This window comes from Eupeodes corollae, chromosome 2, assembly GCF_945859685.1.
Source record: "Eupeodes corollae chromosome 2, idEupCoro1.1, whole genome shotgun sequence".
Lineage (NCBI taxonomy): Eukaryota > Metazoa > Arthropoda > Insecta > Diptera > Syrphidae > Eupeodes > Eupeodes corollae.
In genome coordinates this window covers 84,223,842-84,368,020 of record NC_079148.1, presented here as the reverse complement: position 1 = coordinate 84,368,020, position 144,179 = coordinate 84,223,842, and the positions used below count along the sequence as shown (strand labels likewise).

General features: G+C 31.3%; 2 protein-coding genes across 8 annotated transcripts in view; one reads left to right on the top strand and one right to left on the bottom strand.

Moving 5' to 3' along the window:
• The window catches only part of LOC129947292 (uncharacterized), a 35,264-nt gene extending 19,312 nt beyond the window's left edge, over positions 1 to 15,952 (top strand). For all 3 annotated transcript variants that reach the window (XM_056057803.1, XM_056057804.1, XM_056057802.1), the window contains 10 exons: positions 3,112 to 3,281; positions 4,361 to 4,563; positions 4,620 to 5,002; positions 5,105 to 5,184; positions 5,251 to 5,349; positions 6,443 to 6,708; positions 8,079 to 8,270; positions 8,358 to 8,527; positions 15,104 to 15,280; positions 15,420 to 15,952. In XM_056057803.1, coding sequence (XP_055913778.1) covers positions 3,112 to 3,281; positions 4,361 to 4,563; positions 4,620 to 5,002; positions 5,105 to 5,184; positions 5,251 to 5,349; positions 6,443 to 6,708; positions 8,079 to 8,270; positions 8,358 to 8,527; positions 15,104 to 15,280; positions 15,420 to 15,727 — 2,048 coding nt within the window. In that variant the 3' untranslated portion in view covers positions 15,728 to 15,952. The remainder of the gene's footprint in view (positions 1 to 3,111; positions 3,282 to 4,360; positions 4,564 to 4,619; positions 5,003 to 5,104; positions 5,185 to 5,250; positions 5,350 to 6,442; positions 6,709 to 8,078; positions 8,271 to 8,357; positions 8,528 to 15,103; positions 15,281 to 15,419) is intronic.
• A 41,154-nt stretch (positions 15,953 to 57,106) lies between these two features.
• LOC129946364 (protein kinase shaggy) lies at positions 57,107 to 143,400 on the bottom strand. Of its 5 annotated transcripts, none has more exons than XM_056056514.1 (11): positions 143,185 to 143,400; positions 135,164 to 135,866; positions 98,984 to 99,034; positions 69,510 to 69,700; positions 69,190 to 69,273; positions 65,322 to 65,432; positions 65,034 to 65,271; positions 63,543 to 63,736; positions 60,765 to 60,951; positions 60,545 to 60,700; positions 57,107 to 58,580 (listed from the first exon to the last, which is right to left on the bottom strand). In XM_056056514.1, the coding sequence occupies exons 2-11, from the start codon at positions 135,246 to 135,248 to the stop codon at positions 58,330 to 58,332; spliced, it is 1,548 nt and encodes a 515-aa protein (XP_055912489.1). In that variant the 5' UTR covers positions 135,249 to 135,866; positions 143,185 to 143,400; the 3' UTR covers positions 57,107 to 58,329. The 5 variants fall into 5 exon arrangements, with proteins under 5 accessions (XP_055912489.1, XP_055912492.1, XP_055912491.1 ...); XM_056056517.1 differs by having other exon boundaries at positions 99,020 to 99,034; XM_056056516.1 differs by lacking the exon at positions 143,185 to 143,400 and adding an exon at positions 139,440 to 139,689.
• Between the last annotated feature and the right edge of the window lie 779 nt (positions 143,401 to 144,179).

The following is a 144,179-nucleotide window of genomic DNA, read 5'->3' as shown; positions in this document are numbered from 1 at the left end:
GAAGTATGATTTTCATAAGGTTTTGTAGCTTTGCTTAAATATACAACTTATCTCAACGCTCCATCTTCAATACGATGGAACCATTGAATAATTACAAATAGAATTGGACCATGTGCCTTATGAGTAAAGGCATTTGAAGGTTGTAAAACTTTTCAAATAAACTTTAACAAAAATGTAATACATGTAATTTGTTTAAAGTACTTACATACATGAACATAAATAATGCATTACTTTTTCTTGAAACTTTTTTTACATTTTACAATGCCTAACTTAAATCAAATAAATTATTTTGTCTTAATTTGGTTAAGGAGACGTTAAAAATAATTGAAATGAAATAAATGAAAATGACGATGAACTATTCTTAACATATTTTGTAGGATATATTGCAAAATCTGTGCTAAAGAAAATCACTGATGTATGCAAATTGTTTATGGACAAAATCAAATGTCAAAACAAAGACACTCCTTAAACAAGAAACATTTAGTACACTTTCGTCAATTCGAAAATAAGATTATTAGAGGCTTGACAATTCCCACAAGAGAATTTGTAAATTATGTAAAAACTACTATGCAATGTTTTGTAGAAGAGTGGTTCAAAAGTACACTTTTCTCAGAATTCAACCACAACAGCACTTAATTATGAAACTTATGTTAAAACTTAATGATGAACAAAAAAATCTTATATCAAGCAACATTTTTCGCTAGCAGCAGTTTTTCATAACGTAGCTTGGTCTTGATCATTTAGTTTCAACCTTAGATTCATTCAAAATTCATCCCGATCGAGGATACATTTTAATGGAAGTGTTTTTGTATTGTAATGTACATACGTAGAAGTATACCTATCTCATCTTATTATTGATATATTCATCGACAATATCTTTTTTACGCTGTTTTTGTTTTATTTAAGAGTTTTGGCAACGTGTTGCATGTTGCAACTATAATTTGATGTGGTTTGTAAAAAAAATCAATTTACAGTTTGTTTTCAAGTAAAACAAAAATTACATAAAGTATTTAAAGTTAATCAAAACATTGATAAACAACGTAAATCGGCGAAGGTTCAACAAGATCCCTAGGTATATGTTAGTACCTTACTTACCTTACTCAAGAAAAAACTGAAAACTTTATGTACCTATCTGCCTAATTTAATTTTTCTCAGTTGAATATAAAACATAATATTATTTACATAATGTAAATTGCATACATAGGTATTAACTATAGGACCTAGATTTACATATGTTTTTAGTTTGTACATAAGTAGGTGAATAATGTTTCTGTGTTTCAATGACCGAACGAAATGTTGCACTTGACAAATTGAATTCTAATTACCTACTGATAGCCTTCATCTATTCAATTGGTATTTAAAGTAAACATATGTGATATGAATCTACAAAGAAGGTTTACCCCCCCTTAATATTTCTGTTCAAAATTTTTTCAAACGTAGATATACCTAGGTAAGGTACAAATACAACTCAGGTACTGCCTTGAAAATTAGGTAGGTATATATTTTTCCGAAGGTAGGTTAACTTTCATAGATAACTTTGTTATTTCATTTAATTAAAACAAATAATAAACATCATTATAAAAGAGGCTGGGATGCGACCCACACTGATAACTTCCCATCCCCTCTCCCAATTCGTCTTGCTAAAAATGTTAGTAGGACTACGTGTTTTTGTAAAAAAGTTGTCAGTTGAATTATTCCTAAAAATTTTACAAATTTCCAACAATATTTTGCATATAATGAAAAAGTTTGATTTCAAAATCGAAAATTAATTTTGCCGAACTTTTCGTTATTTTCAGGTTTTTATTTTTTATAAAAAACTGTCAATTCGATTTTTTTATTACTTAAACCAGATGTCAAAAACGTTATTTTTCGTTGCACAAAATTGTTTTGGAGATAAAACCATTTTTTATTCGTAAAATTTTCGAGGTGACAACATTTTTTCTTTAGTTCTTTTATTTAAAAAAAAGTTAATTGGATTTTTTCCAAGAATATACTTGTTTGTTATCACGTTACAATATATAATATAGAATTTAATTAAAGTCTCTAGCTTTATTGGTTCACTGTCATATCACGCGATTTTTTTTTATTAAAAACTGAAATAAAAAAAAAACCGTAAAACTATTCCCGAGAGGTAGATTTGCTGTAAATGAATATGACAATAATGTTTGCCCAAGAGTATATACTTTAAACAAAAATAAATGTTTACGTACAATAAAGACAAAACGAATTACATATGTAGGTCAAACATTAAAGCCTCTTACTTCCGTTGTTATTTGAATTTGACATGACTTTAAAAAGAGAGATTGCAATTGCTCGGGATTTTGAATAAGCGGAATTTTTATAATCTTATCTTTTTACGGTGTACTGTTGTACACCGTTATCTCACTAATTTTTTATATTTACTCACAAAAAAGAAACAAACTTGCTTTAAAAAAAGGTCCTTTTCTTATTTTATCACCTTTCTCCAAACGAAAATTGTATTGTTTTTGTTCTATTTGTAAACAATTCTAAGTTTTTGAAGATAAATGCTATATATCTCGTAAAGAAATATTTGCAAAGTATGTCTACCTATTAGTCATGTAAATCTTAAAGCCCAAATTTATCTTCCAGGCATTGAACTTAAAAAAAAGGCATAAGACTATAACACTAAGAGTTTTTAATACGTCAACTTCGATTTCATCAATTTCATGGTTTCAGCTGACTCCTTGAAAATAAAGCCGTTTAATGTCAGCTAACATATTCAATTACATTTTAAATTTCAACTAGTCTCACTACGTATGGGTTAAGTTTATTCCTATAAGCGAAGTGAAACATTAATGACCCTCATAAAACAACAACTTGTGATGCGCATCAACTTAAAATATGCCACGTTCTAATTTGGTTGACTAATAATTAGTTGAGAAAATTATTAAATTAATCAAAATGTATTCTTAAACTAAAAATAATACTAAAATATGTAAAACTGTTATCATGACGATAAATTATCACATTTCACTTGCATTTATTTCCTTTATAAGTATGATTAACGCTTTTTGCCTCTTGTTTAGTATTAAAAATAAATGAAATCGATTTAAGCTCCCAATATTTCAATTTTGTTGTCATTTTCTCCAGCTTACGATTCGTCTGGTCATTACCGGGGACAACTTTTTTTTGGGAGCAATAAATGGCTAGGACAAAGGCAATGTTGCATGGAAATCAACCACCAAGATGACCGAAAACATATGGAGTTTGAATTTAATGTAGCAACTATACATATTGCTGCTTGGGCACCATATAATTTGGTGAGTAATACAATTTTAACCATAATATTTGGAAAAGTGATTCTAGTGGTAATTACTAAAACGTTATTAATTTGTGCAAAAGTACATTATTATTGTGTTAAGATATGCTTTGAAAGATTACACTGATCTATGTAATCAAACAATCATGTCTATCACATACAGTCAGATTAACGAAGTGTAAACTCGAACTTTGTTCATAGAAATGTGAGTTAAATTGTATTCAAAAACTAAGTTTGAAACATATTGTTTTATTTACATACATTATGTTTTTACATTTTTTTAAAATAACTGCATGAATTTAACATAAATAACTGAAACTTAAAACCTTTAGCGTGAGTATGATTGAAAATGAATTGACCACAAAGAAGATACCATATGACATGGGTAAAAAAAATAAAAAAAAAATTAACTCTCAAATGTTTACACTTAAAATACGTCTATAATATTATTAGTAAATCAAAGCACCCTGCTTGGCCTGTTTCGCTGGTCGTTAAAGGAAAACATCGAGATTCTTTTTAAGAATTTCTTTCAAACTTGTAATCCTAGCTCTTTTTTATAGCTATATATTATGTTTATTTGCTTACATATTGATATTGATATTCTACGAGTAATTAGCTCATTTAATGGAAAATTATATGAAATATTTAGAAATTCGTTTGTTTACTGTATACGATACATCCAAAAAATAATTATCTCAAACGTTAGTATATATGTATATGTACAAATACACATGATAGAGTTGATTGAGGATTAATTGACAGTATTTGCGTTTTCCAAGATCAATCGCTCAATAATTTTAAATTACAACAAATTTCTGATTATCTTGAAGACATTTCAGTTTCAGTATCCTCCAACTGCAACTTGTCTAAATGCTTGGAAAAATCTTTTCTAAGTTTTAAATTTCTCTTAATACTTATATCTAGTAGTCCATTTTCGAGAAAATTTCCCCGTGACAATAGAGATACAAATTAGAACAAACGCCAACTCTTTATGAAAAAGTAAACCGTTTAAATAATTTGTACTCTATTACTCCTTTATATCTACTTATTTATGAACTAACAGTTTTCAATCTCAACTAGACAGCTGAATTGCAGCTTGGTGAATGTCTACCGAAATCCTGTATTCCTCGAGATGTCGAAGCTATTCTTAAACTAGATCCACACGTACAGATGCTTTCATCAGGACTGATTCCTAACAACAACTCCCATGTGAACATCAAGTCGGTCCGCATCGTTCCAGGACGATATTGTCTTTGGAAGGATACCAAATTTGTTTTCTTTTTGTAAGTATATCGTTGGTCATTTTATATGTTTTTTGAAATCATCAAATATATTCCAGCACCTTTTGCATAGGATTAGTGGGGGTTGTTTTAGTTGCAACTTGCTACGAGTCAAATATCAATGAAATAAAAAGAATACGGAAAATGACTAATAACGTAAAGGTCGATCCCAAAATCGGAGTTAATCCAGATTTAAAAGGCAAAGCATTCGAAATATATCAAATGACAAAGTTAAGCACCAACATCGATAGCAATAATGTTGACATAGAAGCTGATCTGCAAAAGAATAACAAACAGGATAAAAAGCAGGAAACCTTTCAACCGGAAGCCAAGCAGGAAGTAACACAAGGAAATGAAGGTGTAATAGCGAAACAGGCATGCAGTGATGTAAATGCCAATCATGTTGACTTCCCATTGGATGAGATGAAAAAAACTGATTTGGGTTCGTATTATATATTGGAAAATGTGCTAGGAATACAAAAAATATAAATCATTTATGCATACATATATAATCAATAATCATATTAATCTTCCTTTGTTTAAGGAATTCACCAAGAGATACTTTTGTGTTTTGCATTTCAAAGGAACGCCAGCACAATACTATCTATAGATCAGAAAGTGGAGGTAAGAAATCGAAACTATATTTAGATGGTTTTAATTTGCATATATTAATGAAGACAATTTGAACAGAATCAAACAAGTTGTGTTCATGGATTAAGAGTCTTATCGGTGCTTTGGACAATTCTAGTTCATACGTATTTGGAAATGTTTGTAATTGGAGAGAATAGGGTAAGATTTTGACAGGAATGTATACTTTAAATTTGTACCGTAAAGTAATTTGAAATGCATTATATTTTATTAATATTTATTGTATCAAACATATGCAAAGTTAAGGGTATGAAAGATTTGTAAATCTTGAAATATTGCCAGACTTAACAAGTCCTGACAATTATCTACCATTAATATCCTACAATTATTTATTGTCAGAAATTAACTGATAATTTATTGTCGTTTTCGTTTCCAAAAGAAAATAATAGATTGCTAGACTTTATTTAATCCGTATATATACACAACATACATTTTGTGCAATGTAATAAGTGTCTTATATTAAAGAAAAGCCAATCTGACAATTCCTTTATAATATTTACAAATGTCAAAGAACGATTAAGGTTTACCGTCTTATAGTTAATTGTTAGATACATTTTATCGCAAATAAATAAAAGGTTAAATAGTAATTTTCATAATATTCCTGAATTGAATCAAAGATATGCATTATGCAATCAAATTTTATTTCTCTAAAGAACATGCGCTCATAGCGAAATAAGACTTTGCAATGATATTTTCTCAGTCATTTGAGAGGATTCATAGATAAGACAGATATGAGACTTTATATTTTGAAGCGAAATTTAACAAAACTCTCGCCAGTAAATCAAGTCTCTTCGTGTTTTATTGTTTCAAAAAAACACAGCAAAAATATTTGTATTTTAAAATTATCGATAAACATACATATCAAGTAATTTTTTTAAAACATTAAAAAAAAGCAAATATCACTTTATTTCAATAGGAAATTTTGTCAATGGGAACAATCTTCAATAATAGATATAAACGACCTTTTTTAAAAATTCCAATGATTGGATTCAATGCTAAAAACCAATGATAGCTCTTACTAGCCCTTAAAAGTTTTAAGAACACCAAAGTATATAAACTGATCAATCAATATGAGAAATTAAGTATCTTTCTTCATTCTATCCTACAATTAGCAGTAAACATTTGTAGTGCCTTTTTAATTTTACTCTTATTTTACGGTACCTTATTTTCAAGCGTTATATAGTGAAAATTTACTATTTATACTAACTTATTTTTGTTTATTTTTTTATTTTAGTTTTTACGTGTAATTACAGAACGTAACTTTTTATATCAATTTATTGGTAATGCAACATTTTCGGTGGACACATTCTTTTTTATAAGTGGATTTCTAGTAACTTTGCTTTTTCTCCGACAAGATAAAAACAAGCAAACAGAACATTCGAAACGTGATGGCTTTCTGAGGAAAAGCATGAATAAAAGCTTTCTGATTGTCATGTATCGATATATTAGATTAACACCTGCATATTTATTTGTCGTTGAATTTTATGAACTTTCACTGAAGTGAGTATTTTAAATAAGAGCTTACTAACTAATTTAATTAAGTCCTCAAAAGCAAAAGTACTTTTGTTTACTTAAAATACTTCTATTCAAATATTTTTTTATGAAAAGATCCTCAATTCCTTTTATTTTTTTTATTTTGCATAAACCCTATTAACATTTTTGTGCTGCGTTTATAGACACTAATTTATGAACTTTTTCGATACTTATAATATTATTGGTTGGATTTTTGAATGAATGCATTTTCTGCCTAGAGCCTTGAACTTCGAATACAAATTATACCGACACTTACTTAGAGCAAATACAAATTTATTGTTAAACTCCAGAACCACTTATTTTAACTTAAGAAGTATAGACAAGTTGTGTGAGTATAAGTTAATTTAACCTCATTTACAAAGAAGAATTATTAAGATAGCGTTCCATATAAAAATTAAGCCTAAATCCCTAAATAGAAGGATTTTTTTTTATTTTAAGACTTATTAATTTGAAATTTGAAAGGGCATATATGTAATTATAGCTTTACAAATTTCACGAAAAAAAAAATCAATAAAAGAAGAATGGAAAATAGTATGTGGCATCTGGTCTAAAAAGTGCATAGAAACGATAAGGTACTATGGAGTGAATGAGTCAATAAGACAAACACTGCGTAATAATATACATACATAAAATAAAGATAATCTGACATGAATTAGATTGTTCACAATGAAAACTGGAGATATGAACTAAAAAAACACTAACAAAACGTCTTTACTACATTTATACTTTGTCCTTGGCAATATGTTCATTTTTTGACAAATCCTGCAAGATTAAAATTCGTTATGTAACCCTTTAGCATGGAAATTTATATGTTTTAATTTGTATCGAATAAAAAAACCTTAAATCAAATCTTTTCAATCGTATACAAATGCAGGCAGTTTAATATTTTCTGGTAGAAGAAAATCCATTTCTATGTTAAAAGTTAAATAGACACATTCATATTTGTTTTCTGACCCTTTTAAATATGTCTGTTGATTAAATTTTAAAAATATACTGTCGAAAAAGTGGGTCATAGAGATATCTTGTTTGATGGTTTGATCTTGAACCCTGTTATAGTTTATTTTCATACCCATGAAAGTATGTATGTATTTTAGGCATGTGTATAATATGTATAAGTAAAATATTAAGTCAGCATCCCTTTCTCTTACTAAAAATATAGCAGTATTATGTTTATATATACCCTTGGCATACCAAACCTCCACTCCAACCCACATTAGCATACTCATACTCAAGACAAAAAAACAAAAAACAAAACAAAATTTTCAACAGACATATGTGATCAGAATATTTGCCCTTTTTTATATCTATTGTTTTCTTGTTCTTCCTAATTTCTGCAGGTACACATTCGACAGATCTGTATTCCAGCCCCAGTTTGCAGTGCAGACTTGCTCCGACTATTGGTGGCGTAATATCATTTACATCAATAATTTCTTTCCACTTAACCAGATGTGTATGGTTTGGTCCTGGTATATGGCAAACGACATGCAATTCTATATCATGGCTACATTGCTGTTAGTTTATTCTACAAGGTAAGAAAAGGATACTCGTATGAATAGGAACACTTTTAAAGGTCAGCTGATACATACAATTTTGTTTTTTTCATTATATTGTTTCAGATATTTTAAAACAACAATTTTGATCCTTTTGACGTGTTTGGTGAGCTCGTGGGGTGTATCAGGCATGATATCGATACATTACAATTACACACACAAGGTGGCGAATCCGTTTGAATCATTTAATTTTCTTTACGATAAACCCTGGCAGAGAGTCGGGCCATATATTGTGGGTGAGTGAGTAATTTGTTTTGTTACTTCCCATAAGAAGTTAATGTAATCGACAAGATATTTTAGATTTCTTAAGAACAGTTTAGATTAAGAACAAGCATTTCTTATTATGGGAGGGGTGCAAGGTGGGATGCATGCACAATTTATTTTATTATTACTATCAAAATAAGACTACCTAAATACTATACCAAAGAAAAAATAATTTAATTAAAATATTTCTAATAATTTTCAAGACATAGTAAAAAAATTATTGTTTTAAAGTGTTCTATTTACAAAATTGTCATTAAATTTGTCGCCTGAGTTATCGTACTCTCCCGTCCGATTTGTCGAATTGAAAATGTCGACATTTTTTGAAGTTTCAAGGTCCCTAGAGCCTTAATAAAAGATTTTAAGACAAATACATTTTTGAATGCTCGTATTAAAAATTAACAGTCCATTTGAGAGCTAGGGCCTAGTGACTGACAACTCTCAACCATTCCTGTGTGTGATTACTGTTGTCAGTTTTAAGCCGAATCCGAACGGCTAATTTGAGAAAGCACTTTTCATGACAAGAATTACTTTTGGAGAACTTGTCAATTCCTCGCAAGAGGCAGTACCTTTGAAAAAAAATGTAGGTGGCATAGGCAGGGTCGAACCCAAGACATCTCGCATGCAGTCCATCTATATCTTATATATATATATTTTTTTCAAAAATGTCTTATAAAATTTTTCTATATTTGTAAGAAATTAAAAATATTCATCTTACATTGAAATTTCATAAATATTGTTAGACTTTGTTTCAACATCGAATTCAAAAGTAAAAAGAGGGTGGGATGCGACACACAGTGATAACTTCCCATCCCGTCTGTCGATTTGTCTTGCTTAAAAGTTTGTCTATATGTACTCGTATCAATCGTATCAATTTTTACCAAATTTGCGTACTATTTTTTGTAGATTTTATTTTTTATGAAAAAACGGACTGTTGGATTTTTATATAAAAATTACTGAATATCGAAAACAATATTTTCTGTGAAATAAAATAAGTTTGAAGCCAATATTTTTAATTTTTGAAAAGCTATTTGAGTCAAAAGTAAATTTTTACCAACTTAATTAATTAATTTTTTTTTAGGTTTTTAATTTTTTGTTCAACAACAGTTAATTAGATTTTTTCAAAATTTTACTGAATGTTAACAACAATATTTTTTGAAAGATAAAAATACTTTAAAGCCAATATCTTTGTTTTGAAAAGATATTTGAGTCGAAAATCAATTTTTTACTACTTTTATTAATTTTTGTTTAGGTTTTTATTTTTTGTAAGAGAATTGTCAATTCGATTTTTCTCAACATTTTTTCAGAATGTTGTAAACAATATGTCTTATAAGTTAAAATAAGTTGGAAGCCTAAATTTCAAGTTTTTGAAAAGATATTTGAATCGATATTCAATTTTTACCAACTTTGAGTAATGTTTTTTTAGATTTTTATTTTTTATAAAAAAACTGTCAATTCGATTTTTCTCAAAATTTTATCAGATGTTAAAACATTATTCTTCATTGTACAAAATTGTTTTGGAGATGAAATCATATTTTAGTCGTACAATTTTGGGGGTGACAAATTTTTTTTTCCAGTTTTTTTGATATATAAAATTAAATGGATTTTTTCAAAAAATATATTTCTTTGATATCACGTTTCAATATATTATATAAAATTTAATTCAAGTTTCTAGCGCTTTTGATTGAAAAAAACCACCGACGCAATTTTGTTGAGAGCCCTTTCTGCACCTTTCTGCCTTATTATCTGTATAACAAAATTTATTTGAAATCGATATCTCTTCTGGTTCATGAGCTATGGACGACGAAAAAACCGTCGCGAACGTACGGACGTACGAACATCTTTCTACAAATCTTTTATTTCGACTCTAGGGACCTTGAAACGTCGAGAAATGTCAAAATTTTCAATTTGACAAATCAGACCCATTACAATGACTTCCTATGGGAAGTTAAAAATTAATATTATTATTCAAATCCAAACATTTTTGATCATCAAATACTACTAAGACAATATAAGAGCTCGTTCAAAAAATAAAATAATTAAATCCGTTTATTACTTCCTGAGAAAGCTAAAACAAAATAACAGTCATATGGGGGCTACCTTCTGGAGCAGTACTAAGATGAATGTTTTGTATTCAAAAAATCAAAATTGAGAAAAAAACATTCAAGAGAAAATTGCATACAAATCTATTGGGTCGAATAAAGCCGAAGAATAACTTAAAACGTTGATACACAAAATTACAAATAATACTTTTTAAAAAATTGTGTTTACAATACCTACTGATAAAAATATTTACTCAACGTACTTGAGATTCTTCAAAATGACAAAAGGTCTCTGTTTAATGAAAACGAAAATCTTACAAAAAAAAATGTTCATCATGTCAAACCGAATGGAATCTTAAAAAATAATAATAATAACAAAACAGTAGAAACAAAACAATTTATGGTGTTACTGTCAGTTTTCGTTTAAAGTAATGTTGCAGTTTTGTCTGGTACGAATGACGAGCTGCGGTGTGAAGAGCTTATGTCCTGATGGAAATTATATTTTATTTGAAAAGTTTCCAGTTTTCCTTAGTCGTAGTGATGAGAGATGCGGGGAGAGACTCGAACCAACATTGTTTATTCTGTACATTGCAGGTTGGCAGAGAATATCGCTTTTTGTTTGCTTGTTTGCGTTAACAAAAAAAGGTTACATGCATGAAATTGCGAGTTAAAATGTAACTATCTTTGAAATGAAGATAGAGTACTAAATTTGTGTAGGAGCGAGTGAATATGTTCTTAAATAACTTTGTGAAGGATGGGGAAGAGTGTGACTTTATGTGGGTGAAATATTTGAGACATGTTGTTTACCTTAATAAACAACAAACTTTTGCCCTTGGTGCACTTTGTTCTTTGACAGCTTTACAATTTTTCATGTATGGAAATATCCTTTGGGAGCCATTATAAAATACAAAAATACACAAAACTGTTTGTAAATTAAACTCAATTACAATTAACTTACTTATACGCAATTTCAGATTACTTCCTCTTCCCAAAAGAACATTTATTGCGTTTTATTGCTCTTATTGACCTAAACTCTCTGCATAGAACTTTTCCAGAGTGTCTAAGTTTGTAAATATTTCATCATAAAAAAAACAATGGTATGTTTTTGTTACTAAATGTAGTCGTATTGTGCAAACTAGATACTTCCGAAAAGTGAAAAACAGAATAATTTGATGCATGCCAATTAGATAATCCATTGTTTTATCCACTAATTAAATTGGATGTATTTTGGGATTAATGTTATAATAACAGCCTGTAAAATGTGCTTTTAATGAAATAAAGCTAAGATTCTTTGAGTTGAGAATGCCAAAATAACTCGATATTAGCTTAGAAAATTTGGTGTTGCTTTCCTCCATATCAAAATGGTGTTCTCAATTTGGTAATTTGGGTCTTGCAGATTAGATTGCCAAAACCGAAAATACCCTGGGTGCTCTGCATTCTTTTAATTTTACAAAAACTACATTTTAATAGCAATTAATGATTAGTAAGTGCATTAAAACAGAAAGCATTTTGGACATACAATTTTACGTTATTTAATAGTTTTAAATCAAATTGCATCTGTAAGTCATATTAATTTTTATGTTATTTTTAAATGAATTTTGAATTAAACATTAACCTACAATCTCAAAATATCTTACGAACCAATAACGCAAGCGGCTTCATTTAAATTGTATATCGTGTAATATAAAGTGATATAAAATTAGTATAGGTTCAAAAAAAAAATCCAAGCAAAATCGAAGTAACTGTTTTTAACCACAAATAAAAAGATACTACTTAAAAGTTTTGTTTTTAATTTTCGACACAACAATTTTGACAACAATTAAAGATAGAGATCAAACTAGTTTAATGGTATACTAATTGACCTCAAAATTATTTAATTTTATTGAAAATGTTGTTATTCACGTAAGATAACGTCCTTGAAATCAAACTTATTTTATCATACGTAAAATATTGTTGCTAACTTTAAGTTACATAGATAAGATAAGATTTGGGTTTGGTTTTAGAAAAAAAAGGAAGGTATTGAATTAAATTGTTTGTATCGCACTCAAAATGTTGTTAAAGTTTTAGAAAAATCCACAGACGGGATATGGACTTATCAGTGTAAGTCGCATTTTATCCTCTTTTTTAATGTTGATTTTGACACCAATTTTGAATTTTTATATTGATTTGATATTCGCAGCCACACACTATTAAAAGTTTTCATTAGCAAGTACGAAACATGGATTTGAAGAATGTTTTGTTTTTGCAATTAATTTGCTTTGTTCCTTTGTTTTTCTTCTATAGAATTGCGCAATTGCAATTAATGACAATTGTCATTATCGGTCAATTAAAAATACGATGAATACTATATTATGTACGTACATTAGGTTGCACTAGCCTTTTTACAAAAGTACGTGCCATTTAATAGAACAACTACTTATTCCTGCTATATTGGATGTCTATATAGACTTTAGCAGAACTTTGCCATCATTTCTTGAAAGATAACTAGTTCTTTATATGTTTATTAAATATGCTACATGGCAACACACTTACTCTAACATTGTTTATAACATGTTTATAATTCTGAAGAAGTACCATTATAACCATATCTGTTAATGTTGTATTTTATCCCACCAATTTGCTTATTTTCTCATAGTCCACCATGTTGCTCCCAAAAACAAAATCGATATTTCAACATAATTGTCCAGCAGAAAACACAGAACTACATCAAAAAATAAAATGGAATTATAAACAGTAAAATAAAAAACTACTTATGAAAATCTAATAAAACAGCAGTCGAAAAATTCCAAAATTGAAAAAAGTTTATTACTTTGATTCCAGTATTAACGCCCGCCATAACCATAATACTCGTACTTCTGTGAAGAAATCAATTGATACTTGTTGCTTACGAACGAGTCCTAATCCTAACAAATACTCGGTTTCAAATGTTTAGCTTCAAGTAAGTACTTCACAAATCTAATATTGGTGTTCTTTCGAACATACGACAGACACCAAGACCCCTACTTAATAAGAATTTATGCGCAAATTAAGAATAGGCAAGTGTTGAAATACAGGAAAGATTCGAATTACCAAATAATTGAACTTTTAATGATTTTGTATGGTTAATGATTTTTATTACACTTAGGCTCATATGCACTTTCTTCAACTTTCTATTGATATGTATTTTATCCTATTTGTTGAATCTAAATCGTTTTTAGAACGGAGTGTGTTGTGTGTGTTTTCTGCCGCAAGTGTGTCAAGTGTTTTTGCGTTTTTGTGTGCGGAAGTCTTTGGCACTGAGCAGATTGTTGTTAAAAATTTATTTCTTCTTTTATCCAACTCGTAATCTCGTAAAAACAGTTTTTACTTTAGGATATTGGCTGTGAGCATCAAAAGCAGATCTTATGTTCTTTAAGTCATCTGATAATCCACCAAGAAGCACTACAACTAGTACATCACTTTCATACCTTTGGTTTTGAATTCACGGACGTATTCAGACATTGATTGTCCTGCAGCCATTTGTAGGTTTGTCAATTTGCAATACTCTTCAGTCTTTTGGAGCTGTCCTTTCTTGTCATAGTTTTCCGACAAGAAATCCCAGGTTCGCAGCCAAAGCAACAATGTTTAGTTCCATTGCTAAAAGAAGCTCTGCACGGGCGTACAAATCCTTCTGGTCCCATTGATCTGCCCCTCAGGCCTTACAAGGCGTTAGGTCTCGCCCTTTATATGTTTTAAGAATCTTCCTCTATGTAGAACGGCTTCCATCAATGCCTTCCATGTTATGTAGTTTTCTCGATTACGGAGCGATATACGGCCATGCACATTTGAGGTACTCATCATGGTTCAATGAACTAGATTGGTTCCAAAATAAATTAACTACTGGGCCCGTAACCGTTTGAGTTGCGCGATAAATTCAATTTATATATTTTGTTTTATACACACAATTCATTGAACAATATGAGAAAACAAAATAAGAAAATAAATTTATATGTACATGTACATGGAAAGAAAGTGAATTTTAGAATTATGAAAAACTGCTACAAAAACTATTTATTAAACAACGAAACTATTTAGTTAAAATAAAATAATTATAAAAGTGGAAATAGAATAAAGTAAGGTATCTTTCCATTTAAGATAGAGCTTTATCAAAAAAGTGTTTTAACAAATTTGAGAAATTGTATCTCGGAGTTGGAACAAGGGATAATAAATCCCTAAAAACAGATTTGTTGGTAATACAAATACAAGATTTTTTTTCAGTTAGTTAGTTTTGAACTAAATTTAGTTTGGCTTAGAGGTATATCTAAGCTACCTTATATTGTCAAAATAGTGTTCTCTATTGCATTTTGAACTACTTCAAACTATTCTCCTCCAGTGGAACTAATTACATTAGAAATTTTAAGTTAAAAAAAGCAACGTAAAGGCTATAAAAACTTATTTTAATACAGAAATTAAAATAGATCTTTCTCAAGACCATTGTGATTCTATAGTTTCTCTTTTTACGTCTAACCATATTAATGTTCATTATTGCAGGTATGATTATTGGCTTCGTAGTGCACGTTAATAAAACCCCACCAAAAATATCGCACCGAACGAACCTGCTCCTCTGGTCCGGCAGTCTTGGGCTATTATTTTTCGTTATCTGTGGCGTTTATTCTGGTCAGCTAAGTGTTATAGCCACAGCATTTTATGTCAGCATCGGACACACTGGTAAGCTAAAAAATATCCAAATATTTTGGCCTCTTCTTAATATTACTGCGAAGCACAATGCACTTACAGAATAATAATAATTTATGAAATTACTCTTTTCTCATAAAGCTTTGTCTGTCGGTTTCATCTTTCTTTACAGCATTCGGAGTCGCTCTAGCTTGGATTGTACTTTCGTGCTGCTGGGGACTGGCTAATCCCGTTAACAAGGTGCTTTCGTATCCTGGCCTTTTGCCACTGAGTCGTTTGACATATTGCACGTATCTTGTCCATCCAGTGATAATGCTATTGACATCGTCTCAAATGGATGGAACTGTCCATTTGAATAACATCATGATCTGGGTTATATTTTTAGGAAATGCTGTCGTGTCGTTCGGGGTCGCGTTTTTTATATCCGTGATATTCGAAGCCCCAGTCGTCAGGCTGTTGAAAATATACTTTAAAAAATGAGAAAGGATATACTGCACAGCACCGCCCGCCACCCCGTATGAGTTATGCGGCCTGTATCAGATTTTGTAGACATTTTATAGAATTTTGTTCATACCTGCAATGTGATCATCAATTACATTTCGTTGATATTTTGTTATTGAATGAAGCAGAATGTAATAATAGATAGTAATAATGTATATATGTATGTAGATATATAATAAAGTGTTATTCATTATTATAAAAATTAAAAAACATCATTGTTGAACTTTGTTGCGCTAGGTTTTATTTTGATGTGTAAGTAAAGTGTTCACCAAGCGCTCATAGCCTTATGACGGCTCTAAAACTGGCAAACCACAAATACAAACAAAATTATGAGCGCCAATTTTAACTAATTTTAGAATTGAATTGATAAATAACTTAAATGGCAACACATTGAGCAAAATCAGGGAAAATAGAGAATAAACAAAAATTGTTTTGGTATATTTTCTTCTTGATTTACAAAAATACACATTAGATTATGTTTGTTAATTCATAATATGACTACTCGGTCTTATACATTTTTATTTTAATACGATTAATGCTTTAATTATCTCTTACAATAAATACCTTGAAAAGGATAAAATTGGGGTGGGAATTGGATTTGATATTCGGATTTTCAAGAGTGTGTAACCCACCTCCTTTCGCACTTTATTAACTGCCCTAATCTGTTGAATTTGATCTTCTTTGAAATTAATTATCTTTATTCGAAAACTACTCATCCCTTTTCAATTTTAATGTAAGTACTTCTTGGTAATCAAACCATTCCATTCCGTTTTTCAGTAATATTCATATTATAACTGCGTTAGTATTAGCATATTTTACAAGTTGTTGACATAGTATAAACATAAACATTTTATGCTGGTTGAATTCTGTCTTTTCTTTTTGCTTCTTTTAAAACCAAACCAACAAAATAACAATTCACACTATCTCATTTAACAGATAATTCAAATTAAAGGGGCAGCTATTTATATTAGTTCAAAGTAATCGAAAAAATTAACTTTGTTTACCCATACACACATCTCAAGGCGTGGAATAAAAATCCAACAATATAGATAGAAGCTTAAGTTTACGTTTGTTTTTGGCAAAGACAAATTTTGTGGCTTTGCGCTGATAAAATAAGAGTATAAAAGTTTTTCCCCGATATAAGAACTAGTTGAACAAATTGCAAGCATGAGGATTTATAGAAAGAAAAGATTAACACTAGCAGCTAATTGAATTGATTGCTCCGCGCGGTTTCAACTCATGTAGATTCGTTTCAAAAAGTTGCTTGGATAAACTTTGGTTACAAATATTTAAGAAATATATATAAGAGTATAACATCGGGGGAAAAATAATAGGGACAAATGGTGCTCATAGATGGAATAAACTATATTTGTATGTAAAGGGTGGTTAAATTTAAAGGGTCTTTATTGAATGTGAGCGTCAATTTTTTCCTGCATTTCATTTTAAATTTCTCAATTTTAAACTAACTCAATTTAAACCATGGAAAGATACACAATCGAGGAACGCGTTAAAGTTATTCGGGCTTATTATGGGCATTCAAGTCAAAATGCATATGGTGCATTTTCTGATTTTTCGGTAAATTTAATCGTCCAAATGTGCGTACAATTGAAATCATCGTCCGAAAATTTGTTCAAACCGGGTCTGTAGGAAGTGTAAATGCAGTGCATGCTAGTACAGCTTACTGCAGAAAATATTGCTGCTGTTAGCAATAATATGGCTGAACAGCAGGCTAACTATTTTGACTGCAACATTGCCTATCTGGATCTATTTTTTTTCTAATTTTTATTATTATGGAGGAATAATAATTGATAGTGTTCAACTTAAGGTATGGGTATGGACAGCTAACTATGTTTTGGAATTTATACCTACTTATTTATGTTTTTTTTGTTTTCAAATTCCTACAAGAACCTATGAAACGAAATTTCTAAAATTGCTACGAACGTTGCCTTTACAATCACACGAACAATAACTTGGCAGACAGCAAACCATATACACAAACATTCTTTTAGTATTAAGAGATAAAATCTGAGGTCCTCTTTGGCAAAAACGAATGTTATAAAATATGTATGTACATACTCATACAGTTTTTCCAATAGGCAATTAATCCTTTTAGCATTTTTAAATTACAAGTATATTACAGAAGAAGGATGTTAATCACTAACAAATAAGCCAACACATAAACCTCTCAAGACAAACATCAACCGCACTATATTACCATAGTCAAAATACAATACCAAACAGTTTCCATTAGAAAGCTATCAAATAGAGCTATATTTCCCCATTTTGTGTTTATCTTCTCTAAGGTGGTCGATGTTTGGTGGTGGCGGCAGTGGTGATGTGATTGAGGTATATAAATCACTCTATCTGGATGAGGTTGTTCATCATACAAAATTAATTTCACTTTCTGTCAAGATATGATATTTCTTAAAAGCTTTTTGAAGAATGTGCTGCTTGGGTCCATAAATTTCAACCCATTTCTTGCACAAATTCACTTTACATTACAAACATCGTTATTTTTTAGGCTCAGGTTGTGAGCGAGTGACGGTAATTAAAAGGAGGTTTCTGCTATAGAATAATTTGGATGCCATATCACAGTTGGCTTTGTTTTAAAAATCTATGTTTAGTGTTTAAGATTGTAACTACGATGATTTGAGAAACATTTTTATGGAGATTTCAGCATGTTGCTTTCAGGTTGTGAGCGAGTGACGGTAATTAAAAGGAGGTTTCTGCTATAGAATAATTTGGATGCCATATCACAGTTGGCTTTGTTTTAAAAATCTATGTTTAGTGTTTAAGATTGTAACTACGATGATTTGAGAAACATTTTTATGGAGATTTCAGCATGTTGCTTTCAACATTACTTTCGCCTGGAAGTCTTGTTTTGTTTTACTGAATGTGACTTGACTTGTGTGGTGTTTAGTTAAAAATAGAATTAAAAAATAAATAAATTGGGTTGCGCAACAATCCGTTGGGAACTAGGGCCTAGTGACTTACAACTCTCAACCATCCCTGTGTGCGAGACCTCTGGCATGACAGTCGAACACCGAAAAAAAAGTTGGTGATATCAATCAATATTCTTGGTTAATTTGGCGTCAACCAAGAATCATTCTTGATTTCATTATGATTGCGTGATTAATTCTTTTATCAAAACTTTACAATGAACGGTGTTGATTTCGTAATCGAAGCATCACCCCTAATAGTTTTTTGATAATATTTGTGCTACACTGAGTATTTTCGTACTCAAACGATCATGGATGTTGTATTTCTGAAAAATTATTTTTGAGTATGTCCATGATGAATAAACAACTCTTGTGATAGTTTAACCATGTACGTTGTTGAATGAATATGTTTATTTAGAAACACGTTCATAGTCAAATGACAATGTTCAGGCTTGAACTATAATGTTTCCGTTATTCGTTAACTATGTTTATTGTACACCTACTACGACGGTGATTGCTTAACAATGCTTATTTCATTGTTAAACGACAATGTTCAGGCTTAAACTATAATGGTTCCATTATTCTTTAACTACGTTCCACTACAACTGTCATTGCTTGACAACGATTTATTTTCAGTAGTTTTTTGGTTTTATACTTACTTTAAAATCTGTGAACTCTAAAAAGCTAAAATAAAAAGTTGATTTTCATTTAATTTAATTGTTTTTTATTATTTTTTTTTATTTTCTTGAATTGTAAACAATGTTTTTAAGGAATAAAATAAAAAATAAACACATTATTCAAAAAAACTTTAAAATTATACAATTTTTCATACTAGAGTTTGAAAGCAAAGACACAGGAGGCCCATGAAATTCATTGATAATTTAAATATAATAATTTTGAGAATCTTAAGAGTTCTAAAACGTTACAATGATCAATGTAACTGGATATTATTATTTTTTTCACATATTATAGATGGAAATTTTTTTAACAAAATAGTACAATTAATTTTATGAACATCATTAAAAATACTAATAAAATCATTACTTTCAATAAGAGAATTGTAACTTATCACGTCTTTTAAATACATTTTGTAAGAAGAAGCGTTTTTGAAACTCAAAATTAATGATTAAAATATCTGACTTACTCTTTTTCCACTTTTTTTTTCATTATAATTGTTATGTCCAAACACCAACTGACGACGACTTTTTTCCAGTTCTAATTTGGAACTCTGAATATTATTAAAGATGCAAAGCAGAATAATTACTATTTTGAAATCTTTTATAAGGTTTCTGAAAATAAATATAATAAATTGTAATGAAACTACAAATTAATGGTAAAAGTTTTCGACTTATCCCGTTTCCACTTTTTTTTCAATATAGTTGTAATGCGTGCACTTCAATGTATAAACACTAACTACAACTGACGACGACAAAAATGCTGAAATTTTAACACTGGAAAAATAATTCCGTTATCTATGAAGCGCGTCCTAATGATCACGTACGTTGTTGACCATACTGGAATCATTCTCAATTGTAACAATGTTCGTGATGGAGATCGTGCTTGCCGCAGTATAAAGCTACTCTTACATTTCAACAAAAGATTTTATGAAAACAAATTAGAGAATTCCAAAGTTTATTAAAATATTATAAATATTTTTACGAGGTGCACGAAATTTTAATTTTTAGGGTGAGTTCTTTTGACTTCTTTTTAGTTTGAGAGACGCTTTTAAACAATGCAAATTTTAAAGAATAAATATCCATATTATTTAATTAACTAATGTGTACAACAATATACAAAAATTCTTGAATTTTGCTTTGATTTTCAGCTCCCTTTTAGAGGCTTTTCCATAATCTTTCTTTATTAAAATATTATACTTCCGATAATATTTTTTTTTAATTGAAATATGTATCGTAAAAATGCTATAGAAAAAATGTATTGTAACTCTGGCTGCCGTTTCCGAGAAAATTAAGTTTTCAAAAACCATTTTTTAATTATTATGTGGTCCTTAACTTTTATTTTCAGGAATATTTTTTTAATTGAACCATGAACACTGTGGCGCTCAAATTATCTTCATGTCAATGGGGTGTAACGTAAATTTGCCTTCTGAATTAAAAACTAAAACTTAAAAACTAGTAAAAAAAAAACTGTGATCTTGGCAAGTTAAGTTATTTATATGTTTGAACTTTGTCTGAGAAGACAATTACCTTACAGAAGTTTTTAATGAATATAATATGTAACTTTCTTTATTTTAAACACCATATTTTATTTTAAAGTAATTTATTTAAAATGTTAATTTTCATTTATCTAACCAAGACCTAGGAATAAGCTCATTTAATGTGTACAGTGTGACTATTGTGTGGAATTTATTCTATAACAGATTTCAGCATAACTAGAAAAAATACGGGATCGTTTGTATGACTTTCTAGCTTAGAGACTACTACAAGATATGATTTTTAAGGATTGGTTGAAGAACGGTTCCAAACACATTTGTCTTTTGCTGCGAACTTCATAATCATTTATACAAGACTCCCTCATGATGCATGAGTTAAACTTAAATTAATAAAATTAAAAAAAAAAAGAGGACAAAAATGATTTTATTTACTTCATTTTGTTTTTGCTACGTACAACTAATTGCTCTGAATCTGGCGATCTTGTTCGATTTGATATGCCATTTCAATTTTAGCATCTGATGTTCGCATTGCTGTATCAATATAAACCATGAGTAATTCTTTTAGTATAACATGGGCTTGTTTTGTACTCTTCGTCGATGTAACATTCAGGAGTGAAATTGCGTAGGGCGATAGTTGATTCAATATGTTTATAATCAGAAAGATTTCCTACGCTTGTTCGGTTGATTCTGTGATATATAAACAAGAAACAAGTAAAAGAGTTCTGACCGTTTATAACTAATGTACGTATTTTTAATTTTTTTCTATAGTACTTACAAATTTACAACAATACCAAGTCTGCTTGGTTAATCTTAACATGAAACGTTGGTTATTGCCACAGAAACATACCATTTTCATTTGACTTTTTCTTATTTTAAAACTATGAATGTGATTGAGTGATTATTTTTACGATAAATCAAAAGCGCAAATATCAACCACGGTGCTTTGTTGATTTATTACTAAGCCTTGCTTTTTCAAACACATTTGTGATTGATTTTTCATTTATTGAAATAGTATTCAAAATTAACTATAAGAGTGATCGATGAATTATTGTTTATATTATCTAAAGGCACAGAATCAGCTATGAACGTGATTGATATCACTATTTTTATGATACTTATCACGAAAAAAAATCAACAATGCTCGATTAGTTGATTCGATCACCAAGCCTTAGTTGATTCGACTACAATTGTAGTGATTTTCACAATTTTGTCTGCATTGTCAACCAACAATGAAACATAAGATCTATTAACCTGCAATTCAATTTTATTTATTTTTTTATTCATTAGAAATTTAGAAATTAAAAAAAAAAAATAATACCAATATCCTTTTTTATTTTTACTTATAAACTAATTAAAATTAGGTCCTTAAATAAAACTTAAAACTTAATTAATCTACCTATAAACTACTTAAAACAAGAACAACCACAACAGCAAATCTAACTACCTAACGTTTTTTGTTTTTCATATTTTGTTGTCTTTTTTTTGTGTATGTTTTTTTTTTTTTTTTTCTTTTTATATTTCATGTTTTTTTTTTATTTTTATTTTTTGTATTTTTTTGTGCCACCATACCTATTCTACTTAAAACTAAACCCTACAACTAGAAAACAAGTATGTAAGCCGGCCAAGGCTTAAAACCCCATCCCGACTACCCACTATCAAGTGCCGATTGAAGCCACCAAAACTGGTTCTCCCGCTTCAGCCTATCAGTTCGGTCCCGTTCGGACGCAGCCCTACTGAACCTAAGGAGCTCTGCTCCGCCTTGTGCCTTGACGTCCCGATTGTACAGGAGTCGCCTATCCACGGTTCGTCGTCTGACGTGGTAGATTAGCGGAACTGCCAATCTATCCTGTATCAGACCGCATCTTGCAATGTGACCTCAAACGAGTTTTATCACTAAATTATCAATTCTGTTTATTCGTGCGCCGTTGTACAGGACCTCCGAAACTTCTCCATCTGGGAAGGGGCAAAGTTGAACCACAAAGGACAACCATAAACGATCATCGGCCGTATGAGGGCCATGTAGCAAATTACCTTCACTCTGTTAGAACTAAGAGGTATCAACCAGCGCTCTGGCAATGCCCTGCCAATGACAGAACATTTATATTATATTTGCCAACACTGCTGTTTTTTTAAATTTAATAACGACTGAATATGTCAATTCATTCTTTTCTTGTTTCTCTTTTATTGAAATAAACTTTTGCGTTTTCAATTAAATCCATCAGGTTATGGGCCCAGTCCCAACGCGAAATATAAATTGTTAAAAAGTAAGAAACAATTTCGAACAGCATGAATTCCATCAGGCCACTCGTCAGCGATAACTATGATACGTGGGTCATGCAAATCGAGGCCGTGATGGTGAAAGCTGGAACATGGAAGCATGTGAATGGAGCAGCACCACAACCAGAACTTCTTGAAAACAACGAGAAGTCCAAATAGGATCTGCAGAAGTGGTTGGATGACGACGCGAAAGCGAAGTCAGACTTGATTATTGCCATCGATCCGAGTCTATTGCGTCTCGTTAAAGGATTGGACACGGCAAAGGGTGTCTGGGAACGATTGAAGTCTGAATTTGCTTCCACGGGACCAACGAAGAAGGCAACATTGCTGAAACGTGTGGCGACATATAAAATCCAGGAAGACGACGATCTGCGAAAGAATTTAATGGAATTCTTTGATGCAGTGTCACAACTAAAGTGTATGGATGTTGATATACACGAAGAGTTATTGTCGATTCTTTTATTGAATGGATTGCCACCGAGTTTTGAACTGTTCAAGTGTGCAATGGAGTCTCACGACAACCTTCCGAAGCCCAGTATTCTGAGAGAGAAAATTCTCGAGAAGTACGATGCAACAAATCAGCGTAAGGAGGACGACAGATCCGAAGCCATGTATGTCCGGCGAGGTGCTAGTCAGAGCAAATCGAAGTCGAACGAGGAATGCAGCAACGAAAGCATGTCAATGCGAGTGACCGTGACACATCTTTTAAATTCAGATGCTACAAATGTCATGAACTTGGTCACAAGGCGTCCATGTGTACGAAGAACAACAAACCGAAATTCCCTTCACGATTTGAATCGTCAGCGAAGGCAGAAAATACATTTTTCATGATGGAAGACCAAGCTTTGGGGATGCAGTGAATTTGACAGACGGTGGTGTCTGGACAGCGGTTGCACGTCCCACATGTGCAACGATGAGAGTCTGTTTACATCCACACCATCTGCGATGCAAGGAAAGCTGCTGTTGGCAAACGAATCCAGTACGAATGTCGATGCGAGAGGAACTATAAGGATTATCACTACAGACGGGATGTCTGAGAGGTCAGTAAAACTCGAAAATACATTACTAGTTAAGAACCTTCGAACTAACCTATTATCTGTTGCGAGGATAACCGACCACAACAACACCATCACATTCGATAAAGAGAAGGCAATCGTCCGAGGAGATGACGGTGAAGTTAAGGTAGTTGCGAGCCGAGTTGGATAACTGTACTATGTCCAAGAAAGTGCAACACAAGCGTGTATCGTGGATGTGAGTGAATCCAAGCTTGACTTATGGCATCGCAGGCTCGGTCACCTGAACGAACGAGATCTTCTGGATATGCATCGAGGGAATGTGGTGACTGGACTTTCTCTGAACGAAAACGAAAAGCTTGGTACCTGCAGCGTGTGTCTCAGCGGAAAGATGACGAGGTTGCCGTTTCCCAAGAAGTCACATAGAAGCACAAACGTTTTGGATCTTGTGCACACTGATGTGTGGGGACCCTCCAGAGTTGATTCGTTAGCAAAGTCGAGATACTTCGTCACTTTCATCGACGATTGCAGCCGTTGGTGCGAAATAAGATTTTTGAAGCATAAAAATGAAGTTTTTCGCGCTTTTAAGGATTACAAAGCTCAAGTTGAGAAGCAAACTGGTCGAAAAATAAAATGCTTGATGTCAGACAACGGAGGAGAGTTCTGCAACCATGAATTTAACGAGTTTCTACGTTTGAACGGAATAAAAAGACAACTCACAATTCCGCATACGCCACAGCAAAATGGTGTGGCAGAACGGAAGAATCGAACGCTTGCTGATATGGCAAGGTGTCTCCTAATTCAATCTGGTGTTAAAAACGATTATTGGGCAGAAGCAATTGCAGCATCAAATTACTTGCGGAACCGATGCCCTACAACCAGTTTGGATGGACGCACACCGTTTGAGTTCTGGAACAAAAGATTGCCAGACCTGAGACACCTGAAGGTTTACGGCGCAAGGACTTTTGTTCTTGATAAAACTCCTGGTAAGGACAAATTCGAAGCGCGTTCAATGGAGGGCATCCTGGTTGGTTACTCCGAAGTATCCAAGGGCTATCGTGTATGGATCCCTGAAAAACAGAAGGTAGTCATTACGAGAGACGTCAAGGTTGTAGAACATGATTTAGTTTCTGTGAAAAGTCAAGAGAAACAGTTAACTATTCCAAGTGATGAAACTACAATTGAACTGGAGTTAGCTTCGATGGATTTGGAGACACATAAGGAGTTTGAGCCTCCGATGGAGAAGAAAAATGTTCGTGAAGATTATCAAACGCGGTCTGTTTCGAAGTCGGCCAAGCAGAGACAAGTCGAACAACCAACAGAAAACGATGCTGATGTTGAAGACGAAAGCGAAGATGAAGATTACGATGATGCTGTAGACGGAGATGACATTGAGATAGCAAACATTGGAGAGTTGTCACTCGAGGATGCAATGTCTGGAGCAGAAGCACAAGACTGGTTGAAAGCAATCAAAGAAGAGATTCGAGCGCTAATCAATACTTGGGACCTAATCGAGCGTCCAGAGAACAGAAGTGTCGTGACAAGCAAAATTGTTCTACGAAATAAAATGAACGCAGATGGTTCTTTGGAACGAAAGAAGGCTCGTGTCGTTGCTCGAGGTTTCACGCAGCGCAAAGGAATCGATTATGAGGACACATTCGCGCCTGTAGCCCGCCTCGAATCAATTAGGCTCCTGATGGCTTTAGCAGTCCGTGAAAATTTGAAAGTTTATCAAATGGATGTCGTGGCAGCGTATCTAAACGGTGAGTTGGAACAAGAGATTTTTATGGAAACTCCAAAATATCTTCAGCAGTCGTTGCAAATGCTTGTTAGCGAGAACCGAAATAATGATGGTGTGACGAAAAAGGCCAAACAAATGCTGCAAAAACTCAAGAATGGCGATTATGTGTGTCGATTGAGGAAAGCGTTATATGGTCTGCGGCAGGCTGGACGACAATGGCACAAGAAGTTGGACGAAACACTTCGTAGACTTGGCTTGAAACCAGCTGCTAACGATACATGTTTTTACTTCAACACAAGTGGAGAAGAATTCACCATCGTTGCAGTGTACATCGACGATATCCTGTACGCCTCAAGAAGTCAAAATACATTGAAACACATACGTGATGGACTTGCTGCAGCATTTGAAGTGAAGGATCTAGGTCTGGCGCGATTTTGTTTGGGCGTCGAAATCATTCAAAGTTAAGGCCAGATTAAACTGAAGCAGCAAGCATACATCAGAGAAATATTAAAAAAGTTCAACATGGACGAGTCGAAACCAATAAATACACCGAGCGACTCAAAGTCAAAATTACCTCCTGGGAAAGGTAACACTGAACAGCGTCAAAGCGAAAAACCCTATCGTCAACTTATCGGATCGCTTATGTATTTGGCAATTGCGACAAGGTCAGACATAGCCTTCACAGTTAATCGTTTAGCGCAGTACAACGAAACCTATCAAGATATGCACTGGTCAGCTGCGAAGCGTGTTCTACGCTATTTACGAGGAACGGAAACATACGGGCTCAATTAAACGAAGGACACTTTGGGTCTTCGAGGATACTCGGATGCTGATCATGCTAACGACGAGACCGATAGAATATCATACACCGGATATGTTTTTATATTGAGCGGAGCTGCAATTACCTGGCGTTCCCAGAAACAAAGGCCAGTAGCTATTTCAAGTATTGAGGCAGAATATGTTGCGCTGTCAGAGTCATCGAGAGAAGCAACATATCTGCAGAATCTTATGACCGAGAGGAATTTGCCTCAACTTACGAAAATAAGTATTGGAACAGACAACCAAGGCGCAAAACACATAGCTGAGAATGCAGTTTGTCATTCACGAACAAAGCATATTGCGACCAGATACCATTTTGTCCGGCAGCTCCTACATGATGGAAAAATAACAGTCGTCTACACCCCAACTGATAAGATGCCAGCGGATGTGTTCACCAAGCCACTTCCTGGACCAGCCCACTACAGATGTATGGAAAACATCGGTACATCAACTTGTTAAATGCGCTGATTGAGGAAGGCGTGTTAGAACTAAGAGGTATCAACCAGCGCTCTGGCAATGCCCTTCCAATGACAGAACATTTATATTATATTTGGCAACACTGCTGTTTTTTTAAATTTAATAACGACTGAATATGTCAATTCATTCTTTTCTTGTTTCTCTTTTATTAAAATAAACTTTTGCGTTTTCAATTAAATCCATCACACTCTGGGGTCAAGCCGACTGGTAAAAAAAAGCCGTTTCGTCAGAGCGAAGACTCCTCGTCTAACGCACTAACCATCATGCCACAGGTACTACAAAAAAAATAGAATAAGGATAAAATAATTAGATCTAAAACGTTTTGTATACAGACATGGACATTAAAATAGACCCAGAGACAGTTGCTAAGAGTAAAACCAAATTAAAACAACAACATGCATTAGAAGTAGTTTTAACCGTGTTAAAAGTTAGATTTTCTTATGCAAAATAACATGGGTTTTAGAATTTGTTTTTGCTGGACATTAAAATAGAAACACATTTGAACATTTAATATATAATATTTAACTAGTATCAAAAATATTATTTTTTAATATTTTTTTTTTAATTTTCATAAGTAAATTCAAATTATTTTAATAATATAACAAATAATTTTAAGGAAAATATGGTTCGCGGTAAGTAAGGTAGAAGAGAAAAACAACCTCAAAAGAAAACTGAAAGGTAGTTTAAGCCTTAAAAAAAGATCCTTAAAAGTCTTCAAGGGAAGTAAAAAACAAACTATAGCTTCCAATAACTTTCAGAACTGTTCGTAGAAGACTTATTGAAGCTAACTTGCTCAGAAGGATCACTATTATTAGTGCCCTTTCCAAGCAAAACAAAATATGACAACGCGGTTTAAATTCGCCCACGATCACTTTGATTGAAGTTGGCCAGAAGGAGACAAAAAGTGGAGGAATGTTTTGTGGATGGACGAAACAAATATAAATTTGTCTGGAAGTGATGGCAGACACACCGTTAGAAGGCTTAGTTTGAAAGAATTGAATTCCAAATACATCCAGAAAACGGTCAAGAATGGTGGCGGCAGTATCATACTTTGGGGTTAATTTTCTTGGTATGGCGTTGGACCAATACGTTTGATTGGGGTAAAATGGATCAAAATATGAAGGTGAATATCATGAAAGATACGATACTACCTTATGCGGCCGAGAATCTGCCCCTCAAATGTGTTCTACAGCAGGACAACCACCCTAATTGCCTGACTTAAATCCCTCCCTAGAATATTTTGGGGCGATTTAAAATGTGCGGTTGGGAAAATGTGTATGTAAATAGATTTAAGTAAGAAGTTGAATCTATTAAAGAAACTTACAAGGCTGCAACACTTCGAAAGACATAGACATAACGACACAAGGACTAACTAAAAGGTAATCACTGCAGCATCTAACCGATTTTCCAGCTTTTCATATAATCTGCCAAAGTTTTTGGACTGAAAGACAATAACTATTTTAAATCATTGGTCGAGACATACAAAAAAAATAAAACATTAAATTTTTTATTTTTTAAAGTAAGTAAATTGTTACATTTCTTCATCGATGTTAGGTTTTGAGGTTTTTGTTAGAAAATATAACATTATGAAAAATGTTAAAAACAACGTTAAAGCTTTTTAATATATTCATAGAATTTCACTAAGGCACATTTATAATTTACGCACGAAATTCATAACAATGTGTGAGCAGATGCGGGCGAATGCGTGTGCACATTAAAAAGGTTCCGCGTCTTGAAATAACTTAGTTTTCTTTTTTTAAACTCACACATTTTTCAGAAAGTAGTTAGCTATAAAGCAAGCGTCACACTACGATCGGAAGCTCATCATAAGTGTATGTGTTAGTTGTTAGTAAGAAAATAATACAATTAAAGCCTAACACACACACAAAATTTAAAACATAATTAACATTTAACATGAATTATTACACAACAACAAAAAAATAAAATAAAGACGTTTATGAAAGTTTTGCACTGGTTATAATATTTCACCAATAATGAATTGATTAAGAAATATCGAGTCATTATTAACGCGCCTTTGATGGAGGGATTGCATTTGAAGAATTAGAATAAGATGTTTATAGGGGGGCAGATCATTAGGATCATCCCAAGGAAGACCCTTTAAGGTAAAGCGAATGAAATTATGTTAAATTGATTCAATACGTTTTCTATGAATTCCATAATAGGGAGTCCATACCTGTGAAGCATATTCAAGATGAGGACGAACAATTGTACAAAGAAAGAGTAACATAGTAACAGCTTTTTATAAAACCAAGCATATAACATACTTTATTATCAATAAAATTAATGTGATCTTTATATTCTAAGTTGAAACAGAAATGAACACCTAAATCTTTAAATTTGTAGACGCGACAAAGTTTTTGCTGTGATACTCGTACAATAATAAAATACACTACCGGTTCATTTTTTTAGTAAATGCCATAACAAAATGTGAAACTATCAATGTCGGCTTGTAAAAGGATACGATCTTGGGTGGACTTTATTATCTCAAGAATAAGAACTTCACTTGAGAGTAAAACATGATGATACCTCGTTAATGGGCAGGATGAATAGAAAAGGTTCTGGTGGAAGGTGGAAAACCAAGAGCTTAAAAATTAATTAAAATAATTCCGTAGCTAAGTTGTCAAAAGCTTTAGAAAAGTCAGTGTATACACAGTCAACTTCATAACCATGCTCTAAAGCGTTTTAACATATGTGAGGGGATTTGAACGGTTGATCTTTTTTTCACAAAACCATGTTGCTGTTCGCAAATGAGATTTTTACTACAAAATGTTACTCTTTCACAAACAACTTGTTCAAACAATTTAGGAATGCAAGAAGGCTTTGCAATGGGCCTGTAGTTTGTACATCCAACCTGTTACCTTTCTTGAAAATTGGTCTTAGAAACAACTTCTTCCATACACTGGAAGAGGCCTGTTTTTAGAGAGTTTTAATAAGAACGTAAGGAGTTCAACTAAAGCATTACTGACCGTACTCTGTAGCACAGGGATGTGACTACAGCTAGTTTGCGAAAAGGAGTGAAGATTATGAAAGTATATTTCATCAAATTTTTCAGGGCTATTAACAAATGATTTGCGGATATTTTTTGCGAAACCGTTACAGATATCAACAGTTTTTATGACAGGTTCTTGTAAGTGAAGTGTTTCTCTTTCAAAGAGGTGCCCATATAAGTAACACAAATAGCATATACAAAATTAGAAAGAGACTTAAATTCGTTAAAAAGTTCAACATAAAAAGAGAAGTTGATGGAGATAGAGTTTTGATATAAGTTTTCCATGCCTTATTTCTTTTGTTACGAAGTAAACGCAATTCTTTCGTTTACCAAAGGTGGCCAAAGTTTGTATTTCTTGATTTCTTTAATAGTATTTTTTTTTCAAACAGTAAATAAGGATCATATAAAAATTTTAAAGGTATCAGCAATTCAAGAAATGATTAAATCTTCAGACAAGAACTGGAAATTAGCTCTTCAGACATCATCATTTATAAGCAATCAAAGGAATTACTTGTTCAGTAAGGTGATTACTTAAGTCAAGAAAAATGTCCAAAGGGTGTGATATTTATCAATATTAGTAATTCCTGATCTAGATTCTAAAACAGGTGTACTGATAGTGTCAGAAGAAAATACCAAATCGAGAATTCGATTTTTTGAGTTTTTAATACAGCTTGTTTGCTATAAGTCAGTAAGATGTATTTTTATCGAGAAGAGATGGTCAGCTGTGAAGAAGAAAGAGAGGCTTCAAGGAAATATTCATCTTTAGATGGAAGCCAGTCAATGTGTGGTTAATTAAAATCACGTAAAAGTAAAATATTGCTGTCAGAGCAGGACAAATTGATAAGAAAGTCTAATGCCGAGGAGAATTCTTTGTAAGCAGACTCCAGGCTTTTTGGAGGAATGTAAACGTTTAAAATTGAAATGGTCTTAGTCTGTACCATTATCCTTACACCGACCAGTTCAATTAATAGTTCAATTGGAAAAGATGCAGAAGAAGGGAAATGTGTATTTTGTATTGCTATGAAAATACCTCAACCTAAATCCTTTGCATTACCAATATGACGATCGTTTCTGTAAACTTCGAACTTCTGACTGCAAAGTTCAGTGTCGGAAAACCTTGAATTAAGCTAAGTTTCTGTGAAACGAAGAAAAAAGAACAAAGAGACACCTTGTTAGATATTCTAGACACGCACCTTTCATTATTTGTATCTAGTGTAAGATGTACTTTGATTTCTATAAAATGTCATCTGAATTGACACATTGTAATAAACACACGTCATATTGAATTATCGAAACACGAGGTAGTTTTCTTCCTTTGGGATTATATACTGAAATTTTAAATTCACTGGTGGATACTCAATATTGGCGACGAGTATTATTATAAGATTGAGGAAAATCTTTACAATGACCGAAGTTACACATGAAGTCTTACAAACCTTAACCGACACCCTACGAAACTTACAAAATTCTCCGAGTTCCCCAACCTACACTTTGACCAGTTCAACGAAAACGAAGAAGCATTCCCTAACAACATCAAAAGGTTAGAAAATTATCTGGCACTAAAAAACATTACGGATGGTACCAAAAAGCGGCAAGTATTGATAAATTGTATCGGAGCTAAATACTACCAATTACTCTCGAACTTGACAGCACCAGAAGAACCAGAGACGAAGTCGTACGGAGATCTAATTAAAACGCTCAAAGACCACCTAAGTCCCAAGCCCAATGAGATTACGGAGCAACATAAATTTCTGCTTAGACAGCAACATGAGGGGGAGTCTATTTATATTTTTATTTTAAGGTTTTGAAAATATTTGGAAAGCCCTATGAGTAATACATATAATATGAGAAATTCTAACTCGGTACGATTAAACATTTTTCGAACTACACTTTTTAGGAATTCTTACACTATTGTGTCTCGCAAATTATACAATAGTCTTCCAGCTGAATTACGAAGCATTAGAAACCGTCCACAGTTCCTAAAATCAGTTAAATTATGGCTTCTTAATTTCGATACTTATAACATTGAATCTTTGTTAAACTACGTCATTTGATAATATTTATTCCCTTTGTTTATTTACGTATACAATAGTTAAAATTTTGTTTATGCAGTTCAAATCAATCATAGTGATCATTTCATAAAAAACTTTTTTCTCTGTTTCTGTTCTTTAATCATATTCATTATTTATAATCTGTCCACCCCACAATATAAAAATTTGTAAATGTGGCATTAATTCAATTTTAACTTAAAATTCAAATGCTACAACCTATTCCCTCTAATTAAGTGTACAAAATACATATATTATTAAATTAGAAATAAGATATCTAAAAATTGTTAGGAGAATATGATATTAATAAATAAAAAAAATATAGAAAGTAGAAGCAATTTCGAAAATTCAGCCTCCTTCAGATCTAAACAAATTACATAATTTTTTGGGAATTGTAAATTACTACCATACATTTATTCCAGACCTGTCAACTAAACTACACCTGCGTTACCACCTTTTGAGGAAGGATCAGAAGTTTGTTTGGAATAATGAGTGTCAACATGCGTTTTAAATTATAAGACAAGAGATGATGAGCGATAACGTTTTAGTACCTTTCAATGGAGATGTTCCTCTTATCTTAGCCACTGATGCGCCTCCTGTTGGGTTGTCTGGTTATCACTGCTTTTGTATTTTTTTTTATTTTGTGGTGAAATATTATTTTAATTAATTATAAAAATTGTATTTAAAACTAAAAAATCATAAATAAAAACTTTTAAGATAAACTAATCTTTTTTTTGTTTTTTTTTATAAATATATATTGCAAAAATACATACGAATTATTGCTCAATCAAATTTTCATATTATGTGAAATTTTCATGTTTTGTCAACTAGGCAGACGGCAAAATGCCATGCTTTTTTGTTTTTGTAAATTATGAATTTAATCATTGAAAAAATAATAAAATCAATCTAATCTTATCTAATCATTGCTTTTGCATCCAGAAGTTTGACGAAGGCAGAGGCTAATTACAGCCAGTTAGGCAAGGAAGCGACAGCCATTTACAGGGGATTGCACAAGTTTTTCAACTACTGCTATGGGCGTTAATTTACTCTAATTACAGATAATCGACCTTTAACTGCAATATTTCACCCTAATAAACACTTGCCTTTACTTACAGCTCAGCGATAGTTGCATTATGCACAATTTCTCAGCGGACTTAACTACAACATTTTTTATACAATACGAGCAATGAGAGAACTTTTTGCTGGATTTAGTATTCTTCAAACTATTGTGTCCGATAATTGAACTAATTTTACATAACAACATTTGCCATAAGCTTACTTCACCAGCGCATCCATCAACGAACGGACAAGCAGAGTGATTTTTTCAGATTTTGAAGATCTACCACGAATGATCCAGGTGACCTTCACACAAATTTACAACGGCTTCTTATGCAATATCGTAAGACAGAAAGCTCCACTACTGGTACTTCGCACCTCAGTTCAAGTTCGTTATTACCAGAACAAGGAGTGTAATTGTAAGTTTGGCAAAGTTAGTGATCAGGTTGGCCATTTACATTATACCGTAGATGTAGATGGGACCCCATTTCGAAGACATATTGACCAAATGAGATCTACTTATGTTGAAGGTAATATCCCAGATTATATTCCAAAATCTCTTCCTATAGATCCTCAGCCGATAACATTCGATGCAAATTCAGAGGTGATGGAAAATCCCACAGTTACTACAATAGATGGAGAAATAACACAGCAACCGACTACTGCACTAGCCATGTCACAGCAACCACAACAGGACAACGTGGGTTTCGTTATTAATTTAAAAGAAGAAACAAAGCTATTTAGTTTACTGATCTTAGTATACCTAATGCATGAGCTACAAGGTATGCTCTTGGTAGATACTACTGAATGAAAAGTTACATCACCTGCCGTTGTAACTGGGAGACGAGATATAAAAATAATTTTGGGTTTCGAGACAGCTTTAATAGACAAGGAATTGTTTATTACTGTTCCAGTAAAGGAATCGCTATTGTAAGCTGAATTTGAGTCAAAAAATGGCGGTATATGAGGGGTTTCCGGGGGATCCGTCAGTATACTGGTGTTGTTGACATTAGTTCCCTTTGAGGCGAGGTAGAATTTCTAGCAAACATACAATTTTCTCGGCTTCTTTTCTTGAATTTTGTCTTTTGTTTGTCAGGTACACTTTCTGCGTTATTAACACCAGAACCAGATTGCTTGAGAGAGAAAATAGTAGTTATGTTGGACTGAGCTAAATCTTTAGTTGAAGCGGAACTATCAATCATATAATGTGCAACCTGCAGTTTTAAATGACTTCAGTCGCTCTTCAAAATCTTTTGAAAGTTTTAAAATCTCAGCATAAAAAGACGAAATTTTAAAAGCTTGCTAGGATACAGAGAGCTTACGCAGTCGTGACATACCAGTAAGCAAATTTCGAATTTGGTATTTTTTCAATTAATGCATTCGTTGAACCATCGCATTTTGCATGGTAAATATTACCACAGGTTCCGAAACAGGCAAATAGAGGATTATTATAAGAACCCTCTTGACCCTATAGAAACACGGCTAATGAATAGAACCAGTGTAACCACTTCTCTAAACTTCATATATATTTATGTATGAAAAAACCCTTTACTTACATATATTAAAACTATATAAGAAAATTGGCTATTTATTTCCATAATTTGTAACCATCATCCTAACACGGATAAAAAATGTATATGTCTTTTAAAATCGGTTAAAATACTTGAATTTACAATATTGTTATTATAATTATTGTTATCATTCAGATTTGTCGTATATAAATTGTTGACATTTCTCAACGTTTCAAGGTCCAATCAAAGATGTCAAGGAACCAATAGAGACATCAACTATAATTTTGAAATAAAACTCAATAACTGGAATAAGAAAACTATTTTCACCTCGAATATTTTACGAGCAAAAAATGACGTTAACTTTAGAATAATTTTATGCAAGGAAGAAGACATTTCTAACATCTGGAAAAATCGAAGTTAAGGTTTTTAGCAAAAATAAAAACGTAAACAAACACCATTTTAAGTTGTTAAAAATTGATTTTCAAATCAAATATCTTTAAAAAAACTCAAATTATCTGTTCAAGCTAATATTGTTTTCAACATTCGGTATAATTTTTAGAAAAATCGAATTGACATTTTTTTTATAAAAAATTAAAACTTAAAAAAACATTACTAAAAGTTCGTAATAAAATTAATTCTTACCCAAATATCTTTTCAAAAATTTTATATTATAAGAAATATTGTTATCAACATTTCGTAAAATTTTGAAAAAATCCTATTGCAATAAAGCAAAAAAAAATTAAAAAATTAGTAAAAATTGATTTTCGGCCCAAATATCTTTTGAAAAATTTAAGGTTTTGGCTCTAAGAAAATTTTTTCTTATAAAAAATAATGTTTTGAACATTGAGTAAAATTTTTTGAAAAATCTAATTGACAATTTTGTTACAAAAAAAAAACAATACAAAAGAAATCAACTTAGTAAAAATTTACTTTCGACTCAAATATTTTTTCAAAAATTAGCTTCCAACTAATTTTACCTCACAGAAAATTTATTTTATTCATCAATTTGTATTTGTTTATATAAAAATTAAAACTTTTAAATCCCTTAGAATAATTCAACTACAAATGTTTTAACAAAACGAGAAAACCTACAAACCCTTTAAGAAAGACAAATCGGCAGGTGGGATGGGAAGTTATCAGTGTGGGTCGTATCCTAGCCTCTTTTTCATATTAAAATCAAGCTTATTTTATCATACGAAAAATACTGTTGTTAACTTTTATGTAATTTAAAAAGAAATCAATTGACAACTTTTTTACAAAACACGAAACCTACAAAAACAACAAAAAAACTGATAGGAAATGGTTTTCGGACCTGGTATTATGAAGGAAAATGTTGTTATTATTAATATTGCATAAAGGTTTTAGACAAATCGACAGACGAGCATAGATGGGAAGTTATCAGTGTGGATCACATCCCAGCCTCTTTTTAAAATGATATTTTCTTTAGAAGACTTGATGAAAAGTGTAAGCACACGTTTCTTTGACAGGTGTGTAACGTACTTATTTTCATAATTATGCAACCCGAAATAATCTTCCCAAGCACCAATTTTAACTTGCACACGTTTCATTTTGATCTAGCTACGCTTCTTTGCAAAATGACATTCCTATATAAATTGTATTTTCGTGAATGTATTACTAGACTAGACTTACACAATGTACATAAATTGTATGATTACATTTATATAGGTGATCATTAAAACCAAACAAAAATAACGTAAATTGAGTCCTTTCTGTTACCACTAAGTGAAAAGGCTAAATTAAACTATGTGTTTCTAATAAACTTACAACGTTTTTGTTTTTCGATTAACTTGGAGAATATTATTTTTAGAACTTGTAATTCATTAGATATATTTAAGGAATAGTACGAGTATATATAATTGCAGCAGCGGAGGAATTCCCGAGATGAAATCAAATTCAAGTGAAGTTGATTCACTGTCTAGATTAGGGCTTCGATAAAGGATAGTGTATGATGTGCTTATTTACGGAAAATTTAAACCACATATTGTAACAAGAAGCTGATAAGCAACATCATTCCTAATGTATCTGGCAATGCCATGGTGAGAAAGGAATACAAAATTAATCAGGGTCATTAAGTGCAAAAACAGCTGGCCCGTATAAAACAGTATGGCGGTGGCCAACAGAAAATTCTTTCTAAACCCACAAATATTACAATAATCAACTCAAAATTTAAAAGTCTTTGTAACTTAATTAAACAATTAACTAAAAGGGTCAACGCGTTGACTCTCTGACGTTATAATTTTCTGTGTCAACGCACCGTCAACATTCACAGCGTCAGATCTTCAGACCTCGCTTGCTATTTCTAGACCTCCCTTGATTTTTCTAGACCTCCCATGATATTTCCAGAAATCCCTTAATTTTGTTAGACCTCCCTTAATTTTTCTAGACCTCTCTTGAAGTCTCCAGCATTTCTTTGCTATTTCCAGACCTCCCTTGATATTTCCAAACCTACCTTGAAATCTGTAGATATTATTTGATATTTCCAGACCTAACTTGATTTGACTGACATTTCCAGACCTCCCTTGAAATCTTCAAACCTAACTTAACATTTCTACACATCCCGTGATTTTTCTAGACCTCCCTTGATATTTCCAGACATCCCTTAACTTTGTAACTCCCTTCATTTTTGAAGACCTCTCTTGAAGTCTCCAGAACTCCCTTAAAATCTCCAGACCAAACTTGATTTTTCTAGAACTAACTCAATATTTCAAGACATCCCTTGATTTTTCTGGAACTCCCTTGATATTTCCAGGCCTCTTTTGAAATCCCCAGACCTCTCCTGATTTTTCTAGAACTCCCTTGATATTTCCAGACCTCCCTTGAAATCTAAAGACCTCCCTTGATTTTTCTAGACCTCTCTTGATATTTCCAGACCTCCCTCCATTTTCTAGGCATCCCTTGAAATCTCCAAACCTCCCTTAAAATTTCAGACCTCAATGGACCTTAATATTTTTGAACGTCCCTTGATATTTCCAGACCTCCCTTGAAATCTCCAGACCTCTCCTAATTTTTCTAGAACTCCCTTGATATTTCCAGACCTCCGTTGAAATATAAAGACCGCCCTTGATTTTTCTAGAACTCCCTTGATATTTCCAGACCTCCCTTGATATTTCAAGACCTACAATGAGATTTAAAGATATAACTATTGAAATATTTAATAGTTCTAGACCTCCCTTATTTTTTCTACAACTCCCTTGAAATCTTCAGACCTCCCTTCATTTTTCTAGACCTCTCCTGATATTTCCAGACGTCCCTCCATTTTTCTAGACATCCCTTGAAATCTCCAAATCTCCCTTAAAATTTTAGACCTCAATGGACCTTAATACTTTCGAACCTCCCTTGATATTTTCAGACCTCTCTTGATATTTCCATACTTCCGTTGATTTTTCTAGACCTATCTTGATATTTTCAAACATCCCTTGATATCTCAAGATCTCCTTTGATATTTCTAGACCTCCCTTGATATTTCCAGACAATACTCGAATTTTCTAGACTTCCCTTGCAATCTGCAGACCTCCATGGATAGACTTTGATATTTTAAGACCCCGTTGATAATTTCAGACCACCCTTGATATTTCCAGACCTCCCTTGATTTGTCTAGACCTCCCTTGATATCTCTAGAACTTCCTTGAAATCTCCAGACCTTCCTTGATATTTTAAGACCTTATTTGATATATCCACCCCTCCCTTGAAATCTCCAGACCTAAATTGCTATTTCAAGACCTCCCTTGATATTTCCGACCTTCTTTGAAATCTCCAGACCTCTTTTGATATTTTCAGACCTCCGTTGAAATCTCCAGACCTCCATTGAAATCTCCAGACCTCCCTTGATATTTTCAGACCTCCCTCGATTGTTCTAGACCTCCCTTGACATTTCCAGATATTGTTATTGAAAAATTTTATATTTCTAAACCTCCCTTTTTTTCCAGAATTAGATAGGTTAGTCCGCAAAAATATTCTTGTTCCCGTTGAGTTTAGTGAACGGGCAAGTCCTCTCGTAATTGTGCCTTAAAATGATGGTACAATAAGAATTTGTGTAGATTGTAAGGCCACACTGAATAAATGTATTGAAGATATTTATGCAAGCCTTTCAGGTTGCAATTTGCAGCTTTCAATCACTGAGAAGTCTAGAAAATTGTTAGTAATTAATACATTAAAGGGCATTTTCGCTAATACGCGTCTTGTGCTAGGAGTTAAAAGTGCGCCAGCAATTTTTTCAACCCTTAATGGATAGAATCCTTCAGGGTAAGAAATACGTTAGGTGTTATAGATGACATTAATTATAAAGTCTTAAGTTACATAACGTACATATTAATTTGGAAAAATGTAAGTTTGTATGTGATTCGCTTAATTACCTGGGTCACATTATATCTTTGAAAGGGATAAGTCCAAATAAAAACACAGTGGATGCCATTGTAAAAGCCCCGGCACCGATAAATTTGCAGCAATTGCAGTCCTTCCTAGGTCTGTTGAACTATTATAGCAAGTTTCTGCCCAATTTAGCTACCATTTTACAGCTACTGTATAATCTGTTAAGCAAGGGAGTTCAGTTTGTGTGGGATGCATCATGTCAAAAAGCTTTTGAAGAAAGCAAAAGTTTACTACTTAAAAATAACATTTTAGAATTGTATGATCCTAATAAGGAAATCGTGGTTGTGACAGACGCAAGCCCATATGGGGTCGGAGCAATTTTGTGTCATTTGGTGAACGGTATAGAAAAGCCTATAAATTTTACTTCATGTACGCTTACGGCGACTAAACGAAATTATTCGCAGCTTCATCGAGAAGCTTTGGCTATAATTTTCGCCGTAAAGAAATACCATCATTATTTGTATGGCCAGGAATTCACTATTTGCTCCGATCACCAGGCTCTTAAAGAAATTTTTCATCCCAATAAGGGAAATTCCTCAGTGGCCGCAGCGCGTCTGCAATGATGGGCGATTATTTTATCTCAATATTTCATTTAGAAAAGGTTCTAAAATGGGATATGATGTAGATTGTTTGTCAAGGCTACCTTTAGAGGGTCAGTCAGGTATTGAAGATGTTCCTATTAATTATTTTCAAGTTGAAAATACCTTGATAGACAATGAAAAAATTCGCGTCTGTTTACAGAATGACTTTGTACTAAAAAGTATTTTTGAATACTCAAAATCTTGTTTACCAGATAAAATAAGTGGTGAGTTGAAACCATTTTTTAAAATTAGAAATAGTTTGTCGGTTGAAGATGGAAACTTAAACCTAACGTGCTTAGTCTACTACACAAGAATCATGCAGGGGTTGTACGGATGAAAATGTTACCTCGTTCCTATGTTTGGTGGCCAGCTATCGACATTGACATACACAAATTTGCAAAGAATTGTTCAGTTTGCGAGAAGTGTCAAAATGTCCCACGTGAGAGGGTTGAAACCAAATGGAATACTGCATCGTATCCTTTTGAACGAATACATTTGGATTTTTTTCATTTTGTTAGTAAAAGGTTCTTAATAGGAAATGATGCGTACACTCAATTTTGCGATCTAAGACTCATGCCTAATAGGAGGTCCAGTCCTTAATAAACGAGTTATTAAAGCTATTTATTTGTAATTGTAGTTGCAAGGGCATTAAAGTTATGAAATCTCCCCCTTATCATCCACAATCGAACGGATTGGTTCAAAAGGGTTTGCAAACAGTAGTCGGTTTTGGAAAAATTGCCTAAGTCAATGTCTTTAAGCGATAAATTCAATTCAATGTCTTTAAGCGATAAAGTAAATGAGTTTTTATTTAACTACCAGAATACGCCATCGACAGTTACCTCCAGATCTCCTTCAGAAATGTTGTTTAGGTATAAACCTAAAATTTTGTTAAACAATGAAATGCCTAAAGAAGATAATGTAAAAAAACATAATAATTTTAAATGTTTAGAGGAAAAAAAGTTTGAATCTAATGGAAAATTATATATATTAAACCGAAATTTGTTGAAAGTGTAGTAAGGCCCAAATATAAAGTGGGAGAAGATATATTATAAAGTGGACTTCGTCAAAAGTTGTTAAAATTGTAAATAAAGTAACATATTTGATTACAGTAATTGCAGTAGAACGGTTTGTTCATGAAAATCAAATTCGTAAAAGAAATTTAGCTGATAAATGGTATATTGCGGATATCGTTCCGAACAAATTAAAGCTTTCTTCTTCTCCTGTCTTAAAAAGGAAAAAAAGTATCTATTAACGAAGAACGACGTTCTAGTCAAATTAAAAATTTAAAAGAAACGCGTAAGCAAAATACAGATTGTTAATAACTGAAGTTAAAACAAAAATAAATTTAAGTATTATTATGAATTGAAGTATTATAAGTTTTCTAGGTGAAGAAATTATTCTATATATTTTAATTATTTATTATTCACATGTAAAATGTAAATAAGTGAAGGAACATGTTACATATTAAAACAATAATATGAACGAGTTTAAAGTTTAAAGGTGCTACGGATGGAGCACCTTAATCTGCATCTACGTTTGCATTTGAATTGTAACGCAGTCTATTTACTTCGGTTTGAATATTTTAATCTCTACTTGTTTCCGTTACTTTTCCTTACTTATGTAATTTTATTCTTAGTTTTAAGCGAATCTTGTTTTTCGGTTTTTCTTCTTCTGCAGCCACCGAACAGACAACATCGAATAAAAGTAAAGTTAAGTAATGGAAAGGTTTTTTATTTATGTTTAAACAAACATAAAACAGACCTCCCTTAAAATCTGCAGATCTCCTTTGAAATCTCCAGAACTCCCTTAATATTTCAAGACCTCAATTGATATTTCCAGACCTCCCATAAAATCTGCAGACCTCTCTAAATTTTTCTAGACCTCCTTTGATATCTCCAGACATCCGTTGAAGTCTCCAAACCTCAATTGATATTTCGAGACTAATTTTATATTTCTAGGCCTCCCAAAATTTTACTAGACTTCCCCTGAAATCTGCAGACCTACTATTAAATCTCCTGACCTCTAAATTCTAGACCTGACTTGATTTTTCGCGACCTATCTTGATATTTCCAGACCGTGATATTTTTTCTAGAACTCCCTTGAAATCTTTGATATTTCTAGACCTCCCTTGATTTTTCTAGACCTACCTCGATATCTCCAGACCTCTTTTGATTTTTCTAGACCTCCCTTGACATTTCCAGACCTCCCTTAATATTTCCAGACCTCCCTTAATGTTTCCAGACCTATCTTGATTTTTCTAGAACTCCCTTGATATTTCCAGACCTCCCTTGAAATCTTCAGACCTCCCTTGATATTTAAAGACCTCAATTGATAATTCCAGACTTTATTTTTTTTTTAGACCTCCCTTGAAATCTTTGATATTTCTAGACCTCCTTTATTTATTCTAGACCTCCCTCGATATATCAAGATCTCTTGATTTTTTTAGTCCCTCCTTGATCTTTTCAGACATCTCTTGATATTTTCAGACCTACATTGAAATTTCCAGACCTCCCTTAATATTTCCAGACCTCGCTTAATATTTTCAGATCTCTTTTGATTTTTCTAGACTTCCCTTCATATCTCCAGACCTCAATTAAAAATGCAAGACCTCCTTTGATTTTTCTAGACCTTCCTTTATATTTCAAGACCTCCCTTGAACTTTCTAGACCTCCCTTAAGATTTTCAGACCTCCATTGATATTTCCAGAACTCCCTTGATACCTCCAGACCTCTTTTTTAGATTTTTCTAGACCTCCCTTGATATTTTCAGACCTCGCTTGATATTTCCAGACCTCCCTTGATTTTTCTAGAACTCCCTTAATATTTCCAGACATCCCTTGACATCTCCAGACCTCCCTTGAAATCTCCAGACCTCCCTTGAAATCTCCAGACCTCCCTTGATATTTCAAGACCTCCCTTGATAATTCCAGACCTTATTATTTTTTTAGACATTCCTTAAAATCTTTGATATTTCTAGACCTCCCTGATATTTCAAGATCTCTTGATTTTTCTAGTCCCTCCTTGACCTTTCCAGACCTCCCTTGACATTTTCAGACATCATTATTTGATATTTCTTGACCTCGTTTCATTTTTCTAGACCTGCCTTGATATCACTAGACCTCCCTTGAAATCTCCAGACCTCCATTGACACATCAAGAGTACCCTTTGATATTTCTAGACCTTCCTAGATTTTTCTAAACTTCCCTTGAAATCTGCAGACCTCCTTTGAAATTTCCAGACCCCCTTTCATATTTCTAGACCTCCCTTGATTTTTCTAGAAATCCCTTGATATTTCCTGACCGCATTATTTTTTCTAGACCTCCCTTGATATCTTTGATATTTCAAGACCTCCCTTGATTTTTTAAACCTTCCTTGATATTTCAGACCTCTTTTGAGTTTTCTAGACCTCCCTTCATATTTTCAGACCTCCTTTGATATTTCCAGACCTCCGTTTATTTTTCTAGAACTACCTTGATATTTCCAGACATCAGTTGATATCTCCAGACCTTCCTTGAAATCTATAGACCTCCCTTGATATTTCTAGACCTCCCCTGATATTTCAAGATCTCTTGATTTTTCTAGTCCCTCCTTGGCCTTTTCAAACCTCCCTTGATATTTTCAGACATCATTTGATATTTCTTGACCTCATTTGATTTTTCTAGACCTGACTTGATATCACCAGACCTCACTTGAAATCTCAAGATCTATCTTGTTCTTTCAAGACCCCTCTTGATGTTTGTTGACCTTCCTTCATTTTTTTAAAACCTCAATTGATATTTCCAGGCCTTCCTTGAAAATTCTACCCCTCCCTTGATTTTTCTAGACCTACCTTGATAATTCCAGACCTACCTTCAAATCTCCAGACCTCCTTTGATATTTCTAGACTTCTCTTGATATTTCCATATTTGTTATACAAATTATAGTTTCAATTAAACCGTGTATAAATTGAATATTTACTTTTTTTGTTAAATTCGTGAGTATTAAATTACTAGCCGACCCGTGCTCGCGTTGCTTCACAAATTGCAACCACGAACATTTTTTGAATATTAGTATTAGCATATGAAAAAATTTCTCAATGGGACAAGTCTATTTTCTACAATAATATTAATTTTAGTTTATATGTATATACGTACCGTATCTAATTAGATTTCACACTTGAAAAAAAGAGTTTGTTCATGTTTGTGCATATTATAAATTATTAGGGGAATTCAAGATCTAGTGCATTTAGTCTGGGAATTGCATTTGAATGTAAATATATGCACAACATAGTGAACGCCCGAAAAGCAAATAAAAAAGCAAGGTGTTCTTGGAACGATTTTTGACAGTTGTGAGAACAGCTGATTATTGTTATTTATTAACTTCCCATAGGAAGTTATTGTAATGGGTCCGATTTGTCAAATTGAAAATTTTGACATTTCTCGACGTTTCAAGGTCCCTAGAGTCGAAATAAAAGATTTTTAGAAAGATGTCTGTGCGTGCGTGTGTACGTACGTTTGTACGTCCGTACGTCCGTACGTCTGTACGTCCGTACGTCCGTACGTTCGCGACGTTTTTTTCGTTGTCCATAGCTCAAGAACCAGAAGAGATATCGACTCCAAATAAATTTTGTTATACAGATAATAAGGCAGAAAGATGCAGAAAGGGCTCTCAAGAAAATTGCGTGGGTGGTTTTTTTACTATAGCAATTTGAAAAAATGGTGAAAATGTTGGTTAACCCTAAATATCTTACGAACCAAAAACGCTAGAGACTTGAATTAAATTTTGTATAATAGATTGTAACGTGATACCAAACAGGTATATTTTTTGAAAAAAATCAATATAACGGTTTTTTTTTTAAATCAATAAAACTGAAAAAAAAAATTTGTCGTCTCCAAAATTTTACGACTGAAATATGATTTTATCCCTAAAACAATTTTGTGCAACGAAGAATAATGTTTTTGACATCTGATAAAATTTTGAGAAAAATCTAATTGACAGTTTTTTTATAAAAAATAAAAATCTAAAAAAAAACATTACTCAAAGTTCGTAAAAATTGAATATCGATTCAAATATCTTTTCATAAACTTGAAATTAAGGCTTCAATTTTATTTTATCTTATAAGAAATATTGTTTTCAACATTCTGAAAAATTTTGAGAAAAATCGAATTGACAGTTTTTTTTACAAAAAATAAAAACCTAAAAAAAAAATTATAAAAGTTGGTAAAAATTGATTTTCGACTCGAATATCTTTTCAAAACTTTGAGATATTGGCTTTAATTTACTTTTATCTTTCAAAAAATTTTGTTGTCAACATACAATTAAAGTTTGAAAAAAATCGAATTGACAGTTTTTTTTACAAAAAATAAAAACCTAAACAAAAAATGTATAAAAGTTTGTAAAATTGATTTTCGACTCAAATATCTTTTCAAAACTTTGAGATATTGGCTTTTATTTACTTTTATGTTTCAAAAAATCTTGTTGTCAATATTCAGTTAAAGTTTGAAAAAAATCGAATTGACAGTTTTTTTACATAAAATAAAAACCTAAAAAAAAAATTTATAAAAGTTGGTAAAAATTGATTTTCGACTCAAATATCTTTTCAAAACTTTGAGATATTGCCTTTTATTTACTTTTATCTTTTAAAAAATCTTATTGTCAACATTCAGTTAAAGTTTGAAAAAAATCGAATTGACAGTTTTTTTACAAAAAATAAAAACCTAAAAAAAAATTATAAAAGTTGGTAAAAATTGATTTTCGACTCAAATATCATTTCAAAACTTTGAGATATTGGCTTTAATTTACTTTTATCTTTCAAAAAATCTTGCTGTCAACATTCAATTAAAGTTTGAAAAAAATCGAATTGACAGTTTTTTTACAAAAAATAAAAACCTAAAAAAAATGTATAAAAGTTGGTAAAAATTGATTTTCGACTCAAATATCTCTTTAAAAATTTTAAGTATTGGCTTTAAAGTAATTTTATCTCATAAGAAATATTGTTGGTAAAATTTTTAAAAAATCGAATTGACAGTTTTTTTTTACAAAAAATAAAACTCTAAAATAAAAACAATATTAAAACTTGGTAAAAATTTACTATCGGCTCAAATAGCTTTTCAAAACTTAAAAATATTGGCTTGAAACTTATTTTATTTCACAGAAAATATTGTTTTCGATATTCAGTAATTTTAATATAAAAATCCAACAGTCCGTTTTTTCATATAAAAAATAAAATCTACAAAAAGAGTACGCAAATTTGGTAAAAATTGATACGAGTACATAAAGACAAACTTTTAAGCAAGACAAATCGACAGACGGGATGGGAAGTTATCAGTGTGGGTCGCATCCCAGCCTCTTTTATTTTTATTTGAAATTCAAAAGTTTATTTTGGTTTTAATATGCCGAGGAAAACTGAAAAAAAAAAACAAATTATTGATTCGCTTATAGAAGAAGCTTCTGCTAAAATTATTGATGAAGGTAAGTCAATTATTCTTATACATAATTTCGGCAATTGAACACTTTTTATTCGGTTTTTCTCTTTTTCTATTTATTTTAATTAGATCAGCCATGTTGATTATTTAATTATCAGCTGATTTATTGCTGTCCAAACAGTTGCTCATGATTGTGCATTTGTATACTTTAGGGTTTCAGCGAAGTAAATTTGCAATACTAAAGCATGTGCATATTCATACATTTTGTTAGTGTAGAGCATATATATGCACAAAAAATATGCACATGCACTGATGCAAGACCATTTACACCCGATCGTGAATTCCCCTATTATGTGTGTTCTATTTTTATCGACGTCATTTTAAGTACCTTCTTCGAGTTATTTGTAAAGAAAGTTTTTACTTAATTTCAGTTTTATTGTTCGAGGAAGTGATACAAAATTGGCAATTCAAGCTATTATAATAAAACTTTTTTTATTTTTAAATTGGAAGAATTATAATCTATTCACTTCCTCGAACCGGAAAAATAAGGAAAAATAAAAAAGATCTAATTTTTCTTTAGATAAATCCGCATTTCATGTGCACGGCACTGTAGTTTATTAAATGTCCATAGTAACCTACACAAAAAGAGCCCACACTGCTAAGCGATGTGACGGTAGAATTAGAGAAACAAAAAAATAATGTTTGTGTGTACGGTAGTTGATGAACTATACAATACAGAAAAATTGAATATGTGGGTAGGTAGGTAAAAGAAAAATGAAACTATTAAATGGAACACATATTAACCTTGTATATATAAACACAAGTTTTTAGCGCTAGTGTGTAGTGTACTCTGGGATAATGTACGCACTTAACATAAACTTTTTTAAAACGGAGCAGGAGAAAAAAGTTGCGGAGTCAACGGCGAAGTTCATCAAAAGGATGAACGATTTATTCGATACCCTAAATACAGGACAGTTGTACTCAAGGAACCCTAACAAGCAGGTTCTGTCGGACTCCACTGACACCCTGGATGTACTTAAAAGTGCAAGGGAGTAGGTATCGACTTGGAAATCCAGCAGCAGAATGCCAATTCCACCTTGCTTTAAGGGATTAAAGCAAACTCTATTAGGAATAGAGAAGATGTGGAATCATTACAAGAGCAATGAACAAAGCTAAACACAGATGTGGCAGAAAATTTGTTTTCAATGCTTCGATCCAACAGAGGCTCATATAAAAGGAATCCTTCGGCTTGGAGATTCATCCGGAATCTGAAGCAAATCATTTTCCAGCATTTGACTTCAGCTGAGCATTCTGGATACGAGGATGCTGCAGCAGAACCACTGTTGCAAATGGTTGGCATCATGGATGTAGATACACAAACGAATGAATCCACAAACGAGGAATTCGTATTCGAAGAGAAACCGGAAGAACTTCTAGACGAACATGTAAACATGGATGGAAAGGATGCAAACGCCGGTTTTGCTGCAAAAAAACTAAAGAGCAAACTAAACTGCGATAAATGTGCCAAAATTCTAATAGACGAAGAAGAGATGGACACGGAAAGGCAAGAGACGTTTTTAATTAGACTGAGAGCCTATGAGACATCGGCCACAACTTCAAAGTTTGGACAACTGACAGTTCCTTCAATCCGTTTTGAAGAAATTGTCAATATTCTGCACCCCATATTTTTGAACAATTTTTCAACAGGCTGAAAGAAAATCTTCGGCCGAAGCCGAAGCCGAAGCCTAAGGTTAAAAAAGTCAAGAATTTTCCTTTCCAATTGGATACAAATATTATTTTTATTGAAATTTATTGCTTACAAAACATAAGACAAATGAAATAAAAATAACTAATTAGTAATTATAAAGAAAAAAAAATAAATAATTCATTTTTAGTAATATTAATTCAAACAAACGATTTGCAAAAGGTGTCAGGCAAAATTCAAAAATTGAAATTCTGCGGCGCCTACTATGATGGCACACAAGTGTTTTGAAATACCTATTCAAAAATAAACAGATTCTTCGGCTTCGGCCAAAACTTCGGCCTAAAATGGCCGAAGCCGAAGGTTTGGCCGAATGTTGTTTTTTTGGCCGAACTTCGGCCGAACCGAAGCCGAAGCCGAAGCTTCGGTCGGACACTAGTAATTCTGTTGGTAAATCAGGGTTGAAAATTGTAAGAACAGGTCTTTGCGTTAATTGGTTCACAATATATAACTTAGCTTCTTCACATTCTTGACTCCAATCAAATTTAACATCATTTTTAATAAGTCGTGTAATACAATGAGTTTTTGCACTAAACTCCGGAATAAATTTACGAAAATAGCTTGCAAGACCCATAAACTGTCTGACTTGTCTCACATTTTTTGGAGATGGGGCTAACATTAGTGCATCTATTTTTTGGAGCTCGGTCTTATACCTTGAACAGATACTTCTCTGCCAAGATATTCAATTTGTAACTGAAGAAATTTGCATTTTTCAGTATTCAATGAAAATCCACATTTAGTCAAAGCTTTCAATACAAAATTAATTCGCTTTATGCCTTCTTCAACACTTGTTGATGGAATGACTACATCATCCATATAAACCAGTGCAATTTTACTTTGTATTTCATTCCTTAAGGCGTTATCAATTGCTCGCTGAAAAACTGCAGGAGCATTAGCTAATCCAAAAGGCATTCTTAAGAATTCAAAATGCCCTTCAGGAGTAACAAATGCCGTTTTTTCAATTGAATCTTCAGCTATAGGAATCTGATAAAATCCCGATGCCATGTCCAAAGACGAAAAATATTTATTCCCAGCTAATTGGTCTAAATGATCATCTATTCTTGGCAATGGATAACGGTCTTTAATTAATATTTTATTTAATGCACGAAAATCCACACACATCCGATGTTTACCATTCTTTTTTGAAACCAATATAACAGGGCTAGCAAAAGGCGAGTAACTATCTCTTATAATATTATGTTTCTTTAAATCCGAAATGATGTCCGATAATATTTTTTTTTCTGATATTGCCATTTTATATGGACGATAATTTACCACTGTATCCTTCATCAGGCGAATATTAAGGCAACCTGTTCTAACTTTTTTGTCCGAAAAGCCCTCTATCGTATAACGAGAATATTTACTTAACATTTTGTTCAAACTTTCACTTTCATTAACTGATAATTTAGCCAAAGTGGATGAATCTACTTTTGAGAGGCAATTCACGATATGTTTTTTTCTTAAATCTGACCCTTTAGAATCTGCTACTAGAACTATCCTTGAGTACCTACTTCTCTTCCAATAATTAAGTCAACATCTAAATATTCTTTTCCAACAACGTAAAAGGTCACCTCAAATTGAATGTCCTTGAACTCTACAAGCAATGTCAACTTTTTTGAAAGATTAATAGAATTTTGACTTATTCCTTGGATTGATTGGCTACATGGTTCCATACATTTTTCATATTTAAAAGCGATTCTCTCATTTATGAGAGATCAATCTGAACCAGTATCAAAAAGACAACCATAATGTTCATTATTTATTACAACATCCGAATAATTTGATTGACATACTTTGTTACACGCATTAACTTTTATTTTATCCAAACGTTGCTTAGCCCAACATAAAATCTCAACATGACCAGATTTCTTACAAAAATTGCAAAGGTTTTCATTTTTATTTGTAACTTCTTTCAATTTAGTATTTGTTGTTATAATATTCGGACAATTAGTCCGAATGTGGCCTAGTTTACCGCAAGCAAAACAATTTTTTTCAATTTTGATACGTTTACTTGTAGATGCGTAAGAATCCGCAGATCGTTTGAGTGACTCGTGTGAAAATTGATTTTTAGGTTTTTGAAAACTAGACGTGTTTAAAGTTTCAATACGCCTTGAAGAATTACTTATTGAGGATAAATGATCAATAAGGCTCTGAACATTGTTTGGAATAACAAAAGTTAACGAATTTCTTAAACTTAAATCAGTTATACAACGAATAACAATTCGAACTATCATATCTTCAGGAATTTCAAATGGTAACTGGTGAATTTGAGCAATTTTTTCCATGACAAAATCGTTGTATTAGGTGGCTTCACAACTTTCAAAATTCGCCACCTTCTTCAAAACTGCGGCAACATTTATACCACTTGCAAAGGTATGGATCAACGACGAACGTAAATCTACCCATTGATAATGCTGAAACCCATATTTTTCAAACCAGGTTTTAGCTCTTGCCAATAATGCAGATTGAATTCGTGGTATAATATCAAAATCTTCCCAACTGTCTTGTTTAACCCTCAAATCCACATCTTCACACCATTTCTTAATATCTACACGAGAACGATCAGGGTCGAAGACAGGAAACCCAGTTATTATTTTTTGTATATCATTATCTTTGACTAATCGAATAATATCTCCAACTGCTTTTAAATTGATTAAATTTTGCTGATCGTTCTGAATAGCAACTTCCTCAACACCATTCTCCCGACTTTCATTAATGTCTGTATTCATTTTGTGTTATTTATTTTTAAACACAGAACTGGACAGGACTGAACTGGACTTTTCTTCCAATTATTTCTTTAGAAATATCTCGAAATTTTTCCTCAGCAACAATTCTGTCTTGAATTTTCTTTAGGATCCCAATAATCAAAATTCTTCTTCTGGCTTAGGATGTATCCCACTTCTGATGAAAGGGCCAAGAAGGACTTTTATAATAAATTATGTATAATTAAAAGGGCTATTAAAATGTCTAGGTCGTATTCCAATCACAAGGACTTGCTTCTAGAAAAGCTACGATGAGAATGCCCCAATTCTCATCGTTTCACTTTTCTCTAGACGAAAATTATTTATTGTTTTTGTTTCATTTTCAAACAATCCTTAACGACGCTTTCAAAGCTTATCGATCTGCTAATAACAAATTTACAAAGTGTTAATTTTGAATATCTTTATCTATCATGTATATATTCTTTTACTGTAGTTTAAGTGCTGTGATACATATATAATGCTGATATTTATACATAATTTATAGTTTAAGGACGAGGAATAGGCCTACTGGGGATACCTCGAAAAAAAACGCATCTAGTACTCTACCCCATTGGGTGATGTGGAAAAGAGTACGAAATGCTTTTCCATTACTATAGTATTTTTATTCAATTTATTTTTTCCTTTTTTTTAAATACTTAGGTATCTCAAAACCGTTATTCTTTGTTGCATAAAATTATTCCAGATCTTATCTAATCTAATCTTATCGACCCAATGATTCGATAAATACAAATACAAATTTAAACTAAAAAAAAGTCGAAACCCGGGGACGGAAACGAGAAACGAGTGAAAATGACGATCGTCGTATTGTTCGCTACAGCCTAAAGGATCCTTTTGCGTCCTCTAAGATGATCCAGGAAGATCTAGGACTGGCAGTAAGTAGCGTAACAATAAGAAGGCGATTGTTGGAACACAATCTTTCCGCTCGCAGTCCACGAAAAGTGCCGATGCTTACAAAAAAACATGTAGCCGCTCGTTTGAAATTTGCAAGAAGCCATGGTAATTAGCCTGCAGAGAAATGGCGAAACATTTTGTGGACTGACCAGACCAAAATTGTTTTATTCGGTGGAACTGGCTCTAAGCAATACGTCCCACGTCCAGTTAATTCCGAGTTTAAGCCTCGGTACACCATTAAAACGGTAAAGCATGGAGGTGCTAAAGTGATGGCATGGGGCAGTTTCTCATGTGCTGGTGTTAGCCCCATACATCAAATCATTGGTACGATGGACCAGCGCGTTTATGTGGATATAATGTCCAGTGTGATGCTGCCTTTTGCGAGTTGGAATATGCCGGTTAAATGGGTATTTCAACAAGACAACGACCCGAAACATACCAGTGAGTCTGCCAAGGAATGGTTTCGGGTCAATGGGGTTGAGGTCATGGACTGGCCAGCTCAGTCGCCTGACCTCAATCCCATAGAAAATTTATGGGCAGATGTGAAAAAGGGTGTTTCTCCACGAAGACCCTTGAATTCGAGGCAGTTGTGGGACACAGTCGAGGAAACATGGAACCAAATTCCAGTTGAGCGTTGTCAAACCCTTGTGAACTCTACCCCACGCAGATGTGCAGCAATTATAAAAAACAAAGGATTTTCCACAAAATACTGACAAAAAAATCTTAATATTGAATATTTTTTTTTAGTTTTTTATACTTTATTTTGTTTACTCCTATTATTTTGAACAATTCGTTTTGGCTTTATTTTGATAAAATTCATGTTTTTACTACCTTATTTGTTTAAAACAAAGTAGTCTTTTAGCATAATAATAAAAGACTGGATTACCTATTTTGTACAAAAGAAAAAATAAATTTAAAAAAATTATACAACTTTTGAGACACGATTTAATCTTAAAAGAACAGGCACTCCTATTTTTTTGAACACAACTGTATGTATATATTTATAACGGGTGAATTTTTAAAAGCTATAGGAAAGTTAAAAAAAGAAAACACACATACAATTCAGAAAAATACATGAAATCTTTATTTGAATTGATAATACGGTCTATTTAATTTAATTTTTGAAGATTATTTCATGAAAATGTTGACCTTGACTGCGCTTCAAGGGGTCCATCCGCTTAGTCCGATTTTCAATATTCCAAGTCAATAATTTGCAAGCGTTGTTCTTTTGTAGGACGATTCATGGTTCAATTATAGACCAAACTGAAGATTTTTGACAGTGAAACAAAACACGAAACGTGCGTCAGCTGTTTAAACCAGTGTTGCCAAAAAGATAACAGATACAAAATCTCCCTTCACTTTAAAAGGGACTTTTTTGTTTTCAAAAAGATTTTTTTTCTTGATTAGCTTTTCGGTAATAATTTTGATTTCGTCGGTACTTGCAGTTAAACCTCTAACTATCTATTCTCAAACTACGAATTCTTTAGTAAGTTCTCATATACTAGAGTCAAATGGGCTATATGTTCTGATAAGACATCCATTTTTGAGAAGTTTTTGTTGCTAAATTCCGAGACATGCTGATTAAAATGCCCGCCGAAAAAAAAACTCTTGAAACAAGGTGCAAACTCGGCATACAATGCACTAACAAGTATGTTTGTATCTTTTACAAGAAAAGACCTTAAAAGATTAAAACCGAAAAAAGTAAAATGTTCTGGACTATATGAATCGAAGAGTTCCATAGAGCAATTAATGCTATCATAATGATATATCCACACAAGAAATACTTCCATTCTATCCAAATTACTACCATTTCATCATGATACCTCATATATTAGGCATTGACACTTGTAACGTTAATTTTTTAACCTAGTTTTATATTATATTGTATTTATTTATTTGCATGTTTTTATATGAAAATTAAAAATTCAATGCATTACACCCTATTTAGCCGTTAAAAACAAAAATCGACCTAGTTTTGAATAAGTTTTAATTTTTGATTGTGTTTGTACTTGATGCGTACAAATAACAAATAATACGCAAGAATAACAACAACAAGGTAATTGAATATATTTAAAATCTTCAATGCATCATATGCCAAATATGGCAACATTTCATTTTTCAAAAAAAAAAATTAAAATTGGAAATGAAATGAGAATTATCTTTGTATATATATTTGAATTTGATTGAGCCAAATTATGAAGGAGCTGCTCACTGACAAAGCTAAGGACATGACATCGATGGACAAAAAGTGTGTGCTGCTATTCGACGAGATGTTGATTACAAAGGAGTTGGAATATAACGTCAAGGATGACTTTATATATGGATACACCGACTTTGGAGAATTTGAAAGGAAAAACCATGTGGCCTCTAAGGTAATGGTTTTTACACTTAGAGGTTTAAACAAGAATTGGAAACAAACTATTGCCTATTATGTTGGATCACCTGATGTAAACATACTATCAAAGATGTTAGTAACAATTATTACGGGAGTAATAAATTGTGGACTAGCCATTGTCGCAACAATCTGTGACGAAGGTACAACTAATGTTGCAGCTTAAAGCAGAATAGCACCCTTTAACAAGGAACTTGAACCATATGTGGATATCGAGGGCCATAGTGTTTTTTTACTTTATGACTTTAGTTTTTTCTCTCTGGTTTGCTCCGCTTTCAATTCCGACAACTAAATCATGGGGAAATATTCAGGCAGAAAAAATAAAGATTTTCCCATGAAAAAAAGAGTTGCCTATAGGTATTTTTCCATAGGAGTTTTTTCCCAATTTCGAAAAGTTCCCGATACCAATTTTTCGAATAGGTATGAGAACAAATCTATGGGAAAAGAAATTCCCGGTAAACTCCAAATATATTCCTCTATTGGATGTATAAAGAAAGAGTTTCTTTGGATAGTTTTTTAAAACAATATTTTTAAAGTCGTTCCGCAAGCACTGTTCATTTAATCATATTGAAAATGTTAATGGAACTATATTTAGAAGATGGCTTATCAAAAAGCAACATTTGTTTAATATTGTCTAAGGGATTTTCTGCGCCAACATATAAACTTAGCTTAGAATAGTGTTTGTACAAGTAAACCATCGTGAATGCGCTAGTTTTCACCTCAGTGGTAAAATAGAGCCTCTAGAAATTGCTGAGCACATTTGATGAAAATATGTTTAATCTGTGCTTAACGAGTCAAACTCCACATCCGAGAGTTCTGGACTAACTGCTTCAAAATGCACCGCTTTTAAGCGTAGGACTTTTTCATGATTTTTCCAATGCTTAAGGAAAAACAATTAAGGACTGTGGTGGTTAAAGAAATTGTAGCTTATTTGCGTGTAATATGCGCAATAACACCGTTATTGTGTCCCGTATTTACAGCTGTGCCAACCAATTGCAACCAAATATTTACGAAAATCAATTTTTTTTTGTTCGAGCTAGTTATCTAAACTTCTATCAACTACTACTACTACTACAACTACTTCTAGTAACTACTTTTCCCGAATCAATTGAAAGACGTCCTATGTCTCTTAATCTAAGATGTGTTCAATAACAGTTATTCGATACAATATGTTGTAAGTCTGTTCGTTACATAATGTTTAAAACCCAACTAAGCAGCCTTTACTATCGAAAACCCCAGTTCTATCAAAAGCTGTAGTTTTCTTCTTATTTCAAGAGTTCTTTATTTTTTTTCATCGAGTTCAATTTCAATAGATGTAATGTCAGATATATGTATGTATATTTCGCTTCGCATAAGCAGTAGAAGTGTTTGAAGTATCAGCTGTATTTTTTAAAAATTGTTAATATTTTCGTTTTCTGAGATCCTTACGATGCTAAGACTTGGTTTCCACATGATCAACATACCCAATAAATATTTTGCGAACATTCCGTTGGCCTTTCAAGAAGAATTCATCAACAATAGACAGATTTATTTTACATTTACACAATCTCCTTTAAATACATTTATGTACGTTGCGATATCAAACAACTTTTGAAGGGAATCTTGATACAACTGCACTATTTTTTTAAATTAATTTCGTAGTTTCCTTGTGCGCTTGAAGTCGTCTACGAATCTAAAAATAAAGTACCATAGGTACCTAGCTGATATTTTAAATAAATAGTATCCTAATATAGCGTTACAAATTTGATTTTTTTTTTGTTCTCCCATTTCCGCTCTTCCATACCGTTCTATCCATTAAAAAACTGTTTAGGCGTGTACTGTCAGTCAAAAAACAATTTACAAACGGCGTTTTTCCCCTTAATTTTTAAAAACTGTTCTATTTGAATTGAGACCCCAACCTTACTGTAAACAAATCTGATATCCGTGAAAAACAACAAATGAGTGCTTTCTTAGTTTGGGCAATACTTTGTATATTTATTTTTGGTGAATAATTAAATTTGAAAATGCAAACAATCCGTGAAAACCAATTTTTGTCTTGTTAACTTTAAATTGCTTATAAACTTTATAACGGAAGCTCTTTCCGTATGTTAGCATCGAATAATAATTTGATGAAATAAAAGAAGAATCCTGGCCCACTAAGATTGGCATGTTTAGGTGTTTTATTTTTTCTCATCATTTTATTTACCGATATTTATTTTCTACTACATTATTATTTTCTCTATTTTTTATTTTATCAGAAAATACAGTGAATTGTTTATTTGTTGTTTTTTTTGTTAATTTTGTTTTTTTAATTTCTTCCACATTTATAATTAAATAATATTTATTTCAATAATAAACATATCAGTATTTTCTTCTAATCTATTTTTGTTGTGATTTTTTTTATTTTATAATATTAATTGTTATCTTTCTTTATACGTATATATAAAAAAACATAACCTGTGAACTATTTTCTTTTACCTATTTTTAATTTTTTTCTTAAATTGTTGCTGTTTGTATTTATTAAAAGATCTTAACAACTAAACAAGAAATACACACTCATTTATATATATATATACAAATATATGTATATATGAAGATGTATATATATATGCACATATATATTTAATTTTTTATTCCTTTTAAAATATAATAGGTACAAACAATAATAAACAAATATTAAAAACTAAGCTGATAAATGAAATATATAGAAATACACTTAAAAGTAAATATTTTAATTTTTGTTTATATTGACAACTCTAAAATAAAAAAGAAGAAAACGCGATGAAGCATTACAAGCAGCACATTTAAAATTTGATAACTCTACACAACTTGTTTATATTAGTAAATTATAAGTAGATAAGATTTTACAAAGAATACCATTTGCCTCTGGCCCTGCTTATTGTAACAAAATTACGTTTCCGTTTTATTTTGTTTTTGACATGCTTAAAGGAAGTAAATGAAACATAAACGCATACTACGAATTATTTATTCGACCTTATTTCCGATTAAATAAAATTAGAAAAGAAAAATATTTTATCTAGTCCTATAAAAAATTCCATCATAATTGGAATGCCGCAAGAATTTCGAAAAAAAAACTAATACGAATCAAATTCGTAACGTAATAGACATGCTTTACTATTGTTTTTTTTTTTTTTGAAATTCACGTTTAACTTCCTATAACGATGGATACTGTTACAAGGGTGATTTTCTTCAACATTTATTTTGTCATTTTTATATATGTATGTATATTTCTGAAAACTTATTAACTAAAAAGACACTAAAACATTATTTTATATTAAAATTATTTTTACTCATAAACATACATAATGTGTATATGTATATCCATAATTTTTATTTATTTTTCATTTTATTTTAAACATTTTTTGTTCTGTAAATTTTAAAATATTGCTGACAATAGTATCCGGAGTAACGGATTACAGCAGGACATATTGTGATTTTTTTAATGTGTGGTATGATTTCAAATGTATTCATAATAATTTTTATTTTAATATCTACTCAAATTTAAAGTTTATATATATTTTTGTTAGTTTATACATCGTCAAAAAAAATTATTTTTTATCGGCGGCGGTACCTATTCTTAACATTTTCTTTTTTAATAGTCATATATTTTAATGCGTTATTCATGTTTCAATTGTAAGTAACCGTACCTACTGTCTTACTAAAAAATAACTAATTTAACTTTAGTTTTAAAAATCTTTATTTTGTATTTTTAAGAACAGAAGCGAACAGCTACTATTATTTGTTTTGCCTTCATTTACTGATACACGTAAAAGGATTTAATTCAAGTTATTTTTTGCAAATAGTATATAATTTTTGTTTTTATTTGTTAAAATGTTCACTTTATTTTTAATATTTTACTAATGGGGAAAGGAGACTTTTTTTTAAATTTTCTTATATGAATGTGGACATTGTTTTTTAATTTTTATTTTGTTATACGTTTTGCTTTTCGTGTAAATAACTTTATATATTTATATGCATTTTTTATATTGCAATGAATGATGATAGTTGAACCATTATGAGATGAAATGTTTTGTTTTATTATATTTGTATCTTTTACGAGGAAAAACAAAAAACCTTGGTGCACATTTTTAAATTAATTTTTATTTAATTTGATTTCTTTTTTTTTTTTTGAAAAATCGTTTTGAAGTTAATATTCAATTTTTGATTTGTTGGTTGGTTTTTAGTACTTTAATAGTATTTATAATAGTTGCTTTTATCAATAGTTATAATAATAATGTAATAATAATAATAATATAAATTGTATCAATATTTTCTGTTAAAATCATTATAATAACTATTATTGTATTATAATCATGAATATTAAGCCCTAATGAAGCTTGCTAACCCATTGTCGTCGCTGTTTGTTGTATTTGTGAATTTCCCACAGCCCCCGGTGAAGTTGTGGCGGCTGCAGCTCCAGTTGTTGTTGAAGCTGCCGCAACTTGGCTATTACTTGCAGTTCCTTCAGCTGGTTGGGGCTGTATTGATGATGATGCACCAACAGCACCAGAACTGGTAGCTGCTGATGATGAATTACCACCACCAGATGTTGATGACACACCGGCGCCACCAACACTCGATGATTGGTTGCCTGAAAACATTTAAAGAAGTATAATTAAGGACACGAACAAAATTATGACATTAAAATAGTAACACGATAAAAGAAGTATTGGTGCATTTTTTTAGATTTAAATAACTTTCACCCACTTAAATTTTAACATTTTAGTTACGCGAATTTTTTTTGTGTAATATGTTATTTTGATTACATCGTTTTTCGGAGGCCGTTTAAGGCAATAACTTGTGTAAAGACTTGCTTAAAGGGAATGCCCATTTAATTGTGACACCTTTACACAAACACATTTTGTGTAGATATTAAAAATTACAATAACCTCTTTCTTTTGGCTAGATATAAGTAGTAATTCCGAGAAAACACAAAAATTCTTCATTATGCGACTGCTAAGTTTATTCTCAATTATTTTAGATTCAAAAGACACACATTTAGCAGGCTCAACATCACCTTTCATTTTATGTATATCAATTTTGTTTAAGTGTACTCTGGGCAAGAAACCTTCCCTTAGAAAAATTGTAAAATGTACTCGTAAAAGTAATAATCATGTGTTAATTTATGATGCATTTCTGTACTTTTTGTAATAATTAAATTATTTTTAATTGAGATATGATATTTTTAGAAACAACTTGAACAAACCTTCTTCTAATAAAAACATCACTGTCAAAAGAAAGAGAGTACAAATTGAAATTTGTTTTATTTTGGGCATGGCGTGTATTTTATGACTTTTATATTCAGTAGTATTCATTAAATAACTATTATAAATAAAATCATATTTAATGCACAAATTATTTTATTCAAATCGAATAATTTTTTATTTAAATTCACATTTTCTTTCAAATTTTTAACAAACCGGGTCTCATATAATTATTATTGCTTTACAATTTATAAAAAAATGTATTTAGTTTTAATTTTATTACATTAAAATATTTTTAAATAATAATTTGATTAAAAGTTTGTGTTAACTACATACAAAAAAAACAGTAAGATGCTTCTATCTCGGTTTTTTTTCTATCGTCAAATAAGTTTCAATTTTAAATAGTTACTAGGATTTATACATTTAAATAAAGCAAGACTGTAATTTTGTAATGCCAACTACATATCTGCAAAAAATAGAAAGTAGAACAAAATAAAAAACAGGATAGAAAAAAAAACATTCAAGAAAAAAAGTTGTAATGATTCCAGTTAGTAAAAATTAACAACATATTAAACAGGAAATTCCTCAGACCTAATTTCGCTATCGCCTAAAAACAAAGTTCGTGATATTTGAACGGCGATTTTTGTTTAAACTTAAATTAACTTTAATTTTTCTGGTGTAAAATTAATATTATTCCACTGATCGACAAGGTTTTGCTTATAATATTAAATAACCTTCAATTCCGACTTCAATTACTCTATGACTTCATAGAGAGTCAAATTAAGTCTAATGAGAATAACTAATGAGAATTTCCAGAAACTAAGTAAGATACTAAAATGATTTAAACTGTATCAAGACAAAAAATATTTGGAGTTTAAAAAAATCCATTACAATCAATCATACAATGTATTGTTAAGGGATTTCTTTTGCTATAACTTAATTATTTTTTCTTTAACATTTTAAAGTTGCAAATTTTAAAAACCTGCGAGAATTGGATTCAGGACAGCTAAATCCCTTAAAAAAAATATATTTTTTTTGTTTCGGCTACAGAAGAAAAATTTGATTTTGCCGAGCAGTGTTATTAGACATTACTGATACATTTAAATTTCAAAATGTAACGACAAAGTGTAAATAATCATATAACGGATAATTCTGCATAAAAACAATGTTTTTTTCGAGTCATAACACTCTTCAATTAAATGATAAAATTGGCACGTAAGACATATACATACATATGTCTTCACATCAAATTTTTAAGCGACAGCGAAATGTAATATGTTAAAAGCAAACATCTACAAATCAGCAAAGACCAAAAGAATATATTTTACAAAATTCATAATAATGAACTCACCTGTTGCTTGCGAGTTTGCTCCTGGCGTTCCGGCGCCACTTGATGGGTTTGAATTTGAGCCAGAAGCTGTTGCAGCGCCAGATCCTGATCGATTTGAAGCATCATGTTGCCGCTGTGGCAAAAGTTGGGGGATTAAGCTTGGTTGTATTGAAAGTTCTAAATAACAAAAAATTGACTTGGTATTTTTGCTAGGCATAATTTTTTTAAAATTTCAATTTACCATGTTCAGTGAAATTGAACAATGGTGGGAATTCCCTTCCATTCGGTAAGACTTGAGGACCTTCACGTAACTCATTAAAGAAAGGATGTGCGCATGCCTTTAGGGGCGTTATTCTGGCGCTAGGTGTGTATTCAAGTAGTTCCGATACTAGACTTATAGCCTCTGGAGGTGTTCGTATGCGGAATACCTAGAAGAAATTAAGAAAAAAATACAAAATTTGAAATTGAGTCTAATGATTATATTGTTGTGTATGATGTTCTTTGACTTGGCTTGGTACTAGAATTAAATATGAATGAAGTGTAAAGTTATTAATAATTCAAATTACGGAGGTCGTTCAATTAATAAATGGGCAATTAATCATTTATATATTTGAAACATTAAACCCTTCTGGAATAAAAATTATCATCACATTTTCTATCTTTTTCGTGTCAAAAAAAGAATGAATCTTATTAATTATCTAAGATGACCCAACCACAAGATTTTTACATAGTTCTCGGAAATATTGTTTTACATAAATTTAAGTTTTTCATTTAGTTCGATTATATAGATTTGAATTGTTTCATTGATTATATAGATTTGATTTGTTTCGTGATTTATACTTCTTTTATAAATGAATGCCCATTTATCTAATGACCAACTCTGGATACCCTCCTAAATGAATAAAACAAAAACAAAAAAAAAGCTTTTATTCAAAATCTGAATGCTTGACACATACCGGTTAACTTTGAAGCATGATGGAAAAATTTGTACAGCAAACGGCTTCTCAAAAAAAAAAAGTTATTTAAAGAAGTAAAGCCAATATAAAATCTTATATCAATAAAGTTACTTGACTTTACTTTATTAGTTGTTTACTCTTTAGACCATTAATTTCATCGCAAAGTATAAATAAATGGAATGAAATAATATTTTTAAAAGATTAACAAGTTTAATCTTGATAAACACACACAGGTATTCAAAATAATAGGAAATTACTTTGACAAGGCAATATTTTTGTTTCGCAAAATTCTTAAGAGTTCTGAAACAAAAAAACTTTTTGGGTCTGACTTGCGGAAAAAATGTTAGACGTCTTCAAGGAAAGTAGTTTTATTTTCGTCATAAAAAGACGCGTTGAAACATAGCCACGATTAATATCATGATGTGGATCTACTTTTCTTGGTTTATTTTTCTATTGGCATTACAAATTCATGATAATAATGAAATGACCAAACATTTTAAAAGAGCTTATGTTTCCATATGCTGAGGACAATATGCCACTTAGATGGCATTTGGAACAAGATAATGATCCGAAGCACACTTCAAAATTAGTGAGTATTTGGCTTCGCGATCATCATATCGCTCTTATGCCCTGGCCCAGTGTCCCAATCTTGTTCCGATTCCGAAAATATCTTTAGTCACTATGGTTTTCAACAATAAACACCAAATATGACTTCAGATAATCAAGCAATGGAACGCCATTCCGGTAATTAAATACTAAAATTTTGTTGAGTCAATGCCAGTCGTAAACAAACATGAAGGAGGCCGATTTGGCTATTTAAGAAAAAAAAACATTTTTTTCTTTCAAAATTAAATGCTACATAAATAACTTAAATACTTAGTTTAACATTCTCTATTCCAAAAAAATTGGTCGTATAATTTTATAAAATGTTTTCATACCCGTAGGTTTGTTGCTTTCTCTATTATTTTGAACAGCTGTGTGCATATACGTTGGCAAAAACGTAAAATCCATATAATTAGAAGAACCATTCAGAAGATTAAGTACTACTCACAATAATTAGAACATTTCGAACATGTATGTTTTCAAATCAATGGATATAGCATGCATTCTGGTTAAACGCGAAAAAATCAAAACACAATACCTCTACACCCAGGTCTTTGAATATAGAATACTTTTTTGACAGTGATTTAAAATAACACAAACCGAAACCCAATCAATCAAGTAATTTCTTTTTAATTGTTCCGAAGGCAAATACTTCCGATTGTCAAGGAAGATTTACCTATTTACAAAGCTAAACTTTGGCGTACAGCTTAATTTGTACGTCTTAAAATTTAAGGTTATTTTTAGGAATTGTTATGACGTATAAATTAAGTTATGCGCCAAAGTTAACTTAAATTTTTCGACGTAACATGGACATGGATGAACTTGAGAAATTTTATCGTAAACTTTTATCAAGTTTGCGTTATACTTTTCAATCAAATACTTATTTTTATTTGTATATACGATACGATTAATAATGACAGTCGAAGTTTAACTTTTACTTGATTTAAGATTATCTTAAAAGGTATTTAAATATAAATTATTTCGATATTTGGCTGACTTAAACTTGAAATTCTCGTGTATTCAAAAAAGTATAACCATTATTTAGCTTATAAGAGCTCTCATTCAGACGACCCGTGTGTATACAAAAGAAACATACAAAACGAGATTAGTTAATAATTATTATAGATGATGGTTTTCTTTTTCCTTAGGTTGTTTTTCCTTACTCTCCAGCGTTGTTTTTGATTTAAGGCATTTGGAAATAGACTACATTCAAGAAGTGACTGCAAAAAGTTTTTATTTTTTAATTTAATTTGAATTTACTAAATTGTACCTTTGGCAAAATTTTAATGAAATCACATGAAATGAAAATTTAAACAATTAAATTAGAAAAGCACACACGCAGTGCCTTGATAAAAATAAAAAAGTCAGATGAGAGCTTCTTAACTCAAACCCAATTCGAAAAAAAGAATTATTGAAACAAAATGCATTAATGTTTATCAAAAGAATATTCTTTTACTCACCTTTTGCCATGGATGACTTTTAATTCGGGGAAATTTGAATTCAGTATAATTTGGATTCATTTCATGAATTTGCTCTCGTGTTGGTGTACCCAATACCTTTATAACTTCGACCAATTGATCCACACCAGAATCACCAGGGAATATTGGCTGCCCCAAAAGTAATTCAGCGAGTACACAACCGGCACTCCACACATCTAAAGAGTATACAAATTGAACATGAATTAAAGCCTTTTTCGTATCTGTTGTTTGTTATTAATATAGTTTTATGATATTATGTATATAGCGTAGACAACTTTTGAAGCTAAGCTAATTCTTTTCTCAGAGTTCAAACGTTTTAAACACTTATTTAAAAATATTTTACTATTTTGGTTTAGATCTTATCCTTAAAGACTTAAACGTTAAATAAAAAACACCATATCCTCAAAAACATGTTTTGTTTTTCTTGTAACACTGTTTTTGCTGCAATTAAAACGAAATGTACCCGTTGTGATGAGATAATAGCAATTTAAATACAACAATCTATACATTGATAACAGTCTTATTCTTATTTAAGAAGTTGATTTTATAGATATAATTATAGATTATATAGGTTTTTAAGAGTAATACATATCTAATATAAAAGAAAGCAGCAATAGTCGTGTTTTTTTTATGGGGATTTCATTCAGTACATTAAGAAAATGCCAAAAAAAGATTAACGTAGTCCGGGTTTTGTATTTGAAAGTTGATAAAACTGAATATTTTTCAGAATAATTTATCACAAAACTGATAAAAAATTTATCGAAATTTAGACCAAAACTTGCTTAAACTTAAAAAAAGGACAATTTTAAAGAGGATGCGTTAAAAAAATATCATGAATAATGTATATTTAATTTTTTGTATGTTTTCCATTTTGTAAATTGAAGCTCTCTCTCGCTTATATAAGCGAGAAGCTATTTTAATATTTATAAAAAAGGAGATCTCTGCGATCTAAGAAATAAAAATTGATTAAACAACATCAATTTGTCTGTCCAATGGAAAATTACAATTATAACTACTTCATGAACACATCCATGGAGAAAATCCACAAAGGTCTTGGGTTCGATCCCTGCGTATTCAATCTTAAAGCTTTTCACGGATACTGCCTCTTGCGAGGAATTGACAAATTCTCTAAGAGTAACTCTTGTCATGAAAAAGTGCTTTCTCAAATTAGCCATTCGGATTCGGCATATAAACTGTAGGTCCCCTCCATTCCTGACAACATTACTCGCACACAGGAATGGTTGAGAGTTGTAAGTCACTAGGCCCTAGTTTTCAACGGACTGTTGCGCCACCCAATTTATTTATTTTAAAACTTTATTTTATTTCAAGTAAAAAATCACAAAAATTGTTTTTATTACCGCTATTTTACTTAAATAAATCTTTACTTTTAAGAGTTTCTTACTTATAATAAAATATCACCAACAGTTTTATATAAATTTATTTACATACAACAAAATCAAAATATGTATTTACCAATTTTTGTAGTATAATTAATTGCGCCAAATATCAACTCGGGTGCGCGATAGTACCTAGAGCATATGTACGACACATTCGGTTCGCCATGCAACAATTGTTTAGCGCTGCCAAAGTCACAGAGTTTAAGCACAGCCGTTTCTGGATCCAAAAGTAAATTCTGTGGTTTAATATCACGATGACATATGCCCAATGAATGTATGTAAGCCAAACTTCTGAATAATTGATACATATAAAGCTGAAAATAAAAAATTAATATAAGGATTTACAAAAAAAAAAAAAACTTACCCTGATAAAATGAATTGGTATCGTTTGTTTAGTTTTAGCATACTGACGGGCAACTTTATATACGGTTTCCGGTATGTACTCGAGTACTAAATTTAAAAATACTTCATCCCGCTGGAAGAAAAGATTGTACGAAACATGTGATGAGTGAATTTGTCTTTTTATTTATTTAACAACTAAAATTTTTAATTGTTTTTATTAATGCTATTATTATTTTATATTGGATGAAGAAATGAATAATAAAATATAACTTTTGTCTTATTGAAAACGTTTTTTCCTGAACAAAAAATTCCTAATTAAAGCATTTAAGTTATCGATCGACATTAATCTAAGACCATCTTAAAAATATGAAACGAAGAAACAAAACATTACTACACAATTACAACACTGAAATAAGAATACTTAAAATAACTACACAACTCAATGTTAATTAATTATTTAAATATGGTTTTCTTTTATTCGCTTTTCTTTAAAAAGTATTTCAATTTAATATTAAGTTTTTCTCAAAAGAAATCAAAAAAATAATAAAACAAATGCAATCATTAAGAAATAAAAAAAATAACTGGTAAAAGCAAAATGATTGATTACAATTATGTTTAACGAATGTTTTTTGAGAGGTATAAAACTTTGAATGATGTTTTAAAATTGAAATGAAAATTACTTTATTCGAAAGATAATATTCCGACATAATTTAAACATGATTTTTAACATATTATCGGTAATCTGGAGCTCCGATTTTTGATTATCAGGGAAAATAATCAAGTGGCGTTAAACCGCAATTCACAGGTTCACAACGTAAGGCCATGCGTTTACCAAATGCTTCCTTCAATAAATCAATATTGGCACCAGCTGTGAAACACAGCTCCACTATCATGGTTGTTCAATTGATGATCGAAAAAGGAAATAATCGTGATATAGCGGTCACCCACCATTTAAAGAAGTACTAACATTGTCAGTTTTCGAGACTTGAAAATAATCGTTATTTAGCTTTATAGCTAAACAAAGTTCAACCGATATGTGTTTGGAACAGAACAAAATTTTTAAAAATAAATGTGAACAATTTAAAAAAGCGTTCTTCGGGCGTCAGTCTATCTATGTCGAAATTTCAAACCAAATTAAAGACAGCAGACACAATGGCCACCAGTTAAAATAATTTTATAAGTACTATGTCTTTTTTTTTTTTCTTTAAAAAAACCTTATAAATTTAAATTTCATATTAAATTAATAGTGAAATGTAGTTGACATTTTAAAAAGGTATAACTGACGTATCTTCTTTTGGATATTCGTATCATTAAAAGAACTGAGATTTCTTAAAATTAACATAAAAAAATATTATTTAATATAATAATATTAAAGGAAAGTTCTGCTAAGGAAGCTTTCATCGCTTATTGAATGAAATGTTTGATTCTATAGAACCTTTGATAAGACAAGAATTATTAAGGACTGCGTATAGCCTAGAAACTTAAAAGAAAGGCTTTGATTATTTTAAAAACAAATCTTCTGAAAGCTTTCGGTCTAAAACAAATACTTTATATTTTTGAAAGAAAATAATATATTCTCAATATTATTAAAATAGATTTATTATCATCCAAAATATTATGAATAATCAGTTAACCAAACATACATATATATCAACAAAAAATGTAGATCATCTGCTTCAACGGTTATATAATAAGGTTTTCTTGTAGATTTCGAAATATGTATTTTTGATACGTAAAAGAATATTCGAAATTTAAATAACTTTACCTATGGTCCTAAAATGCTTGATAATTTATAAAGAATTACAATACAATTCTGAAGTGATGCAGGGTAGGGGAAAGTGTTATGCATATAATTCCACTATAAACTAAAAAAAATGTGTTGCATTATCACATCTCAAATCGGAGGATGGATGTATTACTGAAGAAGAAACAAAATAAAAGAACTGGGGTTTCTGCTAATTTAAATCACCGTCCATGATATCTGGAAAGGGATAAATTACATACCTAGTTGATATGCAATACATACAAACAAATGCAAAAACCTGTCATTTTCGTTTGATCAAAGAAAATTACATTAAAAACAAACTTGTTTTCATTTTATTGTATCGTGTTATGAAAAATATATTCCACTTGAGATAAAAGAAAGCAAAGTAACGTATGCGAACTCGAAAAACATGCAAATCCCAACATTCTATTTCGTTTGCATCGAGGCACCAACTCAAATCACAAATGAATATGTTTTGATTATTACTTATATTAATGTGTTAAGCTTTTTTTAACAAACGATTTTTGACAAACCCTTGGCTAATACATTGCCTGTTTAAGTAAGAAAATAATTTATTTATAAAATCAATAAAACGAAAATATATTAAAATACAAGTTGCGGAGCATTTAAATGTAAATTCATAAATAATTATGTACTTTACAATTTAGCCATTTGTAGGAAAATTAAAACCAAACATGGTAATGTGTGAAATAATTTAAGGAAATTTAAAATGAACGGGTGAATTGTATTATTAATTGAAAAATAACTACCTGTGGTTTAAGCACCCCCGCAAATATCCCCAAATCGATGGGAAATTCGGCTAACTGATGGCCGATAGTAATATACGTATTTTTTTTAAACATATACATGAATGTATAGTGGATTTTTTGTTTAATAATTACAAACGATAAGAAAAAACGTAAAATTTCATTAACAAAACATGTATCCAAAATAAAAATTTAAATGATTTTGTATTGTATTTATTTGTTGTATTTTTATTCACCCATATCACATAATGTTAAAGAATCTTATCGTACTCTGGGAATCGGAACTGATATGTTGCGTATAATGATATTGTATGTTGTCAAGTACGCATACAGGCCAGTTTGTTTTGTACATATACATAAGTATTTGTACACAGACTTAAACATGTATTTTTAAGAAGCTTACAATATACGAAAATTAATTTGTTAAGCAACAATATTGTTTCCCCTGCTTAACGTTTCCAAGAAAGTAAGTAAGGCATGACAACGATTTAGGCTAATAACTTTATGCACAACATAAAATAGTGATTAAATGCAAGAGAACTTTAAAAACTTTTTTAAAATTTTCGATGTGTTCATAAAAAGGAAACAAATGTTAAAAGCTTTCCAGCGCTTCCTCAGGTTGGATAGCTTTAAGCCTTTTGACACACCAAATAAATAAACTAAATTTAATTGAAAAGCACTAATTTCACTTATTTTGGTTTATTTAAAAACATTTGATTTCAAAATCTAATTTGAAATTATGCCGTTTTTCACTGGCAACCATGGGTGAAGTATAGATATTTTTTATACTGCGAAAATATTTATTTTTGTGTGTTAGCCTCTGTTATTAATTTATAAACAGTGCTAAGGTTTTCTGCTGTACCAATCAGTCCATATTAATTAATGATTTATAAATTACTCATTTATTTTAAATAATCCAATAGAAACAATAATTTTTGTGATAGAGGTGTTTTACTCATGCCGTTAATTAAAATTTCCGTAACTACGAACTATCGTTTTCATTTGCAAGTACATAAACATATCCTTTTTTTATTATTATTATTCTGCTTAGACTTGTTGTTCTTTTTAATGCGTATTCTCAACAAAAATATGTATTAAATTTAACACTGTACTTCAAGGAATTGTACCCAATCAAAGTTTGTAGTGCCAAAATGATTTTAATAAATAAAAAACGAATAATTGGTGAAAATCATTTCAGCAATGCTTGCTATAACTAGTATACATTTCTTTTGACTTTTATACATTGATTATATAAAACAGATTTTTAAATATAAATGCATGCAATTGAGAAATATTAAAAGGCAAAAGAAAGTCTAACAAAACTAACAAAAAAATAATATTATTTCACATTTTCTTACCTTTTCACCACTCGAGTAAAAAAAATACAACAACTTCACAATATTACAGTGCTCCAGTTTTCTCATTATCTGCAACTCCCGATTCTGAAAAGATCAATTATAATTAGTTGTACATTTTTGTAAATATAATACTGGTTTTTCCTATTGTGTATTCGGATAGAAGATGAGAACGTTTCAATTTCAATTTATATTTATATGAGTTTCAAACTCTATTTTGTATAGAGCAAAAAAAATACTAAACGAAAGTGAAGCGCTTTCATGGCACGACGTCAGATTTATAAGTTGATAAGTTCCTACACATTCAAAACAAAACACCTTACCTTAAAGCGTCTATCTTGTAAAACTTTTTTAATTGCTACCAATTCTCCGGTGTCGCATAATTTTGCTTGAAAAACAACTCCAAAACTTCCATTGCCAATAACTTTTGTGTCTGTGTATGAAACTTCTTGTACACGATCAGTGCCTTGTCCAGGTGTGGCAACAACTGTTGTAATTTTCGAACCGTCTCTGCCTATAATTTTACAACAATTAGTAAAAAAAAATTCTTTAATAAATACCATAAGAACCAGTTTGATACAAGAGTTGCGCGTAAAAGCATTAATTTACAACAAACAAAATTTTTAAAAAACAAATAAGGTCTATTGGAAGCTAGCAATGTTTTTAGGCTTCAAAGATAAATGAATGAAATATAAACAGTTTTTAATTTAGTCTTATTGAGTTTGTTGAAAGAGTTTTGAGTATTTTTTTTTTTAATGTTGATACAAATGTCACTAAAATTAAAATAGAGCTTAAATAAAAATTTTATTGACATCTAAATCAAATGTTTGAATTGAAACTATAAATCGAAACTATTTCAAAACTAGTTTTGTCATGAATCTTCATACTTTTCCCATTTTGAAAAATCTCAATAATAAGGGTGTTATATTTCGTTATGAAAATGAAGATAAATACTAAAATAAATGTTTAATAGACAACATTTCATTTCGTACGACTTTTACGTATTCATTATGGAATATTTTATTAGGTGTAAGCCAACTCAAGATTTTATGTGTTGAACTTCCTATAGAAACGTTTGGATATCACCGAAAATAAAACTATTTTAAGATGGAACTGTAAATAACACTTAATTACAACAGTTTTTGAGTTATTTTTAAGTTATAATTTATGAGTTATTTTGCAATTATCTTTTTTCCAAATATAAAATAAATAATAAGTACTCTTAAACTGTTCTATATCAAAGTAATTTTGATTTCCGTTATAATGATACAAACTTAAATGATGTTAATAAGTTTTTAATTAAAGCCAATGTGTGCTTGTCTCTCACCTATCGTTGCATATTGTGATTTATTTGAAAGACTTTATTCTTTTTCTTCATTTTTCGAACTTTGCTTTGTTACAAAGATTGACTTTAAAAATAAAATATTTAAAATAATACCGTTAGCTGAAAGACATTCAATAATATGAGGGCAAATGCGAGAATTCTAGAATCGCTGCTAATTAGCTATTAACGATTGAAATGCATGCTGTATTACCAAAATCCGGATTGAAATTTGCATGCTTCAAATTTACCAGTGTACATGATATATACACAATTATGTATGTACGTAGACTTACAATAAAGTACTAGTTTGAATAATTTAAATTTAATACCCTTAATCAAAACTGATGATATAAAGAAAGCTAAAGCGAAGTATTAAAAAACAAATTATTTTGATTTTAAGTTTATTTGGTACATAATAAATTATGTTTGATTTGAGAACAATTAAGTGGTGATTCTCATCGGCTTTGTTGATCTTTTTGATGATTAAATGAAAACAATTTTCATTTGATTTTTCCCAACGTTTCGACGGTGATTGCCGTCTTCTTCAGGGGATGTCTTTATTCACATAAATGATAAGAGTGTTTATTAAATACATACGAATATTATGTAAAGCTTTCAAGTATGACTTACATTGATTTAAATATTACAAAAACATTAAAACAAAAATAATTTAAACAATTAAAACAATTAAAATTTAAAGCGCTTCCGACTTTGAAGACTTGTCACTGTTAAATGTAAACTGTTGAATTGTTTTTGTCTGAAACTAAGGAACAGTAAACGGCGGATATGTTTTGAGTGTCTTGTTTGCGGTTCATATTATTTTTGTTATTTATTATGTGAAGTGTTTCTAATGTATAGCGTTTGGATGTATGTTTCTCCGTTGCAAGAATTTGGACTCCTTCAAAGTCTGGTTGATGTCCTGTTTCGATGAGAAAACATACATCCAAACGCTATACATTAGAAACACTTCACATAATAAATAACAAAAATAATATGAACCGCAAACAAGACACTCAAAACATATCCGCCGTTTACTGTTCCTTAGTTTCAGACAAAAACAATTCAACAGTTTACATTTAACAGTGACAAGTCTTCAAAGTCGGAAGCGCTTTAAATTTTAATTGTTTTAATTGTTTAAATTATTTTTGTTTTAATGTTTTTGTAATATTTAAATCAATGTAAGTCATACTTGAAAGCTTTACATAATATTCGTATGTATTTAATAAACACTCTTATCATTTATGTGAATAAAGACATCCCCTGAAGAAGACGGCAATCACCGTCGAAACGTTGGGAAAAATCAAATGAAAATTGTTTTCATTTAATCATCAAAAAGATCAACAAAGCCGATGAGAATCACCACTTAATTGTTCTCAAATCAAACATAAACATCAACTTGGTCAAAATTATAAATCATTGCATAATAAATTAATGGATTGGGGTCGAACTACATAATACTGCATGATCAAAATGCTGTATCTCAAGATTCTGTATTTCAAAATTCTGTATATCCAAATTCTTTCTTCACAAAACAAACTTGACATGTAGTACTAATTTTGTAGTACATGTTCGTTGAAATGAACGAAAATGTACGTACATATTTAATAACATATCGGTACCGTACATGTACCGAGTATACTGACAGAACGACACCGAACCGAAAAGCGAAGGAGCTGCCTTAAGTTTTAAAGTTTTCAGAGATAAAAATACTAAGCATTTTGTAACGGTTATGTGATTGACTGAAGTAAAGTAATACATTTATTTCTAGACAAAATAAAATAAAATATTGGCAATACATGTTATCAAACAGAATGAATTCCATCATATGATCTCATAGCTGTGAACAAAAATGATAAGGATGATATCGTATTTTTTTTAATGCATGAAATTATATGAACACATTTTTGATTGATCCATAACTTATTTTATGTTTGGGTATAATACCTTCCGCTGGTATTCCATTCAATTTCTCTTTTGTTTTATCGATTTCCTTTGGAATGGAAAGAGCAACACTATGTTCTGGCCAAAGATCTTGTAACTTGCCGATAAGTTGTTTCATATCTGATTTAATATATGTTACGAGTATTTATTATTTGCATGAAATTTTAGTAAATATCAATATATTGTTTTGAAACTCCAGACGAATTATTAAACTCAAATTACATTGTAATAATTTTGTTCCACGTGTTAAAAATGTACATCTATACTTTTTTTTTATATATAGGTTTTTTTTAATAAATGTCCCTGAAAACAGATTTTCCATTGAACTGTTTACTTAAAAAAACGATAAAGTAAAATAATATACAAATGCTAGTAAAATACATTTCATAATATATTTTATAATTTCAAAGTAAAATTATTTTATTTTATCAATGAAAACCTTGATAGGTCGCCTTCAAATAATATGTATTCAATAATTTTATTTCGTACTTTATTAATTAATGCATCATGAGTGCCAAATTGTAAATAAAACAAATTTCTTACACAAAGTAACTCAATTGAATGTTGCTCCGTTGTAAATCATGTCAATTAGGAACAAAAAAGTTTGCTTCGTTTCGGTGCTTATACGATATCGTTTAAATTTAAATAAGAATTTCGTGTTACTTTATGATTTAAAAAAATTGGAAAGTATATTAAGTGCTTTTTAAGAACGTTCAAACTTTCGAACCAAACTGGATTTCAACTACAACATTGCTTTCAACTTAAGAGCTTTGGTTTGCAGGATAGTTTTTTTTTCTACTCTGAAATTGGGCGCCATGAAATAAAATTAACTAAGTAATATTTTAAATGGATTAACTGTTTTTATTTGCTTCTTTTTATAGATGTTAACGATGTGTCCCAAAAATTCCACATACCCTATCAGAGCGAATGAGTTACTTGACCGGGTTTGAAAACTGAAATAGGAAGCTTAATTTTGAGAACCTTATCGACTTTATAAACTCTGTGCGGAGCAACGATCATATTGAAACTGTTGTTGTTTTACCATATCTTATATTCTATATGTATATTTTTATTCTTTGAACTTATTTCATTTAGGTTTTGAACTTTACTGACAAAAATATAACATTGGACGTCATTACACCTGAATTTGAGAGCAAGCACACAAGATGTATCTTTAAGATATTCTACTTTTAACTTTAGAACAGAATTGGTTAAAACAACATAGATTGTGTTCTTAATGTAAGTTCAGTAGTAAAGCACTTTTCAAAACGTGTGCATTGATAAAACCAAAGCTATAGTAGTCCCTCAGAAAAGAATAGCACGCTCTGGTTGCTTGAGCAAAATATCGTCCAAATTTATATACATGCATACTTGTGTTTGCCAGGGTTCGGTACTTCCTAAAGTTAAATTTAAAACAAATTTCCTCAAAAAGCAAATAAATGGAACACTTTTCATAAACCAGACAAAATGTTTAAGCATTTTGATTGATTGTGGTAGCACATTCAATGTTCTATTGCAATATGCGTTCAATTTCAATACATGTGTTTTAAATTCTGTGTTATTCAATGTTATATGTTTCACGGTCGCTTTAATTAAGTCAAGATCTAGTGACAGCGAAGAGTAAGATTAAGAAAATAACTTTCACTTCAAATGAACTTTCAAGATCTACAATGAAGACATTATTTTTAGATCTGAAACATACATATACATATGTAGTATATTTAACGCATACGAATATTGCTTCTTTTTTCGTAATCCACACAAATTAGTATTTTACTTAATTTTTTTTTTAATATTCCGTCTGAAGATTGTTTAATATTTTAATTTTACTTGAATCCGAGTAACTTTTTGAGCGTGCTCGTACGAATTTAACACTTTTCGACGATGTTGATGTCGACGATGCATTTGAATCGGTTTTATCGACATCATATTTTAATCTTTCACTTGCACGTCGTCTAAGTCTTGTTTTTTTCACTTCATGCTCTAGCATTTTATCGTCTGTAGCGGCGTCCTCCTCATCACCATCATTATCAAATGATGGAAGCATTGAATTTTTACGTTCTGTATCGGGTTCACTACCGTCATCATCCTTCTTTTTTTTCCGCCTTACTTTAATAACTTTCTTTAAACGCCCCGTTTTTAACACTTTGAAAATGGAATGGGGTTTAAAAACAACACAGGTTTTATCCCAGGATATGATTTGAACTTTAAACAGAATTATATTAAAAGGTTCAGATTAGATTTAAATATTAAACAGAGATTATTTAAAAATGGCCAAAAGATAGAAAAACACCGAACTATTACGACCCCGTTTTATTAGAGGATCAATCATGAACTAATTAAAATTTGCGCATTTCATGTGTTCAAGAATATAGTGCGACATAGAATTTAAAAAAAGCAAACAAATGTAGATAGTTAGGTACTTTAAAAACATTGAGATGAGAAAAAATATATATCTAGTGATTGATTTTGTTTGTATTTATATACACATGTATGTTTATATTTGTGGCTCTTCTTTCGATAAATGTTCTTATCTTCATGATTCCTTCGACCCTCACCGTTTCTAACAGCTTAAGGTAAAACTTTCTAGTCTTATCTAATTTATACAAAAACAATCAAATGTTACAGACGAGCGACGACGGCTTGGCGATGATGGTGAATGCATTTTTATTTTTGTAATTACATACAAATCTTGAGCACATCACGGTATTGGCATTAAGAAATGATGATGCATACGATTTTTACGCAAGAACTTTTAAAACATAGTACTACACATACACAACACATTCAGTTGTTGACCTTGACATCCTTTTAATTATGATATCCGGTTGTAAATTATTGATTTGACAGTCGGATGGGATAGGCCTGTCAGAAATGTATAGGTCGTAAGTATATCTATATATACACCTATCTTCACTCGATTTTATCTGTCAATTGATTGTTTAATATGAACAAGTAAGTATACTCGTATAATACATTTTCAATTGGACACACCAATTAAAAAGGAAAATATTTATTTTTTCTCAAGAATTCACAAAAACGCACAATTTTATCAATTAAGCAGTTCAATACTAGATTTATGCATAAATAATTGATAAAATAAAAACAACATAGCTGTGGTGGTGTAAAAAATAAATTGGTGTAAAAAATAAATTGACATGCGCTTCTTAAATGGCAATTAAAAGTATATTTGTGTGTACTCAGCTTAAACTAATTCATTCTTTTATTATTTCCGGTTATACAATATTAATGGGAGCAGGTCGAAATGCTGAATTTAAAAATATTGTATGGTCAAAATTCGGTGTGATACCATATTGTCATAATATTCTGTATTTCAAAATACTGTACATTTAAACTATTGTATCTTAAAATGGTGTATTGTCGAAATACTGTATCTCATAACACTGTATAATATTGGAGGTTTTGACGGATCAATAAGTTTGGTGCAATTGTTGATTATGATAGGAACAATTTGTGTACATATATATGTGAGAGAGATACAAACAAGAAGAAAATGAGAAAGAGAGAATGGATTTTTTTTAAATAGCTATGAGCAGCAGAAATTCTCTTAGACAAACTCAAAATTGTATATACTAGTTTTTGTTTAGTTTTGTTCTTTTGTCATTCTTTTTAATAATACTACTTCTTATTTTAGCAAATTTTTACAATCAAGTTAGAACTTTTTTGTTGTTCTTTGATCATAAGACATTGCATTGCATAAGCGAAAAGAGCTTTTTCGCAATGTATGATAATAACATTTATGTCGATACATTTCCATCAGCCAATCTAATGTGTTATTCCAGAAACGATGGTGAGATATATCGCAATGCTTCAATATGCTATCTAATTGTGCAATTATTGAAAAACTTAAAATTTGGAAACAATTATTATTAAAGGCTGTAATTGGATTCCTTCAGTGAAATTAAAATAAGACAAATGGAATGTAAGAGGGATTCACTTTTAAGATTTTAAGAAACATGAATGATGAAATTTTATCGAATTTTATCTACGTTTATTACTTTTAAGAAAAAAAGTTATTTGGCGTCAGTTTTTTGTCCATGAATAGGAAATAAGCCAACGGCAGACATGTTAATTTGGATGTCTTTTCGTCTTTTGTTTGTATTGTATTGCTTGCATAGCATTGACTGCCTGTCATAGTTTTTTCTAATTTCTTTCAGTTGAACAAAAAATAAACCAGTGGAACTCCTTATACCAGGACCTAAAAGCATCTATATACATATTATGAATTAAAATATAATTGTTTCATTATTTTGTGTAGATATAAAGTGTATTTGTACACTGCTTTATCGTCGCAACGTGGTATCAGTGCAAAATGTGACGCATCGCAGCGGGATTAAACTTTGAAATCATCATAATAAAATTGAAACAAAAACCAATGTTTTTTTTTAATACCTTAACCCTTTCTCTGTATATGATAGTTATTACAAAATAATTTGGTGTAATTCTCATCAAGACATGAGTGCTGGGAAACGTAATTTTAGAATATTAAAATAAAGGCTCTTTTTGCTCAAAGCGAATCGAATACTCGATTTAAAACGAATGTTTGAGGAACAATATTTTATCAATTGTTATATAAATGTAAGTTTTTTTAGGGTTTTAATTGTCTGGCGGAGGCAACGCACCATGAATTTTTGTTTTACCCATTTTTTGTATTTAGGTTAAGAACATTTAAGTTAATACTATTATCCCTAAAGTAAACTCATTTTTTATATAACATTAGTTAACATACGAATGTACTGTAAACTTTTTACTTTGTAAGTTTGTGAGCCTCGTTACAAATTGCATTCTATCTTCATTTACGTAAGACCGTTTAATTTTATTCGGGAGAAGCTAATTTTCATATGAGCTTATTTAAATAAAACTAGCAGAAAATACTATTCATAGAATTAATGTGATAATTTACAGGCAAATCTTTTACTCTTAAAATTATATGTATGTATCAAAAGAACTATTTTCTATGACTAGTTTATACTTAGTATGTATTTGTGTTTGCAAGTGTGTATACATAGATACCAGCGCTCTTACAATGAGTAAGTTACCATTGAAACAGCATGCGCTGCGCTCAAGGATCTTCTGAAAAAGGTGATTGAAGATCTGGGCCCGTAGTACAGGGTTCAGATAAATCAATATATCAAGGAGACACACAAGGAACTCGTGGCGGAATATGAAAAAACAGCTGCAGCGAGTATGGAAGTAGAAGAAACAGGAACAACCAACATCGTTCCTGTTATTGAAGAAAACGACGGCCCATCTATTTGCTCACTGGTGACGAGGCCGAAAACGAAACTCCCTTCACTGAAGTCAAAAGCAAAAAAAAAGAAGAGGAAAAAATTAATTTCAGAGACTGAGTCAAAGAAGCCAATAAATGAGGAAACCGAGGAACCAAAAACTGACAACCCGCAATCAGTAGGAAATATCCCACCTCTCGAACTTCTTCAAACTGCAAATCCCAGAGGACCAAGCCCACCGCAAAATGAAAAAATAACTACTGACAAATTCTCATGAAAAACCTTCTTATACTAAAAGGGATTCACCACACAGCGATTGAAGTCGAAGACGAGCTCAGAATCGAAATTAAGGTTTCGAATTATTAAGGTAACAACACCCTTCAAACCAGCTAGCAACAACGCCAAGCCCAGGAACAAATTCGTCGTTGAATTGGAAAAATCCTGATTTTGGAAAAAACTGAAGATCACGGGACGATTGAACAAATACAAAACAACAAAAGGAGCTAATCAGAAGATTGAACTCCCAGCAACAACACGGAGTCAGCTTACCAGCGCGGCTTACAGCCTTCCAAGCAAATAACCGGTCCGGAACACCCCGAGGATTCATTAATTTTTCATTGAACTTTTTATCTTACAACAATAATACTCGTATTTCAGTTTATTCTTTAATTTCTTAAAACACACAATGTATATAGCCCCTAAATGCCAACAAAAACCTTTTATCATTAAATATTTAGTTATAAGTTTAAGTTAAGACAATTGTAATATATGAAAAGTTCAATTAAGATAAATGTAACAAAAAAAACCGATTCGAATGTTTCGATTCCCCAAATATCAAAAATTAATTTTTAGATCAAACGCGTCGTCCCTTGTCAGAATCCAACTCTCTCGCATAGACCAATTTAATATCTTACAAAAAAGCAAATGCTTAGTTTATGCGTGAACTCAAGGAAAGTAAATCAAAAATGTTTGCAGAATTTACCTCTAACATAAATCCCAAATCCACTACTACTAAGATATGGCAAAACATCTGGCGACTTACCGGTAATCCTACCCTACTTGCAATACTGTGTATTCAATAAAATAATGAGTTTATAACACATTCATCTAAATTGTGTAATTTATTTTCCCAAACTTGGTCTGAATATTCAAAAGATCAAAATGCCCATACTAACTTCAAAACAAACCTCAAACCTTGTAGCTCATTCTTGATTACCATATTAGAGAAATCCTAGTTAGACGACCTCTCAAAAGCTCACAGCATTCTTATATTAAGGGCAAATCTACGGAGACTGCCCTCAATGAGGTAGTACGTACTGTAGAACAAACAATCCATTATAAAGAATTTACTCTTGCCACCTTCCTAGTCATAGAAGGTGCTTTTAACAACGTCCTTACCGAATCCATAGAAGAATCGCTCGTTAAGTTCGGTGTAGAAGACTTCATTCGAGAATGGATTATTTCCATGCTCAGTGGTAGGAAGATTCGAGCCACATTAGGACTAGGAGTTAACCAAAGTAAAACTGAACTGTTGCTCTTTACGACCAAAACTAAAGTACCGCCCTTCGCGCTACATCGACTCAACGGTAAAATCCAATCATTGTCTTCCAGTGCAAAATATTTGGAAGTTAGACTCGACCCTAAACTAAACTGGAAACTAAATATTGAAGTACGGGTTAAGAAGGCCTGTTTTGCCTTCTACGCCTGCAGCAAAACTTTCGGAAAAAAATTGGGACTTCAGTCGAAGATGATTTTATGAACGTACACAGCCGTAGTACGTAAAATCTTAACATATGCGTCGATTGTGTGGTGGCCTGCTCTTAGCAAAGGCTATAATATTGATACGCTAAAGAAGGTTCAGAGAACAGCTTGCGTGGGCAACACAGGGGCCATGCGTACTTGCCAAACGGACGCATTAAACGTTATTTTGGATCTTCTACCCTAAATGTAGCTAAATGGCTCCCTGAAATTACGCCATAGGAAATTACGCCAAAAACTGTTTTGGAAAAAAAGCCCAAATAATTTTGGTGTAAAAAAATAGGAAAAAGCGCCCAAAAACAAAAAGGAAAATACGCCAAAAAGTGTGGAAATTAAGCCAAACTTTTGGAAAAAGAGCCAAAATACTAAAATGGAAAAAACGCCAATAAAAAATAAGAACTTTTTGGTGTAATTTCCAAATTAGTATTGAAAATTAAGCCTTTAAAGAATGGACAGAGCTTTTTCTGGCTTAATTTCCAAAATTAATTTGGAATTAAAGCCCAAAAAGTCTATGAAAGAATCTGAACGTACGACGTAACATGGAGCGGCGCGGTGCAACCCGCGTGGCGCGGCGCCGCGCGCGTCGCGCCGCAACGGCGAACGCGACGCGTACGCCCTGCCTCCCCCGCCGTTGATTATATCATAGGTACTTGTGCATTTGTTTTGTAGAACACATTTTCTTATAATTTTGTTTATTTCAATTTGTCAATTTTTGTATAGGTATTAAATGTAAACCTGAAGGACATCTGCCACATTTTCCCTCCCGACAACACGGACATTGGTCAACGAAGTTCTTTGCTTTTACACACAATCCATCACTTTTTACTTTCATTTTAGCACCACAATTGTTAATATAACAAATGTAATGAACATCTTTTTTATACACACATTTTTTTTTGTGTATTTGTTTTTGTTCTGTTACGTACAAAAGTTTGCTATTTTTTTGTTTACCACTTATAATTTCATAATCAAAACTTTCCATTTTGTCCATCGCTTTATCAAAATGCTCTTCTACTAATGGTAGGGAAACAACAAACTATCAATCACTACTGATCACGTTAAAAAATTTAACAAAATATGCTCTTCAAAATTCGTGAAAAACATGTAAAATACTGTTATTTGCCGTTATATAATTTTGTATACCATATGAATACATTCGACAAACATGTACTTTTTTGTTTTTGATTTGGAAGAACGAACGGTTAATTTTCTGGCTTTTTTTCCTTATTTGATTAGGAAAAAAAGCCAAAAAGTTTGTTTTGTGGCGTTTTTTGCTTTAAGATTTGAAAAAAAACTAAAAAGTTTATTTTTGGTCGTTTTTTCCTTTTTTGTTTGGAAAAAAAGTCCAAAAGCAAATTTTTGGCGTTTTTTCCAAACAAGAATTGTTTGGCCTTTTTTCATTATTCTAAAAGGAAAAAACGCCAAGAAATTTTCGGAAAAAATAGCCAAAAAATCCGGAATTAACACCAAACTCTTTGGGTTCTTTTTCCTAGGAAAAAAAGCCAAAAAATTGTATGGAGAATTTTTGGCGTTTTTTCCATTTTATTTTTTTGGCGTAATTTCCTATGGCGTAATTTCAGGGAGCCTAGCTAAATCCCATTCCTCCTGGCGCTATGAAGGGTAAAATCTTTTCTATCTACCAAACTGAATCAAACCGAAGGTGGAGCAATTTACCCAACTGCATTATATCTAGGAAGATATGACCCACCTATAATAAAATTCGTACAAACGATCTTCTGTGCAGGCCAAGGCAAGACATAGCCAGGATTGTTGCGGTTTGTACCGGATATTGGCCTATTTTTAATTCAATTCGTCAGTCAAAAGATGAAGTATGCGATGGTAAAGGTACTTAAATATTGGATTTAGCTCACTCTTTAGATGCTAGAGTTTTGAATGGAAGTTGTGCAGGAGATGTTAAGGGTGAATACACATTTATCCGAGGAACGGCGTGTTCAGTCATCGACTATAGGATAGTTTCTGGAAGGTGAAATGATCTTTTGAGAAGTTTTAGTGTTGGGCCTTTAGAAATCACATGCAATTCAAGGCCGGCAGATGAATTATCTTGTTCCAAGTTGCTTGAGCTCCTTCCAAAGCTACATTGGAGTAATAGTTCAAATTTTGTACGGGCTTACCAAACTAATTTAAATGAGGAACTCAGAGGGTGATAATTTAAACATGACCAGACTTACTGATATAATGAAAACTGCAGTCCCAGTAACCAATAACTGGAAGCAGAAGAATGATTTTAAACAAGAATGGTTTGACTTGGAATGCTTTAAAGCAAGAAAAAAATCATTTACTTTACTAATGCTTCTGAGAAAATATAACTTGCATGTCTTTAAGACTATGTATGCGTCTGCGAACAAAGAGTACAAACACATCTGCCTTGCCCAGCGTAAGGAAAACGATGAACAATCCATACAACGCATAAACTCAGCGATGTCTTCGGCAGAATTCTGGAAAGCGGCTAAAGCAATTAACGGACGGCCTAGTAGGATTGGATCTTCACTGCACGCAACCGAGCTTCAGGATTATTTTAAAAGTTTACTCAACACTGCGCAGTTTTCACCCCTGCCTCAATATGCTGCTCCGGTTTTCTTAGACGATATCCTTGATTTACCGTTTACAGTGCTGGAACTTCGGACTGCTTTAGAAAAAACCAGAGCTGGTAAAGCCCCAGAAGATGACAGGATTCCTTCAGAATTCTATATAAACTGTACGTCCGAGTACCTGTTTTCACTCACCAAAGAATACAATAGAATTTTCGAAACCGCAGAGGTGTCAGCCTGCTTTAAAAAAAGCAATTATCTATCCGCTGCATAAGAAAGGTGCGTACGATAATCCCAAGAATTACAGGGGCATTTCTTTTTTGAATTCTTCAGTGAAGTTATTCAGTGCACTTATTTTTAAAAGGCTAACGGAGTGGGTTAACGACAGAAACATACTCAACATGTTCCAAGCTGGTTTTAGGAAAAACCACTCGACTGTAGATCAGATTTTCACCTTATTTCACATTGCCGATTACTTTAAAAGCAAAAAGAAGAAGCTATATGCTTTTTTCGTAGATTTCGGAGCTGCTTTTTACTCCATTGCCCGTGCAGCGTTATTCTATAAGCTCTATACCTTGGGTATCTTAAGCAAAGTTGTGAATCTGCTGAAAGCAATGTATGAAAACAATGTGTCTTATGTTTGGGACGGACAATTTACATCAGAGGACTTTGAAGCGGAAATGGGAGTAAGGCAAGGATGTGTGTTGAGTACTTTGCTGTTCATTTTGTTTATAAATGACATTGTCGAGGAAGTGGGAGGGGGTACCGTACCTCATTTTCGCTGACGACATAGTTTTTCTGGCGGAATCAGTTGACGGAATGCAGCTCATGATCAACCGTCTGGAGCGCTACTGTGATCTTTGGAACCTGACTGTTAACCTTGGAAAGTCTAAAATGATGATCTTCAGGGATGGAGGTGCAAGATACTCGAGAAACGAAAGGTGGACCTAGAAGGGTCAGAATTTGGAAATTGTTCGAGAGTATAAGTATCTCGGTGTATTGATCTGTGCTAACCTTAACTTTAAAAAACATTTCGAAACTAAATTAGCTGAGGCAAAGAGAGCTATTTCTTCAATCTGGGGACGTTGTATAGAGAGTAGGTTTGTGGACCATAGCGCAAAGATCTAGATATTTCGTGCCACTGCTTCTTCCATCATGTTGTATGGTGCTCAAGTGTGGGGTTGCTGGCAGTTTGATTTTGTTGAAAAGTTTCAAAGATATTTTCTTAAACGCATTTTTCGGTTGCCGGCCTGTACTCCAAATTACAGGGTACACCTTGAAACTTACTGGGTGGTGTAGCGCGCTCAGCTTACAGTGGTTATACCTTGGAAGCTCAATCTTCTCAGTATAGGACGATATACAGCCAGCTCGACTACAACTTACAAGGAAGCTCCTACTTCTTAAATAGATTACCGCTTTCAATGATAAGTACGATATTTAAAGTAATAGGGGAAATGATCAACCTTAACTACATTCCACATCGTCCGGACCTACCTATTTTGTGCGATATTTGCAACCTCAAGGAAAGAGAAGATATTTATCATTTTATTGCCAGATGCCCGATTCTAAGTGAATTTCGAGTCAGATTCTTCGGTAAATCCATAATGACTATGAGCGAAGTTTTATGTTTTTCGAATGGAAGTCTTGGTTGGGAGAAATTGTATACATACACAACGATGGCACTGAATTATAGAACCCGAATAGTCGAAGGCGACTTTTAAATTTTATTTTATTTTTCTATTTTATTAAGAAATGTATAATATTGTTATAATGTCATTCTGGTAGACGGCTTTAAGCCAAACCATATTAAACTATGAAATTTATTGTAGATATAATTGAAACATTATAAATAAAGTTTCTATAACTAACTAACTATAACTAACTATTGGCCTATAGGAGTTCATGCCGAGAAGTTAGGTATTTCCTACAACACCTTCTGCCGAAGTTGTATTGACCAAAGAGAAAGTGAAACGATAATCCATTTCCTCTGCAAATGTCCTGCTTTGGCAAACACAAGAATGAAATACTTTGGTAAAGCATTCTTTCACGAACTTGATGAGCTATCTGAGACAAAAATTAGAGACCTAATCTTTTGTCTCAATGCGACAAAATGGCTCCAACATAATCGCAAGAAGCTTCTCTATAAATCTGTCCATTTCTACCTACCTAACTTCAAAACAAAAAAAGACGAATTCCTGAATAGCTCTCCATACATACCTTAACTTTTTCATTAATTGAATTAGAAGCATGCTTAAGTAAAACCAAGCGGTAAACATCCGGCAGACAGAATTTGTTACCCAATGCTTAAAAACTTACCCCTTGATATAAAACAAAGCCAATAACGTACTCAAACCCGCAGTAATTCCACAAAGTTGGAAAACTGCAACACTAATTCCCATACCTAAACCTATAAAAGATTAAATATTTATTTTATTAATTTTATCGCCCAATTTCCCTCATATCTAGCTCTTCTAAAGTGTTAAAACAAATTGTTGCAAAACGCCTTATGTGATTTGTTGAAACCAAGAAAATCAAACAGAGGATGTGTTGACGCACATCTTCACTTAGATTATTACATCTCTAAAGTTATATCCTCAAAAATCATGTGTCAGTGCTTTTGCTTGACTTTGAAGTCAAGCGGATTGTTGCTATAGTGCTCAACAATTCTAAATCATGGAATATTGCAACAAAAAATAAAATGCACGACTGGGTCGCACGACCTGTTTAAAAAAGTACATATAGAAGATTTGAAAATATACCTGTAAAATAAGTTTGTCTTCAAAGCTATAAATGCCATTTGATTTTTCAAAAAAAAAAAAAAAAAACGCGCAATTCTTCCCAAGACACAACTCATCCTAGGCCATTTCATCCCGGAAGTAATATATACTTGTAAGCGTACTTAACGAAAACAATTGTTTATGTATTCAACTATTTCGTTCAAATCTTTTTGCTTTGGATAGCCTTATTTTAATTTAATATTAGAAGAACCAGGATGGAAAGTAAATTATCTGAAGATAAGAAAGAGGAAGAATATGTATGTTTCAATTGTAAAGCGATCGCCTATTGGTTGTGTAGTTAGGTAGGTGTCTTAAACGAACATATAATAGTTCTCATGGCGTGCTCATTATGCAGATAGAAAGATAATGACATGTTTATGATGATAGTGAAAGAATGTTATTGGTAGGTAGAAGGTACCTACTACAATCCAATCACATCCCTTCTTTCCTACAAGTTTTCAGCGCAAACATGAAATTATTACGTTCGGTTTATTTTTTTTCGTTAAAGCACAAGAAATTGCTTTTCATGTGTTGTTTACAGTCAGGCTCTTGTGCGTTTTAGATTTTAGTTATGAAGTGACACGTAAGCAGTAGTTGTAGAGGTTGTACGTTTCTTTAACTAGTACTAAGTATTAATTCTTTTATGTAATCGAAAGCAAGTAAAATATGTGTTAAACAACCTTATTCTTAAAGAATAATATTTTAAAATCATATATACAAAAGTAATAAGATATAAATTCTTGATAGACACTTTAAAATATATTGTTGATAAAACATATCATATTCGTTAATTCGATGCAGTGGCGCTACAAGGCCATAGTTGGTATTTACAATAGTTATAGTTATAAAAATACATAAATATGTTCCAAATGCTTTAATTTGGATAGAAGATAGGAATGTAATTAAAATTTTGTCAAAATAATTTAATATTAATATTATTAAAATAATTTTAAAAAAATAGTTTAAGATTTAAAATGTCACCTGAAAAATAAGTTTGTCTCAAAAATTTAAATGCCATTTTATAAATCAAAAAAAACTTAATTTTTCAATTTTTTTTTTCAAAATCGTTAGAGCGATTTTTTTTAGTTAATTTTGTACATATACAATTTTTCAATTTTGTTCTAAAAATACTTTTGGTATGCAGTTGTTTAGAGATTAAAATAGACTGGTAAAATATGGAGTTTAGACATAGATAAGTTATGATTTTACAGAAGGGCAGTGGGAGACGAAGAAGGTTTGATTGAAGAGATTTAGAAGAAGCTAAAGAGTACACTTACCTTGAAAGTGGAAACACTTCAACACTAAATACTAAATAAAAACTTATAAGACAAGAACAGCTATTGTTGCAAATTGGACAACAATATTTTACATTAAGAACATTGCTCTAATTTCAAAAACAGGGTTTTCAACGTAACTGCGCAATCTATTTTGTTTTACGGTGCACACGTTTGGGGCACAAAAAAAAAATCGATGATGTGAAAAACATACTCAATAAAAACATACAAAATAAATACTCCAAAATATATGTTTTACTTGGAAAGTGGTCTATCAACACTCTTTATTTCAACCCTTAAGTTGAATGCGGATATCTGAACTGGCGACATGCAATACATATTAAAAAAGGTTGTTATGAAGATTGGAGAAAGCTAGCAGCGGACAGTGGAATCACCTTTAATAAAATTGGAACTGAAGAAATTACTCTATGAAATTATACAGTTTACTGATGAGAACGAAAGGTATTTTATTCAAAGTTAAAATACAATACAATGTCAATGTACGGAATTACTTTGCACCGAATTTCGCACTGGAAGCCATCAGGACAATTTTTATTATTAGAGGCTTAATTTCATACCTCATCGAAACAATTTGGCAGTTATTTGCAATCTCTGCGCAACTTAAATAAAAAGAAAGATGTTGGACACTTTCTGGGTGACTGTCCGAGTCTAAAGGAAATAAGAAGGGCAGCTTTAGGAAAAACTGTTCTACAAAAAATAAAATACTACGACTCCTAAACGGTGAGAATTGAATGCAGCTTGTGGAGTACTGTAAGGAGGCGACCTTATACCGAAAGAGAATCATGATTGAAATTTTGTTTTAACTAAACTAAAAGTCATAATTTATAAGTCAATTAAAGCGGTACGCTAATTTTTTTCGTTTTAGCTTCAAAACAAAATGTTTTATAATTTAAACCTAAGTTCTCTAAGCTGATAATTTAAACAATATTTTTTTATTTTTATATTAAGTAAGTTGAGTAATTTAAATGTTATAAAAAAGGTAAACGTATCAGATTAATATACAATTGTATTGTAAATTAACGAAAATTTAAAGCCTCAGACAAACGACATGAATTGTCATGCCCTTAATTATTCATTGGAAAATTGTAAAAAGAAAATGTAAACAACTTAATATCTATTGAATAAAAACTAATTTGAAATCATTGAGACAATTTTTTAAGTAGTACCCGTGCCATGATGGTTAGTGGTTTGGACTAAGTCCCTTGTTAGTGACGAAGGTTGAGCTTCGCTCATCTTCAATTCAATAAAAAAACAAAAAGTCAGCAGGTGCCGATGGTATATCCAACGTTGTACTAAGACATTTACCGATGGAAGCAATTGACATATACACCACGCTCTTCAATAATGCACTGAATAATGCATATTATCCAGTGCATTGGAAGACCGCTGTGGTTCATCCTCTCCCGAAAAAGGGAAAGGACAACTCCAACCCGTCAAATCTTCGGTCGATAAGTCTTCTTTCGAGCATCAGCAAAGTTTTCGAAAATATTATTAATAGGGCTCTGACTAAGTGGTCTGCGGACAACAAAATAATTCCGGATAAACAGTTCGGGTTCAAGGCGGGTCATGACACAATTCATGCTGCGTCTAAACTCGTTTCTGATATCCAATGGAATAAATCAAAACAACAATGCACAGGTGCTGTTCTGGTTGATTTTGAAAAGGCCTTTGACACCGTATGGTTAGAGGGTCTTTACCTAAAACTGAGCAGGCTTGGCATAAGCAAGCCATTGTTGTACATACTTTATGATATGCTTAACGGTAGAAAGTTGTCAAAAGTGGCAATGTAACTTCTACCACAACATTCTCAATTAAAAATGGTCTTCAACAGGGTGCGGTGAATTCGCCGATTCTCTTCAGCATTTACACCAGGGATCTGATAGGTAGTCTTACAAAGGTAATTGCGTACGCCGACGATCTAATTGCGTACAGAACGGCCCGAAAGGTTGAGGTTATTAGAATTCTCTTGCAGCGTGATTTCGACTAGATTCAGCGATATTGCGACGACTGGAAACTGAAAATAAATGTCCAGAAGTCAGAGACAATTCTGTTCCGGACTCCGTTGGCTAGGGCCATGAGGGATATGTGTAAGAATTGGCGCAAGATGGTCATCGTTGATCTTCACGGGCAGCCATTAGCGAGCAAAAGTGTAGTGAAGTACCTCGATATCTGGTTAGATCAGTATTTATATTTCGACAGACATATAAATGCTGCTCTGACCAGGGCCAGAGGAGCCTTTGCTCTGACGAAACGGCTGTTTTTCAGCAGTCGGCTTGACCCCAGAGTGAAGGTTATTTGCTACATGGCCCTCATACGGCAAATGATCGTTTATGGTTGTCCTGTGTGGTTCAACGTTGCCCCTTCCCAGATGGAGAAGTTTCGGGTGTTCGAGCGGCAGTGTTTACGACGCTGTACCGGCTTACATCGAACAGCCGAATCTTCTTATGTGCATTACTATTCAAACGAGGTCCTATACAACGGGGCTCGAATCAACAGAATTGACAATTTCGTGATAAAACTCGTTCGAGGTCACATTGCAAGAGCTATGTCTTCGACCAACAATTTAATTTTCGGGGCGTTCTATCCGAACGACGAGTATTTTGAGAGTGCACGCTTGAGCGGCTTCATTCTCCCAGATGCATTTCTCTTTTTTAAATAGATGCGGTCTGATACAGGATAGATTGGCAGTTCCGTTAATCTACCACGTCAGACGAAGAACCGTGGATAGGCGACTCCTGTGCAATCGGGACGTCATGGCCCAAGGCGAAGCAGAGCTCCTTCGGTTCAGTAGGGCTGTGTCCGAACGGGACCGAACTGATAGGGTGAAGCAGGAGAACTAGTTTTGGTGGCTTCAATCGGCACTTGATAGTGGGTAGTCGGGATGGGGTTTTTAGACTTGGCCGGCTAACATACTTGTTTAATAGTATTAGGGTTTAGTTTTTAAGTAGAATAGGCATGGTGGCACGAAAAAAATACAAAAAAAAATAAAAAATAAAATAAAAAACATTAACAAAAAGCATTTAAAAAAAAAAATAATAATTAATAAAAAATAAAAAAAGAAAAAAAAAAGACAACAAAATATGAAAAACATAAATGTTAGATAGTTAGATTTGCTGCTGTGGTTGTTCTAGTTTTAAGTAGTTTATAGGTAGAATAGGTAGTTTAAGTTAGTTTTAAGTTTTAGTTAAGGACCTTATTTTAAGTAGTTTGTAAGTAAAAATAAATAAAAAAGGATATTAGTTTTTTGTTCAAATTTTCTAATAAATACAAAAATAAATGAAATGAAATTTAAATGAAGTAAAATAGTTCTTAGGGCCGAAAGGCATTAGTTTTAAGTGTTATAGTTTAACTTAGAGTGTCCGTATGGGACCATTAAGTTAGTTGTAAGTTATGGATAATTAGGCTAGTTTTATGAATTTTTGTCTAGCTTTAAGATAGGTTTAAGAATGAATTATTAAAAATAAATTTAAAAAAAAAGTGGTTTGGACTGTCATGCTAGGGGTCTTGGGTTCAATCCCTGCCTGTGCCACCCTAATTTAAAAAAATTAATTTGCGCGGGTACTGCCTCTTGCGAGGAATTGACAAATCCTTTAAGAGTAAATCTTGTCATGAAAAAGTGATTTCTCAAATTAGCCATTCGGATTCGGCCTAAAATTGTAGGTCCCTTCCATTCCTGACAACAGTACTCGCTCACAGGAATGGTTGAGAGTTGTAAGTCACTATTTATTTATTTATAGACAATTTTCCATATGATATGAGAAGGAACAGTTCAGTTCTATTAATTAGTTCTGCTGAGAACTATAGAAGTTTGTTCAGAAAGGTGACTTATGACTTCCGTCTATAAATGTGTGAGGACGCATGGTTAACGACTAAAGACAGTATGTTACTGATATCGAAAATAATAAGGGACAGTGTTTGACTTTCGTCGATTAATGTGCAGCTGATCCTACGGCGATTTTTGTTTCTGTTACTATAAAGAATTCTATTGCTTGATTGAATAGATAGTGAAATACAACCTTTTAATAAATTCAATTGGAATATTTATTTATATTATAAGTCGGGCTTACCTTTAAAGTTACACCAGTTGCACAAATCTAGGTTATTTAATCTATATTATAATCTTTCGGCGGAAACAATACTAATATATTTTTTTAATAAAACATTTTATTAATTGAATTAATTGTCAATGCCTTTATGTTTGAAACCCTATCAACCTGATTACCATACCAACCATATTGGTCGTTGCGCGAGTTTATACCAGAGCAGTCTTAAGAGACAATTTGTTAACACATCTCTACAAATCTAGAACAAACTTATTTTCTTATAATGTACTTCATTAGCACGCTACGATATTTATCTATTTGTAAACAATTTTTGCACTGCATTGTATATTATTAAAATTTAAAAACACAAATAGTATACCCAAAATAAAAAGCATCTAAGAGAATCAAGATTTCTTGTTTGTATAAATAAATAAACATTAAAACATCATATCTTACACTTCCACGATAACTTGATTAGCGTTCTTAATGATAAATCTAATTGAAATGAGAAGATAACATAAAATATCAGTTGATTTGGATCTTCAAAGGATGAATAAACTGTCCCTTATAGATAAGTATATTGTTCAAAGCTGTACGTATACTTAAAATTACTTTTTAAGGGCGTTCAAAACATTCAGATTTTTACTCCACACGGCCAAGTTATTTGCCTGAAGTTACTTTAGGAAATGATTTTTTTAAATTTAAAGAATAACAATACTATTTAAATTGAAAGTAGTATAACTTTATTTGCTTCTATTTAATACCTTTCGTTACCTTTTTTCTCTTCTCCTATTAAGCTATTTAAAATTGAAGCGCTTATCGAAAAAGTATCAAAGTTTTAAAAGTATGTACGACAACACGTAAACAATTTCAAATTATACAAATTTACAAAATTAGTGATGAATGGTATGTTCTATTACGGTTGGTTTTGTACATACGACTTTTATGTAGGGCAGTGGGACTTATCATAAAAAGTATACCTATTGTCATTTTCTGATAAACAATTTTATATAAAATAAATTTTATCACTAATCAATTCACTAAAAACAATTTAAAGAAAAAAAAACTTATATATCAACAAAATAGTAATCAAAGTTGCTTCAAGGAACTGATCCAGTTGCAGCATACCTTTTAAATGTTTTTGTTTTTTGTCACAACAATACCTGACAGTCACAAAAGGTGTTTATTATTTTTCAATTAGACTGTGTCCAATAACAAAAGAGTGTATGATAAAATGAGCTAAATCAGCGATCCCATGTATGCATATATAAGAAAGTGACATGAATATACCACCATACTTAATTTATAATATTTTATTGTTGGTATAATGTAGAATTTGAAGTTGTGCAAGTAAAATAAAAATCAAACATTTTATTTCTGTCTATCGAAAATCGAAATAGCAGTAGGTAGTTACATAGAACTGTGTTTACTTTTACTCAGCTGATTTAAGATTGGATATGGGAAGAGTTTTCATAACGACTCGAGAATGCTTGATAGTTGCAATAAAAGATTAAAGGAAATAGTTCTGCTTTAACCAATTTTTTAAAAGAAAACAAATGTACACAAAATAAACATAACGTTCCAACAGTTATTAACATTTCATTATTTTATGTTAAAATTTAATATATTGACCAGGCATAATTGGCAGATGAAACAGATAATACGTTACTTGAAAATAGATGAAAAATGTTTCTCAGCCCCAAGTAAAAACGTGAAAGTGTCAGTAAAATAGTTAAGAGTAACTGCTATGAAATATAAACATTTGCATTGAAGGTTTTTTTTTATATTTAAAAAATATTCCTGAGATCTTAATGTTTATGTAAGGATAAGGTTCTTATAAAATATTCAAAAATATTTGGAAATAATAAAAAAAAAAGAGCTTTTTAGAAAGAACAATTACATTATGTTTTAAGAACAGGAAAGAATAGAAATATATGCATTTGAAAGAAGGCAAACATATTTTTTTGAATCGAAACAAATAGGAACATGAATTAAAAGAATTATGTACGCATTTCAAAAGTTAAAATGAAACAAAATTTAGTGATTTTCGACAAAAATTTCCGACACTTCACGTTTTTTGGAAACTAGAAAAAGAGGGCTTGTTAGTAAACTAGTTAGAGAAATAATTGTTGTTTAACTGAAATACCTTAATTTCATATTGATTATCATTACTTTTATAACAAGACTATAAAGTTAGCATAAATCTAAATCGAATAAACATTAATCTATGCACAAAGCAAACATTTATCTACGCAACCAAATCATTCATTGTTCATACTATTATACATTTTTTTTTTTTTTTTGGAAAATTTTAAAATTAGTTTTTATGGGGACATTACATTGAAACATAGGCACGAAAGAGACTACATTTTGTGTACCAACTAAGATTCATGGACTTAAAGATGACGTTTTGAAAAAAATAATGGACTTATGTGTGATTTTAAATCAGAGTTGCAAATAATGCATTGAATTTTATAATTCGTTTTAAATTAATTAGAAATTTTTTTTCAATTTTTAATTCTATTTTTTCTTAAATTATTTGTTAAATTTTATTTTTCAATGTTAGCATATGGCATTAATTATTTAACGTTATTTTTTAATTGTGTTCTATCATTAATTAAAATATTATTTTCCAATGCAAAACTTTTAAAATAAAAATACGTATTTTCATTTTATTTGGCAGACTTCGCAATCATTAATTAAAATACTGTATACTGATGCAGAAAATAATTCAAAGTTTTAAGTTTTTAATTCCAAAATTTTAAAACCGATTAATGTTATGACTTACGGTTATCACGCAATTATAACAAAAAGAAACAACAAATATTAAATATTATAATTCCTATTTTTGTAAAATAAATTCTTAAATTCAAATTTGTTTCGCACCATCGCCATGTTTCACTGAAGCTAAGACTACAGATGTCGCAACGGTTACATCGCTGGCGCTGTTGAAATTTTGTTTACAAACAGCTGTTGACCGTCATTCAGTGAGCTGTGGTTCATATCAGTCAATCTTTATATTTTTTATTTGAATTCAATTAAACTTACAATAAAATAACATTTATTTACAAATTCAATAAAACTTGCAATAAAATAATTTTAAATTTGAAGTTTAATATTGATACCAATAAATTAAATTTTTGAATGGGTAGTTCATAGATGTACAATTAGCATTGTATATTTTATTTCAGTCAAAGAACAATATCCATTAAAAAAATAATGAGAAATGCATTGAAATGACATTGGAATTTTTGCAACTCTGTTTTAAATCAGTAAAGATGTTAAAAACAAAACAATAAAAAAGAATGATAATAATAATATGCATATTGTTTCAATTTCAAATTCTTGCTTACTTTTCAAAAATAACAAACATTGATTTGCCATTAATTTGTTTGCCTTACCCAGGAGTTACCAATGTCTTGGTCATATTCTTGGTCACACAAATGGCCATTGACGCTCTACAGATCATTTGTTAATGCTTTGACTATACAAAGTTATTGTGCAGAGTCAAAGGGCTTTTACTGTGACACGCGATCATAAAATAATTGTTTTTGAATTAAAAGATCATTTTTGAAAAGAAAACAATGTATGTTACATCATGAAATCAATCAAAAAACTGTTGTTCTAAGGGTAACATAATCATCACCACCTTTCTGTAATGGTTTGATTGAAAAATCTCACTTTAAAGTGTTTAATCTCGCCATTATTGGGAATGAATGTGAGGAGTTGTGTCATAGAGATGTGTCAGAAGGTTCGATTAAGAGTTTCAGAAATACCCTTTTCAATGAAGATAGATGGATTCTTCTACAGGATTTAGCTGAGACAAACAAAGTTATGCCACCAAAAAAGTTCCTTAGGAAGCTTCCAAGGCTCCATATTTTAACCCTTAAGATTATTTTTTGTGGGCAACATTGTGTGTGCATGAAAGAGTTCTCACAGAAATTTTTAAATTCTTAACTCAAGAAATGTCAAAAATATTAATAGAAACATTGCGTTTCACTATAAGTCGATGGCAACAACGTCATTATAAATAAATGAACCGACAATAAATACAAAATATTATATAGTAAACAAAATATTCTTTGCAAAAAATATTATACACTTTATTCTTGTTTGTTTATTTATTGCAATATACACATATCTACTAATTTATGTGTAAACAAAAATCTAAAATTTTCCGAATATTTTACAGTGAATAATCCTGATTAGATTACAGCAGCGTCGAAAGTTAAAGGTTATCAATCACGTCATTCCTTTATTAAATTATACTCAAAGATAGATAAAGAAAACTGAATATACAATGATTTACACAAGCGTTTAGGTTTTTTTTTTATTTTAAAAAATATATGAAATACAAAGACAACGTTGCGAAAAACAGTGACGACAGGTATAATTTAAATAAATTTGTATTTAGACATGTTAAACTATTTGAAATATTAGTGTTATAAGTATCGTTTCCATTGAATAATCGTATGTACTTAAACTAGTTTACATACAAATTAGTTTTGTTTTCAGTAGGTTCATTGTTTTTTAAATAACAAATGCGAAAACAAAAACAGGAAAATATTTATAGTTTTTAAATATAATATGGATTATTCAAGAATCAATTTTAGAAAACGTTTTTTTTATATAATAAATATAATACATAATCTTGAATAGTCGGACAAAGTTAAAAAAAATATCACTCACTGCTTAGAGTAGTTATTTAAGTATCAATTTTATGAATATAAATATAATAATAAGGTGATGGCATTCCCGTGGAGTTTCAAAAAAAACTTATTTTTAGATTAAAAACAATATTTTATTTCTTTTCTTAACACCTTATACCATAACGCTTGCATTCCCACGAGTTTTAATAAAGCTATTAAATTAAAGAAGGGAGATGCTATTTTACATCAAATTATAGAAGAATTTCAATATTAATTAGTTTTAAAATGTATCTAAAAGAAAAAGAAAATGTATGATTGCTGCATGGAATTAAAAGCTGCATTTCATACCTTCAATCGAGTCGCACTTAACTATAAAATGACCTCACTTGAAATATCTAGAAAGTATCTAAATATCAACGAACAAATTTTGTATCAAACTCATGTGACAGTGTGGGGTGGGTCAAACACATCAAAATAGGTTTCACAATGCTACAGATGATATTTCTGATAGTTAACCTGGTTAAGTGTCTTTTTAATTTTTAAATAAAAATAACGGATAACTTGGTTATGGGGGCGGTTAACTCATCTTCTCTTCAACTTTAAACAAATAGGCACTAAGCGTGCTGTATGAGTCTTTAAAATAAATTCAAATAAAACAAAAATTATGGTATTTGAAGCTTGGAGTTGTAAAATATTAAGAGAAGAACGGTGGTTCCTTAGCAACCATCCTATTGAAATAGTACATGAACTTAAATGTTTGGGAGTACTGATGTCTGTTAATGGTAGTTAACAACCATGCTTAACATAAGAGTAAAAAAGTTAGAGTGGATCTCTATATTATGTAGCCTACCATAGACTTAGGTTTTAAATATAAGATTTTCTAAGCAACCATTAGCTTATCCTCAATGAATTTTAGTTGATACGTCGCCATTTTCAAAAGATTATTATTATGTCGGTTTCGAAATTCGTACTAGGGAATACATGCAGAATTTCTAACAAGATTGGTGAGAAAACAAAGCTCTTATCTTCAAAGTCTCCATTTAGGTCTTCAACTTGCGCGGTTGCATAATGTGTTTCTAGAACTTACAGAATTTATCACATAATTAACATCAAAATACATATCTTTAACATCTAACCAACTTAATCACCACCAACAAAAAAGTTAATAAAAACATAAGCCTAAGTAATACATAAATTATTTCAATAATGAACTATAGGCAAGATTTTCCGTGATAGAGTTAAAATATTAAATTTGAACTATATTCCACATCGGTCAAGATATTCCCTTATAAAGGGTGATTTTTTTGAGGTTAGGATTTTCATGCATTAGTATTTGACAGATCACGCGGGATTTCAGACATGGTGTCAAAGAAAAAGATGCTCAGTATGCTTTGACATTTCATCATGAATAGACTTACTAACGAGCAACGCTTGCAAATCATTGAATTTTATTACCAAAATCAGTGTTCGGTTCGAAATGTGTTTCGCGCTTTACGTCCGATTTATGGTCTACATAATCGACCAAGTGAGCAAACAATTAATGCGATTGTGACCAAGTTTTGCACTCAGATTACTTTATTGGACATTAAACCAACCACACGAATGCGTACAGTGCGTACAGAAGAGAATATTGCGTCTGTTTCTGAGAGTGTTGCTGAAGACCGTGAAATGTCGATTCGTCGCCGTTCGCAGCAATTGGGTTTGTGTTATTCGACCACATGGAAGATTTTACGCAAAGATCTTGGTGTAAAACCGTATAAAATACAGCTCGTGCAAGAACTGAAGCCGAACGATCTGCCACAACGTCGAATTTTCAGTGAATGGGCCCTAGAAAAGTTGGCAGAAAATCCGCTTTTTTATCGACAAATTTTGTTCAGCGATGAGGCTCATTTCTGGTTGAATGGCTACGTAAATAAGCAAAATTGCCGCATTTGGAGTGAAGAGCAACCAGAAGCCGTTCAAGAACTGCCCATGCATCCCGAAAAATGCACTGTTTGGTGTGGTTTGTACGCTGGTGGAATCATTGGACCGAATTTTTTCAAAGACGCTGTTGGACGCAACGTTACGGTGAATGGCGATCGCTATCGTTCAATGCTAACAAACTTTTTGTTGCCAAAAATGGAAGAACTGAACTTGGTTGACATGTGGTTTCAACAAGATGGCGCTACATGCCACACAGCTCGCGATTCTATGGCCATTTTGAGGGAAAACTTCGGAGAACAATTCATCTCAAGGAATGGACCGGTAAGTTGGCCACCAAGATCATGCGATTTGACGCCTTTAGACTATTTTTTGTGAGGCTACGTCAAGTCTAAAGTCTACACAAATAAGCCAGCAACTATTCCAGCTTTGGAAGACAACATTTCCGAAGAAATTCGGGCTATTCCGGCCGAAATGCTCGAAAAAGTTACCCAAAATTGGACTTTCCGAATGGACCACCTAAGATGCAGCCGCGGTCAACATTTAAATGAAATTATCTTCAAAAAGTAAATGTCATGGACCAATCTAACGTTTCAAATAAAGAATCGATGAGATTTTGAAAATTTTATGCGTTTTTTTTTTTTTAAAAAGTTCTCAAGCTCTTAAAAAATCACCGTTTACACATTTATTAACAAATTTGTATAAAAACTTGTAATTCGAATTTAAATAACGCAATAATGTTCATTGTTAAAATCCATTATTATTATAGGATCTTTAAATAACTTTGATTTTGTAATACAAAAATAAATTACTTATTTTAATATTTAGTTTTTTATCTGGCAGACGGCAATACTGCAATAACTTCATATTATTGATTTTCAAATTTAAAAAAAATGTTCTTTTGAATGAAATAGAGAAATAATAAAAGTACTATAATATCGTATTAATAATTATCAGCCATAGTACGACCGGTTAGTTTATTATTATACAAAAGAAAAAAAAACAATTGAAGCAGTATACATGTACGAAGGGTTTGTTTAAAATCTAGATTAATATGAAGTGAAGAAACTAATTAAGGATGAAATAAGCAATGATGTTTATGTTATGGTAGCCATAGGTTACTCCCGTTGTTTTTTTTATTATTATTAAAATTTTCATAGAGTCGAAATGTTATATTGGAAATGTTATCTTTTATAAAAATAAAAAGCTATTAGTAAAAAACAAAAACTAAATATTTAAATCTTAATTTTTTCTACACAATTTAGTTATAGCAAAGTGATATGTTTGCATAAAAAAAAACTAAATTTAATATTTGCAATATTGCGAAATAAAAATTCTTAGTTCCTCTTGTATTTTATGTTGTTTTTCAATATGGTAAAGCATTTTTAGAGTATATATGAAAGTATATGTTATGTATGTATATGTATTCAATTATTTTATTTATTTGAACAAAACTAGGATCGGACAAAGCCGTCATTTCTAAAATATTTCAACAATTAAAAGACGGTTTTCTATTCACATAAATTAGGTTGTTGCACTAACTGATCGTAGAGCATCAGGGCTTAGTGACCAGTTCTGTATGCGAGTATTGTTAATTTTTGTGCCGAATCTAAACGACTAATTTAATAAAGTTCTTGTTAAGACAACAAGAATTTGTCAATTCCTAGTAAAAGGAAAAATCCCGTCAAACAATTTCGGGCAGGGCACAGTTTTATAAATTCTCCTTCAAAAATAATTTAAAGTTCTGAATTCTTGAAAACAATAGATTGTGTATATTTATGGAAGTTTCTCTTCGTACATTGTCACTCTTGTATTTTGGCAAATTTTTTCCATATCATTTTTATCATAGAAGAAAATGGGAGGTTAGTGTCCCAATTGACTTGAAATAGGACTATAGCGAAGGAATTTATTTTAAAACTGTCGAAAACTAGGAAAATCTAGTTGACGAGATTTTAAATTTGTATTTGAAATTTTAATTTGTCGCAAATAATTAATTAATAGCATGCGTCTTTTTTATTCTAAATTTAACTACATCATAAACATAAGTCGAAATTCAAAAATTCACCAATCAAACTGAGCGGAAGTTGACCCTATAAGATTTCTCATATATGCGTTTCAGAAACATAATGTATTTAAAGACATGAATAGTCGGGCAACATTTTTTTCAATTGCATTCTTTTAATACAATTTGCAGGACCATTCCTAGTATTCCAATAGATCTATTTATTATTTGTTCATTTTAAATTTATGTTATCAATATGATTTGTATAATGCATAACTCTTGCGTCTTACCTTGGTCCGTTTGTAAAATAAGTGAACTGTCATTACCGGTTGCACACTTACCTGAAAAACAAGAATTTATAAAAAAAAAACATTAAAATAACTTTTATTTCTGGAAATATTTTTATTGCAACAACTATTGAATTCGAAATTCGGTAACAATGTCGTAGAGAATTCTGACTACAATAATTGCTGTAATAGAAATAAATAAATAATAAATAGAAAATCAAATATAATACAAATTTAAGTTTCTGAGCATTATTATTGCAAAATTACAAACCTACCCAAAATATTACGAAACTTGGAAAAGACTTTTGTCCAACTAACACAAGATGGTGTTTTGTTACTGTTCGTCAACTTCCCTGATTCATCACAATTATTATTGTCACTGTCTTCAGCTTCATCGTCTCCTTCGTCCTTAAATATTCTACTCCTAAAACTACTTTCACTTAACTGTCTATTATCACAATTTAGTTTTTCTTCATCTTCTTCTTGAACTTCTACATGAAGATTCTCTTCGCCATTATCGGTTGTTACAACAACAACACAAGGAACTTTGTTATTACTCTTAGAAGCTAATTTATTAGTCTTCTTTTTCTTTTGTTTTCTTAACGCCTTTTGGCGCTCTTTACGTGCGTATTTCTCCCGCAATTTCGGACTGCCAAATTCATCCAAATAGTACATTGTATCTTGTAAGCCATCTTTTTTATTGATCAATTTCGCATTGATAAAAGGCTCATCAGCGTTCTTAAAAATCGGAAAGAACAGATCAATGTCATCGGCCTTTTGGTAGCCATCACGAACCGTCTGCGACTGAACTAGTTTATCAGCAGCGGTGGCTACTTGCTTATCTTTCAAACAATTATTAGTAAAAGTGTCAAAGTTCGTATCGTCGTCCTCCAGGACGACTTCATCAATTTTATCCTCCACAACTACTGCTGCAGTGATCGTATTCGTCCTTAATTTTGATATTTGTCTTAATGGAACAGCAGCAGCTCTGACTGCATCGATGGTGCCTTCCCCAGTTACATATCCTTCCTTTACAGGTGGCAGCAATTCTAAATCTACAGGAAGAATACTGCTTATGCATTCTGACACCTTGCCTGAAGAAGTCCCTGACGAGGGACTCGTTCCTAGGGATTCTGTTGATGACGACACTGTTGATGATCGCCCTGTTCGACATTTTAAATCGTTCTCACTGCCACCACAATTAACATCAGCAACGCTATCAATGCCACTGTCTTGTGACAGAAGTTTATAGGGCAATCTTAGAGTACTGCATCTTTGTGGTCGTAAACTCAATGATCCGGATGTGCTACGAGTGTGTAGACTTTGGCTAGATGTTTTTCTGGTAATGACCCCACTGTCGGCGGAGCAGCCGAATTGCGGTTGACCAATAGTAGATGAGGAGAAGTTCTCGCTCAAGGGAATTCTAATTGGTACCGTTAGTGCTGGTGTTGTTTCCATCAGAATTGTTTTCATGCACTTGGTCTTGTTTTAAATTTGTATTTATATTATTATTTTTTTTTGTTTATGTATAGTAATAGTAACTTTTTTGACTTAATTAAAATTATACTACTATTCCTTATTTTTTTCCACTTGCGATAAATTTCCCTTTTTTCAAGCATTACACATTACAATATAGTAATTGCTAAAACAAGCAAAAAAAAGAAACATTTGTGTTAGTTTTTTTTTTAAATTTTATTGTCAGTGGTATAAAAACTTGTGTGAACCAACATCTGAGGAGCCATGTAATCAGTTATATTAGATCTTTGTTTTTAATTATTTTACGCTGTTGCACAAAACAAAAATGTGTCTGCCTTTTCGCTTAAAATGAACCAAATGAACTGAATTAAATGAAAGTGGTGCGTTGTTTTTAGCGTGTTCTTATAGTGGGACAGCTAAAATTACTTTCTTTGATATAAAAATGGGGGTGCGGCGCTAGATAGATTTATCGATAGGGTTGTCGCTAGGATTTTTGTTTGCAATATTTTGTTTGCGTATTATTGATAATTAACGGTATTAACATTGCAATGTCAAAAAAATAACAGCAGATTTGATAAAAAAAAAATCTGTTTTGCTGCTTTGTGATTTATTAATTAACATTAACGTAACGTCATTCAAACAAAACAGTAACAATTAAACTGCACAACATTTGACCAAAGTAATGTTAAATTTGTACATGTATTATATAGTAGATTAATATGAATTACATCTTTACTAAGAGTAAAACGGCTCGGTGAAGGGTATAGTTTGTCTATCGTGTCATATAATAAAAAAAATGGTTTTAATCATTTATACCGATTAAATAATTAATTTCCAAGGAGTTCGGAGCGACTTTGGACATTCGTACCATGGTAGGAAGAAAAATTTATTTTTGAATCCTTTCTAAGTATACTCATTGTTTGGTCATCTGGGGAATTGGCTTTATTTTTATTTTATAGATGACAAAAAAGCCACACGATAATACTCACATTGACAGCACTGATCACCAATTTTTACTGCTAGATAAAAACACAATCATTTCGTCATTCAGCTCAACGGTGGCCAGAGCTATTTTTATCTTCAAAATGCATTTATAAAATGAAGAAAAAACGCAAAAATAATTCTGCAGAAAATTCTATTTTTGTTTGTTGTCTGTGTGTCACATATAAATTTTATATTTGGTGGTTATTTCAAAGGGATTTTTCCAGCTCTTATATAAGTGCGAAGTTCTTTTAGAGGAAACAAAACTAAAAACCATGGTTTACCATGAGTGGATAATAGTGAATTCTCCTCGCGTGCACACGAACTAAATTTACTATTTTAGATTGACTTACAAATAACATTGAATATGCCTGGTTGGATTTTTATTTTTTCGAAGTTACTGATGGATGTGGGACTGAGCACATGTTCAAATGCCAAGCTATCACATTTGTATTTATTTAGCTGTCGACATTAAATGTATAGATTTAAAGAAAGTAAAAAATGAGTAGATATTTTTAAAATAATAACATTTGTGTCAATAAATAGATATTGACAGTCTATATTTCTATATTTTCTTGAAAGTAAGTTTTATGATATTACTAATATCGTTGTAACGCCATTATTTGACTAAGGGTAACTATTTAACTACTTTAAATAAATTTTACTTTACTAAAGTATTTAAAATATTATGAATATTATTTGTAGTTGAGTTTGTCTAAAAGAGCATCTGTAGTTTAACAATGTTCATTATTTTGTGTTCAAAAATAATTAAAAACAAAAAATTTGCTAACTTAGCTACATGTATATTTTTCTCTTAACGAAGTATTTTTGATATTTTTGAAAATAAACTAAACTAAACTTAACCATTCTTACCTAATAAGCTCGCTCAAATTAAAGAGAAACAAAACAGGGGCGGACTTAAGAGTTCTTTATTTTGATATTTGTCTTAATGGAACAGCAGCAGCTCTGACTTAAGATTCTATTTTACAAGATTTAGAGTAACTAAATTATTTGTTTATTTTTATTAAGAAATCTTTTTTTTTTTAAGTTTAAGCGTTGTAAACTATTTCTTATGACTTTTACAAAGAAAGAGTTTGTGATAATTTAATATTATAGAAAAAACATAAATAAAATGTGGTGAGTTCCATCCAGAACACAATTCTTTCGTACCACTATACATAACATAAAAACAAACTAAAATTATGGATAATTTTTCGTAGTCATTCTTTAAGAGTCTAGTTTAGAGCACAAATCTCGAGTACTTATAATTATTTTCACAAAAAAATTGAATGTCACCTGTTTACATGTAATGACAAATACAAATACATTAAAACAAAATAAAATTGATTATAAAAAAAAAACATTTAGCTATATCTGTGCATAATGTATAAATAAATATTTTATTTTATTTGAAAATTAATGTTAAACGAAAATTATTTTTATCTATAAAAACTCTTTTAAATAAAATAAAAATAGGACCTAAGAAAGATGAATTTATAAATCCATTTATACGTGCATAAATATAATTACAAACCATAAGAAAACACTTAGTGCTTTTCTTTAAAACTTTCTAAAACATAACTGTTATTAGTCTCTTCTTCCATTGATTTTTTTAAATGATAGAAAACAAATTATTAAATTCAAATAATTTATGGATGAAAAGATATTTGAGTCGAAAATCAATTTTTACGAACTTTTATTATTATTTTTTGTTAAAAACTGTCAGTTCGGTTTTTCTTTATACAAAAAAAAAATTAGCAAAATTCATCCTAAGCTTTTTAAAGATTAATTTTCACTTTGTTTGAAAAAAAATTAATGAATTTTAGTGTATCAGGTTAAAAATGAGTAAATACTTTTGCTTTTCATTTGTACAAAGGCAAGGCAATCACGGAAAATAATTTTTAGCTTCAAAGATTTGCGTGTCATGTCCAAATAAAAACTTTGATTTATTTATCGGGTGTGTAATTTTTTTTCAGCAAACCACATTGGTAAAATAGGAGAACCAAGCCATAATTTATATTTGAACTTAATGGAGGTAACTTTTGTTGATAATAAAAACTAAGATGGTCGTATACAACTAACAACAAAAAAACTCGGAAATCCACTATATCATAATTTTGTTTGTATTTTAATTTTTTGGATGGCATGAGGAATTCGAGTTTAAATTAATTTCTTAAATTTTGACTTAAAATGTCCAAATGGGACCAGATAATTAGTTGTAAATTATGGATAAGTAAAGAAAGCCAGTAGACCTTTACATATGTTAGTAGTTTGAAGTTGAATGAAATACAACCTTAAAATAGTAAAAAAACGGCCATGAAATACGTCGATTTATCCTGATAACTAAAAGCCGACTTGGCTTCATTTCTGAAAATACAAAACAATCTATAGAATCTCCGAAGCCTTCTTTATTTTACGTCATTGTCTGATTACAATGTACCCCATACTTTTAAACAAATAAATTCAATTGAACAAACGAGCTTAGGGCAACTGAAATGTAAATGTTTTGGGCTCAATCAAAGCAGTAAGCCTGTGAAGTTGTCCTTATTACTGAAATAACTAAATTTAAGAATACAAAAGAAATGCATTGTTATGAATTGAAGTAGATGTAAAAAATTTGTATTGTAAGTTCTTGTTTTTAATCGTACATAACTAGAAAGTACAAGCATGTTAACCCTGTTTTAAAGACATCAACTAGAAATAAGAAATACGGAATAATAAAATATATATCGTCTTTTATATTTTTTCACTTAAAATAATAATAAACAGTCAAAGATACGAAAATTAAGGTAATGACATCGCGTATGCGAAATAATAATTGAATCATCAATCAACCTTGAAATATTTTGTGAAATAGACGATTTTAACCTATTGTCAACTATGAACAGACATTGAAGTTCTTTTCTTTTTTGCTTATAACCAAGTTTTTTTTAAGAGAATGGTTGAACTTCAAATGGAAATATACATTTTAAATCAGATATGAAAACAATCACTTAAAATTAATCGATTGTTTGCAATTATGCCTACACAAGTATTGCCATTTCTTTACTTCCGATCTAAAGTAATATTTATGTTATATTTAATTATTTAATTTGCACTTTTAGTTTCCTATATTATTTACATTCCAACATATAAAGATCAGTGTAGCATTGAAAAAACTTGAGTTTGTGGGATTAACTTGATCCATACGTTGACCTTATGGGGTTTACTTTGCTTCGTACCTTGCTCAATAATTTAGTTTTTAGTTTGAGTGACGCTGAACAGTTTTTGTTTAGATCTATGGGAAAAGAGTTTATTTGTATGCGTTTGAAGTTTTATTTACTGAGTATATGCATTGCTGTCATTTTAATTCCGCTTAAATTTTAAGAATGAGTTTATAAGTAAGTTAATGTTTCAGAATTAATGTTTTCCTTTTATGGAATTTATTTGCATTACTTTGTAACCTTAAGACTGGTTTTAAATATATGTACGTACAATGAAAACAGAGTTAATGCAAACCCTTTAGTTATGCGTTATGGTTGAGCCATAGATAACCTAGAATATTTTATTTCTGTATTGAAAATATAATTTTAATATGTATTAATTAATAGTTAAAGGAGGAACAATAAAGCATAATAATGCTTTTAATATATTAAAATAGAATATTGACCTGGGCAACAGCTAACAATACATTCATTTTTGTTTTATATTTTTAGGTTTACGAGACGTTATGATTAACATTGCCACCTAAATAAATTATATAAAAAAGTTAAAAAAAAAAATACAAAAAGCCGTAACAAAATCTATTGATCGTTTTTTTTTCAGGAAATTATATTTTTTTATAAATTAAATAAATGACATACTTCCCGACGAACTATCTACATACTTCCAAGGAGTTAATCCAAATTATCAATTGAATGTTACAGATATGTCTATATAGGGTATATGCATTAAATTTTCAAATATTAGATGAATTCATTTTTTCAAAAAAGATAAAAAATAAACATTATGTCACATATCAATACATAGAATAAAAAAAATAAACTTTGCATATTATATCCCAGTAATTATTCAACGACAATTTGAATAATACAAAATTAAAAATATCGTCTTCATCAGAATCTTCCTCAATCAAATATTCCAATTGTTCTTCTCCTTCATTGTCTTTTAAAATAATATCATCAACATTAATAATATCATCAATGAATTAAGTTAACATTTTGGAAATAATTTTTGTTCCTAGGTTATGACTTAGTACCCAGCGTTGTCTTTCTGATATTGAATTTGAAAACACCAGTCAACAAGTTAGCATCATCCGCATTAATGGTTTGTTCCAGAGTTAGGTCAACTGGTGACCCAGCAAAACTTTTTGCTGTACGCCTTATACCAAAAGCAACCGCCTGAATTCGTTTATTGAATTAGAATTTTGTATTTTTAATTCAACTTAATTACAATTATATTTTAATATCCACCATTCCTATTTAGGTTGTTTAAACACAAAAAACAAATTGGAAAGTTCGAAAATAGAATCCATATACAATTTGAAATCACTCGTTCTTATACTACTATACAATATACGAGTATATTGCATGAAAGACCGAAGAGTATTACCAAGATCTCCTTTAAGTTTGAGATCTTTATACGCTCTGTATTTAGTAAAAATATCATTGAGCAATGGGCTTAAATTAGGGATCTCATTTGGTTGCAATGGGCTTTAAAAAAAGTGTTGTAAATCAAGGGAAGGATGGATTCTTTTACATCTATTAATATCAATAAATCCGTTTACTGATAGTTCAGCCAAAACTTCAGATTGTACTTATATATCGACTATTAAAGAACCATCAATACATTTTCCAAGTGTTTTAAAAAAAAGCCATTTGAATATGAAATGCATCTAAATTAATGAAAATATTATTAAAATTATATAAAATATTTTAATTTGCATTGCCATTTTCGCAAGAGCTAAGTCATAAGTCAAAATGATTTCTTTTTGATTGCATTCGTTACAAATTCCATGAGCCTGATTAAGAGTTTCAAAAACAACGGTATAGGATGTGGGTGACAAATGAATTTGTGGTAAGTAATCTATGACTTGACTCTCACTATTATCTATCATTGCCTTACTATTAAATCCTATCAACATTGGTAATTCAGGAATTTTGGATAGTGATACTGCCCAAATTAAATCTTTCATTATAGCATTAATTTTTATTTGCAAAGATTCATTGATTTATTATAATATAATATATAATATAATTTTATTAGATAGTGGCTGCAATATTAAGTACAGAAACATGATTGCATTTTAATTGGAGTTACTGGTTTGTCGGTAAGTATGTCATTTATTTAATTTATAAAAAAAATATAATTTCCTGAAAAAAATGATCAATAGATTTTGTTACGGCTTTTTGTATTTTTTTTAACTTTTTTTATAAAATTTATTTAGGTGACAAGGTCAACTTTGATCTGATACAAATTTTATATTTATTTGACTTAAAATTTTTTGATATTGGGATGAAAAAAGATGAAAAAAATAATAGCATTTTTTTGGGGAAAAAGCGGTAGGACGTATGTTTGGCCCATGAAAAGTTTGTCCGACCAGTAGATTCTTAAAGTGGACGGTTCAAGCTTTCATTTGTCCATTGACCCGATGAGGTAGGTCAACACCAAAAATACCGTTTTTTGAAATGGTCGGACAAAGGATTGGTCCCGGATTGTGTCTGTCCGACCAAATGATTTTAAATCTACCACCATATCTCTACCAACTACTATTTAAATTTTCATTGACCTGATGGTATACCCCAACACCAAAAAACGCAACCGAAAGTGACCATTTTGCGGCCAATAGGCCCGGAAAAAGTCTGTCCGACCAGCGATTTCGTAATCTTCGTGTCATTTACCATTCCTTAATGCCCAAATTTTCCATTGACTCGATGAGGTAAGTACTTTGACCGCCGCCTCCCATACAATATAGACTTAGCAACTTATGACATTTTTTATCATTAATACTTAAGGTTGACTCGTTTATGTTTATATTTGAACTTCAGCATGATTAGGATTCAAAAAAACTTTAACTTAGAATTGATGATATCTAAAAAACTAATTTGGATGACCAACAGCTTAATGCATGGAGAGGGGACTTGCAGTTGTATGTCTATTTCGAGAAGCTCTATTTCTGAAAAATCACATGTTGTGCATGATAGCAATGTTCAGATCTTAAAATGTCCAAAAAAGATTTACTATCTCTTTAGTCCAAACATTTGTGAACGGCATCAAATAAAATCAGGTTAATGAAATACTTTTTCTTTACGAGACTAGAACACAAACAAATGTGATAATTGTTAATTTTTAATTAGCGTACAATCAAAAAAGATAGCACACCATCAATCAAATATTGTCTTCAACATTAAAAATAAAAATTAACCATTTACGCACTGGTGTCAAACGATGAATTTAAATTTTAACAAGGGAAAATAAAAAAAACCTTTGAAAATGAAACACTTTGTTCATGTTATGCATATCATTTTATTTTGTTTTTGAATGTAAAAAAATATGATTTTCATTGCTAAATACTGTCATCCTGATTCGTAGAGAAATGGTTTTCGTTTTTGTTATTTTTTGAACTCAAAAAGATTATTAAAATAAATAAAAAAATTTAAAACTAATTGCATTGCTGTACGAATTTTCTGTTGCAAAGGAATGTATAATCATCATCGTTGTACATGTCAAATCAACATACGTTTCAATAATAGTAAAAAAAAAATTGAGTGAAACTGCCTAATTTGTTAAGAATTTATGGGGTGTTCGAAATATTTTTTTGGAAATTTAACGACAATGACGTAATAACAACAAAGCTAAGACTGTGCAACATAATGCTGAAGTATTTACTATGTAATACGGTTTTCTGATATACATAGGTACAACTTTCATTCCATGCCATTGAATTTATCTACAAAGTTTTTCTTAAGCCATCAATGGTCACATATTTGTTTGTAAAATTGTTTTTTTTTAAGTGTATAACTTTTTTCCACCAAGTCCCACTCCTTTATTTTACAACTCAATTGCTACTTAAGCATTTGGTCATAAGGTGTGTTAGCCATGGTTAACTATAATGGTAAGAAAGTTATCACTTATGAATACATTTTTTTCGAAATTTTCTAATTTCAAAAGGGTTATGAAAATTCAATTATTTGGAATTTTTTTCTTTATTTTAAAGTAAAAAATATGAAAAAGTTGTAATTTTTAATGTTTACACTAAAATTCTGATATAGAAAGTCCTGGCAATAAGTCTGCATTCGACCCCTCTCTCCCTTTCCCAGTGCTCACTCTGTGTCTTTATATATTAAGAGTACCTAGTAATATCCCCTTGATTGTGCGCTTACTATTAAAACAAAATATTAGAAAAATGTTCCGTTCAAAAAAAAGTTACGTGAGACTCGCGCGGTGTTATTAACGATCTAACTCAATTTGACGTCACCATTTACAGATTTAAAACCTACCGATTGCATTTGCAACACCCAAGCACCTTATAAATTGGTTGTTTATTTTCTCTCCTTATGCGTAGTATCTACTATTTATAGAATTACATAGTTGATGAAATCTGTTTTTGTATTATAAAAATCCAATAAAAGTAATACAGTAATACAAAATTCTCAGTAAAACAAATACGTATTCCAAAGATAGAACCGGTACATACTAACAAATCTGCAGCAAAACATACTTATACCATACATAATGTACCTTTATAGTATTTTTTCACAAGCCATGATTAAAAGCCAGATTGAAAAATTTTTAGTATGCGTCATAAGTTACTGAGTTAACGATGACTACGGACTTAACAAATCATCCAGTCACTCACTGTATCAAACTTACCATTAGTGAAAAGAAACATTTTTGCTCCGTTAAAAGAGATTTAGAGCTATTAACGACGAGAAATAATTTTTAATTGATGTGATAATGTTAAAAAAGTAAATATTGATAAACAAACACAAACTCAAAAAACGAACCAGGGGCAGGCTTGCCGGAATTCTTGAGCTTATTTCGCAAAATTAAAAGTACCGCAAAAACGCCAATTACATCTTTGGTAAAAAAAAAACTAATTTTATTTTCAAAAAAAAGGTCATAAATTATTAAGGCAGGAAAATAAATATATAATATTCCAATTTGAAAAAAAAAATATGTATTAATTAATAAATTATTGGCAAAGGTTTTAATGTACGACGATATTTCTTCTTATCTTCCATTGAATATGTTATATACGCTTTTGATACTTTTTTGAAAATAAAAAAAATATCGCAACAAAATTAAGATATTACAAAACTAAATTTACGCGATATACCGCGCAATCTGGCAAGCCTGATCAAATTGAGATATTGCAAAACTAAATTTAGCGAGCCTGTTCAGGAGGGGCTTGTCTTTGCAAAGTTTCTCTGAATTATATTATAAGCTATTTTGGGAATCTTTATTAAAAATACGTTCACATTATTAAAAAAAATATTTTGATGTATGTATGTATATGTTTTCTTCTGTATACTCGTGCGCATATTCGTTACTCTCATATTTAAATACTATTAAAATAGCACTTTGTTGTTGTTTATAACAGAAAAAAATTTAAATAAAATATTTCGTCCATCTTTTTGAGTATGTTTGTACCTATTTTTATTTTTGTTTGTATTTTTATTAAGATGAAACATAGCTAGAGTTTCTTTGATTAATGCTAATAAGTCGGTGAAGGAAAAGGCAGAGCAATGCGACGTGGCCTATACTAGTATATGAAATTAAAAAAGAGAAGGTCCACTGTTGGTATAGTGAAGTTGCCGGTAAATATTGCATCATTTAAAATGCTTTTGTTTTATAAGTTTTTAATACGTACGAGTATTTTTCTTGAAAAGGGAAAAACTAAGAAATTAAAATTATGACTACAAGAACATTTGCTTATTTAATCTTTTTAGGCAAGTCACGCGAAACTTAGTGAATATTTGTAGACATTAGGCTAATAATTTAAATTTACGGTAAACAAAATAAAAATTATTTTATGTGTATGTGTCTACATACATTTAATTTTGAAGAATAAATTCCATCACGATTATTTTGCTTTTTTTCAACAAAACTTCTACTTAATATTTTGTATAATAGAATTAAATAGTACTTATACGTACTTTACGAACAACAAACAGAAGACTTTAAAACGACATATGACTTACAAGCCTACTTATATTACATACAAGTGTCAACGCAGTGATCAAAAGGTGAATTCATTTTTTAAACTGTTTTGAGCTATTTTGGAAATGAAACGTAATTTCAACTTATTTTGTTGGTTGAAAGATTTTCTATTTTTTACGTTTCAGGGAAACGTTATGCTTTTTAATTGCAACAGTTTTTACTTAATTTCTCACCAATATTTCTTAATTTCACTTAAATCAATATCATACTAAAAATGTATTTGTTAAGTAACACAAAAACACCCGACCATATATTATCACATACATTTTAAATAAATGCTGGCACGATGGGAAATGATGCTTTTATTATTTCCCATATACTATTTTGTATTCTATTTTTATTATCCAAATTTGTACCTTTCCCACAACTCATATTCCACCCAACTCCCTCAGCAGCGTGAGACCAGACGAAATATGATCTTTAATAAAAGTTCAATATTTTGCTTCACGTGCTAGTATTTAATATTTATTTTATATTATATTATTTTATATTATATTATATTACTACTTTTTGTAATTCACAAAAGATCACTTGTCTCTTTAATTTATTAAATAAAAATTGTTTGTTACTCCAATTATTATTTTTATTTTTTGTTTTAAAAACTTAATTTGTGTAAACAATTGGCGACCTTGACGGGACTTAATAAAACAGTTTAGTACAGAAGATATTTAAATTTGAATAAACTCAGTTACAAGAAAAATCAAATTAAAAGCCTTCCATCAATAAATTAACCAACAATAACGAGCTGGTTGGAATGGAAAGAAAGACCATTGCGGGAATCCTTTGATGACGTGGACAGCGAGATAAGAGATAATTATCCGCAAGCAACACGTCAGCATGAATATTTCACCAAAAGATATGTGAAAAAGGTGTGTGAGTGAACAAGAGAGACATCATTAAGAGATTTAGTAATGCGGATTCTAAGAAATCTGAGGAGCCTGAAGAAGAGACCAAAGCAGTCAAAGAGGATCTAGAGACCACAGCAGTCAACTTTCAGCCCAAGCAGCAAAAACGGGATATAGGACCAATACCAATTAATCCTCAGCCCAAACAGCTAAAAGATGATCTAGGACTAACAGCAGTCAGGCCCCTAGCAGGGGCTTCAAAGCAACTCTTCAACATGCTACCAGAACTAAATATCCCAGCAGACCTAAAAGTAAACCCCACCTCCAACGTTAACAGGATGATAATGGAAAGCAAATTCCGACTGCTTGGTAAATCTTCCAAGCATCATTAAACTAATGCTCATTGAGTTTAAGAGAAACTTCACTTCAGCAGTTCCATCAAAAAACTAAAACGCTTATAATCAACAGGGAGGACATAACCTCAAAACGACTTGCTGACGATGCAGCTGTAGCCGACAAAGAGCGTTATTTTCATCGTGTAAGCAGCAAAGCCGGTGCAAAAAGTACCACGGCCAAGAAGGACATAAAAAACACAGCTTGCTGTAAATGTGATAATCATTTTGGTCGGGTGGTTGAGGGTCATCGCTAGGAATCGTTTTGAAAGGTCGTGATGTTTATCTGGCCACCGCAATCGTTAATATTCTATGTTCAAACGGTACACGTATCCCTTGTTGTGCTATGTTGGGACTCAGGTCCACAACCAAATTTCATTACTAACTCTTTATCTCAGAAAATAGGTTACCCAAAACGAAGAAACGACATTCCAATTAGAGGAATTGGAGGCAAAGAAAGTCAGGCTAATTTTGTTATTTATGTTTTAGTATTCAGTTGAATTCTGAACCTCCTCATTCAAAAGAACAATCGAGGCCAGTAAAAATAAGTGACTATATAAGTGACTTGAACCTCTGGACATTCAAACTTGGGGTTTGCCATTCAACATTCTTCTAGCTGATCCAAATTCGATTAATTCTCAAATTATTAATTGATTGATATTTGGCATGACTTCTTTTTGTTCTTGGTATACTTAATCAACTTTTATGAGCACTCTACTTTTACGCTACCAATTTATTCACCGCTAAAAAACATTCTTTCACCTGCTGTACAAACCATAATCAATTCAATAAAAAAAGATTACAACTTTTCTTACAATTTCTTAATCGTTTTGATTTTTATTTTACTAGAGGTACATTTAAATAAATCAAAATTAGAGTACGATCATAATTTCACCTACTCTTATTCCCTTTAAATCAGTGTGAACAAAAAGCAAAACGGGGATTTTATGGGACTTTTGACACGCTAATCAGTGGTAACCATTGCGTCGATCTCAATAATTAAACTTTATCAATTGATTATTTGAAGCTTCTAGGTGTATTTATTCTATGACAACAAGCAAAACAATATACAAATTATTTTTAATATTATTAGTTAAGAACACGTGCGTTTTTTCTCGATAAAAAAAACTATTTTTTATTTCTGCTTCAAGTTATGTTTTAGGGAATTCAGTTCAGTTTGCATACTGTAAAAACATAAACTGGTTTAAATTAAACAAGAACGTATTTTGGGAATTGTGTAGCGATAACCTACGCTTGCTTTATGCATTGTTATACATACAATCAAGTCATTGGAGAAATATAAAAAAAGTATTTACAATAAATTATCAATTCAATACCAGTCTTATAATATTGGTAAAATAACGAACTTTAAGTTTATTTAAAATGTATAACTTCAATATTTAATTAAATAAGCAACATACAGGTATCATGTCATTAACATAATAATGTGTAAACAATAATCTTGTTAGAAGTTAGTATTATCGCAATATAAAAACAAATTACTTAATGCTCATTCCCAAAACCAAAAGGTCAACTTAATCTTCTTTAATAAAAAGCACTACCTTCATATCGGTTCAAATATTAAACTGAATAAAGTGAACAGCTAAGTGGGTTTCAACAAAATTCGGAATGAAAGTCTCTCATACTTTGGTTACTACTTATAATCAGTTTCATCAAAATTAGATTGCAATACAGAATTGGCAAAAATATGGAAGTTGGTCTACTCATTTATTTTGTGCTAAACAATCGGAATTGGCTAAAATAAGCCCACAAAATTAAAGCATTTATTTGCAAATTCAAAGTAAGAAAGATGAGTTGTTTTGTGTTTAATAAAAAATTATGTATGTATGCATGTATGTAGTTCATATGTATGAACATGTTTTGATGTGGGCTAAAAATAAATACGTTCTGTGAAACACGCACAACATAAAACTAAAATCATTTTTGAAAAAAAGATAGTATGTACTATAGAGTGCATGATCGATGGACAATTTGTTGTATTAAACACAGATTTAGGATAGTTCTATTATTTGTATCAAAATCGCAAGAGACAAAGAAGGAAACATAAACAAAGGTACTATGAAGCGAATCGCTTTTGTAAAAACATTCGAATCAGTATATTTAGAATGTTTAGATGATCACAAAACTTTAACTTTAAAAATTTGTTTTCGTTATAAACCCAGAAGATCCCTTAAAATCAATGTAGCACTAATTGTTTCACAAAAATGTACTGTATATTAGGTAGTTAACCCCCAGGAAAAGATGTTTTAATTATAACAGTGATTAATTTAGGTTTCAAATTTCACATACAGGATTTGTCTAAAGCAATGTTGTTTATTGACCTTGAATGATTCATGTTTTCGTTTTAATAATTTTGCATAACGTTACCAGTTTTGCTGCCAAAATTCTGCAGACTTATAAAGATTTAAGCGAATGTTCTTATTTTGCTGAAAAATAATCAAATACCGATCTGCATTCAACGAATTATTTTAGTGAATTACTCATTATCAGTCATGTATCGATTTTTAAATGACTGTATTATTATCAAGAACTCTAATTGCTAGCATTTATTAAACAAAATTTTATCAAGTTTACTTTTTAAGTTTCGTAAGAGATTTTACTGGCAGATTGTTTAAAGATCATCTAAATAATCATAATAATGGTAAATATTGATTACCGTTTTGATAAAGTAGACTGTTTTCATTTAAGGGGATAGCGCCACCTAGTCATATTTAAAACATAAACAAAAAATATATTCGAAAAAACGGACGAGTAATCCACGTTTTGCGGTAAAGTATAATTAAGGGAACTATAGCAGTCGTTGTTTTCAACTATGAGCAAACATTTGTCTTTTTTCCCTTGTGAGGCATATGTGTTCAACTTTCGAAATTTAAAAATTTTAAGACTATGATTGAAATATTTGTTGATTTAAAGTCGTAGAATACGAAAAACTTTGGTTTAGGAAAATAGGTTAAGAACTTTTTAGGTATCTTTCCAGCAAAGTGTAAATACATGACTCACTAGTAAGCTCTGATACTGATATCCAAAAACATGTACACTCTGAAACACAATCCCACATATACCTTCGAACAGTTTTCTAAAACAAACAAAAGCGATTCTAAAATGCAAAACGTTTTTAAAACCCATCGTAATCGATATCTTCAATTAGCCTCTTATCTTGCTCAGGCGACTGAATATCCGTTTCCCTTCAGAAATACTTCACATAATCTTGAATTGTTGCCTAAATGATAAAGTAAAAAAGACGATTTTTGAAAACTTTTAGAGGGACTTAGGGCGATCCAATCGGTCGTCTAATCATTTTATCTTGTTCCCACTTGTCAGCTAGAAATAAATAATTATTATAGCAATTTTAGAGCGAGGAAACATTTATTTCTATTTTAAATTAATTTTCTAAGTTCACTATTTCACATACAAAACACGCAAAAATGGTTGATGGGGTGTTGTAAGGGCCCTTACATACCTAGCTTTTAGTACGCCGCCGTATTATAAATTCAAAAAAAAATTGTTTTAGATTTAAAAAACGAAATACAAAAAAGTAGCGTTAAGTCCGAAAAAGAAAATATTTTTTTTATGACTTAAAGGTTTCCTCGCCTTAATAATTAAAACATGTTATATTGAGACCCCTACCTAACAGTAAAAATAAGAAGGAAATTCGTGCTGCGGTAATAGAAAGTCGCCCAAAATGCTTTTTTTGAGCCTGCCAAAAACGCTATTTTTTCTTGGCGCAAAAGTTATCGTACTCTTGCTATTTTATATCTATTAAGGTACATAATGTTGTCAAAAGTTAAATGTCAGAACTTGAAATTGCTTTAAAATAAAATTTTAAATTTTACGTTCAATATGTATGTACGTAGCATGAGAATGTCACTTATTCTGTCATTTGTCCAACTAGCTAGTTTAAATCTTATTGCTTTGATTTCTAAAACAATGAAAACATTTTATTTAAGACTCACAACTTAAATCGATGTCGCGAATTTTTAGTTAGGTTTTCGTCGACCACTGATTAAATCAACTAAATCGAAATGGCAAATAAAAGAAAGCTATACAAATAAAAAAAAACTTATGAATTTGGAGTCATTTTCATGATAAATAAAATAAAGTTGAATAAACAGATCAATCAAGTCCAATCTGATCTTATCAGTTTTAATATGTACAATTCATTGCAAAGTGACATTATCTATAAGCTTTCCGCGGGCTGTTTTGATTTAAACAATTTACATAATAGGTAGGTATATCACTTGATTATGTATCTACATATTATTAAAGTGACAAAATTAACTAAATAAATTGTAATCGTTTCATCATGCAACTGGTGTATAAATATTCTCGAAAAACAATTTGTTTTTTTTTCCAAATGGACATACATACATATGTTAAAAGCTACTTTTTAAGCTTTTAAAAGTAGGTACACATCAATAATATCAAATCAAGGTTAGACTGTAGCTATAGCTTAAGAAGTGTGTTGTACAAAGACATAAGCCAAATTTTAAGTTGTCATTTCATTTTTTAATTAAAATTAATGCAACTAATAAAAAATTCCTGACAACAGTACTCGCACACAGAAATGGTTGAGAGTTGTAAGTCACTAGACCCTGATTCCCAAAGGACTGTTGCGCCACCCAATTTAATTTAATTTAATACAAATATAAAATATTTGTATTTGAAATTAACATAAGCCCCTCAACTTATACTTTTGCCGAAGTGAAAAGGTTTAATCGCGACTAAACTTTACACTGAATAATTTTCCTGTTTTTGAAAGAAATACCGCAGATATGTAGAAGATATCTGTTAGATGACGTTTTCAATCTTGTCTTTGACCTTCTCCAAATTTAACTAAGTCAATTTTTGCATTTTATGTATTGTATTCTATCCATTCACCCAATCAGTATTAACAGGTACCGTATTTCCTGCATATAAAAAATGCATACCCATAAATATAACATCAATTTCCAACACATCGAAAAATATACTTTGTAGGTAGGTTAAAAATTGTACCCACTTTTGGGACCCTATATTGAGGAATTTGAGCATATTAACTTGCTTGCAATTTATCGGCAATTGAACCTTGCCGAGGTGGTCGCCTGAAATATCACCCCACATATTTTATGCATCAGACAGATGCCGCGGCCGCCGCCCGCCACCGGTCGGTCGGCCGTAGTCGGTTGTCGCGACATGTGAATCTACATTGCACCATCATGACAAAGCTACCACTGCTCCCATTTAATGTGAACCCACAGAACATCTTATCCCGTCCATTTAGTATCTACCCCCCAAAATGCTTATGCGTCGCAGAAAGATCTTCTATTGGTTTGCCTCACGAATGCGCGTGTAAGTTAGCGCATAAACAGGGACAGTCCCCACAGCACCTCTCGCGGTTCATTTCTTAACGCACATTCCCAAACAAGTAATCAATGTTTTTTTTTCGTTTCGTTACACTAGCGCCTAACAATGTGTGGCAGATTCTGTATTTCTTTTGCTTGAATATTTGTACGCGAGTTTTTTTTTGTTTCTCGAAAAAAAAGAAGCGTTATTACTTTTTTTCAATGAAATAAAAAATACGAAGTATGATAAAGCAAAATCAAAGAAGAAAAAAATGTAGGAGTTTAAAATAAGACTGGTTTCGAATTTTCATCCTAAGTTAAAGTGACGGAAAGAGACAGGAAACGAATATGCTGCAAGAGTGAGGGAAAGCAAAATATAATTGCAGAAAATTTTCCATTGATGAGTTTTTTCGTTGGTTCACCGAAAAAAATTTGTTGGTTGGTGGTGAAAACTGAAAACATGCTACGAAGAGTTTGTTCACACGTCGTTGAATGCAATAGTTTATAGATATACTCGTAGGTACCTAAATTTCTACTTTTTTGCTCGTGTGGTGTATTTACCATATTCATATGCAGTTTCTTTTTTTCAGCTGATTTGTAGAAGTAGAATTGCTTAAATCCAAAAAATCTCTTAATTTGCTTATGTAAGATCGCAGATACTTATAACAGTAAAGCACTTAAACACACAGAAAACAAAAATAACACTAAAATTCACTCAATTTTTGTCTAATTAAATTCTTTTCATTAACTTAAAATATAGATCAACGTAGGTATTTTTAAGGGTTATACACCACATGCGCTTTAAATGTGATCGACGATGGCGATGGCGACGACAACGACAACGGCGGTACTGAATTTAAAATATAAAATTAACTTCAATTGACTCGCGTGTCTAACTTTTCGATTGTCCGAAGTGATACTAAATTGCTGGAAAAGAAACACTTATTGTAGAGCCTCTGCCGCAAACGTATTTTTACTCTTGCCTCTAGTGATTTGAATGGTATGGTATTGCAGCGTTCATATACTTTCTGCTGGTAGGTAGCACAAATTGGTGCTTGTGGTGATGGGACTTTACGGTGGCGCATCAGATTTTCTTATCGCCTAGAAACCCAAATAAGACTCAGTTGCGAGCAAAATAAAAAACAACTTATCTTAGATTATTAACATTATTACATTTGGGAAAGTATTTTTGTTGGTGTAATCTAAGTCCATGACCATTATTGGATCAAATATGTCTCCAAAAGTTGGTTTTAAGTCGAGAAAAAAGTTACCTTAAAATAATTGAAAATAACCGCTCCATTCATTTATTTTAGCAATAATTTGTGTTCAAATTTTGTTAAAAATGTTTTTGAGAAGCCAGTACAGCCGACGATAAAACCAGATTTCTTAATCTTTGTTTTATAAATACGCAAAAGTGATTGATGCCTTCAAACCCTTTTTAGGAACAGTTTTAATATAAAAATAGTTTTGGTCAAAATGATATGTTATTCCATGTAAAGAAGTTAGTTATCTCCACTTATTCAATATCATTGTCTTTCGTTATACTTATTATACCATAATTTACATTTTATTGTTCCTTGAAATGTTTTGTAGATAATTATAATTAATGTAATCAAAAGAAAAATAGTATATTTTACAAAATCAAAATCTTAGAAAAGAAATTCTTGGGAAAAGTGGACAAAACACTACTTTAAGGAATGTTGATAATTTATTATACAATTACTTGATTCATAGCAGAAACTCTATATTTATGATTTAAGTTTTCGTCTTACACTATTTTATTCTTTTCAAAATTTGTATTGGTCCAAAATTGTTTTAGACTTTTGGACTTGTGAGTAATACTTATTTTTTATAGAATTTAAAAGAAAAGATTTTATCAGAAGTTTTTTTACTTTTCCTGCCGTCACGCGCTAACCTTACATTGCCTCATTAGTTGTTTTGTTTAAATGTTTTATTTTGTTTTATTAATCTCGCACTGAAGATTAATTTTTAATTTTAAGTTCAGAATGTATGCATTGCTTGCGCTTAAAAAGATAAACTTTGTCCATTATTTAATTTTTTTTAAGATAAATACAATTTTATTATATTTATTTCTTTTTAAATTATTAAAAGTTTATCTACTACCATGATCTTTTTTTTCATTAATTCAAATAAACAGATTCGACCCTGGATTTTAATGAATGTTGGGTGAAGAGAAATGTTAGGTCTCTTTATACTATTAACAGATCTTTATATCCAAATAAAAAGTAATCAAGAGTATAAAATATATAGAGTGGCTTTAGAGTTAATATCGCAGACAGAATACACTTTTAGACCGAGCCCCAGGTGATGAGTTGGAACGGAAATATAAGTAGCCTCATTCTAAAAACTATGTGTATGTGCGTATACAGGGTGCAGAAGAACTAAAGATTCGCATAAGCCTGACAGACTCAAGAAATAGTGCCTCGTTTTGTTGTGCAGATAACATTTATAATACGATGGTGAAATTCAATGAATGAAATTAAAAAAAAAAAGAAAGGTATGAACATAATTGTTATACATACTTTAATGATTTTGTGGGGGTTTTCACCATACTAACTGATAGTGTTATATGTTAAGGAGTCAATTCATCATTTACACGTGTGACTAAGAGGCAATTATTTTATTTTAATAGTAGAGATATTTAATAAAACTGTTAAGAACTGGATTTGTTTGGTTGTAGGGGTATTTTCTGTACGATATTGTATTTAAAATCGAGTTATTCTACAAGTCATGTGACTGACACATGTCACACTATGTCGCTAAAATTTGAATATATACACATATTAACAGTTGAGTTTGAAAAAATTCATCTGTTGAAGATGCGAAATCATATAAATTCAAGAAAAAGATTGTAATTCAACATTTTACAACTCTAATATGTCCCTAACATGGTGAACCATAATTCCATTTATTCTTTAAATACATATGTATGCACATATGCACAGTACATTTTGTAATAAGATAGATTGATGACAAAATGATAGAAACAGAAGTTTTCATTGTATTCAACAATAATAACTGTATTCAAAACTGCACTTATCCGTTGTGTTTCGTTATTCACCTAAACTTAATATTTTATTTAAAATTAGACAGCATAAAGTGAGCAAAAATCGCGCCTTAAAATGATCAAAAAGATTAAACAGATCATTTAAGTTCCAAAATAGAAAAAGAAAACGAAACACATCGACGGTTTTTCATAAACTACGAGTTCGGCTTCAAAAAAAAAATCTTTAAATAATAACAAGAATTCAATAAATGCAGTTTTTTCAAGTCGAACAACCTGAAACCGGTAAGACATAAGACACAAAACTTTGTTGCAACTTTTTTTTTGTTGCTGATGAAAAAATACCAAATAACTCTGAATTTTATCCTATCTAGGTATTTGAAAAAGATGATTATGCATGCTGGAAGACGGAAGCACTACTATTTGAGCCTGTTTTTCAGCATTGGGCTATTCTTTTAGGTAAAAAGCATAATGTGTGGCTACAGTGTAGAATTAAAGTACACTGACTTGCAAGAAAATTCCAAACCCCACGTCGGGTGTACAAATTCGAAAACCTGAGATTGTAGATTTATTGTACTTATTATTATTTGTGTAAATACAAAATTTCGCTGAAGTGATGAAATTAAAGGTAAACTCGCTGACCTGACAAATGTGGTTTTGTCATATTTATAAATAATTTCTAGAGAATATTTTGCTACAAATAAATAACTCATTGTAAGTGTGTAAGGATGTGGTATATATGTGGGATAGGTATAGAACACTGTAAACAACTTTAATTTATATATGTATGAACATATTGCTATTTATGACAATACTACGAAAAAGAACAATATCAATTCCTTGATACAAGAGAGTGTAAAATATTGTTTGTAATCCCATCTTTCGCCAATACAAACAAACTAGATGGTTTGACCACTCAGGAGCACAATTGTCCGTTTGAAAAACATGAAGTGCTCAAATCTAAGCTCCAGACAGGAACCGTTTGGCCTTGAGACTTATTGATAGCCATTACAAAAGTCAATCTAATTGGAAATTGAAGGCTTTTGAATTGAATTGGCAGATCTGTTGGTATAATATGGATTCGCGGTGATAATATATTTTCACCTCGGAATTAGCCATTTAGAATTATGGCTTCGATAACATTTTTCATTAATTTTTCAATTACTAATCGTGCCTTTCCACAACTGTGGTGGGTTCAAATTACGAAGCAAAATTACAGGAGACCCAACCTTCAGTTGTAAATAATGCGGTGGCATGCCCGGTAAATCCAATGAGTTCAAAAACTCAGTTGGACAATTTACAGCTTCGGTAGCATCACAAACTGTATCAATAGATTTGTATGACTCCAAGTCTCCTGGTGACAAATGTTGTATCTTGAGATTAAATTCGTTGACATACATTTTTTGCTGCTGAAATTGCTCTTTCTGCCGGCCACTGATTTGTTTATTGTCTGTGTACATCGGGAAATATCTGGTCAATGAGAGCATCTTGTGAACCAATAAATTTGCAGCAGAAATTGACCGGTAATTTTATGTATCCAGTTTCATCTGTAGTAACTTTTCCGTCGCCTACATGTTACAGTTGTTTTGAGAATGTTTCAACGGATGGATCAAGAATTATCGAAATAAGGAATGTTTTGCCAGTACCACCTGGTTCATCCAAAAAAAAGAATTCTACTTGTCCTGATGTTTTTTGTTCTTCAATCATTAGTGGGATATTGCGAGCAACAATCGCTGCAATTATTACAGGATTGTATTGTATTTCACGATACAATTCAGTGTCTATTAAATCAGATGCATTTTAAATTGGTGAATACATACCGAAATGACTAAATAGTATGTTGGCAATGATAATGCAAAGATCCTAAATAGCAATCAATGTTTCATTCAACATAGCGTCACCGAATATTATCATAACATCTTTGCAACGTGTACGATGTTAGCGCAATCAAACAATAGCACTTAGGAATATAAAAAATAGATATAAAATTTCTCAGAACTACCGAATGTATAGCAAAGTTTCATTAAAATTGGTTCAGCCGTTTCAGAGGAGTAAAGCAGGATATTATGTATTAGATATGTAGTACATATGTACACTCAAAATAAAATATCAAAAGCTTAAATTTTTGTGTACATGACACTTTTCTACAAATATTGATATTTTAAATTATTTTTGTTATTTACAAACTGGAATTTGTATTTATATTACCGTTTTAACAAAAGTTACAAATCTCTTGAAACGCATACCTTATCCTTGGAAAAAAATCATGACATTTTTAAAATTTGTTTATCTATTGAAAATTTCTAACAATGGAAAGATTGTGGGTCAATTGAATAACAATTTGTAATTTTTTAAATAAATCACATTCTTTACGTCAAATGTATTCTTTAGGCGATAGTAATGGACTTTAAACAAATTTTCCAAAATGTAGGTGCTTTTATTAGATTATTAGATTATTGAAATGTTGATTATTGGAAACAACATTTTTAAAGTTCCAATAGAAAGTTATTAAAAAAGTTGACATTTTTCGACTTTTTAAGGTCTCTAGAATCTACATCAAAGGTCTGTGTGTGTCGTGATGTATATACGTCTCGTATGTTCGTGATAAATTTGTTGTTGGCCATATCTGACAAAGGGTAGAGATATCGACTTTAAATACATTTTTTTTCGTCTTAAATATCTTGACAACAAATACAGAATTACAGATAAAACTAATTATAACGGGTTATCCATTTGTCGGTTTCAAAAGTATAGGGCTGGAATTCGATACCTGTCAAAATAAGTTGTTAAACCTGAAAATGAAAAATTACGAAAATGGGTCGCTTTACCATCGCACAACGCAGAAGATCATGGTTTACATAATCGTCTACTAAAACTAAACTACGCAAGCAGTTGGCATGTGCATCACCGTTTCGCTCGTACCACTGAAAATATCTTTGCTGTAAGCGAATGTGTTGCCGAAGACCTGAATGTGTCGATTCCTCGTCGTTCTTAGGAATTAGGGCTGTCTTAGGGCACACATAACAACTAAAGCCAGCTGACCATTCACAACGTTTTCTTTGGCGAAGAAGCACATTTCTCACTCGGTGGGTATTTAATAAACAAAATTGTCGTATTTGGGGTTCTAAGAATTATCAAGTAATTGAATAGAAGCCATTACATCCACAAAAAATCACTATTTGGTGCGGTCTTTGGTCCGGAGATGTCATTGGACCTTACTTTTTCAAGAACGACGATGGAACGCCTGTCTATTAAACTAGACTGTCTGTATGTTTTTAAAAACAAACAACAAAAACCTATAGGAGCAACAACAAAAAAAACTAATAAAAAAAGGTTCCAGCTCAAGTATCTTGAGAATGTCAAACTTTTTATCTTACACAAAATGTTGTTATTAATATTAATTACAACTTTTAGTTACATAAATTCACTTGTGTGAATCTCTTTTCTTAGATTATTTCAACATAAATGACAAGTAAATAGCGTTTGATACAAAAGATCTTATTTATTTGAATGTTGTGCACTCAGCAAGATTATTTTTAACATATTTTCTATATCAACAAAGCTTTTTTTAAATTTAAATTTCTAACCTTTAATGCACAAATCAAATAAGTACTACAGGTCCATTTGTTTATGATTTTCGAAATTACTTTCAATTTTATGAAATTAAAATTGATCGGCATTATTTTCACTCCTTCATTTTACTTAAAACTGCAATCCAATATTATTTATTTAAAGATTGTAATGTGTGACCTATTTAATTACTCCTAGTTCATATTCTGTACTCAGTGTCAATGAACATATTTTCCATTGTTCATTTCATACTTTTTTTTTTAATATCATAAGCACTTAACTTTTGCTAGAGTTAAATTATGTTCAAAAAATAACCCAAACATAAATGAAACGAGTAATTAATTAATAAACAGCCAGTCGTTATCTCCACAAGGATCTCGAAAAATATCATCAATGAAAATCTAAAGATTTTAAAAAACTGTTTGTTTACCTTTTGAGCAGTTATGCACAAAATGTTTGAATAACTATGGGTTTGGCGCGGCAAAAGTCCATGGCATCATCTTTCCTTGAATGATTTTTTTCTTTACAAGCGAAACTTAATTACCAGTTAGGGACTATTTTGTCCCATAGTTTGAGGAATTTTGGCCCACTCATGTGAATAAAAAGTGTATAATAGCTTTTGAAAAAGACCATTTTGCTTGTAGACCTTTAAGTCTACGCCCCAAATAATTGGTGATTTTTTGGAAAATCGTTTGGATTAGAAATTGTTCCAAAAAAGCTAGGCCGTACAATATGCCAAACAGCGCGTGCAACCATAAAATTTGTTGGTCCAAAGGTTTGATTATTGAGTCATATCATAGCCTTCTTCTTTGATTTGACACATTTGCACAATTTTTGGTTGAGTACATCAGTCCTCAGGTCTATAATGATTAACCAGCAACTATACATTACGACGCATTATTACACCACTTATCGATTATCGAGTATAATCGATAAGCGGTAAGAAATTGGTGTTCATGAAATGAAATAAACAAAGACATTAAATTGCAAGCCTTTGAAAAATACCGGATTTATAGCATTTTTACATTATTAAAAATTGAATTTTTGGAGGTTTCTGTTTTAAACTCATCGATTCAATTAGATTTTAACTTTAAGTTACGAATTTTAAAATGAACTGCACAATAGAGAGATCCACAACAGAGAATGCTAAAGTAGTCGATTTTAAATCAATGTTCTTAATGCTATACAGATGAACAAATTAACAAATTTGAAGAAACCAGAAGGCTAACCTTTATGCTCGAACTCCAAGCATAGTGCTCAAAAATTGTAACATGAAATGAATTAATTTAAAAAAAGTTACTTACAAAAACCGTTTTCTACAATAAGCAGTTAATTAATTGACTCGTCAAACAATTAACAGTTTTTTTTACAAAATATAACAATTATACTAAATTTTCCTAACGCCTCAAAGCATCTCAAGCAGTTTAAACTTATAAGTTCTTAAAATAACAATGGGATTTTAACAAAACGCACCAATGTAAAATGATCAGTGTCGTGCAAAACAATGTCCTTTTTGTAATTACACACAAAAATAGTGTGAATGACAACAAGCATGTTATCTAAGAATTTTAAAATAAAAACAAATTAACAAAATATTTGCATTTGTGCATCGTGAATAGATGGCACCCACAATTCTAAGCCGAATTAAAGTTACTAATTACCTAAATTGGCTTTATTTATTCCTCACAAGATTCAAGGTCCATATAAAAAATTAATACTTCAGGCAGGCATTTCATTCAGGCATGAGCATTGCTCAATGTACACACATATGTCTTTATGACTTTGGCCCGAGAGATCTGCAAAGTGGTGATTAACTGCAGAAAACCATCGTTTGTAGAAGATTGTGGATGATGGCGTTGAATAAATTTGTATGATCACAAGGGATTTTTGGAAAATGTTCGTTATTTGTTTACAAAAATGTTCTCAGCGCTAATACACATTTTCATCGATATGCGAATAATCAAGGTCGAAAAATATAAAACAGTGTTTTTACAATTATTTATATCAAGGCTGTACTTTTTTGACTCATTATAACTTCAAAATTAAAGATACATTCAAGTTAAAAAATATTAAACTTATTTCGAGAAATTGATATTTTTTCACAATTTAATTCATCTATTCATATGTACATATGTACTATGTACATGTAAGTACTATTTTTTTTAGCCTTTCATGATTATAGAATTCTTAACAGGAAAACATTTCAATAGCTATATTATGAAGGTTTGTAATTTTGTATTTTATATTAAAAATTGAAATTAATTTATTTTGATTATTTTTAAATGTGTATTTCCTTACTTTGAACGCTTTTTACGTTCTGTTATTATTATTATATGTGCCGATAGTCCGAAAAATATCCGTGTATGAGTATGAATTTATATTATTAATTAAGACTAAATAAATGGTAAAATACCTGCGTTTATGCATATTAATACAAAATACAGAAATTATTTTTTAACAAAGAATCTTCTTATTTGCCTAAAACTATGCAACGACAATGGGACATCAAAATTTCCAGATGAAAACAAAAAATATTATATTTAACGGCTCAGCATAAGACATTCTCTTAGAATGGCATAGCATACATAATACATAAATATAGACATTCATAGAGTTGTGTTCATATTTTTAGGGATTCTACTATCTTTTATTTTTTTCTTGAAATAAAGATAAGATTATTATGATAGCAATAATTGGTTTCCACTAAGAACTAAAAAGAGTTTATCTTTTGCAATTACATATAAGATAAAGCATCGAGTCATACGATACTAACAAATGTTACGGGGTTAAAATTGTTTACAATAAATGAAACCCTTAAACAAAAACAAATTATTTAAAAAACAATAGAGGCTCTTACTATAAAATGCTTTATCTTTTCCTAATTGTTTTCTTTGCTTTAATTTTGTTCGTTTATTTAACGTGTTTCTTACTTCCTCAATGAAAGGAGAGAAAGTTCGCAAAGTAAACAATGCTTGTATTCAGGACCCTTAAATTTGTCCGCCAATGTTGCTTTGTTATTTATATTTTAGTTGTTGAATTTCAAACGTTTATGAAAAAATTAGTTTCCATTCAATAAGTTTTGCATTTTCACAACATCGCTTTTTAGTATATAATGCTCAGAAACTTACCTTTTAACTTTATGAAACAAATTTATATGCCAACTTACCTGAAAAGAAATAAACATAGTTAAATGGTTTAAAATTTTGGAAATCTTTATTAACATTCTAATAAAGTTTTGAGTATTATCATTTGTTTGACTATTAAATATAGTATTTCATGCGAAAAATTCATAAAAACTGTCCAACTATTATTTTATTTACAGCTCCTATCTTGTAAGAACTATTAAAAAAAAAAAAAATATATACAAATTGTAATTTCAGCCACCATCAGATGATAAGCAACGTCTGTACTTATATTGGACATTATTTTAAACACATTTCAATACAATTTTGAATGTCAGCAACTTTTCTAACCCAGAGTTTATTGAATTTTTATAAACGCATGTTCAGTGATTGATTGGTAATATTCGATTACTTCGAAAAATATCCATTTTAACAAACTCAAAAATACGTCAAATATTTTAAGTCGTTTAAATACCACATACAAAATGAGCCATCAGAAATTTAATTATGAATCATTGAAACGTTGATGTTTTAAATGAAGACTTATATATTTTTTCAGATTTTCAAAAGCATTTATATGTGTGCTGCCTCTATGGCCTCTATGCAAAAAAGAAAACAAATAAATGTCAAGTTATTTATTTTCAATCGCATAAAAAGGTGTGTTCACTGAAGAAACGGATATATCAGAAATTGCTTTTTTGAACGTTGAAATGAGTAAAGCCAAAAATACTCTTCAGTCATAATCTCACACATGTTGGAAAATTGCCAACAAACACAATCAGATTTTTGTTACTCGTTTTGCTGCTACAGTGTAATTTTTGATTAAAGAATTGGAGATTTATTACAATCTTGAACTAAAAAACAAAGATTGGTTTGCAATCTTAAGGTTAGGAACAATATCCCGTCGTTTACTATATTGTTTTTGCTCAGATATTTTTTATTAAATACTGATTAATTAATGATTTCATTTAATATCCTAGAACCTATATTAATACAAAATTAATCAATAATTTTGATTTTTGTTCAAAGCTGCAAAAATTGGAGCAAGAAAAGGAAAAAATAGAAAACAAAATCTTCCTATTACTTTAAACGCCAAAGTGAGAAGTATCGTAGGTGATACTTAGGGTCTCAATGGAAACAAAAAGTGTAATGAAGATCCATGTACGAAAATCATAAAAAACAATTTCGATTTGTATAAATACATAGCTGCTAATTTGAGCTGTTTGGTAATTTTAGTCGTCCTTAACATAAACTAATAAATGTTTTTATGTTTTTTAATCATGTGATCGAAGTGTTCTATTAATCTTTGCTTGCTGTTAGAAAGCTTGGATGACTTAATATTTGTTAAGCGCATAAACGCCAACTGTGTAGCATTTCACTTCTTTGAATCAAATGCTTAGACATGTCCAATTTGAAGTCACGTCCGTGTTAAGAGCAATAAACACGAGGAGCCAAAATAACTTTTTTAAACAGCGACCAATCTCAACACAAAAATATGTCTTAAAACAATCTAGGTCTAATATGCACGATCAAAAATATTGGATTTGTCGTGATATTTTCAAAACTAAAAAAACATAAGGTGGCGCAACAGTCCCTTGAGAACTAGGGCCTAGTGACTTACAACTCTTAACCATTCCTGTGTGCTAGTAATGTTGTCAGGGATGGAGGTTACCTACAGTTTTAAGCCGAATCTGAACGTCTATCTTGAAAAAGCATTTTTAATGACAAGATTTACTCTTGAAGGATTTGTCAATCCCTCGCAAGTGGAGTGCCGGTGAGATTAGACACACCCAGCTCACCTAGAGAGAGAGATCTATTTAACAAATCTGAATCGTTACATTGGTTATGAAAATCAAGATTCTAAGAGTGCAACGAAATTTTTCAAGATTTTTATTTGCACTTAAAAAAATATAACGCAAAACAAGTTTGAGTTTAGTTTACATACAAACATTCCACTGTAGTTGTCACATAAAAACAAGGCATTTATTTTCAGATAATTATCTTCATCTCGCGAAATAAAAGAAATCTTAAATTAATTGAGTTAAATTATGAAGAATAAAAAATATTTTCTATGTTTTTAAAATAGATAAATATTTATATAAATTTGCAATAACTTAAATATTTAAATTTCAAAAAAAAAAATAAAATTTAAATTACATTAAAAAAATTTGTTTCATTGATAGAATTTAACACACATGTTTCCAAATTGTGCGTCTCTTAATACTTGTCTTGCTGACTTGTGTATCCAATTTTTTTGCAGTATTTAAAGGACTTTTCTATATTTAAGAAATAATAACGGTTTTGGTAGAGAAGCTTAATACATACATTTTTTATTGAAAAATTAAAATTGAAAAAATAACTTTGAGTTTTATTTGTATCATGATTAAATACCAATGATCCATTGAACATAGACGACGAAAGCCAACAATCCCGTCCTCCCGACTTAGACGAAGTAAAGATTGCCATATCTAAGCTGAAGTCTAACAAAGCCGCTGGAGCAGATGGCTTGAATGCCGAGCTCTTTAAAGCTGCCGGAGATAAGTTGGTTAGTAGCATGCACCAACTTATCTGTAAGATATAGTCGGAAGAAAGCATGCCCGATGAATGGAACCTCATTATTATTTGCCCGATCCTGAAAAAAGGAGGCCCTCTAAACTGCACCAACTATAGAGGAATCAGTCTACTTAACATCGCTTACAAAATCTTCTCTGCCGTAATATGTGAGCGTCTAAAGCCCATCGTCAACAACCTGATAGGTCCTTATCAGTGTGGTTTTAGACCAGGAACGTCCACAGTCGATATTCACATTACGGCAGATCCTGTAAAAAGCCCAAGAACACCTAATCGACACGTACCATCTTTTCATCGATTTCAAGGCCGCATATGACAGCATCTACAGGGACGAACTGTATAAACCCATGTCTAGTTTTGGCATCCCTGCCAAACTCGTCCGTTTGTGCCGGATGACCATGGGGAATTCACGCTGCTCCATAAAGGTTGGAAACAACTTAACAGAACCTTTCGATGTTAAAAAAAAAGGTTTTAGACAAGGTGATGCGCTGTCATGCAATTTTTTTAACATCGTGCTTAAAACAATAGTGCAGAGCTCACACGTCAACACTAGAGGCACTATCTTTCAGAAGTCTGTCTAACATATGTTGATGACATTGACATAATTGGAAGAACTCAGCGTGATGTAAATGGTAATTTTGTGAGTAATGAGGCAGAGGCGGAAAAATGGGTTTAACGGTTAATGAGGGCAAAACAAAATACATGCTGTCGTCAAAAAGGACATAATGGTCAAAACGTCACCATCGACAGACGTAACTTTGAGGTAGTCAAGGACTTCGTCTACCTAGGCTCCGCTGTAAACGCAGAACACAACACCAGCGCTAGATCAAACGCAGAATAACTCTTGCTAACCGTTGTTTCTTTGGGCCAAGAAAGCAATTGAGTGGTAAAGTCCTCTCTCGAGGGACCAAAGTGTCGCTATATAAGACCCTTATCATCCCCGTCCTGCTATTCGGTGCAGAACCACGGACTATGACAAAAGCGGATGGAAGCACCTTGGGTCGGTTCGAGAGAACAGTTCTTCGTGTGATCTACGGTCCCGTATGCATCGAAGGGGAGTGGAGGAGAAGATGGAACGACGAGCTGTACGGGCTATACAGCGACGTAGATTTAGCCAGAAGTGTAAAAGCCCAACGACTAAGATGGCTGGGTCACTTAGAGCGCATGAAAACCAATGCTCCGGCCCGGAAAGTCTTCGAATCCACACCCACAGGACAGCGCAGTAGAGGAAGACCGCGGATCAGGTGGCGCGCACAAGTGGAAAGTGACCTCACCCAACTTGGAGCGCGAAACTGGAGACATCTAGCTAGGGACCGAGCTAGATGGAGAAGTTCGTTGAGTGAGGATCACACAGGACTATAGCGCCACCTTAAGTAAGGAAGTAAGATTAAATACCAATAAAGAAGTTATTGATTGAGATAGCTGATCAGAGTAATTTTTCTAGTAAAAACGGAAAAATATTCGTTTTTATTTTCTGGTTTTTGAGAAAATACTTTTGTATCAGATGGGTAAAAGTAAAGTTACTTTTGCACCAAAATAATCTGTATTAAAGAAACAATAGATAAATAAATTGGTATAAATATGTCATGTACATTAAAATATCGTTTTTCTAAATTAGGTACTTGGCCAAAACAACACCAGTCGAATCTGAACCGACAGCACACGACAGTATATACACATGTAAGTTTTGAAAAAATATCTTCAATTCTACGAGAAATGTAGTAACCAGGCACAGCAAAGTTGAATATATTGACAAAACCGATACGCCTAACGCAATAAAAGATCTTGAAAATCAGAACGAACTTCTGAAAGAAAAGAAAAAAACAATTCTATGCCACAAAGAAACACTCCACATCGATCATGGCGATACATGGCACTTTTATTTTATAGAAAATACTGCCTTACACAAAATATATAATGACGACTTGGGATATCAGATAATGGAATTTTTACTAGATGTAAAAAACAATATAAACATGTTTGATTGATGGAAAAAAAAGTGTGGGTCTACTAACCTCCCGACGACGTTCGTAGTGAACACCTACAAGATGTGTTACCACCAAAACAAACTCAAAACATTCAATATTGACGTGACTTTTTTTATGAACTCCTATCTTACTTAAAAACTTCTTCGTGGTAAATACTGGGTTCCGCTAAATGAATTGCTTTATTTGACTCACAATGATGAATTTATCATTAAAATTAATCCTGAAAGTTAATACCAAAAAGTTCTAAAAAAAAAAGTAGTTTTAACAATCTCAACAAAAAAAACAACTAGGCAGAAATGTTTTATTCAGAGAAAGAAATTTTGTTACAAATAGGAGTTTTGTGCATATAGAAAGGAAGAACTAAATAACCGCATAAAATGTATTAAAATAACAAGGTATATATGAAATTTAGAATGCAAACAGTGAGTTGCCTAAGGAGGGACATGCTGCCCCCTGGTTGATCTCACTATAAACTTTGAGGTGGATGCAAATTTTAATATATGCAAAGTTCCTTTTGAAATTAATGATACATTTGGCTTTAGAGAAGAAGTTTAGTTACAATTAGTATTTTTCAATTATGTCAAAAACTAGCAAACACAAACAAATAGTTTTTAGTTTTTGACAAAGAGTCGATTAGAGTAGCTAACTGCATCATTTACTTATTTATTTTTATTTATAATAATTGTCACACATTCCTCAAAGTGATTTCTTCAAAAAAAATTTCATAAATTTTGACTTTGAAGTGAATTATTTCAAAAACTATTAATTGCAAGACCTTTATTTAAAATTTATTGCAAAGCTTAGAATTCTGTATTTTGAAAAGGTATAATTTATAACTGCAAGTGTTGCCCTTTTTTAATTTTTGTTATAGATTTTAAGTCAATTTTTATAAAATTGCTCACCGCTAAAACGAGGGTAGATAAACTCCCATCCGATAATAAAAAATACTTGCATTAAGCTCCTCTACCAAAAACAGTTATTCAGCCGTATCATGAATTCCATCATAATCGGAAATTTTTACGAATCCCGAAAAACTGTATCATGAAATCCGTTCGTAATGCAAAATTGTATGAGATTTTCCACTGCCATATCTAAGCTGAAGTCTAACAAAGCCGCTGGAGCAGATGGCTTGAATGCCGAGCTCTTTAAAGCTGCCGGAGATAATTGGTTAGGGGCATGCACCAACTTATCTGTAAGATAAAGTCGGAAGAAAGCATGCAAGCATAGTACTGTTACGGAAGTTATTTACCTTTAAATGAAGTGTCTCATTGAGCATGAAAAATGAATGACGTTCATATGAAATGGCAAAAATGCGAAAAAGTTTGAGAGATTCATCCAATCCTTTGGAATTGCAAGCCCAAATGTAAGCCTAACGATTTTGATTTTTAGATACAAATTAATTAATCTATAAGTGCTCTGCTCCGTTTCTAGTTAAAAAAAAATATTTTATATACGTTTTCTCCTTTTTTATTTTCTCTATGCCACTTTTCTGAACTTCGTTCGGAGGCCCTAGGCTATTTAGCTCTACAGCAATTATGTCCCACTTTGTGTTTGCCGCTGGACCAATCTACATTGGAAACAACAACAATATTGACACTCACAATGTCTGTTAATAAAATTGATTGATAAATATCAATTATGAACTGATAGTTGATTCTCGTGGCATGATGGTTAGTGTGTTGGACTGTCATGCAAGGGGTCTTGGGTTCAATCCCTGCCTGTGCCAGCTTAATTTAAAAAAAAAAAAATAATTTTCGCGGGTACTGCCTCTTGCGAGGAATTGACAAATCCTTCAAGAGTAATTCTTGTCATGAAAAAGTGCTTTCTCAAACTAGCCGTTCGGATTCGGCCTTACATTGTAGGTCCCTTCCATTCCTGACAACAGTACTCGCACACAGGAATGGTTGAGAGTTGTAAGTCACTAGGCCCTGGTTCAAAAAGGACTGTTGCGCCACTCCATTTGATTTATTTTTTTGAGTTGATTCTCGTAATAAGGGCCAGTGTTAGATGCACATAGACTTTATGCTTTATGTCACACAAACTTTAAACGGTTATAATTTCATGTATCGCATATTAATTTTAAACTTCATACGTTTCTGCTTAAGATATGATTCTACAGAAATGTTGATAAAAAATAATAAATGGTTTATAAGAAAGTTTGCAAGTGTGGATTTTTTTTTATTTTCAGTTATCAGTTATGAGTACCCTCTTTTTTTTTTTAGAGAAAATGATGTTTTCAGGTGCAATGTAGGTTACACTATTGACAACACTCTATCGATATTTCCAATTAGTTGAAAGAAAACAAGTTTACAATATTTTGCAAAATTAAGAGACTTCAGTTTCAGTATCAAGTTATCTCATATGATATTACAATGGCTGCAATAATATTTTTTTTCGAGAATCTCTCTTAACAAATTTAAGAGTTGCACTAAACAACACAGTGTATTGTAATGCATACTTACACCACCCATAGACTCTCTTATTTAAAAAACGCACAGCTATATAGTTGTCTTTTATTACATCATAATAAATTTGCTAAAGCAAAAAAAAAACTAAAGGTTTTGCTATGCTAGCCGAGCGTTTGCAAACACTATACTATCGACAACACAGCTGTTGGTTTTCGATAACCTCATAAGTTGCAGGAAAGTAACCTTAACGTTATCATGCCATATCAAACCAAAACAATCATTAAAAAGATATGAAATGCAAACACAAAAGAACAAAAAACCGAATAGCTGGCACAGGCCAAACGATGACAAAGTTTTCATAACTTTTCATGCCCTTTCTTTTCAATAACAAAATGAAGACAGTGAACGAACTTATTCAAAGGACCAACCATCAAGTGTACCGCTAGAACACTCAACATAGCTTGCAAGCTATAGAACGGAATGAAGTCTGTTCTTATTTAATTCAGCTTTTCAAGTATATCCCTTGCATCACAACCTAAAAGCCATTATCCTGAAAGATGGCCAAACAAATAGAAGTGTATCTTCGCTCTTTTACAGCCATTTTAGCGTAAGCTACGTTTTCGTTAGAAACGAGGAGGCAAGCTAATAGCTTGCACCGGATAACTTTCGTATGTTTTTTGTTTCCATGTAATTTTAATTCATATCATATATCATATATCATATATTTATATTTAATTCTTTACTTTGAGAAACAATACTCAAAAATGTAAACGAACTTTTTTGTGTTAAATTTTGTTCTTTTCGCATATTAAGACTTCAATTCTGAAACCTCCACCTGTTGCGTCGACTTTTTTTTTAAGTTGTCACTATTAAATTTTGTATTACCAACATTTTTCATTTTTACCATTATGTTTTGGCACCAATTAATGTAAAAAAGTGCCTCAAAATAAAATGGTAATTTCAGGACTATCCAATGTTCACCGGAACCCCTTTATACATATATACATAGAAATAAAAAAAAAGTTTGAAAGTTTTCTTTAACAAAAGCCTATGATAAACAGCATAATGATAAGTGATACCCATACACATAAAATCTATATGATTGTTCATTTTCATCCCGAAAAGAACAAGCATATAGCTGTGGGCTTCTAATAAGCACAAGTCTTAGACATTTTTGTTCTGCTTTTAATTTAAAAATGAAAATAATTTATGCACAAAATTTACTAGTTATAAATACAAACATTAAAACAAAATGTACTTACTGCTTATTTTCATACCACCCAAAACCAAGTTGGGTGGATTTTTATTGCCCTCAGCGAATGAGGTTGTCCTTGGACGCCCACTCATGTCGTCGTCGTCTTCGGCGTTCTTTTTACTACTACTACTGCCACTGGTAGATGAAATCGTGTTCGATGCCGTATTTGATGTTTAAGTAACCCAAAATCCTGTATAAATAGTTCTTTGCAGTGAATGGTGTCACTGCTGTACGATGACCTTGACGATTATGATGAGCAATACGAACAAGACCGATATCCTGTCTGCAAGCAGTGTTACTAACGTTGTATGGCAGATTCTAATGGTCCACAGGACCTTTTTCACTTATATCTCTTAGTTGAAGTTACTTTTGAATCTCTCTGAGGAAGCGCTTTATACAATTATTTCTTTTTTTATTTTATTTTTTCATACACAAAATCAAAGTAAAAAATTAAATCAAATTAGTGAACACTTAATTAATCATTTTGTATTATTTTCTTTGAGGTCCTCACTCAGATCAGTAAATTAATTAATTTATGATTTTTTTACTTTTTTATAGACTCTGCTTGCTGAGAATCTTAAATATGAAAATGGACTTTAGAATGAAGTGCAGCTTTGAAATTTGTTTTGTTTAATTCGATATCTTGAATGTTGAAACTAGGAATTTTCCCTTAATTGAAAAGGATCCATTCGGGAAGATAACGCAGCTCACTGAAAAAAAAAATCAGAACAAAATGATTACTTTAAAATAATATGGATTTTTCTGTGTAGTAAATTTTAAAGTAATTATTCTGTTTGTATTTTCATTTAAAAGGCTCAACTACAAATTCGGAAGAACAGTTTTGTTTTCTGATAGGTATATATGTACATATTTTCTCATTTATCATTTATTACTGCCGGCATAATTGTTTTAAAAACAAAAATGTTAGTGTGTAATTATAATGTATGAATTGAAGGAAATGAAGTTGTTAACTTTGAGTTGCAATTAAAGGTTTTAAGAGTTTTAGGCGGTCAGTATACGCATACATAGGAAAGTTATAAGGGTCCTCTCAGTAAATCTCCGTATTTAAAATGCAAATCAGATTTGTATGGAATCAGTAAAAGGTTGAAGAGAATGATAATATGGACAATTTTGTCGAAAACTTTACCTATCAGAAAATATTTGCTTTCAGTGAAGGAACAACGAATAATACTTTTATAACCTTTTTTTGCGAATAGCTAAATAGCTAAATGAAGGAGTGCAACAAAATTAAATTGAATTAAAAAAGAAGACTATTTTCAACGTTGGATTGTATGAGTGCATTTTTGAAAGTATTGATATAAACTAACGAGAGAAGAAATTAGGTTCAAAATGAAGAAAATTCAGTAAGATATTTAGTTCTTTTGTAGTTTTGAGATTACATTTTTTTCTGAGACTATGTTTTACAAATTTAAATGCAAGAATGGTTTTTTCATGACAAAAAATCCTCGCAAGAGGCAGTACAATTTAAAAAACTTTAGGTGGCACAGACAGGGATTTAACCCAAGATCTCTAGAATGACAGCCCTACGTGTATTGTAGTTAATTTATTTGTCTTTAAGTAAAACATAATTGTATTTAGTCCATCAGTGTTAAAATCACCGAAGATACAGCCTGGTCGTTCTTAATAAGGGAGAGCGACCAACGACCGGACAAATGGCATTTAATAACATTTTATAAGTCCAAATCCTTCACACACTAGACTAAATCGTACAAAAATTAATTAAATTTATGTTAAGATACTAAAATTTGCCTTTTAATTACTAAAATAAAGGAAACTTAGAAAATATAATTTGGTAGTCACGAATTGCAATCTGATTGATACCAAATATGAAACTCCATTCGCGTTCCACATACCACCCACACTGGACCTCAAAATCTTTCTGGTTTTTGTTTGGTCATAGCTGAAACAAACATGCATGAAATGGCAAATTATATTCAAGAAAAACTTGTATAAATCTTTAAGAATTATAAACACTGAAATAATGTTAACAATTCTAGCAATTAAATATCACAATGGGCCATTAAACTGGTCTAAGTGTGTCCTATCATGTTGTCCATCATGGACAACCACTTTAACCTAACCTTTTAGGAATTTGATGAAAGATTAATTTTGGAAGTGAAAGCAAATACACCATTGTACAACAAGGCCGATCGTTCATACTCAGACAGGTACAAAAAAGAAAAAGGATTGCAAAACAATGCTTTTATTTTAAATACCGACGGTATTATAAACATAATTTGTTAGATGTATTCAGTTTTAAACTGATTTCTAAACTATTCAAGTGAATTGTCAAAGTTAAACGTGAACCATGTGAACAAAATCTCAAAATGGACGAATTTTGGTTGTTGCTCTTATGCGAACAGTTTTTAAATATCGAATTGTTATTGAAATACAAAAACTATCTAATTTGTTTAAATCTTATTCGTGTTTTGAAGTCTGTATCGGTATTGCTTCCACACTATATCTTCCTAGGGAACGCACACTTGAAAATAGTGCATAGACATAAAGAAAGTGATTCTGATAAATTGTCGAACTTTTTGTTTATTGGTAATAAATCGAATTTCTATTTTATGCTGGCAGCCTTCTAACCCTACGAAAAACTACTTTGTTTACATAAAGCTGCATAACTCCACCAATTGACCAGTGTTCGGACAACCTTTGTCACCTTTCTCTTATTTTAATTGGTTGTGATTCAAGTCGCGTAAGCTCGAGTTTTTGATTCCGATCCAGCAACAGAAACATTAAAAGCAGAAGGAAATGCAGCTAGAGCTGATCTCCGCTCTTGATGAGTAATGTATCGTACCGTTAACCGTTTACACTTGTAAGCTCTACGCCTTAGTTTTATAATAAAGGAATGGCGTAAAATTGTGAATAGTTGATTGGTGTAAGGTGCACCAAAAACATAGATCGAGTAGGTTGGATTAACAAAATAAATTAGGTGAAGCAACAGCACGGTCCTAGGTACTTACAACTCTTATGTCAAAACCGATCAGGTAATTTGATAAAGCACTTTCCATTACAACAATGAATCTTGAAGGATTTTACAAAACATTGGTAGAGGCAGTAAATACTTTATGCGGCACAGGTTGGAATTGAAAACCAAGACTTATGACATAACAGCCATACGCATTACCACGAAAATTAGAAAATTACACCACGCGCCTAAACCACCTGTATTTATGAACACATTTTTAAATCATCTTGATTTTTAAAATTATTTTATAATATCATATAAAATTGATGCATCAACTTGTTTATGACATAGATAAAAACGTCATTATTTTTTAAACCTAAACTAAAATAAAGTATAACTATATGAATACATATTGGTAAACACCGCATTAAAATAATCTTTAGGTCAATCGTTTCAAAAATTTTAAGATATTCTTAAGTATTCTTTTCTATGGAACACTTGATTCCTTTATTTGTTTTGCATGCACATAGCAATCTTTCGTTTTGTAAGTTGAACAATGCGACAAAGAAAAAAAATTAACATACACGTGGATCGGTGCAAAGTAATAAGCCCAATCTTTCCAAAGAAAAAAGAAAGTGTGCGTTATAGGAAATCATTTCAAATGTGAATCTTTTACCTTAAAATACCGCATCAAACTGCATTATAAACTCGACCAAGCGCACCTTTAGAATCAAAATGAAAACAAAATCACACAAATTGTGTTTCTGTTAGAATTGGGTCAAATTTTTAAATACGATTCGTCTATTGACTTTTAGATGTGTTATGGAAACCAATGTATCTTTGTAACAAACTGCTTAACCAAATTGGCACATAAATAATAAACTTGGCAACCCTATTGAAACTGGGGTGGGGCTGAAAACATAGTAACCAAATGAGTTTTCTCTTGCTGCCTTTATCGAAAAGTTTATTTTATTACATTGTTTTTAATTTCATGCTTTTTTAAAATTTCATTTTACTTTCAGTCAAATTTTCTCGACAAAACTCAATTTGCTAAATTTGTCCTTTTTATCTTTAAGACACCGACAAAGAAAATGAGTCAGGACAAAAAACAACCTTTGTGAGCTCTATGCCAACACTAATGATTTTATGTTGTGCGCAGTAGCCGAAAAATTCAAATGAACACGGTCTTTTTTGCACGACATTCTTCCACTTTTGTCATTGTATACCTTATGAATATTTTTCAACTTAAATACATTTTCGGATCCATACATTGATTTTAATGTTTTAAATTTCATCGATCGATCTCTGCAGGATTCATTTATTGTTGGTTTTCTTGAAATTTGTTTACCTTGCGTCACCTACAAAGACGACATACATTTTTCCGAAGCTCTAATCAAGTTTTTCTAACGAAATATTTTCCAAGAAAATTATTTTTTGTATTACGAACACAAGTCACAAGAATTGCTCATTTAAAAGGTGAATTTTACAGCTGCTGACGAAAAACACTTTTAACTGTGCACTGCGCGAGCAAGGGGGGTTGAAGACCTAAATTTCCTGAATTTTTTGTGAATCCTTAAAATAACTAACATTTTATGAGACATTTTGGTCGAGATAGTTATTTATTAAATACGCACTCGAGATTAATAACATTTTGCGTTTGTTTTATTTTGTATCAATACCGCTTGATGACAGTCGGATATACATTTTGTCATCATCATGGTTTTGGTTAATGCAGTACCACGAATCGAAATGAATTTTGCTCTTTAGGAAATTCTTAACGGCACAATTTAGAGAGTCGAAGCAACGAGGCTGCGCACTACTCTGCAGTAAAGTTATTTAATATATCGGAATGTTCCCTCCCTTCATTGGAGTACCATAGTTATACCAACATACCAGCTAATAGGACACATGAATTGATATAGCGATATGAACATCGTTGTTTTTGTTCTCTCTTTTTTTTAAGGAAAACCACTTTTTGAATACCGATATTTAGAATATATGCATGGTACAATTTATTTGGAACAAAGTGTTCTTTAAACTTTAAGGATATTTTATGCTTTAGCAATGAGCTTTTAAAACGACATACATTTACGATTTTTGATTATAGGTACTTTGTGCTCCTATAAGAATCAAAAGTGTTATATGTAGGTACCTAAGTAAATACGAAATCACGACATAAAAGTATGTGGTCAGTTAAATTCTCTTGTTTAAAAAAAAAACAACATTGTCGGTAGTTGTATTAACATCGCTATATGTACTTATTTTCAAGAATCAGCTTTATTTCAGATTATTAGAGTTGTGCCTGTGTAAAGGAATTCATAAAATAAAAATATACTCCCTCCTCCCTGGTTATGTAAACCTTGCCAGAAGACTTAATTTAATACGTTTTGTCACACAATAGATAATTTACACAAAAACAAAACTTTTCTTATTTTGAATATGTACATGTACCTATATTAAAACTTAATTTAAAGTACTCGGATGGACGAGTTTAAAATTACTTTTTATTTCGTTGAAGGTTCTTTGAAAAGGGTTAGATTGGTTTTGCTGCCAAGTAGGTTTTTGGTTTGTCTAAGCGCATTTAATTTACTGCTAAAGAAGTTGTCACAATTGGATTCAATTGAACCAATGCCTAAATCTTACGAAACGGCACTTAAAAACTGCGTTATTGGCTAAGAACTAAGACGCAATGAAAAGAAGTCAACCAAGTACATAAACAAACTAATTATTGCAATCAAAAAAGTCAACCAAGTGCATAAATAAACTAATCATGACTTGATAAAAAGCGTTCTGCATAATACCTACATAAAATGTATGCCTCACATTCCAAGATTAATCCAAACAAGTAATAACTGTGTGAACTTTTTTTCTTTGTTGTTTGACAATACTCTGTTTACCTAGTCTTTTCTAATAAAAGTATTATGAACTACCAATATTTTTATAAAGCGAAAAAAAATTATTCTTTCTTCTGGATTCCAAAAAAGTGCGAAAAATAATAATAATCAATAATCAAGCCGACAATATGGTTAAATAATCAGAGCGACACTATGGTGAAATAATCAGAACGACACTTTGGTCGCAGTGAGGCTGTAGAGCTTATTTTCGCTCACATTGCAAACTTAAGTGTGATAGTAAAATTCGTCCTTAATGTCATTCGAAAACCTGAAATTATGGTTCAATTGAAAAATAAAAATTAGAAGCGATCGGCTCCAAATAGTTGAACACTTAATATTAATAAATTAATAATTCGATATCTAGCTCACCTCGCAAAAAGATTTTCTAAATTGTTTTTACAAATCCATCCAACAAAAATTTCTATCTGTAACAGCATCATTTGTTACAACCCCATTTAATTAGTAACAAAAACAAAAGAATTTACTTTTACTTATACTATCTAATCACTTAGTTCGTCCAGAACTATTTTATAGTTGAAACTTGCTTTACATTTTGCAATTTGTTTTTAATAGGATAGAAGGATAATCCTTTGTTTTTGTTATTTTCTATTAGTAATTCAATAATGTACAGAAAGTTGAAAATTCCAGCATAGGTACCTGAGTATAGTAACATAAATTCGTATCAATAATACCGATGTTATTTTTGGTTCGATACTTTTTCAAGACTAAATTAAAAACTCTTCCCAAAAACTTCTTAGAAAGTTATGTGATTGCACATATTGAAGTAATAAAACTAAATATTAGGTACATAACTATAGTTTGACCTAAATATAAAATTCTAAGTAATGCGTAGGTAGGTGCTGAGCATATATTTTACTCAAACTCCTAAACTCTACTATTCCATGTGATCTATTTTCTCAATCCATCACACAACAACTTATCATTGTGGCCACATAAACTTTCAAAATAAGTAAATTCGGTAAAATTTATTGACAATTTATTAAGTGCAGCAGCTTTGACGTACGTCATCGTTATTGTCGAGTGCCGAGCACCCTTTTAACAAAGTCCATCTATTCAAAGCTATTCTTTTGTATTCTGATTTTTATTTCGATTTAACTATTTCTTGTGCCCTTTGTTGGTTGACACTAAATTGTAAGGCGAAACGCATACTCTATTCACTTAAATTGAACTAATTTGCAAAAAATGTTTAATTTTATGGAAAAAAAAGTGCAAATGACTTCTTGCCTGATCTGAAAACAAGGACAGCTGTATTCTGTTCATATCATCTAATTATCGCATATCACTTCGATTCTCGAACTTGCTGCCTCGATGAGCAGGAAGATTAGCATTGACATAACGTGCCTTCTTGTTCAAATTTAATTCAATTTGTATCAAAAACTTCCGAGAATATTACAGAATTATCTGTATTAGCACAAAATATAGTAAAAACAATTAATTACAGAAAATAAATGGAAAACGAAATCGTATTTGGTAGTATCAAAAGTTGTCGCCACATAGGAGCTGAGGAGTACGACCCCATAAACTTTTAGGCACTGCATATATCACTGCATCTCACTCTATAAGGTTCTCCTTCAAGAAAAGCGATATTCGAAACTTTAAAACGTCATTTTCGTTCTGCCTACAGAACAAAAATTTAAAGCAAAATAAATATGGACCAAGTTTTATTTAGGAAATAATCAGCTATTATCTAATATGCATTCATACTCAACCACAACTTATTTTTTGAAAGCAATCAAGAATAGGTTTGAAAAAAAAACCCTTAAAGATTTTTTTTATATCCATAGAAAGGGTGTAGAGCACAGAATGAACTTCGAGTATCGGAAAAGCAGCGCACCAACCGCACACGCACACTCGACTATAGGGAAACCACACACTACCACAACTGCAATAGCACTTTCATTTCATTTATCGAGAAAAATATTTTTTTTAAGGTGCAATTTGGAAATTATTTTGTCACAAAGCCTTTTAATTAACCATAGATTGCAAACGATTAAATCAAAATAACTTCATTAATTAATGAGGCACTTTTAAAATAGAAAATGCTTGTAGTCCTCTTTTCTGCTATCTACACGATAAATTCTTCTTTTCGATTTTAACTTTTTTCGAGTAGAATAGCAGCAGCAGGCAAGAAATTTTTTCATTGGATGTTTTCACTGACAAAATTAACACTTGAATTACCCGTAATTCTGACGAACACCGAGCCGGAATTTAACGAAGAGAAAATCTTGGTTAGTTTGATTTTTGTAATTATAATTTTTTTGTTTGATGAACACGAAGATTATTGAAAATTAAAACAAATTTAACGCAGAGCCAGCACATATGTAGATAAAATATGAGACCCACAGAGAGAGCAAAAAATCAACTTGTACTTCGATATTTTATAATATGGCTGCCATCACAGGCATTGACCATCACTGCTGCCAACATAAACGAGTGAATGAAATGAATTGAAATGAACAATGATCGCATTACATCGCATGACCACGGTACGCGACGGCACCCGGCAGTGATAAGGCCTGTCACTTTAAATGAATTATCTTCGCAAAAATGAATATCATGAGCTCACGGAACAGGGATGTAAGTCGAAGTTGTGTAAAACACAAACCAGTGCTCGCTAGAATTATATGCAACAAAATTGCATAGGGTATATATAAATCCCGTGTTTATAGATAATCTTTTACTAACGACACGTTTAGCCACGTTAAAAATTACTAATTATACATACAATTCTTTTGTGGAAGGTTTAATTGCTGTGGGATTTGTGGATACATAGTACATACCATAGTTTTTTTTTCTAGATAAATCAGTTACTCTCGATTACCTGGTTTAATGGAGTTTGTTACATTCAAAAACAAAACCAAATAATAGAACTATTTTTCGGAACTATTTTTCTACAAAGAATTAGAACAGTTGTTCTGTAATTCGATTGGTGAAGGGATTTCTATTAGGAGTTTAAACAATAGACGAGGAGAGTTTTGTTGATCACATGAAAAGCGAAGGAAAGTTATGCAAAAACAAATTACATGCATCCACAAACTACACATTGGGTCTTACCAATAATAAATCGCTGAACACACGTTTAGGTATTATTGAGTTTAATTTTGACAGCGAGTTAGTTTGCGTGTATACTAATAACCACACGTCATTAAAGACAGCATTGAATTGTCATTAGT

Bases quoted from the DNA above. Each gene is read 5' to 3' on its own strand.
- LOC129946364 (XM_056056513.1), bottom strand. From the start codon at position 100,453: ATGAAAACAATTCTGATGGAAACAACACCAGCACTAACGGTACCAATT. The intron at 69,274-69,509 runs GTAAGGTGTTTT...TGATCTTTTCAG, and splicing joins TACAAGATAGACGCTTTAAG to AATCGGGAGTTGCAGATAAT. The intron at 60,952-63,542 runs GTGAGTAAAAGA...AATTTCTTCTAG, and splicing joins AAAGTCATCCATGGCAAAAG to GTATTCCGCATACGAACACC.